This window comes from Podarcis pityusensis (genome assembly GCF_964106645.2).
Source record: "Podarcis pityusensis genome assembly, chromosome: 18".
Classification (NCBI taxonomy): Eukaryota; Metazoa; Chordata; class Lepidosauria; order Squamata; family Lacertidae; genus Podarcis; species Podarcis pityusensis.
The window spans coordinates 6,234,243-6,361,002 of NC_138043.1; the positions used below are offsets into that span (position 1 = coordinate 6,234,243).

General features: G+C 45.3%; 4 protein-coding genes and 1 long non-coding RNA gene across 9 annotated transcripts; 3 read left to right on the forward strand and 2 right to left on the reverse strand.

The window, feature by feature from the left end:
- Window positions 1-3,613: 3,613 nt before the first annotated feature.
- On the forward strand, window positions 3,614-32,763 carry ATCAY (ATCAY kinesin light chain interacting caytaxin). The gene is made up of 12 exons (XM_080989123.1): window positions 3,614-3,744; window positions 8,497-8,555; window positions 10,494-10,718; window positions 12,373-12,558; window positions 14,508-14,610; window positions 17,533-17,664; window positions 19,558-19,644; window positions 22,376-22,474; window positions 24,045-24,080; window positions 24,209-24,244; window positions 26,671-26,703; window positions 27,615-32,763. Exons 1-12 carry the CDS (start codon window positions 3,668-3,670, stop codon window positions 27,622-27,624), a joined length of 1,083 nt encoding a protein of 360 aa, XP_080845249.1. The 5' UTR covers window positions 3,614-3,667; the 3' UTR covers window positions 27,625-32,763.
- Window positions 32,764-33,439: 676 nt separating this feature from the next.
- LOC308467548 lies at window positions 33,440-42,747 on the reverse strand. 4 transcript variants are annotated; one of them, XR_013981202.1, is made up of 3 exons: window positions 42,207-42,747; window positions 36,936-37,006; window positions 33,440-35,545 (listed from the first exon to the last, which is right to left on the reverse strand). It is a non-coding gene; the product is annotated as an uncharacterized lncRNA (long non-coding RNA). The 4 variants fall into 4 exon arrangements; XR_013981203.1 differs by having other exon boundaries at window positions 33,440-35,666; XR_013981204.1 differs by lacking the exon at window positions 42,207-42,747 and having other exon boundaries at window positions 36,936-37,521.
- LOC308467491 (nicotinamide riboside kinase 2-like) lies at window positions 40,276-54,651 on the forward strand. Its single transcript, XM_080989276.1, has 8 exons — window positions 40,276-40,463; window positions 45,040-45,130; window positions 49,735-49,783; window positions 49,999-50,170; window positions 51,624-51,695; window positions 52,924-53,030; window positions 54,094-54,179; window positions 54,285-54,651. Exons 1-7 carry the CDS (start codon window positions 40,438-40,440, stop codon window positions 54,177-54,179), a joined length of 603 nt encoding a protein of 200 aa, XP_080845402.1. The 5' UTR covers window positions 40,276-40,437; the 3' UTR covers window positions 54,285-54,651.
- An 11,425-nt stretch (window positions 54,652-66,076) lies between these two features.
- Window positions 66,077-91,166, forward strand: FSD1 (fibronectin type III and SPRY domain containing 1). The gene is made up of 13 exons (XM_080989012.1): window positions 66,077-66,213; window positions 68,783-68,878; window positions 70,655-70,786; window positions 71,560-71,661; window positions 73,395-73,417; window positions 74,773-74,894; window positions 77,323-77,532; window positions 79,397-79,495; window positions 80,463-80,622; window positions 81,692-81,771; window positions 84,456-84,707; window positions 87,785-87,873; window positions 89,362-91,166. Exons 1-13 carry the CDS (start codon window positions 66,199-66,201, stop codon window positions 89,470-89,472), a joined length of 1,491 nt encoding a protein of 496 aa, XP_080845138.1. The 5' UTR covers window positions 66,077-66,198; the 3' UTR covers window positions 89,473-91,166.
- A 4,080-nt stretch (window positions 91,167-95,246) lies between these two features.
- Window positions 95,247-121,000, reverse strand: STAP2 (signal transducing adaptor family member 2). Of its 2 annotated transcripts, none has more exons than XM_080989080.1 (13): window positions 120,812-121,000; window positions 118,377-118,448; window positions 117,431-117,562; window positions 113,954-114,010; window positions 112,370-112,491; window positions 111,535-111,666; window positions 108,503-108,572; window positions 105,660-105,762; window positions 104,525-104,608; window positions 103,298-103,447; window positions 101,592-101,627; window positions 99,389-99,511; window positions 95,247-97,270 (listed from the first exon to the last, which is right to left on the reverse strand). In XM_080989080.1, the coding sequence occupies exons 1-13, from the start codon at window positions 120,905-120,907 to the stop codon at window positions 97,209-97,211; spliced, it is 1,239 nt and encodes a 412-aa protein (XP_080845206.1). In that variant the 5' UTR covers window positions 120,908-121,000; the 3' UTR covers window positions 95,247-97,208. The 2 variants fall into 2 exon arrangements, with proteins under 2 accessions (XP_080845206.1, XP_080845205.1); XM_080989079.1 differs by having other exon boundaries at window positions 103,298-103,450; window positions 120,812-120,999.
- Window positions 121,001-126,760: the final 5,760 nt, after the last annotated feature.

The following is a 126,760-nucleotide window of genomic DNA, read 5'->3' on the forward strand; positions in this document are numbered from 1 at the left end:
CATGCATTTCATTGGGGGAATTCCAAATTCAGGTTCTTAAGGGATAAGGTGAAAAACCTCTCTCCCCCCCCCCCCCATGCTATTCACGATCCTAAGTTGGGCTCTGTGTTTTCAATTTTACCAAAAACAACAACACTATAATCGTCACAGGTTGCCTCAACTTTTCATCCTTTTTGCTCCGTGAAGACTTGACTGTATGCAAAACGAGATGCCTTCCTCTCTTGAAAACCAGAGTCCTCGGCTCACAAAACGTCCAAGCTTTTTATCTTATTTGGCAGCGGTTTTTCTCGAAGCTTCTTGTGTTCCCTCCTTGACTCCAACCGCTTCCATTTCCCTGCGAGATATCTGCTAGGAGGAAGAAACAGCTGGTGAAGCAAGCTTTGTTTTTAGCAAATGATGCCATTTGGTTAAAAAACAACACACACACACACGAAACGAGGGGGGGAAACCAACGCACCCTCCTTCCTCCAGGCTTTTCCTGGACCGGATGCTCAATATCTAATTAAAACGGATGGAGCCGAACACCTCCTCCCCACCCACGTATCTCGTTGCTCCCCCATCCCCGGCGGCGCACAAAAGCAAAGCAATTAAAGCCGGCTTTCAGTAGGTTTAAGCTTTCTGCAGATCGCCACCGGGGCGCGGCGTTGGAAATTAAAGCGCAAAATACCTTGGAGAGCGACGCCGCGCGGAAGCGAAGTCATCGCGCGCGGCTAGTTGGGGGCGCATAGCCAGAGACATCGATTTATCCGGGGAGAGGGAGGGTGGAGGGGATGGGGGGAGAGAAGGCTGATGAAGGCCGGCTTGGATTCCTCGGGTACCGCACATGCAGCCAGTACGTCCTCCGAAACGTTGCTTCTCGGAGCTAAGGCGTTTGGCACCCGAAAGAGAGGCTTTGTGCGTAAAGCGAGGATGCGCCGCTGGGATTTGGAGAGAACGTTTTGAGCAGTAAGTAGAGAAATTTGCTTCTCTGGGAATAACGGCATGGCGGTGGCTGTGCAAATGCCCCCCCCCCTTTACCCAGCGCAATGATGATGGCAGGGAAGCTGTGAGATGATTCTGTGGGGTACGGGGAGCTCTGCGGCTTTACAGCCGAGCATCTTCGTGGAACTGTCGGAACGGAGACCCTGAGATGTCGCTGGGAGGGAGGAAAAGGATTGGCGGTAGATGCCTTCTAAGAGCTAACATGGCACTTGCTTTTACAGCCTTAAGGGAGCTCTCCGCTCCGGGAAAGGATGGTTATAAATCGGCTCGGCTTTCTGTCCAGGGAGACAGACAGCCCGGAAGAAAAGGGAACGATGGAGGAGTCAAGGCCGTATTGCGCGACGCGCAGCGCAGCCACGCTGAGCATTTAAGATGGCTCATGTTGGGGCATTCGAAGGCAGCCTTGCTGCTTCAGTCTCTGCCATCTCTGAGTAATGCCAGTGATCTCCTGCTAAAGCATAGCCGCTTTCTCTAGGGGCAGAGCCCTTCCAGGCCGGTGTGGTCTGCAACATGTCTTTGGCACGAGAATCATAACGTATTAGCGGCGGGCTCGTTCTGTTCTGGGGTGCTTCCCCAATGCTACCCAAAACCACTGCTTTTTGGAGGGGCTGTAGCGCACCCAAGGGGCCCAGAAATAAACCCAAGCATATGTGCTGTGAAAAAGGTGTGCGGTTTTCAGCAGAAAGTTGCAGGGCAGGAAACAAAGGCTTGTGGCTGCCCCAAAACCTTTGCAAGAGCAAACGGTATTGAAAATGGAATTAGGCACAGATGCCCCAATAGCATCAGGAGTGCTAAGCATCACCAGTGCGCAAAATAATGTCTGGAGGACCCCCGAAGATTCTAGTCCTCATCATCTTTAACGAAGACCCTTTGTTAAATATGAACGCAGGAAGCTGCCAGACCATTTAGCTAAGTATTGCTACACTTAAGAAAGGACCCCGGATGGTTCAGTCCAGTCAAAGGCAACTAAGGGGTTGTGGCGCTCATCCTGCTTTTGGGCCGAGGGAGCCGGCGTTTGTCCACAGACAGCTTTCCGGGTCATGTGGCCAGCAGGACTAAACTGCTTCTGGCACAACGGGACACCGTGACGGAAGCCAGAGTGCATGGAAACGCCGTTTACCTTCCTGCCACAGCGGTACCTATTTATCTACTTGTGCTGGTGTGCTTTTGAACTGCTAGGTTGGCAGGAACTGGGACAGAGCAACAGGAGCTCACCCTGTCGCGGGGATTCGAACCGCCAACCTTCTGATTAGCAAACGCAAGAGGCTAAGGGGTTTAGACCACAGCGCGACCTGTGTCTACACTAGCTGGTAGCAAACTGATGAGTCTTTCCCAGCTGTGAACAGTGGTTCATGCAACATTGCTTTCAATTCCCAGCAAAGCCCAACAATGTAACTGCATTGCTCACATTCAAGTCATGTTCATCTTGCCTTTTTCACTCCTTCCAGCCCTTCTCCAAATCAGTTTTATGTTGTAAGCTCCTTGGGGACAGGGAACTGCCCTGAACTACATTGGTAAAGGAACTCCTGACCATTAGGTCCAGTCGTGGCTGACTCTGGGGTTGCGGCGCTCATCTCGCTTTACTGGCCGAGGGAGCCGGCGTACTGCTTCTGGGTCATGTGGCCAGCAGGACCAAGCTGCTTCTAGCGAAGCAGAGCAGCGCACAGAAATGCTGTTTACCTTCCCTCCAGAGTGGTACCTATTTATCTACTTGCACTTTGAGGTGCGTTCGAACTGCTAGGTTGGCAGGAGCAGGGACTGAGCAATGGGAGCTCACCCCATCGTGGGGATTTGAACCATCGATCTCTGATCAGCAAGTCCTAGGCTCTGTGGTTTACCCACAGTGCCACCCACATCCCTCAAGCTACTTTGGTACATCGTTGCTAACTGCTTGCAGTGGTTCTCAGCCTTGGGTCCCCAGATGTTTTGGGACTACAACTCCCATCACCCCTAGCTAACAGGACCAGTGGTCAGGGATGATGGGAATTGTAGGCCAAAACATCTGGGGACCCAAGGCTGAGAAAGGCTAGCTTAGAGGGTTTCCTTACAATCAAATGGTATGTAATTTCTGTGAAATAAAATGAACCTAAGAAAATCCTGGTGGATCAGACCAATGGCTTGTCTAGTCCAGCACCCTGTTATCACAGCGGCCAGGGGAACACGGGTGGCACTGTGGTCTAAACCAAGCCTCTTGGGCTTGCCGATCGGAAGGTTGGCGGTTCGAATCCCTGTGACGGGGGTGAGATCCCGTTGCTCTGTCCCAGTTCCAAAGGTATGGTGGACTTTATTGATGTTCAATTATCTCAAGTGGGTCCCAGGGTAAAAAAACAACAACAGCTCTGCCCTAAAAGTTGTGGGACCAGCACAGGAGGTCGGCAAAATGTGGAATGAAAACTGTAGCTGATTCGACATCAAACAAAAATATGTATTGACTTGCATTCTTTATTGTGTGTCACTTTGTGCATATATGAAAGGAAAAGCGGTATACAAATCTAATAAATAATAAACTTATAACTGTATTCCAAACGTTGCCTGTGAATGATTTACTTTACCCCAGGGTAAAGTAAATGGTTCCCCTCTCTATTATTTCCCCCCCCCCAAAAAAAATATTTGCATCTTCTTTTGCAGACTGAGCTCAACAGCAGGTTAACTTTGCTGTGCTGCCGAATCCTTTATCCGAAGCAACATGGGGACTACCGAGGCCACCCTGCGTATGGAAAACGTGGATGTGAAAGAGGAATGGCAGGATGAAGACTTCCCCAGGTTGGTTCCTGCAGCTGTTTGTTATTTTTTAATTTATTTAAGATGCTTTAAGCAGCTCAAGCCCTCCCCATGCAAAAAATATGCAAGCAGCCATTGCTATACTCAAAATTTGGGATTGGCTTTTGCAGCCCAAGGGACGCGGTTGGTGCTGTGGGTTAAACCACAGAGCCTAGGACTTGCCAATCGGAAGGTCGGCGGTTCGAATCCCCACGATGGGGGGAGCTTAGCCTGATCTTTTATTCCCCTTCCTTCCCTTCCCTTCCCTCCCCCTCCCCTTTTTATGAAGATTACCCGCTCTGGGATCCCACAGCTAATTCTCCCCTGGTCTCCTCGCTGGCCCAAATAGGACTAACTTAGCCAGCTAGCCCTGGGGATCATCAAATGTTTATCGGGTGGATTTCCCCCCTAAATTGATTTTTGAATTCTGAATTTATTGTTATTCACGTTTTATGCTGTATTTTATGCTGGGTTTTTTTTTGTTTTTGTTTTTAATAATTTTTATTAAGTACAAATTAGAAAACATACATATTTACAACAAAAGAAAATACAAAGGAAAAAGAGAATACATATAACCAAGGGGGGGGGAAATAGTGAATACTTTGCCTCTTTTCATATTTACAGTTATTTATACGTCTATAAAATGCTATTCACAATAAAGGAGTGACATGAAAGATAAGATACCAGAAAAAAGAAAAAAAGAACAAAGAAAAAATAAAGAAGTAAAAGAAAAGGATCATAGGTGAAAATTTTTAAAAGTAGATAAGTATTCACTATACATAGCCATTTAATAATAATAATAATAATAAATTATGCTGTTTTTTGTTGCATCAATTAAGTGTTTTAAATTTGTTGTTAGCCGCCCTGAGCCCGGTTTTCTGAACCAGGAAGGGCAGGGTATAAATTATTATTATTATTATTATTATTATTATTATTATTATTATTATTAAAATGAAATGGGTTTGATGAGGGCGCATGGGCATCGACAGCTGTAATCTAACATGGCCCAGGGGAGTAAAGACATCACTTCTGCATGGAGCACGCTTCTCACTGAGATCCTATTGATGGCCACAGCGATTCTGTCTTCCTAAGACAGTAGTCTCCCTGTCTAGTGCCAGCTGCCAAGGCAAAATTCGCTGGAGCAGATGGAACCAACAAGTCATGCCATCTCCTGTCTTCCTTTCCACTGCATCATTAGCCGAGTGCTCTGTCTATGAAAGGCACAGCTGCAGAAGGGACTAAGAAATGCCTTTTTCAGTCACTGGTAAGGCAGGGAAGTGAGAGCTGGACCATAAAGAAGGCTGGTCGCCGAAGAATGGATGCTTTTGAATTCTGGTGCTGGAGGAGACTCTTGAGAGTCCCACGGATTGCAAGAAGATCCAACCTCTCCATTCTGAAGGAAATCAGCCCTGAGTGCTCACTGGAAGGACAGATCCTGAAGCGGAGGCTCCAAGACTTTGGCCACCTCATGAGAAGAGAAGACTCCCTGGAAAAGACCCTGATGTTGGGAAAGATGGAGGGCGCAAGGAGAAGGGGACGACAGAGGACGAGATGGTGGGACAGTGTTCTCGAAGCTTCCAGCATGAGTTTGACCAAACTGCGGGAGGCAGTGGAAGACAGGAGGGCCTGGCGTGCTCTGGTCCAGGGGGTCACGAAGAGGCAGACATGACTAAGCGACTAAACAACAACTACAAGGCACGGAAGGGCCTATTATTCAGTGGGAAGGCACGGGCTTTGCAATACAGAATATTTTGAGTTCAATCCTGGGCACTTCCAGCTATTTATTAATTCATATCCTGCCTTTCTTCCCCTTAGGGCAAAACATGCCCATGATTGAGCAAAGGTTTTGTTTTGTTTTGTTTTTTAAAGGTAAAGGACCCTTGGACAGTTAAATCCAGTCAAAGGCAACTATGGGGTTGCAGCGCTCATCTCGCTTTCAGGCCGAGGGAGCCGGCCTTTGTCCGGGTCACGTGGCCCGTGCTTTTTTTCTGGGGGTACGCATGCCCCTAATCATTTTGTGAATCTAAGTTTGGCCTCATTGAGGGGCTGTATTTCAATGTGAGTAGGAAAATGAAACTACAGTGGTACCTTGGGTTACAGACGCTTCAGATTACAGACGCTTCAGGTTACAGACTCCGCTAACCCAGAAATAGTACCTCGGGTTAAGAACTTCGCTTCAGGATGAGAACAGAAATTGTGCTCCGGCAGCGCGGCGACAGCGGGAGACCCCATTAGCTAAAGTGGTGCTTCAGGTTAAGAACAGTTTCAGGTTAAGAACGGACCTCCGGAAAGAATTAAGTTCTTAACCGGAGGTACCACTGTAATGATATTATTAATAGTAATAATATATAATAATTTAATATTTATTATTTGTTATATATATTATATATATTATATATATTATATATATTATATATATTATATACAGTCATACCTCATGTTACATTTGCTTCATGATACGTTTTTTTAGGTTGTGTCCCACGGTGACCTGGAAGTACTGGAAAGGGTTACTTCTGGGTTTTGCCACTCATTCATGCGCAGAAGCACTAAATCGCACTTTGTGCATGCGCACAAGTGCCAAATACCTGTGCAGATACGGCGCTTCAGGTTGCGGGCTTTTCAGGTTGCGAACGGGGAACGAATCCCCTTCACAAGCAGAAGTACCACTGTATATATATATATTCAAAAAAAATTTTATAAGCCATGTGGTCATACATTTTTAACAGCCGGATCGGCAGGAAGCCTTTGAGATGGGAAAACGATGTCTGGGAAAGGGAGGCTTTGCCTTTTTCAAAAACCAAAATAAAGCAAAGCGGAATGGAGTTTGTGTAATTACGTCAGCACCTCCCGAACGTATGCGCTCATGCGCTTAGCAGATATTAATCCATCTGGCCGCACAGGTCCCGAGTGGCCGGTACGGCAAGAGGGAATCCGGGCAAGGCAAACCAAGCCGTTTGCCAAAAGCAGGGCTAAATTAATACGTCTTCTAACAAACAGGGTGTGTTGGGGGAGAGGACGTTTCCGGCCCCCGGCCCCCACCAGATGCAAAGGAGATGTGCAGAATGACATGTTCCGGGGAGGCATACAGATGTGGAAAGATCCCACCCCAAAAGAGGGTTTTAAGTGTCTGTCTTGGCTGCCTGAGAGATGCCGGTCCTATTACCAAGCCCGAGTGATGCTCACGGATGCTGGGATGCAGGGAGCATGCTCAGTAGGCTGCTGCCGGCAAGATTAGAGGAGGCAGGCACCATAACAGCAGCAGAGAGGGAAGCATCATATGATCAGCGCAGCCCGAAATGGTGACACATGATCAGCTGGGTCGATTCAAGAAAGTCCAGAGAAGAAGAGAGGGGCGGAGAGGGGAAACTGGCATAAGCGCAGGCCGAGAGAAGCGGCGAAGCTTTTGAGGCTGGAAACTGGGAGTTATCGCAGTCAAGAGCTGCCCCTAAGGTAAAGGAAGAAGCCTTTCTTTCCATCCTCTGCATCCATTTATAGCCTTAATCTCCCCTTCCCTATACTGTGCAGAGCCAAGACAGATGCGTCTATTGACTCTGCTGCTGCTTGGATGCTAAAAGCGTAGAGGACAAATTTGCCCCTCTAAATAACCTGCTTGTGTGCTTACAATTTCCCATCTGTGCTTCCCCTTCTGTTATTGCAGAGATGGGTGTAAAAGGAAAATTGCTGTTTTGTTTTAAACTGAACGTACCTTTGAAACAAGCATATTTCGTAACACACAACCACTGGTTTAGGAAGGGGTGGGTAGGATTATGCAGTAATCCACGTAATTGCATCAGTTATTTTGCTTCTGCCAGCCTTATGCTGAGGCCTGGATAAAGAAGGGCAGGATAGGTGCTGCCCTTTGTGGCTTTAACTCTATCACGGCTGGGTGGGGGGTGATTTCTCCACCCTCCTGACTGGTAGAGATTTGGAATCGTTTGGGCTTCATCTTTTAAATATCTCCAGTGCTCAGAACTAGTTTGGTTAACAAAGTTCGCTGAATTAGTTTTTCCCCCAGAATTGCCCAAAAATGTGAATTAAGTTTGCTTTGGGCATAAAACCTTGAACAATTTCGAGTTTGTGTTCATTTTCTTCCATGTCTGTATATGGGTTTTTTTTAACCCTTTAGGCTCCAAATGTTGTTGAATTCTCAACTCTCATCAGCCCCTGAAGCCAGCATGCCCAATGGTTAGGAATGATAGGAGCTCATCAGTTTTGTGTTTACTGTATCTGTAAGATACGTCTGGGATTTCCGATACATAGCCAGCATTCTGCCCTTGTTGTAAACGGCATCTGGGCGAAAATCGCTGAAATGTCCGGGAAAATCTGGACGTAGGGCAGCCCATGTCAGAAGTGTCAGTTTTGGCAAAATTCATTAAAAATAGCTCACAAACTTCTTCCTTTTTTTTAAGATTTTGCAAAAAAAAGTTCAACAACTTTGTGTCCAGATTTTTACTTTTTGAAATATGGCTGTAAGGTACACCAATGATGGGGGCATTGTTACTATTAATAATTATATACTGTTTATTGTCTTTGATTCTCTCCACACACACACCCTTCTTTTTCTTTGTAAAATTTGCAGATAAAAATAATAATTTCAGAAAAGGGCGTTGGACACGACCTGAAAGGAAATATCTGTGTGTTATCTGGTGTTCACAACCAATTGTTAATTGAAAAAGAAAAGAAAGCATAAGACTGACCTGGAAATACTTTTAAAATTTCTCTCTCTCTCTCCTTCCCTCATCATCCAACCTATAGACCTCTCCCCGAAGAGGCAGGGATGGAGTCACTGGGAAGCCCGGCTGAAGATGCCCTCTGTAAGTACGGGTTCAGGTGGGGACCTACTGCTCTCTCTCCCAACACAACACGTTGGAACAAATGAGATATACCGTATTTTTCGCTCTATAAGACGCACCAGACCACAAGATGCACCTAGTTTTTGGAGGAGGAAAACAAGAAAAAAAATATTCTGAATCTCAAAAGCCATAACAGCAAGAGGGATCGCTGCGCAGCGAAAGCAGCAATCCCTCTTGCTGTTCTGGCTTCTGGGATAGCTGCGCAGCCTGCATTCGCTCCATAAGACGCACACACATTTCCCCTTACTTTTTAGGAGGGGAAAAGTGAGTCTTATAGAGCAAAAAATACATTAGATGATAAAATGGACGGAAACTTAAATGGGGGTGGCAGAGAACTGCAGAGTTGAAGGGATCCTAAGGGTCATCCAGCCCAACCCTGTGCAGTGCTGGAATTTTGAGCACAAGAGCACAGGATAGCGATTCAGAGGCTGGAGGGCCACAAGTCAACACACAAACACCAAAGGCGCTTGGGGAGACAGATGGTGTGCTAGATTATGTCTGGAGGAGGTTGGAGGATGGATGGTGGCTAACAGATTGAGGTTGAATCCTGACAAGTACTGTTTTGGGGGACAGGAGGCAGGCAGGTGTGGGGGACGCCCTGGTCCTGAATGGGGCAACTGTGCCCCTGAAGGACCAGGTGCGCAGCCTGGGGGTCATTTTGGACTCACAACTGTCCATGGAGGCGCAGGTCAATTCTGTGTCCAGGGCAGCTGTCTACCAGCTCCATCTGGAACGCAGGCTGAGACCCTACCTGCCCGCAGACTGTCTCACTAGAGTGGTGCATGCTCTGGTTATCTCTTGCTTGGACTACTGCCATGCGCTCTACATGGGGCTACCTTGGAAGGTGACTCAGAAACTGCAACTAATCCAGAATGTGGCAGCTAGACTGGTGATTGGGAGCAGCCACCAAGACCACATAACACCGGTCTTGAAAGACCTACATTGGCTCCCAGGATGTTTCCAAGCACAATTCAAAGTGTTGGTGTTGACCTTTAAAGCCCTAAACGGCCTCAGTCCAGTAGACCTGAAGGAGCATCTCCACCCCCATTGTTCTGCCTGGACACTGAGGTCCAGCGCCGAGGGCTTTCTGGTGGTTCCCTCCCTATGTGAAGTGAGGTTACAGGGAACAAGGCAGAGGGCCTTCTTGGTAGTGGCGCCCGCCCTCCCATCCAGATGTCAAGGGAATAAACAAATATCTGACTTTTAGAAGACATCTAAAGGCAGCCCTGTTTAGGGAAGTTTTTAATGTTTAATGCTGTATTATGTTTTTAATATTCTGTTGGGAACTGCCCAGAGTGTCTGGGGAAACCCGGCCAGATGGGCTGGGTATAAATAATAAATTATTATTATTATTACAGTGGTACCTCTGGTTACGAACTTAATTCGTTCCAGAGGTCCGTTCTTAACCTGAAACCATTCTTAACCTGAGGTACCACTTTAGCTAATAGAGCCTCCCGTGAACTGATGCACGTTGGGGCAAGAAATATGAATTTCTTTTCTTTCTGTCTTGTTATTTATACTTAAACATCATGCAAAGAAGCACTGAATAAAACGAACAAATAATACAAAAACAGAAGAAAATACGAAAGCAAAATTACAAGGATATAAACATAATAGCCTAGTTAGTTAGAAGTCACTTTATTCCTTTTTCTTCTTTTTTCGGTATTATTTTTCCTTCTTCTTTTTCCTTTTTTAAGGAGAATATAATGTTTTATATTTTTGATTGTAGTTTAGGGGCAAGAAATATGAATTTCATGCTCCCGGGGTCTGAATTGGAGGTGTCGGACCAAGAACAAGACCTTCGTGTTGTAATGGATAGCTCAGTTAAGACGTTAATTCACTGTACAAGTTACTTCTGAACTGGCTCTTTCCCCCCTCTTTCCAAATGTAAATCCGCAGCTCCTCCGAACACGTTAAATTTTAGTAACGGGGCTCATCACAAGCGGAAGACGCTCGTCGCCCCAGAAATCAACATTTCCTTGGACCAGAGCGAAGGCTCTCTCCTGTCAGACGATTTCCTGGACACCCCGGACGACCTGGACATTAATGTCGATGACATCGAGACCCCTGATGAGACCGATTCTCTTGAGTTCCTTGGGAACGGGAACGAACTGGAATGGGAGGGTAAGTAAAGGGGAATTTTAAAAACCCCTCCACAATTGTTGTTGTTGTTGTTTAGTTGTTTAGTCGTGTCCGACTCTTTGTGACCCCCTGGACCAGAGCACGCCAGGCACTCCTGTCTTCCACTGCCTCCTGCAGTTTGGTCAAACTCATGCTGGTCGCTTCGAGAACACTGTCCAACCACCTTGTCCTCTGTCATCCCCTTCTCCTTGTGCCCTCCATCTTTCCCAGCATCAGGGTCTTTTCCAGGGAGTCTTCTCTTCTCATGAGGGGGCCAAAGTATTGGAGCCTCAGCTTCAGGATCTGTCCTTCCAGTGAGCCCTCAGGGCTGATTTCCTTCAGAATGGAGAGGTTGGATCTTCTTGCAGTCCATGGGACTCTCCAGAGTCTCCTCCAGCACCAGAATTCAAAAGCATCAATTCTATTTTATGCATTTTCATATGGCTTCAAGATGATAGCTGAGGGCAAGAAGGAGCTGAAAAAGTTGGGGGCCCCCATGCAAATAGTTGGAATATCACCTACAGACCCCCCATTAGTACCCCCTATAGTCCTAAATACCTGTAGTGATGGGGAAGAAATTTGGTTGGGCCAAGGAGGCGACTAATATCTCATTTTGAGAAGAGGCGGCCACTGCCGGCCTAAAGGAGGCTCTGGTAAGTCCCCTCTTAAAGAAACCCTCTGTGGACCTGAGAAATCTAAAAGGTCGTCGCCCAGTTGTCAACAGATTGCAGGCAAAAAAAATGTGTGTCTCCGGATGCATTTGCAGGTGAATTTCTGTGAGAAATTGTTCGAGAAATTTCAAATGCAAAGAACTGAAAAATGGGAAAAGTGGGGAACAGGGAAAACTAAACAGACAGATCGCTGTCTGTCCCTTAATATATATATATAGTGGTACCTCGGGTTAAGTACTTAATTCGTTCCAGAGGTCTGTTCTTAACCTGAAACTGTTCTTAACCTGAAGCACCACTTTAGCTAATGGGGCCTCCTGCTGCTCTTGGGCTGCCGTCACCCAATTTCTGTTCTTATCCTAAAGCAAAGTTCTTAACCTGAGGTAATATTTCTGGGTTAGCGGAGTCTGCAACCTGAAGCGTATGTAACCTGAACATACGTAACCTGAAGCGTATGTAACCCGAGGTACCACTGTACCACTTTAGCTAATGGGGCCTCCTGCTGCCACTGCGCGATTTCTGTTCTCGTCCTGAAGCAAAGTTCTTAACCCGAGGTACTATTTCTGGGTTAGCAGAGTCTGTAACCTGAAGCGTCTGTAACCTGAAGCATCTGTAACCTGAGGTACCACTGTATATATTTCAGCTCATACCAAGAACAAACTTAATTGATCTCTAAGCTGCTACTGGACAATTTATTTACAGGGTACAGACGCTTCAGGTTGCGTTTTTTTGGGTTATCGACCGCCAAAACCCGGAAGTACCAGAACGGTTTGCTTCCGGGTTTCGGCGGTCGCGCATGCGCAGAAGAACCGAATCGCAACCTGCGCATGCGCAGACATGCAACTGCGGGTTGCGAACGCTGCGGGATCACGTTCGCAACCCGAGCGTCCACTGTATTTTTTATATATGTCCCTTAATACTCGGTCTCCCGAACACTTTCTGTACAATCGAGCCTTGCTAGGGATGGTCTTTGTGAATTCCCCCCTCAGACGACACTCCTGTGGCCACAGCCAAAAACATGCCGGGAGACAGCGCGGACTTATTTGGAGATGGCGCTGTGGAAGGGGGCAGTGCCACAAACGGCCGCCTGTGGAGAACGGTCATCATCGGGGAGCAGGAACACCGAATTGACCTGCAGATGATCAAGCCGTACATGAAAGTGGTGACACACGGAGGTGAGGAGCCTAAGGGGGGCTATCATCATCATCATCATCATCATCATCATCATCATCAATATTATTATTGCATTGGGGGGGAGGATTTGTGTTGCTGGCTGTGCAGATGGGTCAGTTAAGATGCCCATTTGGCAATACAGTGGTACCTCAGGTTAAGTACTTAATTTTTTACAGAGATCTGTACTTAACCTGAAACTGTTCTTAACCTGAAGCACCACTTTAGCTAATGGGGCCTCCTGCTGCTACCGCACCGCCGGAGCACTGTCTGTCCCTTAATATATATATATAGTGGTACCTCGGGTTAAGTACTTAATTCGTTCCAGAGGTCTGTTCTTAACCTGAAACTGTTCTTAACCTGAAGCACCACTTTAGCTAATGGGGCCTCCTGCTGCTCTTGCGCTGCCGTCACCCAATTTCTGTTCTCATCCTGAAGCAAAGTTCTTAACCCGAGGTATTATTTCTGGGTTAGCGGAGTCTGTAACCTGAAGCGTATGTAACCTGAAGCGTATGTAACCTGAGGTACCACTGATTTGATGGATGTATGGCGGTTAACAGATTGAGCTTGATCCCTGACAAGACGGAAGTACAGTGGTACCTCGGGTTAAGAACTTAATTCATCTCTTCTTAACCTGAGACTGTTCTTAACCTGAGGTACCACTTTAGCTAATGGCGCCTCCCGCTGCCGCCACGCGATTTATGTTCTCATCCTGAAGCAAAGTTCTTAACCTGAGGTACTAATCCTGGGTTAGCGGAGTCTGTAACCTGAAGCGTCTTTAGCCTGAAGTGTCTGTAACTCAAGGTACCACTGCACTGTTTTCGGAGAACAAGGGGTGAGCAGGTGTGGAGGACTCCCTGGTCCTGAATGGGGCAACTGTGCCCCTGAAGGACCAGGTGTGCAGCCTGGGGGTCATTTTGGACTCACAACTGTCCATGGAGGCGCAGGTCCATTCTGTGTTGAGGGCAGCTGTCTACGAGCTCCACCTGGTACGCAGGCTAAGACCCTCCCTGCCCACAGACTGTTACCGTGTTTTGTAACACATGTTTTGCATACCCCCAAAGCAGTATATAAATGCTCAGGACAAACAAAAACAAAACAAACTCCTTTTGCCAACCCATTCCACATCCAGCTCAGCTCCCCAACCCACTTTAATTAATTGATGTCTGCTTTTATGCATATTGTGTTGTTTTTATGATGTTAGTTGCTCTGAGCCCGGCCTCGGCTGGGGAGAGCAGGATAGAAATAAATTATTATTATTATTATTATTATTATTATTATTATTATTATTACAGTGGTACCTCAGGTTACATATGCTTCAGGTTACATTCACTTCATGTTACAGACTCCGCTAAGCCAGAAATATTACCTCGGGTTGAGAACTTTGCTTCAGGGTGAGAAGAGAAATCGCGCAGCGGCAGCAGTGGGAGGCCCCATTAGCTAAAGTGGTGCTTCAGGTTAAGAACAGTTTCAGGTTAAGAACGGACCTCCGGAACGATTTAAGTACTTAACCTGAGGTAGTAAAGGGTAAAGGGACCCCTGACCATTAGGTCCAGTCGTGGCCGACTCTGGGGTTGCAGCGCTCATCTCGCTTTATTGGCCGAGGGAGCCGGCGTACAGCTTCCGGGTCATGTGGCCAGCATGACTAAGCCGCTTCTGGAGAACCAAAGCAGCGCACAGAAACACCGTTTACCTTCCCGCCAGAGCGGTACCTATTTATCTACTTGCACTTTGACATGCTTTCAAACTGCTAGGTTGGCAGGAGCAGGGACCGAGCAACAGGAGCTCACCCCGTCGCGGGGATTCGAACTGCCGACCTTCTGATCGGCAAGTCCTAGGCTCTGTGGTTTAACCCACAGCGCCACCCGCGTCCCTAACCCGAGGTACCACTGTATTATTATTATTATTATTATTATTATTATTATTATTCGTTTCCTGTCTGTTTCTCTCTCAGGTTATTACGGAGAAGGACTGAACGCCATCATCGTCTTTGCTGCCTGCTACCTGCCGGACAGCAGCCTACCGGATTATCATTACATCATGGAGAACCTTTTCCTGTGAGTGACTTTTTCTTGCCTTCTGCTTGGAACGGAGGAGGGAAAACTCGCTTTTAAGGTCCATTTGGATTACTGTATTTTTCGCTCTATAAGACGCACCAGACCATAAGACGCACCTAGCTTTTGGAGGAGGAAAGCAAGAAAAAAAATATTCTGAATCTCAGAAGCCAGAACAGCAAGAGGGATCGTTGTGCAGCGAAAGCAGCAACCTCTCTTGCTGTTCTGGCTTCTGGGATAGCTGCGCAGCCTGCATTCGCTCCATAAGACGCACACACATTCCCCCTTACTTTTTAGGAGGGGAAAAGTGAGTCTTATAGAGCAAAAAATATGGTAATTTCCCTCGCACCTCCTCGCCACATCAGGGTGATGATGAATTTGTTAAAATCAGGAAGGGTGGTAGTCCTGGGGGGCATTTTGGAAACTGCCCTCATTTCATTCGAAACACTTTTGCCCCCCTTCTCCCCCCCCCAGGCCAAACTCTGCAAAAGTCATCAACTGGCAACAGCCGGCGATTTCACCAATCCTCATCCCAACATTATTATTTCTATTTTTATTAAAAATTATTCATCCTTTTCAAATTTATACATTTCACTAATTTTAAAATCATTTTAACATTTCAAAACTCGGCTTCCTTCCTCCTCTTTCTACGGTTCCTTAAATCAATTTTTAATATCTTCTGCATCTCCAAATTAACTCAATTTACTCATTTATTCATCTACTTTAAATATACATGCTTATAAAACTGCAGGTTATTATTACAATAATCCTGCCAGTGTTTTCATCTGTTTACAATTTATCTGTAAATAGTCAATAAGCCATTTCCATTCTTTTATAAAAAGTTTGCTATCTCGATCTCTTATTTTTCCCAGTGAGTTTTGCCATTTCTGCTTATTCCGTAAGTTTTTGTATCCATTCCTCCTTTGCTGGGACTTCTGCTTCTTTCCATTTTGGGGCGAGTAACATTCTTGCTGCTTAGTAGCGTACATAGATAGGTTTCTATGCAGTTTCGGTAGCTCTTTCCCTATAATTCCCAAATGGAAAGCTTCTGGGTTTTGTTTGTTTTTACAAATGTTATTTTAAACATCCTTTTCAACATCCTTTATTTATTTTTCTGTCTCTGCTGTCCCCTCTCCCCTAACCACTAAGTTAGATAATGATAAAATAAAAAAAATCCTTCCAGTAGCACCTTTAAGACCAACTAAGTTGATTCTTGATGTCAGATTTATGTCCATTTATTATTATCACAAAACAGAGAAACCAGTAGGAGAACACTTCAATCTCCCAGGACATTCTATACAAGATCTCAAAGTAGCTGTTTTACTACAAAGGAATTTCAGAAATAGACTGGAAAGAGAAGCTGCTGAATTGCAACTCATTACCAAACTTAAAACCATGGAGAGACCTGGTTTGAACAAAGACATTGGATCTTATCCCATTATACATGACTAAGCCATTTCTCACCTTCTCACCCCTTGCCTTTTCCTGTAAGACCTATTACAGTCGTTAAGAGTCGTCAGCAGGCTCATCTCAGCTATCTGCCAATCTCCCATTCCCACCACCCTTCTGAGTAATACCCCTCCCCACCTTCTCACTATATAGAAGGATCTGGCAACTTCTGTTTCAGTGTATCTGAAGAAGTGTGCTTGCACACGAAAGCTCATACCAAGAACTAACTTAGTTGGTCTTAAAGGTGCTACTGGAAGGATTTTTTTTATTTTGACTATGGCAGACCAACACGGCTACCTATCTGTAATTAGATAATGATAATAATCTTCATAATTCAGAGAGAAATCATTTAGAGCGACTGTGTTTTCATCCTTTGTGCTGAACATCGTGGTCCATAGATCAGCCTATGTACCCCTTACCAAATGCATTATCTGTGTCTTCGTGTATGTACACACAGAAATGGAGGACGCCCTGGTCCTGAATGGGGCAACTGTACCCCTGAAGGGCCAGGCACGCAGCCTGGGGGTCATTTTGGATTCACAGCTGTCCATGGAGGCGCAGGTCAATTCTGTGTCCAGGGCGGCTGTCTACCAGCTCCATCTGGTATGCAGGATGAGACCCTCCCTGTCCGCAGACTGTCGGGCCAGAGTGGTGCATGCTCTGTTTATCTCCCGCTTGGACTACTGCCATGCACTCTACGTGGGGCTACCTTTGAGGGTGACCCAGAAACTGCAACTAATCCAGAATGCGGCAGCTAGACTGGGGACTGGGAGCAGCCACCGAGACCACATAACACCAGTCCTGAAAGACCTACACTGGCTCCCAGGACGTTTCCAAGCACAATTAAAAGTGTTGGTGCTGCACACACACACAGCATTTATATATCAAAAGCATTTACAAACCACTTAATATTTCAAAAATCTATAAGTGGTGTACAGCCTGCCATTAAAACAAAAAGACAACCTAAAAACAGTAATATTGCAGAATAAAACACATAACCTGGAAGATAACTGGCCTGGCCTGCTCCTGTGCTTTTAACATCGAGCACAATTCAAAGTGTTGGTGCTGACCTTTAAAGCCCTAAACGGCCTCGGTCCAGTATACCTGAAGGAGCGTCTCCACCCCCATCGTTCTGCCCGGACACTGAGATCCAGCGCCAAGGGCCTTCTGGCGGTTCCCTCACTGCAAGAAGCAAAGCTACAGGGAACCAGGCAGAGGGCCTTCTCGGTAGTGACACCCGCCCTGTGGAACGCCCTCCCATCAGATGCCAAAGAAATAAATAACTATCTGACTTTTAGAAGACATCTGAAGGCTGCCCTCTTTAGGGAAGCTTTTAATATTTGGTGAATCATTGTATTTTAATATTTTGCTGGAAGCTGCCCAGAGTGGCTGGGGAAACCCAGCCAGGTGGGCGGGGTATAAATTCTTCTTCTTCTTATTATTATTATTAATTATCAGCTTCTGGTTTTCTAACAGGTATGTGATAAGCAGCTTGGAGTTGCTAGTGGCAGAGGATTATATGATTGTGTACATGAACGGTGCCACGCCACGTCGGAGAATGCCAGGGATTGGCTGGTTGAAAAAATGCTACCAAATGATAGACAGAAGGTGAGGTTTGTGGACTGAGTCCATGACAATGGGCCATGTTTTGCAAGGGATGAGGATGACCGGTTACATATGTGTGTTTGTGTGTGCAGTAATTTATTTATTTCATAAGATTTATATACCACTAGTCTGTAAAAAAAACCACAAACACAAACAAACCTTCAAAGCGGTTTACAAAAAAACACATATATTGTAAGAAGTGAAGTCTAATAATACAGTGGTACCTCAGGTTACATACGCGTCAGGTTACATACGCTTCAGGTTACAGACTCCGCTAACCCAGAAACAGTGCTTCAGGTTAAGAACTTTGCTTCAGGATGAGAACAGAAATTGTGCTCCGGCGGCGTGGCAGCAGCGGGAGGCCCCATTAGCTAAAGTAGTGCTTCAGGTTAAGAACAGTTTCAGGTTAAGTACGGACCTCCAGAACAAATTAAGTACTTAACCTGAGGTACAACTGTATTATTATTATTATTATTATTATTATTATTATTATTATTGGTGTCCTAGGGTACATAGACAGTTTTACTTCTTGCCTTAGACCTTTGAAAGCATTCCTACTGAAGACAGTAGGATTTCTCGCATGTAATCATTTATGCACTTGGATTTAAACAAACTGTCGTTCCACCTTTTGCTCTGTCCGCTGGTTTATGTTTTGGCTTAAGTTTCATTAATATTGGTTTATTTTAATTTTAATTTTATCTTCAAGTTTTTAATGTGTTTTTTCTAGGTTTTGCAATGTATGCCCTCCCTGCTGAAGTCTAATAAATAAGTCTTGACGGTTAAAAAAAAAACAAAAACAGAAAAACTGAGGGAAGGGGAAATCTCAACTATTCTTTAAAAAGGTTTTTCCAAACTTAGGTTTCCAGCTGTTTTGGGACTACTTTATCTCTAACTAGCTGGACTAGTAGTCAGGAGTGATGGCAGTAGAGATATGAGATGATCTGAATCCTCTGAACTTGAAGCATGAGAAGTCCTATTAAAAAAATTATAATTTGGCAGAATATTTGGATTATTTAATATGCATATGTCTAATTTGGAATATTTAATGTGATTTGATTGGATTGTTAAAGTGGAAAAATTAATAAAAATGATTTTTTTATTTTAAAAAAGTAGTCAGGGGTGATGGGATTTGTAGTCCAAAAACAGCTGGAGACCAAGTTTGGGAAACCCTGATTTAAAACTTATTGAAAGGGTTCAAAAATTACTTGCAAAGATATGCAAGAGAAATTGTGTGTGTGTGCGCGTGTGTATGGGACGCAGGTGGCGCTGTGGGTTAAACCACAGAGCCTAGGACTTGCGGATCAGAAGGTCGGCGGTTCGAATCCCCGCAATGACGGGGTGAGCTCCCGTTGCTCGGTCCCTGCTCCTGCCAACCTAGCAGTTCGAAAGCACGTCAAAGTGCAAGTAGATAAATAGGTACCACTCCGGCGGGAAGGTAAACGGCGTTTCCATGCGCTGCTCTGGTTTGCCAGAAGCGGCTTAGTCATGCTGGCCACATAACCCGGAAGCTGTACGCCGGCTCCCTCGGCCAGTAAAGCGAGATGAGCGCCGCAACCTCAGAGTCGGGCACGACTGGACCTAATGGTCAGGGGTCCCTTTACCTTTACACACACACTCCAAGTCCCATCATTCCTGACCATTGATCATACTGGCAGGGGCTGATGGGAGATGGAGTCCAACAACAGATTGACTAGCTTTAAAAAAAAAACAACAACTCTTGTTTTTACACAGTAAAATAGAAAGCTTCCAGAATCTGAGGGAGAGGAGATGAGAAATTAAATTGGTATTGTGTTTTTTATGTATGAAGGTTTGTATCTGGCGCAGAACTAATGCACAACCAAAGGCAACTGCTCGGATCTGTTCTTACACCGCCCTGCCTTCTGATTTTTATCACAGGTTGCGGAAAAACCTGAAAGCGCTGATAATCGTTCACCCGTCATGGTTCATTCGAACGGTCCTGGCTATATCGAGGCCCTTCATCAGGTATGAGCAGCCGAGAGGATAGTTGCCTTGAAGCCGGTAAAACATGTCTGACGCCTCTCTGGGTGGTTTAGACTACAACTCCCATCAAGCTCCAGCCAGCATGATGGGAGCTGTAGTCCAAAAACATCTTTCTCTAAATTTAGCCCACCCCTCGTGCTCCAAAGACCGCTAAGAGAAGTTCCAGCATGATGGACGTAGGTCCTGCTATCCAAACATAAGGCAAATGGTTCATCAGGTGAGTGTTCACATAACAAGTCTTTAATCTTTAATTAACTTTATTACGGTCACAGACCAGGATTTTAAAAAAGCATATAGATAAAATAGCAGTTAGGATTTTTTTAACCGATAATAGTTAGGGCAAATGGGGACAAGGAAACAGGCATAAAACTTCCGAATAAAATACAAGATTAAACACAGATAATGGATGGATAAAAAACTAATAATTAAAACAGATAAGAGCTAAAAACCAACAAAGACACGCAGTTAAAACAACTGTAAGAGGCTGCAGAGTAGAACCCTCTGAAATAAAGGACACTCACAACATTAAAAACTGCTGTGCAAATATGGTTAAAACAGACAATTAAAACAATGTACAACACTAAATTTAGAAACAATGTACAACAATAAACTGTCCCAGGGAGTTGACTCAGAATCACCCATGAAACCGTTTTTGGGGCTTTTCATGCCAGACTATTTTGAGTTGGGCGATGGTCTGCACCTACAGATCTGTACACAGAATCTGGCGACCATCCAGGTCATCTTCTGATCTTTGCCCAACAGCAAAAGGTCAAATTTTTGCTTTTGCGGGAGGTCGGCAAGCCTCACAAGTAGGGGAACACATAACAAGTCAATGATTTCCATTGATTCTTATGGGGAAATTTCTAATGCGTTCCCGACTGTGGAATTTTGACCCCAGAATGATGGAAAACCTGGGGTAACTCTGGGAAACCCTCCCGGAACCTTGTAAAGGGCAAATAAGGAAGGGAGAGCCAGTGTGGTGTAGTGGTTAAGAGCGGTAGTCTCGTAATCTGGGGAACCGGGTTCGCGTCTCCGCTCCTCCACCTGCAGCTGCTGGGTGACCTTGGGCTAGTCACACTTCTCTGAAGTCTCTCAGCCTCACTCACCTCACAGAGTGTTTGTTGTGGGGGAGGAAGGGAAAGGAGAATGTTAGCCGCTTTGAGACTCCTTAAAGGGAGTGAAAGGCGGGATATCAAATCCAAACTCTTCTTCTTCTTCTCTTATTCTCCCGCGCTCTCCCTGTTCCTCCCACGAGTTTCTGGCAAAACGGTTTCAGCAGACCAGCAAAACCCAAAAGACTTGTTTTAAGTCTGCTTATTTATTTACAGCATCACATACAGGTCTGGCCGTTTGGATATCTGAATCTGCAGTGTGTATAGTAAGGTTTGGGTACTAATTCCTCATGTTTGGATAAGTGAATTTTCGTATGATGACCTCTTTTGCAGAATTGCAGAGTTGGAAGGGATCGCGAGGGTCATCTAGTCCAATGCAGGAATCTTTTGCCCAACGTGGGGCTCAAACCCACGACCCACATGTACAACCTTTCAAACCAAGGTAGCATGGTAGCTTAGTGAATCAGAGACGGACCCAGACAACCCCAGGCTCAAACTCTGTGTTGTCACAATTTCTCAGACTAACCTGTTTTGTGAAGATAAATGGGGGAAGCCATCAGGATAGAATACTAAGAGGAATAACATAATAATGGGTTGCAGTCAACTATTTTTACTCAAGAGTAGACCCCTTGAAATTAATGGGCCATAGTTGGCCATGTCCATCAATGGCTCTACTCTGAGTAGGATTAACATTGGATTCAGCCCAATGATAATAATAATAGGTTGGATTCAATGTTAGTCCTAGTATGAGACCCACGAAAATTGATGGACAAGACGTTAATTTCAGTGGGTCTACTCTGAGTAGGGCTTCGTTGGCTACAACCAGGTGGGGATGGTTCTGTATCATTGGATGCTAAATATAACATTTGTATTCCAGAAATTCTAGAACAAGGGTTACCAGACCTTTTTCTTCTCCCTGCAAATGACCCCCGTTCTGAACTTCTCTCTCTATATGAAAGCAGTTTCACGCCACCAGCCCAGGTGGTTGACTTTCAAGGGGGTCCAGGGTTAATTGCAACACCCTGCAAAGGCCACACTGTGGCCCCCAAGGCAGTAAACGAAAGATCAAATGAAAAGAACGTCTTACCAGTTAGAATCTTTAATAATCACAGTGCAAGAACAAAGAACACATCTTCTAGAAATGGCGGTGCTCCCAGTTAAGGATTCCACCCCTTGCCATCCCTATTAATCTATGTCACTCCTACGTCTTGTAATCTGAGTTTGTACCCACTGCGCTTTCTGTTCTAACACTTTCTGAGCTCTCTGTGTTTTTGGAGAAGGAGGGTGGATGCTGTCCAGACAGAGACTGTGAATCTGTTAACTCTTTTCTAGTGTTTCTTCTGCTAGCCGTTCCCCATCCTGTATTCCCCGGCTTCTGCTTTCTGAACTATGCCCCTCTGCAAGCCACTGCTCCAGATCTATATTGTCCTCCTGCTCCTGGGAAGAATCAGGATCGGGGGAGAGGGTGGATCCCACCATTCCTCCTCAGTCCAGCTCTCCTCAGCACGATCCCTGACACACACTAAGCTAGATTTTAGAAAAAGAAAATTGTGTGGCTGTGGGAGAAGCTGTGCCTAACATGTGGAAATACTCTTTCCTAGTGTGAAATTCATCAATAAAATCCAGTACGTTCACACCTTGGAGGAACTATCGCAGAGCATCCCCATGGAACATGTCCAGATTCCGGACTGTATTCTACAGTAAGTATTGGGCGATACCTTGAAACAGCGTTGTTTTCCTGCACTGCCTTTCCTTTTATTCTGTGATTCATATACTTCTTCTTCTTTGGCGATTACTCGTCGCCGAGTAAGATTGTCTTCCATAATATTGGTTTCCAGGCGGGAGTTTGGGATCACGGTGTGGATTTGCCAAGTGTGCCTTCCTCTTAGCACGTTTCTCCCTTGCATTCTGAGTACAAAAAGCTTGGCCTGTCGCTCAACATCCAAAAAACCGAAGTGCTGCACCAACAAGTACAAAATAAGCCCTCTGCAGCGCCACAAATCCAACTCAATGGTGTAACGTTGGAAAATGTCGATCACTTCTCCTACCTAGGCAGTTATCTTTCCACAAGGGTCAACATTGATGCCGAAATCCAGCATCTTCTGAGCTCTGCGAGTACGGCTTTCTCCCGATTGAAGTGCAGAGTGTTCAAGGACCGGGACATTTGCAGGGAAACCAAAATGCTTGTTTACAAAGCTATTGTACTACCAACCTTACTGTATGCTTGTGAAACATGGACCACTTACAAATGCCATCTCCAACTTCTCGAAAGTTTCCATCAACGGTGTCTCTGAAAAATCTTGCAGATCACTTGGGAAGACAGGCGAACTAATATCAGTGATTCATATACAATGAAGGGTGGTTGGAGGGGCCAAGAGGGGCCTGGACATGTATGTGACATGTATGTGACATGTAATTCTACTCTTATTGATCCAAAGCAGAACTCCAACGTAGAGTTAGCAGAGTAAAAACTTAAACACGTTGCAGGATTCACAAAAAATAGACCAGAGGCAATTGTATTCCATCCAGTGTGCAAGGTCAGAGAATTCCAACAAAAAATATAAAAGGTAGCAGAAGCAGTTCCCATGCTCATCCGTGGTTAGGAACAGAAACCAGTCAACGCATCTTGTTTCGTCCTTTGCTTTACATTGGAATGAATTTAAGTTACGTAAGTAAGTGGGTGGCACTGTGGGTTAAACCACAGAGCCTAGGACTTGCCAATCAGAAGGTCGGCGGTTCAAATCCCTGTGACAGGGTGAGCTCCCGTTGCTCGGTCCCTGCTCCTGCCAGCCTAGCAGTTTGAAAGCACGTCAAAGTGCAAGTAGATAAATAGGTACCGCTCTGGCGGGAAGGTAAACGGCGTCTCCATGCGCTGCTCTGGTTCACCAGAAGCAGCTTAGTCATGCTGGCCACATGACCCAGAAGCTGTACGCCGGCTCCCTTGGCCAGTAAAGCGAGATGAGCGCTGCAACCCCAGAGTCGGCCACAACTGGACCTAATGGTCAGGGGTCCCTTTACCTTTACGTCACATTAAACAGTGGACAGCCAGGCAGATAACGTAGTACATCAAACAAACCAAAATGAAGCAGGACAGGAAAAGCGTTGATTGCGACAAACTCAGATCGCAGGCTTCTTATGTCTCCAACAGCTTTGTTTCGTTGGCAGTATGTTCATTTGCAATTTGTCGCTTATTGGGAATTTGTTCCTATGGTTGGTTTTAAGCCGGTTGTGAACCATGGTTTTTTCACAGTTCTAAACACTTTGTTTCAGGTTTGAAGAAGAGCGGAACAGAGCGAGAAAAGAAAGGTAGGTTTTTCCCTTTTTGTGTATGCTAGGAAAGAGGCCATTATCACAGTTGCCCAGGGTATATTGTCATTTTACATTGTTCCTTCAGGCAAAACCGGCTATTTCAAAATGCAATTTATCCCTAACAGGACAGAAGAGAAACAGGACACAACTGTGAGAGAGAGGTAAGTCTCTTTCCATGTTATTGCGGATGCATTATATCAGGGGGAAATGGTTTGCAAAACTCTGTATATTAGGCAAAATTGCATACAGACATGTCTATTAGGATCCCCACCCCCTAAAATACTGATGAATTTTCAGGAGAATTCATTTTTTAAACACACATACACACAAAGTAATGTGGAAATGAAGTGAAATGAACTTTAGATTGGAAACATGAAAAACGGAGAGAAACCAAAATTGATAGATTCACCCACCGTATTTTTCGCTCTATAAGATGCACCAGACCACAAGACGCACCTAGTTTTTGGAGGAGGAAAACAAGAAAAAAATATTCTGAATCTCAGAAGCCAGAACAGCAAGAGGGATCGCTGCGCAGTGAAAGCAGCAATCCCTCTTGCTGTTCTAGCTTCTGGGATAGCTGTGCAGCCTGCATTCGCTCCATAAGACACACACACATTTCCCCTTACTTTTTAGGAGGGGAAAAGTGAGTCTTATAGAGCAAAAAATATGGTAACTTTAAATTGAATGCTTACATTGTTTCGTGTACTGACTTCCCTGCACAGTGCTCAAACCCTTTCCAGCCACATAATATATCAGACTCTTATCTATGACAGAAATCTGTCTAATGCAATTACTTTATCGTTTTTCTTCTGCTGTTCCTATCTTGAATCCAGCCCACGACTGACTGTAGTTTTTCTTCAAAGAGTCCTAAGGGGAAATTTCTAATGCATTCCTGACCACAGAGTTTTACCCCCCAATTTTACCCTCCAAGTGACGGGGGGAAATGGGGGGAAACCCAGAAAAACACTCTGAAACCTTGCAAAAGGCAAACAAGGAAGGGGAAAAAATGCTCTCTTATTTGTCCAATCCCCCCACTCCATGATTTCTGGCGAATTGGCTGCCACAGACTAGCAAAACACAAAAATATTAAGACTTGTTTAAGGCTGCTTATTTGTTTGCAGTGCTATCTGCAGATCTGTTTGGAAATCTGGATATCTGAAACTGTGGTGTGTATAGCTAGGTTTGGTTACCAATTTTCTGATGTTTGGATAAGTGAATTTTCATATACTGAGTGTTTGGATAGCAGTACCTTTATATATCTACTTGAAGAAGCCACGGTCCGATCTGAAAAATACAAATATTTCGGTTACAAAACTATAAAAATTAAGAAAAATTAAGTTTGCAAAACATGTGGTTAGGGTAGATCAACTTGTCAGTGTCCACTTATCTCCAGAGTAAATATAACATATCGGCAAAAGTCGGAAATTGAAAGATAACTATAGCATATACACGAAAATCGATTTCAGATTTGAAATCGGCATTGAAAGAACATATAAGAACAGTTGAAAAATCTCATGCAACAGAAAATGAAAAAAAAAAAAAATGTTCCCCAGCTGTTGTTCTCAGTTGTCTTTTATGGCAGCAAACTTTCCTAAAATCAAATTTTTTCACGGGATCTCAGAATAGGGCTTTCTGTGGGGAACAAACCAGTCCTCCCAAAAAGAATTCCACCCCACCCCGGAATATCGCCAAAACAAAATTTCCAAGTGAATGAAATGGCTGAGATATGGCCTTTGCCAATTTGGTTCAGCTCTAGGGATCTTCAAAGATTTCCGCTTGGGGAATGTGGGACTGCCAGGAGGGATGTTGGGAAAATTCTGATGGAAACAGAAACAGGAGGAAATGGCTTAAGTCTGCTTATATGTCTGATTTCCGGAACAGAACTCAATACAGCAGATATGATCGTTGTTCATTGTTGCAGTTTTCAGTCTGCAAACTGTACATAACAATGCATAATTGCATTGCATAATTTGCATGGCATTTCCTTTGTGTTGAAATGAAAGGTGTGGAATAATGTACTGATTACACAAGTAATTATGTAAAATTCAGCCAGAGTAGACAGCATGACAACAATTAATAGAGGGCATAATCTAACTAAATTCTACTTAGACCAGACCAGGGCCGGATTTAGGTTTGATGCGGCCCTAAGCTACTGAAGGTAATGGGGCCCTTTATATGTCCAGCTGTCAACAACAAATTGCTGCTGTTTTTTTGTGTTGAATATATGCTAGGTGGTCATTTATGGACCTAATAGGTATCTCAAGCCATTTGGCCATGTTGTCATGCAATCAGTCCATGCAGAATGTAGGCACCCTATATATAGAAATGAGCAAACCAGTGATATTTTAGGGAGCAGGCTAGCAGGCGGAGCCCATGACTTACATCCTAGGAGCCTACACAACACAAAACACTGTTGCTGTATGTAGGTTTTATTTTATTTGTTTTTTATCTTATATTTTGGAAGTGTACATCCAGGTTTACTAATCCGCTTGTAATATTCTGCCTCTTCAGATGCAGAACTACGAGGTTTAACAAGCATACACCATTTTCTAAATTTATTTACTATTTTGTCTGTCTTCCCAAACAGGCCTACATTGCCAGCAGAGGATCAGGAAACAAGGTGTGGGTTTCTTTTATTTATTTATTTTTAATCACATTCAGAATTTAGTTACCTACCGTTTACCTAAACCGCTAAGCCTCTTGGGCTTGCCGATCATAAGGTCGGCAGTTCGAATCCCCGTGACGGAGTGAGCTCCCGTCGTTCTGTCCCAGCTCCTGCCAACCTAGCAGTTCGAAAGCACGCCAGCACAAGTAGATAAATAGGTACCCCTGTGGCGGGAAGGTAAACAGCGTTTCTGTGCACTCTGGTTTCCGTCACGGTGTCCCGTTGCGCCAGAAGCTGTTTAGTCATGCTAGCCACATGACCCGGAAAGCTGTCTGCGGACAAACGCCGGCTCCCTCGGCCTGAAAGTGAGAAGAGCACCGCAACCCCACAGTTGCCTTTGACTGGACTTAACTGTCCAGGGGTCCTTTACATTTTACCTATAGGTAAAGGTAAAGGGACCCCTGACCATTAGGTCCAGTTGTGACAGACTCTGGGGTTGCGGCGTTCATCTCGCTTTATTGGCCGAGGGAGCTGGCGTACAGCTTCCAGGTCATGTGGCCAGCATGACGAAGCTGCTTCTGGCAAACCAGAGCAGAGCACGGAAACGCTGTTTACCTTCCCGCCAGAGTGGTACCTATTTATCTACTTGCACTTTGATGTGCTTTCGAACTGCTAGGTTGGCAGGAGCAGGGACTGAGCAACGAGAGCTCACCCCGTCACGGGGATTCGAACTACCGACCTTCTGATCGGCAAGTCCTAGGCTCTGTGGCTTAACCCACAGCGCCACCCGTGTCCCCCTTTTACCTATACACCCACAATAAAACACCAATGTGGAGGGGCCCTTGATAATTGACAATCAGCAGTCTCTTAAGTATTCACCGGGCCTGTTTTTCTCTCTCTCCTTCCTCCCTCCTCGCACCATTTAGCATGTCCTGAATCATAGACCTAAAGAACGACCCAGAACGATGCATTACCCATTGTAAAATGACCTTCCTGGTGTTAAGACCACACGACCATCCTCAGTTCCATCCAACCAAGGAATCAGCCTTTCTGTCTCTGCCTAAAAGGTATTCCATTGCACACAAGAATGAACTTTCCAGCAAAGGCTCTGAGTGGCAAACCCCTTGCTGAGAGATGCAAGCACCTTCCATCTTTAAAAAGCAACAACGTCGGGATATAACAAAATCCAGCCTAAAATGGAGAACTCCGGTTTATACATCGAAAGCCTCCTCCGTTTGGTTGCTGCAGGTCAGCATAGCGACATCGGGATGGAAAAGCACACATCCATTCTTAATTCCTTGCCGGATGCATCTGAAAGGAAACTGTTGCTCTGTGCATTCATTGGGTCAGGAAGAACTGCGGTAGCAAACTTTTGTCCCCTTCTGAATGAAGTTTGTGCATGCCTGTTCCAGTATAGATACAGAGCACCTATCTGGGGTTTTTTTGCCTCATCCATTTCCCAAATGCACCCCTGGCGCTATTTTTTTTTACCACTTGAGCTCATGGTGAAGCCTCACGCGGGAAATGATGTACAGATCGTTTTTATTTGTTGCATCCTCTCTCCTGAATGGGTCTGTCTCTGAATCTTGGGTACCAGATATCGCAAGTCTTGTAAGAATGCCCATTCATACACTTGTCAGTGTAAAGATGCAAATATACTCACAGGGCGGTGGGATTTGCACAGTTTTAGTCAGTTTCAGAACACTGGACAATTGCCTCCTCCCGAATTCTGCCTCCAAACATCTGAGGCAAGATGTAAGCACATGAAAACACAGTCCACATCTCCCCAAGCAAGGAGAAGGGAGCACTTGAGTCAGATTAGAAAGTGCACACATTTAGAACAGGAAAATAAATGCGCAACATGACTTAAAAACACTTTTTCTAAAGTCACATATGTATACCCATCTTCCACCCTAATGAACATGGGAGTGGCTCCCATTTTATCCTAGAAAAACGACAGCAAAACCCTGCAAGACGTTTAGGTTAGGTTGAAAGATCACAGCTGAGTAGAAATTTGAACCCAGGTCTCTGTGCTTAGAATCACACGATCCTGACGTTGCAGGACAAGAAGGCAATTCACTCACACAAAATCCTGGGATCAGGAGAAAAGGCAATGCAAGCGCGCCCATGCGCACACTTAGATTTAATCTATGCACTTAAATGTGACCCAGTCGTTTCGATCCAAGAACAGAAAACCCTGAAGTCCACATTCAGATAGTTGCTGTTTTGGTTGTCCATACAGTTTCACACCAGAGGGCAGCAGTGGCAAAATTACATGTGCAAGTTTGATTTTCCGGGGAGTCTTCCAAATGCCAGCGTAACAGAAGGCTTCCTTTGCTTTCGTGTGTCTGCAGAGGACCATGGAACAGTTGGCTTGTCCGTTTTTCTTCTCATTTGATACGTAACACCTAACCCTGAACAAATAGGCAGGAGAGCTTGCGACGTAATGGGGATCGATCTTCAACAATGGCTTTAAAGGACCGGTCTGTTTCGTTTGCGAAAGAAAGGAATCTAGCCCTATCTGCAGAAGCTTTGGGAATGTCTTCTTTGCATAGCAGAATGCGTGAGTTCCTGAACACTTCAGTCATACCTCTCTACTGACAATGGAAGTAGAATCCATACCCCATAGAGCCCTACGAGCAGATGTGTTCACAACTGCAAATGATCAAACATCTGGGAAATGTATGGTTCGCAATCATTTCTAAAAACTTCTCTCTCTCTCTCGTGGATGGAACATTTATAAAAGCAAAAAGAGCTGCAAAGACATCTATCAGTTTGGATATGAAATAGTCTCAACTGGATTTTTTGAAAGTGCATTTTAAGCTGGGAGGGAGGGGTAGAAAACATGACAGCTGACACGTGTATATCAGGATACGCTGAGAATTGCATTGAGGAGTGTTTACCTGCTCTTCCACCATTCTACAAAGAGAAACGTGGAACATACTGGCAGTCTCCAAAGAGACTCATTCAGGACCACAGATTTGCACAGCCTTCTCTGGAAACAAATGGGGTGACAATTCTTTGTGATATCTTTGCCAGTTTCTCTATGCTTGGTTTTAAAAGGGTGTGTTTGCCTTGTAATCGTGGGCACCAGAGGGAAGAATATGGGGCTGCTTGGTTTTAAAGCAGGGATGGGTAATCTGTGGCACTGCGGATGTTGGGACTACATACCCCATCATCCTTGACCATTGCCCAAGTTGGCTAAAGCTGTTGGGACTTGCAGTCTGACATCATCTGGAGGGTCAACCCCTATTCCCTGGGTTACTGCTAAAGAGGAGGAAATATGTCCCCACCCACAAAGTGAAATGAGCGTGGTTTGGGGAAATGGCCTTAATCACATCTACTATCATAGTCTGTAATGGCTAAACTTATTGAACCAAACCTATATCTGAAATCTCTAAGGATGATCTATCAGTGGCTTTTACAGGTTTTATTTCTCCATCGGCTTTACTATGGCTTGCCGTGAACGAACAAGCTTGCTTGTGCCCAAAGAGAAAATTGTGCCTGCGTTTCTCCTCCTGCAACCTGCTGTTGATGTTCCATGGTTTCTCTCGCTCCCCCAAAAGACCAAAGTTCTAACCAAAGTTTGGTCTTGGTTTAGCACTCATGATTTATTTGGGGGACTCAGATTTAACATGACATCAGAACTTGGGGAGGAGCACAGCGGGTGTGATTTCTGTCTGGGCACCAGGGCCAAAGTTTGGCTTGCTGTTGCGTGTGAAACGGGCCACAGGCCGCATTTGCACATGACTAAAGCCATGCTAAACCATGGTTTGTCCAACTAAACCATGGTTTCGTCAACAAACGACAAGCCGTCTCACAGGGAAGCAGAGAAACATGGCTTGTATCTCCAAAGCTGCTCCTGGTCTTGGGCCTCTGCAAGTAGGGTGTCCATACAAAGCATGGTTAAATAGGGTTGTTGGGTTTCTATGTAATGCCAACCTCTAGTTTAAAACAAGCCATGGTTCATAAGCCAACAGCAAAACGGCTCCACATCGTGGTTTATTAACAGAACGCAAAACAAGGTTAGTCTGCTGGGCTGGGTTCATATGTTTAAACCATGACCCAGTGTTATGTGTGAACTGAGGCGATATTGGCTGAATGCTGCAAAGCAGAATATCAGGTCTTTTGGTCAACACTTGGGGGGGGGATGAGTTTTTAAAAAACAAAAAGGCACTACAGAATGAACACAGGGGGAAACCCGCTAAACGTCCAAGGCAAGCCACACCAAAATTCAGAAACTGAATTCAACGTGGCTTCTACAGAAAATTTCCCCAGGTGCTGTACTTACCTGAAGTTGATGTACCGTATTTTTTGCTCTATAAGACTTTTTCCCTCCTAAAAAGTAAGGGGAAATGTGTGTGCGTCTTATGGAGCGAATGCAGGCTGCGCAGCTATCCCAGAAGCCAGAACAGCAAGAGGGATCGCTGCTTTCGCTGCGTAGCGATCCCTCTTGCTGTTCTGGCTTCTGAGATTCAGAATATTTTTTTTCCTTGTTTTCCTCCTCCAAAAACTAGGTGTGTCTTGTGGTCTGGCGCGTCTTATAGAGCGAAAAATACGGTATTTGTATACACAGGTCTAATTATTTGCATTGAAAACAGTTGCCTAGTTTGGGTTTGTTAGTTTGTTCTAGAAAGCATTTTAAAGGCCATATTGCTGGCCTTAAAACTGGGTATAAAAACTGTTGTATTTCTATCCAATCTCCTCCAATGAGCTCAATGCACTTTATGTTGTTCTCCCGAATTTTAGCCTCCTGTTAGGTAGGTCAGGCTGAGAGATAGCAGCCGCAAAAGGTTACCTAGTGAGCTTCATAGCTGAGTCTCCCCGGGTCTCCCCGATCTAAGTCTGACATTTGAACATCTGCACTGCAGAACCCAGATGTTTCATAGAAGAACAGAACGAGATTTGGTAGGGCTCCTTTATTTCAGAGAAGACTGAATTACCCGTATTTTCCCCTCTATAAGACGTTCCAGACCATAAGACGCACCTAGTTTTTGGAGGAGGAAAACAAGAAAAAAATATTCTGAATCCCACAAGCCAGAACAGCAAGAGGGATCCCTGGGCAGTGAAAGCAGCGATCCCTCTTGCTGTTCTGGCTTCTGGGATAGCTGCGCAGCCTGCATTCGCTCCATAAGATGCACACACATTTCCCCTTACTTTTTAGGAGGGAAAAAGTGAGTCTTATAGAGCAAAAAATACGGTATACATAGAGGGTAAATAATGAAACTGCTCATTGCCCTTTATTGGGTAGGTGTCTTGAATGTGTGAATGTTTGAAAACTCCTTATGTGCAAGTACAGACTTTCCCTTATTCCTTATTCAAACCTATTCCCCCAAATGAAGGGAGGCAAGATAAATCCATCACACCCCTCCAATATTCGGTGGTAGTCAAGACTGAGTGTGAAAGTGCAGGAAAATGTGGCGAGTTTGGGCTTTGATTGAACTTCCTGCGAATCTCGGCTTTAATTTTTTTAAAAAAACCAAAAACGCACATCAATTTTTTTGTGCGTATGGCTGTGAAGATATACTGTATCGTGCATAGCCAATACCTGCTGAGATTTTGGGGGAGCGTGGAAAGGGATCTGAGCAAGATTTTGAGAAACAGGTAGGGGCAAGACTACTGAACAAAGCAGCTTTCATCTCACGGAGTTATGTAAAATAAAATAAAAATCAGTAGAAAGGGATAGAGCAAATATTCTTCATTGGTATGGTTTATACTAGTTGCAAGAATCTGCTTTTTTGATGCAGATGTTTGGATTACCTTACTATGGATTATTATTTTTTAAAGTGCAGCAGATCTTAAGTCTGGTCCAGAAGGGCTCTTATTAAAACTAGTCAAATTCATGGAGGAAAGGTCTTAATTTTTTTTAAAAAAGTATTTAGCTGTAGTGAAGCTAAATGGAGCTTCCGCGTTCAAGTGCAATCTACCTTCAAATACCAGTTGAGGGGGGAGTAGCAGTCCTACTTGAGGGCTTCCCAGAAGCAGCTGGCTGGCCACTGTAACAGAATCGTAGAATTGCAGAGTACAACCCCCTACAATGCAGGAATCTCAGTATCAGAAAAAGGAAATAAAAATTATGGATTAGATAAACACTTATTCTAAACAGTTATGCATCCTCTCCTATTGATTCACTCTGGCCGTATCATAATCAAAACTCACTTTGCGGAGCATTTAAACATTTTGGGGGTTTTTGTCCTCCATGTACCGAAAACTGCTACATTTTTGGCACCTAAAGTATTTTCTTCCCCTGGAAGAGCAAGGCACAGGTTTGTAAAAACCTAGCTTTTCCTTAACCAAATGCTGAATTTGTGCAATTGCGCTTTTTATCCACATTCTCTGATCGGTTTTGAGACATTTTTTGCAGCTGGGGTGGGGTGGAATAGGTGGGACTCCAATAAGGGAATGTAAATTGGATTTTGCTTTGAGCTAAAATTAGTCGATTGAATGATGAAGGGGAAGTGGGGGGAAGAACACACCTTTGCATGAAATTTGCATATGCTGATTTAAATGTATAGCTGTAAATTTAGAAATGTAGAAAGCACGTCAAAGTGCAAGTAGATAAATAGGTACAGCTCCAGCGGGAAGGTAAATGGCGTTTCCGTGCGCTGCTCTGGTTCAACAGAAGCGGCTTAGTCCTGCTGGCCACATACCCGGAAGCTGTACGCCGGCTCCCTCGGCCAGTAAAGCGAGATGAGCGCCGCAACCCCAGAGTCGGCCACGACTGGACCTAATGGTCAGGGGTCCCTTAACCTTTACCTAAATTTAGAATAGCTGAAAGAAGTGCAGTCTATCTCACCATGGTGGGGAAGGCTATGACCAAGTTACCTGCATGCGCCACAACTTCAACGCCCCTCATTTCTCCCTTCGTAGGACTCTTTATCTTTCAAATAGACTTAGGACTTTCCCCTTCACATACTCTATTTAATAAACAGAGAACTGTTCTTTGACAGGTGTTTAAATGGACTGCAAAAAATAGGACCTGTTGCCTTTCTATGAATAAAGTATAATGGTACAAATCCATCACTGAAAAATGTAAAAAGGACTATAGATCTAATAATGGAGAATTATAATGGGCAGACTTGATTAAAGAAGCACTTTCACACAGTAAAATGTTTTGCATCAAACTGGAATGGCGATACTGTAAGATATTTTATTTAAGCGCTCAACAGTCTGAGCAACGTTTTGCCATGTGTTTAAGGAACAGGAAACAGTTGTTTCATGCTTTCTGTTCCTCCGTATTGACCTAATATCAGAAACATATCCGTTTGTGATGGAGAGATAAAATCTTCTTTTTTTTAGCAATACCACGATGCTGATAAATTAAGGTAGTTATAAAACGGGCGGCTTTTGAACCACAAGATGTGTTTCTGTGTCACACAGTGGTGAGATTGCGACAGGGTTAACCAATTTGCAAAGGTCGAAATCCAAAACTGATAATATAAACGCTAGGATTTCATAATGTTGTTTGATGCCCCCCTCCCTGGCAGAAAGCTGTGCAATCTATTTCTTTCCATTCATCCCTTACATTTGCAAACCACCTTTCTTCCAAAGGGCAAAAATCAGCATGTGTAATTCTCCTCTTCTTCTCTCACTTTCTCCCTCACGACAACCCTGAGAGGTAGGTTTCTGCTGCTGTACCATAAAATGGAAAATGGTGTACTATTTTAGAGCATACCTCAGTACAATTCCTAACCTCTCATTCCTTCCTCTTGCCTCAAAGACTTTTGCTTACAGGTGTGATGTATATGTCACACCTGTAAGCAAGAAAAGAGAGAGAAAAAAAATCAATGTTCGACATATTTACAAATGTAAATACATGTGGGGTTTTTCTTTTTGTATATTCCTTGTAATAGAGCATGCCATTATCAAAGTGAAGTTTCCCGTCATCAAGACCGGGCACAAAACAGCACACACCTACAATTTCCTTGTGTTTAAAAGTGGAGCTCCCCCGTCCAAAAACATTCTTGTAAAACTGCGAGGACGAATTAAGTCCTCCACCCCTGTCCTAATGTGTTTCGTATTTAGGTGATTTAACTCTAGGAAATACAGTTTGCTGTTAACGGCGTGTGGCGGCGGTCATTTTTCTTGCTTTGAAGCCAAGAAAACCTGTGGATATTTCATTAAAAACGCCGAGTCTTCAACAAGAAATATGTCTGTTGTATTTAAAGTCATAAAAATTGTTTTTTTAAAAAAAGATCTGCTGTACTTCCCGAGGTAGCAGGAGTTTTCGGAACAGCCTTTACCAAAACCAGGCAGGCAAGATGCGATGAAAAATAGCAACTGGGAGCAGGAGGCATGCAAACCATTTTTCTCAGGCTGGCAGCAGACGGGAGATTCTTGCTCACCTCTAACTACAGATGTCAGAGGTGGAACATGTGCTCTTCTGCTGAACTTCAGTCCTCAGAGACAGGCGTCTTTCCCAGACCCACCCAGAGATGATGGAGGCTTTTTACAACGCCTTGTTGATGTTTTTTAAAAAAAGTTATTTGAAGTGTTTTAGCTGACCTCCTATCACATTTACTTTCTGCCCTAGATGGTGAGTGGGTGAGCACTAGCAGAAGGGAACGTCATTTGTTCTTGGCAGTGACTTCCTCACTCATACGAACCGCCTGACTCCGAGGAACGTGACGGGCGAGTGTGCCGGATAAACTTTGCCGCATACCACTGTAACTAAACTATGACTTATAAGTGTACGGTGCACAACTGAAAGAGGATTAGCGGCTGCTTTTATGAGAAATGCCAAATGTGCAGGTGGAAAGAGACAAGACGTCCTTGGTGAGATGCGCCAAGCTCCTGGCGCCCATTGCTGTCTTTGCCACAAACACGGATTAAAAATGGGCCAGTATTCCTTTCCAAGCTGGGGTGGGAAGAAGAAGAGTCGTGGCCGCTCCATACAGCTGTTTTATCGTAGCTGGCTGCTGCAATATATTCTTGACACTGTAATAGCGCAGGGTGGCTCAGTTGGTTAGAGCATGGTGCTGATGATGCCAAGGTTGCAGGTTCAGTCCCGGTAATATACAGTGGTACCTTGGTTCTCAAACACCTTGGTTCTCAAACAACTTGGAACCTAAACACTGCAAACCCGGAAGTGTTCCAGTTTGCAAACTTCTTTTGGAAGCCAAACATGCTCCGTTTTGAGTGCCACACTTCCGTTTTGAGTGTTACGCTGAGGTCTGTTTTTGCTATTTATTTTGTGACTCTCTTGTTTTTGTGACTTTGTGGAACCCAGTTCAGCTACTGTTTGACTGTGTGACCACAATACAGTGGACCCTCGGGTAATATAACTTTCGGGTTGCGAATGGGGCAAACCCGGAAGTGTATTCTTCTGGGTTTCGCCGTGCGCGCATGTGCAGAAGCGCGCTGCGCATGTAGAAGCAGCACCTCTGCTTACGAAATTTCCAGGGTGTGCACGGACCCCTGGAATGAATCAAATTCGTATCCAGAGGGTCCACTGTACATTGTTTATTGCTTTCATTTTATGGATCATGGTCTCGTAAAATTCATGTTAAATTGCTGTTTTAGAGGGGGGGTTTTTTTAAAGTCTGGAACGGATTAATCCATTTTATATTACTTTCTATGGGAAAGCACGCCTTGGCTTTGGAACACTTTGGTTTTGGAATGAACCTCTGGGGTGAATTAAGTTTGAGAACCAAGTTACCACTGTACTTTATATATACACTTTTGACCCCGGCCCCCGAGGCCTCCCCCAGTTATAAACTCATGGTGGTATGGATCACATGGAGTCAGGGCCAAGGCACCATCTAACTCAGAAAAGGGGCTCACCGGAGTCTGAAGAAAAGCCAAATGCCTTGCTATTTAATAGTGACATTAACAACAACAGTGACAACAAAAACAACAACATGAACGGGTGAGATTCGCACCAGCCATACTGGTTCTCTAGTGTAGAGCTGGAGAACATGGGTGGAGCTCTCTAGCTCTTCTTAGACTACAAATCCCATCATTCCTGATCATTGGCCATGCTGGCTGAAGCTAATGGGAGCTGGGAGTCCAATATCACCTGGTGCCCCATCACTATCATGTAACTTCCTAAATTATAATCTTACTGGAACCTGGGATAGCTCTGTAGGTAGAGAGAGCATGAGACTTCATTTCAGGGTTGTGGGTTTGAGCCCCACACGGGGCAAAAGATTACTGCATTGCAAAGGGTTGGACTAGATTACTCTCGGGGTCCCTTTCCAATTCTACAATTCTATTATTCTAATAAAAATGATGTGGCGTTTACATACCGTGAGGAATAAAGAGAGAGGCAACTTGATTGAAGTATGCTAGCGGCTGTGCGATGGATCTTGGAATGTATCTGTTTAAATAGAAATAATTTTATGGCAATTATTCAAGGCAATTACGGAGCAATCCGAACCCCTGATCCGTGCTGCTGGAGAATGTTTGGCACTGCCATGTCTCACAAGGAGCTCTGCTTTCCTGCTAAACCTGCCAAAAGCAGAGCACATACTACCATGCATTAGTGCCGGGCGCATTCACAAGCTTTCAGAATGGGCCGTCACGGAGGCAGAATGGGAAAAGGCGATAAATTGGCTTCATCCAAAGCCACCCATTTCCTCATGGGGGGCCCGAACCGGATTCCCTCTGCTGCACCCAGGGGCAGATTTAGGTTTGATGAGGCCCTAAGCTACTGAAGGTAATGGGGCCCTTTATATGTCCAGCTGTCCTTTGTCAACAACAAATTGTCACTGTTTTGTTGTGTTGAATATACGCTATATGGACATTTATGAACCTAATGGGTATCTAAAGCCATTTTCACATAACAAAATAAGTTTTTTATCAAAGGAATTGTTGAACTGAAATACAATTAAGGAGCAGTATATTAATAGTGAAACAAATGATTAAGCTCTTAATAATAAACTTAATAATGCAAACACATTGGTATTTGGCAATAACAAAAGTTCCTTTAGAAACACAATTTACAAACACTAATAACCTAGTCTCTAGAAACTTACAATAACATGAAATAATAATAGGTGTCAATATATGATGCAAACTACTAATAATTATAAATAGCAGAATGTAGGCACCCTATATATAGAAATGAGCAAACCAGGGAGCAGGCTAGCAGGCGGGGCCCATTACTTACATCACGGGAGCCTACACAACACAAAACACTGTTGCTGTATGTAGGCTTTATTTTATTCGTTTTTTTATCTTATATTTTGGAAATGTACATCCGGGTGTTCTTTTCCTTTAAATTTTTTGGGGGGTCCCCAAGAGAGCGGGGCCCTAAGCTACCTGCACCAATTTGTCGCTTCTACGGCCGGGAATTGGCGGTTTTCTGCTTCCGCCCCAAGTGGCACCAGCTAGCAGGGTTGTGGGTACACCACTGAATCTGCCGCGCTGCGCCAACCAAATCTCAGCTTGGTTTGCTTTGCCCTGGGCCAGTAAATCGCTTAGCAGCCTCGCACACAGACCTTTAGAGAAAATGTGCAAATACTGTAGATGTTTGAGCCTTCAGCTGTTTCAGATTCTCATTTGTGGAACGCCCTCCCCTGTAAGATGCATGCGGCTCCTTCATTACTGGCTCCCATGAGAAATTTAAAAACATTCCTTTTTTTACCCAGGCATTTGATAGCTGTTCCTGACACACTTGGGGCAACTGTTTTAAGAATGTCTGTATCTGTTCTGAGAATATATATATATATATATATATATATATATAATATATATATATTAATCTCCCAGGACATTCTATACAAGATCTCAAAGTAGCTGTTTTACTACAAAGGAATTTCAGAAATAGACTGGAAAGAGAAGCTGCTGAATTGCAACTCATTACCAAACTTAAAACCATGGAGAGACCTGGTTTGAACAAAGACATTGGATTCTTATCCCATTATACATGACTAAGCCATTTCTCACCTTCTCACCCCTTGCCTTTTCCTGTAAGACCCATTACAGTCGTTAAGAGTCGTCAGCAGGCTCATCCCAGCTATCTGCCAATCTCCCATTCCCACCACCCTTCTGAGTAATACCCCTCCCCACCTTCTCACTATATAGAAGGATCTGGCAACTTCTGTTTCAGTGTATCTGAAGAAGTGTGCTTGCACACGAAAGCTCATACCAAGAACTAACTTAGTTGGTCTTAAAGGTGCTACTGGAAGGATTTTTTTTATTTTGACTATGGCAGACCAACACGGCTACCTATCTGTATATATATATAATTATTGATGTTTGCTGCTCCAGGAGGAAGGGCAGGATATAGATTGAAGACACAGTGGTACCTTGGTTTAAGAACAGCTTAGTTTATGAACAACTTGGATTAAGAATGCTGCAAACCCGGAAGTAGGTGTTTTGGTTTGTGAACTTTGCCTTGGAAGCAGAACATGTTCCGCTTCCTGTTGAGTGTCAATTGAGTCCCCCACCGCTATGGGAAAGCACGCCTTGGTTTAAGAATGCTTTGGTTTAAAAACGGACTTCCAGAACGGATTAAGTTCGTAAACCAAGGTACCGCTGTATAAATAAACCAAGTTAAGGGACTATGCTGAAATGGCGAAATTAACTGGAAAGCTTAGAAATCAAGATGACAAGAAATTTTTTAAAGAATGGGAAATCTTGATTATGTATTTGCAAAAGTATTGTAAACAGGTTAATACACTGGCAGGATTTAAAAAATCACTTGCAATTTTAGAAATACTGTAGTAAAGGAAATCTGAGACAAAAAATAATAATAATTGGAGTAGAAATGATATGCAGTTAAAAAGAAAATTTAAGGAACCGGGGTGGGGTGGGGAGGGAAGCCACGGGGTTTGGAGAATCCCATTCTATGGATTTGACATTGATTTTGTGTACAACCTTCTTTGTTTGTGGTTGGTATTGTATTTGTTGTTGAAAACCTAATAAAAATATTATTAAAAAGAAGATTTAAATAAATAAGCCCTATGATTAAAGGCCTACGTGGATTAGATAATTAATTAATAAGCAAGCCTGTTCCAAGTATTTAGGAGGAGTAATAATAATAATTTTTAATTTATATCCCGCCCATCTGGCTGGGTTTCCCTAGCCACTCTGGGCGGCTTACAACATATAAAACGCAACAAAGCGTCAAACATTAAAGAAACAAGATATCCTATACAAGCAACATATAAATCAATAAATCAGCGAAAAGCAGTAACAACAGCAACAATAAACAGTTTATAGTTATACCCAAATCAAAGTAGCCACCAATCCCAAATGAACATTAACCGACAAAAATGAAACAAGAGGAACCAAAATTAGGGAGGGAAAACACTGCTGTACTTCTAGGGAATTCTGCCATAGAATCCTAAAAGGATAAAATTAAAGCGGGGAAGTAGGTGACATTTCTCTGTTCCCGTTACTAATTTTAGGCAAAGGAAATGCAGCCACCAGAAGCTATTTATAACAAAGCAACAGGGGCAAGTGAGAAGTGAGCGAGGAGATGTGAAAAGTGCCTAACAGGTGCAAGGCGAGTGCGCATGACTTCTGCGCATTGGCTGAACTGTGCGCCCCTTGTGCTCTGGAGAGATATCTGTGCTTTTCCACCAGCCGCATGGGCTGGGGAGGGGAAGGGGGGAGGAAAGGGGGAGAGGCCACTGCTGCAGTGTTGTATAAATTACAGGCACACACGCCTTTTTTCCCTGAATGAAATAGCTAAGCAGAGCAGAGCACAGGATTTAAGGCAGGAGGCCTCCAGTGCTTTTCCTCCGTTCGTTTTCTACATTCCCGCCTCAAGAAGAAGGAAAAAAAACAAACAGGAAGAAGATGAAGTATATCATAGGAATTGGAGGGTAAGTTGTTGTTGCATCCCTCGTTACGTTTTGTACTTTTGCATGCTCCGGGATTTGAAATGCGCCAATGTGCTTTACGCCTTGGACAAAAGCCAAGTTTGTAAACAGAAGTTAGGCTCAAAAAGCCCATGAAAACCTCCAGGCTCTGTAATAATAATAATAATAATTTTTAAAAATGTAGTTTGGACAGATGTAGCGATGTTTTCAAAAGTATTGCCCGTTCTTTCTCAGCGTTTATGTATGAAATAATGAGATGAGGAGTCAACTAACCATGGCCTAAAAATGGGATTTGGAAGGCTAAAAGAGGGAATCTTGAATATCCAATTAAAAGGCATCACTTTAACTTTTATTCTGCTCTTTCATAAAACCCCAAAGCATTGCTTTTAATAATGGGAGATGTAATAATGTAATAGAGGGAGAGAGAAGGCGCCTGGTGTAACCTGCAGGAAAAGGAAGAAAACTATTGAAAGAATTCCTGTTGCAATGCGTGGAATGAAATTGCAGGGAGACATCTGTCCATGTCCTTCCCTAAATATGCTTTCGCGTGAGTATTTTGGATAGATCTGGAGCCTGGCTGAGACACTGAGATATTAATTCCCACCACCATCACCTCCATTAATAGGCAACAATCCAGGCAGTGCCTGCAACCCTAATACTTTCGTTAACAGCATTTAGAAAACCTTGCAGAGCAAGAATAGTAATGATATATGCTGCCCTATTTTGTATGCCAATAACCTTATCACGGCGCATGATTGAGAAGTACCGCTTTGTATTAATTGGGGTGCTTTCGGCCAACACGAGCTTTGAGGTAGCTGAAGCCTATGGGATGTCGGAGGAGCCGCTTTCAAATCCCCTCCACTCTGGCAAACCTTAAGAATCCCAGAATTGCAGATTTGGAAGGGACCCCGGGGGTCATCCAGTCCAACCCGCTACAATGCCATAGCTGCCGACGTTTCCCTTTTTTAAAGGGAAATTCCCTTATTCCGAATAGGATTCCTCACAAGAAAAGGCAAAAGTTGACAGCTATGGACAATGCAGGAATCGCAAGGATAAAAACAGTGGGGTGGGAGACGAGATATAAAATAGCATGATGATTATTATTATTTTAATGGCTTTGCACAAGGCTTAAAGGTGCTTCCAGGAAGGTTTTTCATCTGAAGGTGTGTTGCGACAGGTTCTTGCTTTCCTAATTTACCAGATTCCCCCCAGAAAGGATAAAATTGGGACTGAATTAGGGATGCAGCTGGGCATTTTGAGATACTAATGATAGTAATGGGGAGGACGAACTTGCAGGCAGGAAGGTGCACCAGTTCCACATTAAATGTCAAAATGTGGATTATTGCGGGGGGTGTGTGTGCTTTTTTTAAAAAATACACAGCCATTTCCTTCTGTTTCAAAGCCAAGCCAAGCCAAAAATGCTCAACCATAGGTTGAGCTTTCTTAAACCCATTATTACTGTGCAATGCCTATTAGATTATTATTATTATTATTATTATTATTATTATTATTATTTACCGCCCTATACCCGGCGGTCTCAGGGCAGTTCACGGAAAAGATCAACATAAAAACTACAATACATAATAATAATAATAATAATAATAATAATAATAATAATATACTGCCCTATACCCAGAGGTCTCAGGGTGGTTCACAGAAAAGACCAACATAAAAACTACAATATATATAATCAAAATAAAAACAACAACCCAATAACATGCTAGATATTTTATAGCATGGTATTACTTCAATTTGAGTTCACCGGGAGCTTCCTTTTAATTCACAGCATTAAATTTAGGAGGGCGGGTGGGAAAATAATAAAATAAAGAGCAGCCATGAGTCGCTTGCCTCCAGGATCTTACAAAAGGGTTGGGTTTTTTTTGTGAGGGTAGCAAACCCACCGCCAGATCTGAAGTTATTATAATTTATTATAATAATAAATTCTTGTTATTATGGGAGCCGGCTAGGATGGGAACCATCTTGAGAGGAGCGGAGCCAAAAAAAGCAGAATATCTGGTCACTAGTGGCTTACTATGGAGTAAAAGAAGCTGTAGCCTCTTGCAGTTATAAAGGCAAAAAGCAGAGAGGTCTCTGCCCCAAGCAGTTTACAATCAGGAATACTGAGAGTTCATAACGCCAGGAAAAATTGGCACAAACCCAAAATGGCTTTTCCCCCCTCCAGCCCTGTAGAATATTTTCTTTCTAATCTCTCACATTAGGTTTCTCATTAAGTTTCCTCATTAGCCTCAGGTTGTTTGTTTGAAAAAATCCAATTTCAATTCGATTTCTATCAAGAAATAGCATTATTCGTATGTTCCATAAATGTCCAGTGGACATCCTTGATGGGAGAAAAATCTTTTTCTACCTCATTTTTTTTTTAAAATGTAATTTTCTCCCACTAAGTAGACCCACTAAGCCTGTTTATATCCTTTAATTTCAACGTGAATACAGGACTCCCAGTATAAATATCACTGGGTATAAGAGAATATACAGAGGCATAGCTGTCAACTTTTCCCTTTTCTTGAGAGGAATCCTATTCGAAATAAGGGAATTTCCCTTAAAAAAGGGAAAACGTTGACAGCTATGCACTGAGGCAGCTGATAGGTGGTTGTGTTTTTTTTAATAAAATGCGTATTTTCTTCTATTTTATTTACTAATCTGTATTAATCTATCCAGTATTTAGTAAACAATGAAAAAGAAAATAAATGAAGGGGGGAGCTAGAAATCATTCCGCTCTTTTTGAAGCAAATATATAGATATCTCTGCTTCTTCCCGCCTTCTCCCGCCCAGCCACCCGCCATATTAATTAACTGACGAGGCGGGGAAGCTTTTATAACCTCCGCCCCGCGCGCGCCCTGAACCGAAGTCCGTTAATTCTGGCGGGAGCCGCGCCAGCCAATAGGGGGACGAGCTTCGAACGCGCCATTTCTTGAGGCTCCGCCCCTCTTTTACCATGTTTGGAAAAGCCTGCAAGAAAGAGGCGGGAAAAAGAATAATAATACTGTATTGTTTTACATGGGAGTAAACCCCGCTCAGGGCAGTGGGGCTTACTCCTGAGTAAATGCCTTAAAAATAATAAAAAAAAGAATTTCTCTGATCCTTTCCCCCCCTTTTTTTTGCACTTTATTTATTACTAATGTTGCAATACATATATGAAATCTTTACATATTGATACATATGCATTATATTCCTAAATTCACATTTTCACATTTCATTATGTACCAACATTTATCTATTTCATATTTCTTGCCTCCACCCGTGCATGACTTCCATGTTATTACTTTGTAACTTTATGATTGAGATTGTAATTTTGTATCTTAATAATTAAACATCTTATATATCTGCTTAGCTCAGCTTAATTTTGTGAAATCAGTCTATACATATCAATAAATTCTTGTTGGAGCATCTTTTGGTCATGTATTCTTCTAGACATTTCCATTCCTGTTTGAGATTTTGATTAGATTGTATTCTAATTGTTGCCGTCATTTTTGCTAATTCAATCATTTCAAAAAAATTATATAGCCAATCTTTCAATGTTGGTACTTCTTCTGTATGTATTGTTTTACATGGGAGTAAACCCTGCTCAGTGCAGTGGGGCTTACTCCTGAGTAAATGTCTTTTTTTAAAAAAAGAAGAATTTCTCTCTTCCATTGAGAGGTTAATTTGTGTAAAAATACCGGTAGTCCCTTTTTTTAAAAAAAAAAATTACAAAGTAAATACATCAGTACCAAACCATACATAAAGAATGATATAAAGGGGGGGGGGGGATAAAGAAGAAAAAGAAGGAAAATTGCAAAGAAAAGTAGGCAGTAAAAGAATAAAGAAAAGTATAATATTTCAATACAATAAACACTAATTTACAAAATAATAGCAATATTAGACTTCCATCCCTCTCACAACACTCCCTTTCACATTTCACATTTTATCTGTATTTCAGTATTATTTTCATCTTAATATATAGATATGTATATATATATCTATGTTTCCCCTTTTCCATTCACGAGGTCATTCTAGACGCAGCCAAATTTTTACATTAGAACCTTGTCTTTTTAAATGGAATGGAAGCGCTTAGGTTTAATGTTGTTTTTTCAAACAAACAAACACGTATTTGATGTGATTGAATGCATAGTGCAACAACTAAAACCGGAAAGCATTGCTCTGTCGGAACCTTGCAATTAATTATTTCTTAATTTTGGGCTCAAAAAATAGGGGTCGTCTTATGCATGGGGGCGTCTTATACACGGAAAAATAGGATATATGCACATGTTTCAATATTTTAATGTTGTATTTTAATTTTGTTTTTAAGTTGTTTTCATTCAACTTGTTTTTATTATTGCTTGTTATCCTCCCTGAGCCCAGCCTTGGCTGGGGAGGGCGGGGTATAAATAAAAATTATTATTATTATTATTATTATTATTATTATTATCCACACCATGCATTTAAAGTGCAGGCTCCCCCACAAAGAAAACTGGGAACTATGCTCAAAGGCTTCCTATGCTCGTTGAATTTGTATCCTTGCTCTGTTAACCATTCTCACATTATCCCCACCCCAATTCTTCTTCATGTTTTCTTAATCTAGGGTGACCAATGGTGGCAAAACCACTTTGACCAAAAGACTTACCCAAGCGCTCCCAAACTGTTGCGTTGTCCATCAAGATGACTTCTTCAAGGTAAGCATCACACCCCCCTTTGGTTTAATGTTGATTTTGTCAAACAAACAAAGACATATTTGATGTGATTGAATGCATAGTGCAACAAGTAAAACTGGTAAGCATTGCTCTGTCGTTACAAAAAAAAAAGAACAATTTGTCCGGGGAGGGCATTAAAACCTTAAAAGCATAGATGCTCATTATTTTTGGTCCGGGCCACAACTTTAGGGCTTGTATATACTGTATTTTCCCGTTTATTATTCCCCCCCCCCAAGTTTAAACTTGGGGGTCGTCTTATACACGGAATGTTGCAATTAATTATTTCTTAATTTGGGGCTCAAAAAATACACACGGGAAAATACGATATATGCACACCCACACCGTGCATTTAAAGTGCATAGCTCCCCCCCCCCAAAAAAGAAAACTGGGAACTAGCTTGTGGCCGGCAAGGATAACAGGGAGAAGGAAACTACAGTTCCCATGATTCTTTGCAGGAGAACCGTCCCCTTAACTGCATGGTATGGAGGTGACTGCCTGCAGCGCAGTTCGTAACTGTGTCTACTCAGAAGCAAATGCTTCTGAATCCAAGGGGGCTTCCTCCTCAAATAGGTTAGGATCATAGCCATTTGTACTGTTTTTACTCCAGGTTAGATAACCTGGGATAGCAACCGCACCCTTGTTTTTGATTTAAATGATATTTATTAAAGTTTCAATAAAAAATTAAACATAAAACATAAAAAAGAAATACACAATTCAAAAATACACAATACATAATCCAAAAGAAAAAAAAGGAACAAAAAAACACAAGACAAAAAAGAAAATAGAACAATTAAAAACAATATCACCTTTTCATCTCCATTTTTAAATTTACTTATTTTCTGGACCTCCTCGTACCTCCCTCTTTTGTATTCCAGTTCAAATTGTTTGTCCAGCAATTTCTTTCCCTCTTTTTTAATCCCAATCTTTACTCTTAATATAATATAACATTAAAATTTTACCTTTTAAAAACCAAATTTCCATTTCCTTAAACTTTTTTAATCCTAATCCTTAATCTTAATCTATCCATAACTTGTTTTTGGGATAACCGCTGACGCAGGTAAAAATCCCCCACTTCTCCCATACCCATTGAAACTACAGTCGTACCTTGGAAGTTGAGCAGAATCCGTTCCGGAAGTCCGTTCGACTTCCGAAATATTCGGAAACCGAACCGCGGCTTCTGATTGGCTGCAGGAAGCTCCTGCAGATTCAGGTTCCGAAAGAACGTTCGCAAACCGGAACAATCACTTGTTTGTTTGCGGCGTTTGGGAACCAAAACGTCTGAGTCCCAGGGCGTTCGGGATCCAAGCTACGACTGTATTCCATTCATTTTAATCTTTCTATTGTGAATATATTGTAGTGGTTCAAATGCGTTACCTGGCGATGGGCTGGCCCATGGGATATGCTACCAACAGTGGTTTTCCATTTTTTAAACTGTCTAGGACGGTTCCCATACATTGAAAGTACATAAGGTGTGTCCCCCACCCCAAATAATCCTAGTCACTGAAGATTGTTGAGAGTGCTGGAACCTGAAGGGTAGAAATGTAGATCTGCATGGAGTAAACTGCAATACCCGCGATTCTTGTATAGCGTGAAGGTGTCTTTCTAGAAACTCCTCATGTCGCAAAGTTGTGTTCTTGGAAGCATGGATTCGCACTCGGGTCACGTGGGGCCAAACGGGCGGATTGGGCCTCACTGCCACCCTGTGTGAATTGGGGTGGGGTGTGAACCGTAGAATGCACCCAGATATTCCATATGATTGATAGCGATGAGCCAGGGCTGGATAGGGATGGGTTCAGGGAAAATACCAGCCACAGAATCGCAGAATTTTAGGGTCACCTACAAGGGTCACCATCTTGTCCAATTATATATATATATATATATATATATATATATATATAATTTTCAATGCAAAATTGTAACAAAAATTACAAACATTGAATCCAAAATAATACTATACACACAAGAAAGAAAAACAGAACACAAAAAAAGAAAAGAAAAAGCACACATCTACAAATAAAACCATATCTTTATATCTAATCTAGTCATTACGTACCATATTTTTTGCTCTATAAGACTCACTTTTTCCCTCCTAAAAAGTAAAGGGAAATGTGTGTGCGTCTTATGGAGCGAATGCAGGCTGCGCAGCTATCCCAGAAGCCAGAACAGCAAGAGGGATTGCTGCTTTCACTCCCTCATGCTGTTCTGGCTTCTGAGATTCAGAATATTTTTTTTCTTGTTTTCCTCCTCCGAAAACTAGGTGCGTCTTGTGCTCTGGTGCGTCTTATAGAGCGAAAAATACGGTACATATATTACATACATATTGACTTCCTTCCTTTGTTCTAAGACCTCAAAATTTTTACTCTTACTAAATTGTTGTGTCTAATGTAGATTACGTCTATCTTTATACTTTTTTGCACCATTTTTCTTTTTCTTTAACCATGCAAAACATCGTTCATTACATACCGATATGCTGACTCCAGAACAGTGTTTCTTCATATACTCTTTACCACATCCACATTCTTTTAATAATTTGTGGTCCGATTGTCCCCTTATGAATGCTGTGATTCTTGCCAGATTTATATATTCACAAAATTTAATTTGCCATTCTTTCATTGGTGGAATTTTTCTCCCTTTCCAATTTTTTTGCTATAAGCATCCTGGCAGCTGCCGTTGCATAAAGGAATGCTTTCCTCTGATTGTCAGGAATATCGTTTGTGATTATACCTAAAAGGACTGCCTCCGGTTTTTTACCTGCCAGCTATATAAACTGAGTACCCTCCGGATATCAACACATGTATACGGACAAACAGGCATATGCTTTGATTTAAAAAACAGCAGAACTGATTTTCTGTTGCAGCTGTTCTCTTGTATATTGTGCAAGATTTCATCTTGCGTCACAAAATATTTGATTTTGAAGAGCAGGCCAGCATTGGAACTTTAAGTGACCCCAGAGGACAGTCCTCACCTCCGCAGAAAATTAGTTTAACAACCCACCCCAAATTAGCCATTGTAGCTAATTAGAAGAAATATACTTTTTTTGGGGGGGTCCCCTTTCCACCACCAGAGAAATGTACTTTATGCCCTCTGTAGCCTTGTTTTTTTCCCTTTTGGGAAAGCCATAACTCATTGGTACAGCAAAAGGTCCCAGATTTGATTTGTGGCATATCCCTGCCTGAAATCCTGGAGACTGCACTGAGCTAGGAACACAGATATATGTTCTTGTGTATGCCTACTCTAAGCAAGTTACATTAAGCCCAAATCATTTGTGTTGTTTAGTTGTGGGTGAACATATCAGACGACACAGCGATTCTTCAAACAGCTCTTGTTTATTCACAGGCCAGAACAGAACTGAACTGAAGGGTTCAGTCAGCCTGCTTATATAGAGCTCCAGTACAACGTAACTGTAACAATTTTCTAAAACTATCCAATCGCTGAACGTCACTTTCGATCCCTTATTTGCATAACTATCTACAGTATCCCCCTGCTGGCCCAGGGTGAGAACTTCAGTACATAACGTGTGTGGTCATTTCCTTTAACCAAAATTATTACTGCTCCTTAGCAATGCCCTTCCAGCATTCCTTTAATTTTGTAGAACTTGAATTACAGTTACACACACACACACACGCACACTACTGAGCTGTTAAAAAATACAATTTTCACCTGTGTACTTCTTCGGGGGTATTGTTTTATTTCAAAAATGTAGCTTAACCTGGCAAAATTAATTTGCTACAGAGTTTAGAAAGTTTCCCCCCATCTTTCCCGCTCCATTTCCTCTCTACACCACACGCACCACGTGATTATTTATTCCCAAGTTTCCCCCCAGAATCCCAGTTCAGATATGCGAGAACAAGCACTTTCATATCTGTGCCGGGTCTGGAGATCACATGTGTGTACCTTAACTGGTGCATATAGGACACTGAAACATGCTTGTGTCCACATGTCTGTGTGGCCGGTGCAATACGGCAGGAGTGGGGAACATTTGACCTCCTTAGATGTTCTTAGGCAGGCATCCCCAACCTGCGGCCCTCCAGATGTTTAAGCCTACAACTCCCATGATCCCTAGCTAACAGGACCAGTGGTCAGGGATGATGGGAATTGTAGTCCTAAACATCTGGAGGGCCGAAGGTTTGGGGTGCCTGTTCTTAGGCTACAACCCCCACCAGCCTTGACTCTTGGCCATGCTGTCTGTGGTTGTTTGGGGATGCTAAACATCTGGAGGGTCCGAGGTTCTCCACCCCTGAATCAGGGCAAATGGGGCACTGCCCCTCCAACATAATCAGCCCTTATCTATCGGCTTTCTTACTTACCTGCTATTCAGCGGGTGACCCAGGTGTCCTCATGTAGGCGAGGCAAATGGAGAAAAAATAGCAAAAAATGGAGAGCAGCTAGCTTGGGACTTGGGGTGGGGGTTGTGTTGATATTGTCGTTTGTTCTGCAGCACAGCTGTTTTTGCTAAGTCAGCCCTTTGCCTCCGTTGTGTGTGTGTATGTGTGTATTTTGCAGTAGTGTCCAGGTTGTGATCGGATCGTAGATAAAACTGATCACCCTGCGTTTGCAGCAATGTTTTATTGGTCACTATATTTCAGCCACAAGATCAAATACAAGTCGGGGAAGACGGATTTAAACAATGGGATGGTAAGAGCGGTGTTCGCTATAGGATGCAGTAATGTATATTTTCCTAAGTATATATATTTTATTTTTATCACTATAATATTATTAAATAAAGACTTAACAGTAAAATCTGCACCATTCTATAAATACACGTTTAATTTATACACTTTCACACTCTTGAGTTTTTCTTACTGACTTTTCTGCGTGTCTGTGTGCATATATATATATTTCCCACCTAGTTTTGGCTTCCTTGGATATGGATGCGATGGTGAGCACTGTTCAGGCATGGATTGAGAATCCCGTGAAGTTTGCGCGATCCCATGGAGTGAGTGTTTCCTGTGAATCAAAGCAGCCCAGTTCTGATGATACCCATATACTGATTGTTGAAGGTTTCCTGCTTTACAACTACAGGTAATATAATAATAATAATAATAATAATAATAATAATAATAATAATAATAATAATTAATAATAATAATTTATTTATACCCCGCCCATCTGGCTGAGTCTCCCCAGCCACTCTGGGCGGCTCCCAATCAAATGTTAAAAACAGTACAGCATTAAATACTAAAAACTTCCCTAAACAGGGCTACCTTCAAATGTCTTTTAAAGATAGGATAACTGCTTATTTCCTTCACATCTGAAGGGAGGGTGTTCCACAGGGTGGGCACCACTACCGAGAAGGCCCTCTGTCTGGTTCCCTGTAACCTCACTTCTCACAATGAGGGAACCGCCAGAAGGCCCTCGGAGCTGGACCTCCGTGTCCGGGCTGAACGATGGGGGTGGAGACGCTCCTTCAGGTCTACTGGACCGAGGCCATTTAGGGCTTTAAAGGTCAGCACCAACACTTTGAATTGTGCTCGGAAACGTACTGGGAGCCAATGCAGATCTCTCAGGACCGGTGTTATGTGGTCTCTGCGGCCACTCCCAGTCACCAGTCTAGCTGCCGCATTCTCGATTAATTGCAGTTTCTGGGTTACCTTCAAAGGTAGCCCCACCTTTCCTTTTTTTGCTTTTTTTGTAGTAAAAAAAAGGTAAAGGTAAAGGACCCCTGACAGTTAAGTCCAGTCGCGGACGACTCTGAGGTTGCGGCGCTCATCTCGCTTTACAGGCCGAGGGAGCCGGCTTTTGTCCTCAGACAGATTTTCTGGGTCATGTGGCCAGCATGACTAAGCCGCTTCTGGCGAAACCAAAGCAGCGCACGGAAATGCCGTTTACCTTCCCGCTGGAGTGGTACCTATTTATCTACTTGCACTTTGACGTGCTTTTGAACTGCTAGGTTGGCAGGAGCTGGGACCGAGCAACGGGAGCTCACCCCGTCGCGGGGATTCGAACCACCGACCTTCTGATCAGCAAACCCTAGACTCTGTGGTTTAGACCACAGCGCCACCCGCGTCCACTTTAAAGTATGCATTTGGTTGTGCCTGTCCTATTGACCCCTGGTGCTGGGCTTTGAATAAGAGCTTCATCTGCAAACATATCACCTGCTCTCTGTATAACACTTGATTGTCTCTGCCAGTCAATAATAATAATAATAATAATTTATTATTTATACCCTGCCCATCTGGCTGGGTTTTCCCAGCCACTCTGGGTCCCTGTTGCGAGAGACCCTAGAAATCGTTGGTGGTGATTATAATGATTTTATTATTTATTAAATTTCAACACCACCATCCGAAGATCGCAGGGTGGTTTACAATATGAAAACGCAAAAATACACAACATAATAACAAACAAAAACAACAACCCCTGCCCTACCCACAGTATTATTATTCATCACAAACAACAGTATGACTTTGTGCAACCATGTGGTTTAGGAAAGATCATATCTCAAGTAATTTCGAACCTTAATTTTTCTCACCTGCAGGCCACTGATTGACTTGTTCGACAAACGCTATTATCTAGCAGTCCCATACAGTGAATGCAAGTGGAGGAGGAGGTAAGAATGGCTCCTCGACTTTAATATTGCGACGTTGAAATTTCATGTGGTATTCACCTGATTCCTATGACACAATTGCAAGTTGCAGAATTGGAAAACTTCTGAGCTCCACGTCAGTCTAAAAGATTCCTGCATTGCAGAGGATTGGACAAGATAACCCTCTTGTGGTCCTTTCCATCTCTGATTCTATGATTCAGTCACACTTCTCTGAATTTTGCAGTTCAGTGCTCCAGATTTTTGTACTGTATACAAAAATACATGTGCTAGGGCAAATAATACACACAAAAAACCCACATTACATTAAGGGAAATCGTCTTGCAAAATTGTATAGGTTAGACGTAAAGGTAAAGGTAAAGGGACCCCTGACTGTTAGGTCCAGCCGTGGCCGACTCTGGGGTTGTGGCGCTCATCTCGCTTTATTGGCCGAGGGAGCTGGCATACAGCTTCCGGGTCATGTGGCCAGCAGGACTAAGCTGCTTCTGGCGAACCAGAGCAGCGCATGGAAACGCCGTTTACCTTCCCGCCAGAGTGGTACCTATTTATCTACTTGCACTCTGACGTGCTTTCAAACTGCTAGGTTGGCAGGAGCAGGGACTGAGCAATGGGAGCTCACCCCGTTGTGGGGATTCGAACCGGCAGCCTTCTGATAGGCAAGCCCCAGGGTCTGTGGTTTAACCCACAGCGCCACCCGCATCCCTCAGGTTAGACATAACTGCATACAAAAATACGTAGATTAGAAGAAATCAACACTAAAATGCTGGTGAATTTTCATGAGGGCTTAAAAAAAAATCCAAACTGATGCAATGAGAAGAACTGAAGACTGGGGGGAAATGAGAAATTGAGAGAAACCATCCAACCCTAGTAGTTGTTGATGGCACAAAAGTGCTTACCGACACTGCTGTACAAACCTGATGTGGGAATTCAGTTGTTGTTTAGTCCATTAGTCGTGTCTGACTCTTCGAGGCTCCATCTGTGAGCCGGCCCATCGTCCCTCAGACCATGTGGGGGGGCTGGACTATATTTGGGGGGGGATGAACAAATTTCTATGCCCCACAAATAACCCAGAGATACATTTTAAATAAAAGGACACATTCTTCTCATGTAAAAACACACTGATTCCCGGACCGTCCGCGGGCCGGATTGAGAAGGCGATTGGGCTGCATCCGGCCCCTGGGCCTTAGGTTGCCTACCCCTGGTATAGATTAACAAATTCCTTTTCTGTTTGCAGTACACGTAAATACACAGTACCAGACCCCCCTGGTCTCTTCGATGGCCACGTATGGCCCATGTATCTTAAGCACAGGAAGGAAATGGAGGCGAACGAAGTGGATGTTGGTAAGAGACAACTTGGAGTGTTGTGCAAGTGTTCGCGTGTTATAATTTTTTAAAAAATGTGATGTGCTTAGAGGAGGGCTTTCCAATCCTCTCACATTGGTGGCACCATTTTTAAGACATGCATTGTTTCACGACAAAGTACCGTATTTTTGCTCTGTAAGACTCACTTTTTCCCTCCTAAAAAGTAAGGGGAAATGTGCGTGCGTCTTATGGAATGAATGCAGGCTGCGCTGCTATCCCAGAAGCCAGAACAGCAAGAGGGATTGCTGCTTTCACTGCGCAGCGATCCCTCTTGCTGATCTGGCTTCTGAGATTCAGAATATTTGTTCCCTTGTTTTCCTCCTCCAAAAACTAGGTGCGTCTTGTGGTCTGGTGTGTCTTATAGAGCGAAAAACACGGTGATTCAGTTTTACTAGCAAACCAGAGGTCAAACTAACCCCTTTCCAGCCCTGGGAGGAGCACAGGGGGCGTTCACGCAACGTACCTACACGCTGCGGCCGACGCACTAAATATGCTGCAGTTTGGAAAGCCCTGGGTGGGGAATGTTTGGCCCTCCCATTGTTCCTAAACATCCCACCAACCCCAGAAATAGCCAACGGTCAAGGGAAGGTGGGAAGTCCAGAGATTCGGTAAAGGTAAAGGTAAAGGGACCCCTGACCATTAGGTCCAGTCGTGACCGACTCTGGGGTTGCGGCGCTCATCTCGCTTTATTGGCTGAGGGAGCCGGCGGACAGCTTCCGGGTCATGTGGCCAGCATGACTAGGCCGCTTCTGGCAAACCAGAGCAGTGCATGGAAATGCCGTTTACCTTCCCGCCAGAGTGGTACCTATTTATCTACTTGCACTTTGACGTGCTTTTGAACTGCTAGGTTGGCAGGAGCAGGGACTGAGCAACGGGAGCTCACCCCGTCACGGGGATTCGAACCGCCAACCTTCTGATCGGCAAGTCCTCGGCTCTGTGGTTTAACCCACAGCGCCACCCGCATCCATGCAAAACTGTCATGTTGATTTATTTACTGGCATCCCTGCATGTGAAATTCACAACTGCCTGTTCTTCTTTTCAGTTTATCTGGATGGGCTGAAGTCCAGAGACGATCTTTACATGGAAGTCTTTAAAGAAATACAGAACAAGCTTTTGAATCACTCATAGGTGAATATACTCCTGGATGAAAGGGGAGGAGGTTATTTTCTACCTTGCTCTTTGCATCTTCCTCATAATACTTTGGGTATTAATTGCCTTATGTTTGCTTTTCAGGATCTGTGGGAAGTTGAAAGATCTATGTACAAATCTGATGTAAATACTATTTTGGATATTTACTGAAACATGTTAAGTGAACATGCCTTCCTTGGCACTGCCCTTTGGAAAACAACTTTATGTATATAATTGTAAAAATAAGGTAGTTCATTTACAACTCAACCACGGGCAGTTGTTGTTTTTTATTTACTTATTATTTTATATTCCATCGGCTTAAACGTGTATGTTTTAAAAACGCATTTTTATAATGGAAGTCTGTAAAATACCACTGGTTTTACGTCTGTAGCTTTGTGTCAGTAATAAGCTTCTGTTTAACTGCTTGTGCAAGAACACACGGCATACTCAATAAAGAAACATTTGAACGTTTGGTCTCTCGTTTTGCTTTACTGAACATCATCAGGGCAGGACAAAAATTCACAGAAGGCTACCAGATTCAACCTTCGTCATCTCTAGAAGGACTAGGGACAATTGCCTAAAATCTTAGAGAGCCACAGTATAGACAAACCTGAGCAAAGCAACCAACCTTTGTTCCTTTTTTTGAAAAATAATTTTTATTTGGTTTTACCTATTTATCTACTTGCACTTTGACGTGCTTTTGAACTGCTAGGTTGGCAGGAGCAGGGACTGAGGAACAGGAGCTCACCCCGTCGCGGGGATTCGAACCACCGACCTTCTGATCGGCAAGCCCTAGGCTCTGTGGTTTAACCCACAGCGCCACCCGCATCCCTAAACAGCCTACTACTTCAAGCCAAATGTTATTAACACTGGGCTTCAGTAAAGCAAATAATTTAATAATTAGACAGCGCCTATATCAGGCATCCCCAACCTGCAGCCCTCCAGATGTGTTGGCCTACAACTCCCATGATCCCTAGCTAACAGGACCAGTGGTCAGGGATGATGGGAATTGTAGTTCAAAACATCCGGAGGGACGAAGGTTGGGGATGCCTGGCCTATATGATATCGAGCGGCAGAATAACCTGGCTTTTTGGCCACGGTGTGATTGTTTTCCACCTAGTCATTTTGACATTTTGGGCACCCTGTTTGCGTAATTTAACAATTCCAAAATATAGAGGTGGTTTCACTTTCGCAAGATTGAATATAGTGCCTTCGGGTCGATTTCAAAAAAATCCAATAGAAAAACGGTTATGTCCCTGCGGAGACGGCAGTATTGAGTCAGTGGCTCGTATGTTTCTGACTTGCACTCTTTATAAAGATTTGAGGAGTGAGGTTCTTTTCTTTTCTTTTTGAATTGGTTTATTGAACTTAGAAAAACATAACACAAAATCAAGGTTATCCATAAAAAACAACAACAAATATCAAAATCTGTGACATTTTTTCACAGTCTTCTTTTGATTCCAATGTTGTTGTTGTTGTTGTTGAGTCGTTTAGTCGTGTCCGACTCTTCGTGACCCCCTGGACCAGAGCACGCCAGGCACTCCTGTCTTCCACTGCCTCCCGCAGTTTGGTCAAACTCATTTTAGTAGCTTTGAGAACACTGTCCAGCCATCTTGTCCTCTGTTGTCCCCTTCTCCTTGTGCCCTCCATCTTTCCCAACATCAGGGTCTTTTCCAGGGAGTCTTCTCTTCTCATGAGGTGGCCAAAGTATTGGAGCCTCAGCTTCAGGATCTGTCCTTCCAGTGAGCACTCAGGGCTGATTTCCTTCAGAATGGAGAGGTTTGATCTTCTTGCAGTCCATGGGACTCTCAAGAGTCTCCTCCAGAACCAGAATTCAAAAGCATCAATTCTTCGGTGATCAGCCTTCTTTATGGTCCAGCTCTCACTTCCATACATATAGAATTATAACAATACAATACAAAATACATATCCATATTTAGAGATTTTCCCAAATCTCTGGATTTCTCACCTTCCCTTCCATGTGTTCTATTGCCATCCTTTTCAACTGCATATTATTTCATAATCCATGTTTTATATCTCTCCATTTTGTCCATAATATTTGCTACATTACAAGTGCTATTGTGATCCTGCTAGTGTTTTCATCTACTTACAGTGGTTGCAGCTCCCCCCCCCCCCCCCGTGAGATGTGTTTAAATTGCCTTCCCATTTTCTGTGTCTCCACGCACACCTCTTGTGTTCCCTTCCGGACCTTCCGAGTGTCCCTATTTTCCAGGGACAGCCCTGGATTTACAGAAGCCGTCCCAGTTTCTAATTTGATCCCACTTTCCCTTAGGACGTCTCTATTGTCATCGGAGAAACATTGAAGGGTATGGTAGGATGTCCCTGTTTTCGTTAGAGAAGCGTTGGAGGGTATGACGTTAATGCAACCTCCCTGAGCCAAGAAGATAAGTAACTATACAACCTTTAGAAGAGATTTGAAGGCAGCTTTGTATAGTTTTATTATATTTTTATATATATTGGAAGCCGCCTGGAGTGGCTGGGGCAATCCAATCAGATGGGGAGGGTATAAATAATAAAAAATATTATTATAGAGTAAGTAAAGGGACCCCTAACCATTAGGTCCAGTCATGGCCGTCTCTGGGGTTGCGGCGCTCATCTCGCTTTACTGGCCGAGGGAGCCGGCGTCCAGCTTCCGGGTCATGTGGCCAGCATGACTAAGTTGCTTCTGGCGAACCAGAGCAGCGCATGGAAATGCCGTTTACCTTCCCGCCAGAGTGGTACCTATTTATCTACTTGCACTTTGACGTGCTTTCGAACTGCTAGGTTGGCAGGAGCTGGAACAGAGCAACGGGAGCTCACCCCATCACGGGGATTCGAACCGCCGACCTTCTGATCGGCAAGTCCGAGGCTCTGTGGTTTAACCCACAGCGGCACCCGCATCCCTTAGATGTAGGACGTCCCTATTTTCAGAAATATTGGAGTGTTTGCTCTCCTGATTGATGGTACACACTGGTGCTGGGGGTTCCCCCCCCTTGGTGGGATGAGTAGCAAATAGCAAGACAATCGCGTGTTCTTAAGGCGGTAGCACGGGGGGCTGAGTCACGGCACTCAGCAGGGAATGAGCGCCAGGGAATCTGATACACACACCCCCACCCATGGTACTGACTGACCTTTTATATGCTCACACATTTGGAAGAGGGCTTGGAAATGTCGCGGAAAATCTCAGCCATGTGCTAAAGGGAAGTTGTCAGCTGCCAGGGCGGTCAGAAGGACTTGGGAGCAGGTGTCCGGGGGGGCGACTCAGCAGGAGGAGCAGGTGAGGTGTCCCGTCTGTCCCCCCACTCAAGGAAGAAAACCCCAAACGCAGTAGGACCAGCTTGCCCACATTCTGAAATAAAGCAAGCGATACGAATTGCCATCTATAGGGCACCCCCTTGGGGCCATTATGCACGATTCTAAAATTACCCAACTGAACCACTGCTCTGGTTCATCGTCGGGTATCAAGGGAACACAATATGAGCCTTTCCTTCCATGGGCATAGCCAGGATTTATGTTTATGGGGTGGGGGGGCGAGACACCCACCTGTCTTCATCCTCTGTATGGGCTCCACCTAGCAGATCCGGAATGAAATGTCTCCACGCCACTTGTTTCGAGTTATAGTGGTACCTTCGTTCCTGGACAGCTGCGTTGAGGAACAGATCGGTTCCCGAATGCCACAAACCCAGAAATAAGCGTTCCAGTTTGCAAACGTTTTTCGGAAGCCGAACATCCATTTTGACTGTTGGCTATTGTTTACAACTGAATTGTTGTACTGTTTTTAACACTTGATTGGGAGCTGCCCAGAGTGGCTGGGGAAACTCAGCCAGATTTCTTCTTCTTCTTCTTCTTCTTCTTCTTCTTCTTCTTCTTCTTCTTCTTCTTCTTCTTCTTCTTTTTCTTCTTCTTCGTTTTCTTTTTCTTCTTCTTCCTCTTCTTCTTCCAGGACCAACCAGCCAATTGGAAGCCGCGTCTTGGTTTGCGAACGTCTTGGAAGTCAAACGGACTTCCAGGAAACAGACTGAGTTCTAGAACCAAGTTGCTGAACCCAAGTGGCTGAAAACTATGGCGAGAAAAGCCACCTTGATTGGACTGACATCATCCCTCTTATATCATCTGGGTTACGACACTGGCCTTGAATCCCGGAGGCAAAGGTTTTGGGACATCTCACATAGCGACCTGCGATCCAGATCTTATGTAATTTGTAGCCCGGTCGCAGCTGGAACCCAATATGGGTATGACTTTCAGATATCCTCATACCTTAGGAATTTGTCTGTACCTATCGGTGTTTATTTACTAAAGCCAGACTAAGTATAATTCCCTCAGAAGTTCTAAATGGCAGACTGAGGGGTGTCCCGTATCAGAATAGGTTTTGTTTATGTTCCCAGGACGTTGATTGTATGAAGCATATCCTAAGCATTGTGAAGATCAAACCCTGAAGCCTTCCTTTTAGGAATTCTAGGTGCCAAAATCCCAAGGGAGCAGAAAAGACTATTTATGTATGTGACCACGGCTGCACGGATGTGATTGGTCCAGCAATGGAAAGAAGCTAAAGTTTCCACCAGAGAAGAATGGCAGATGAAGTTGATGGACTACACCGAAATGGCTAAAATGACTGGAAGAGTCAGAAATCAGGAAGACCAAAATTATAGTAAGGAATGGGGAAAATTTATAAGACAGTTCAAAATCATTAGCAGGATTGGAATAGCACTTGTAGTTTAAGGTTGATTCTGGACATAAAGGAAGGGGTAAAGGGTTTGGATGATCCTAAAAGATACGAGAGGAAAGGATTAATAATAGGACCCACAAAGGAGAGGAGGAAAGTCCAGGAGATTCCTTGGAATCTTGTTTTTTATGCTTTATGTTTGATATATCTCTGTTAATTTTTTCAGTTGAAAAATCAAATACAGTGGTACCTCTGGTTGCGAACGGGATCCGTTCCGGAGGCCCGTTCGCAACATGAGCAGAACACAACCCGCGTCTGCGCATGCGCGGGTTGCGATTCACCACTTCTGCGCATGCGCATGACATCATTTTGCGCACCTGTGCATGTGCGAGCAGCGAAATCCAGAAGTAACCCTTTCTGGTACTTCCGGGTCGCCGCGGGACGCAACCTGAAAACGCTCAACCTGAAGCAAATGTAACAAGATGTATGACTGTAAATAAATTTAAAAACAGAAAGAGCGATGGGAACTTCTGCCCATTTGGCCCCACCACGAAACCCACCCTGGTACAGAACTCATGGTTACACCCCAGAACGGATCAATGGTCCACGGGAACATTTCCCAGGGGGCTCAAAACATGATCTTGAGACGACGTGAAACCGTGTTGTGTAAAGGAGATGTGAGCAGGTGGAAAGACCGCTCGGCGGCCTCCTCGCTTCAAGGGATTAGTCTTCTCTCGCCGGAGAGGGGGGTGAGAAGAGGTTATGCGAGGTCTCCAGGCCTCTGGAACAGCCCCACTGCAAATTCTGCAAAGGGCGGAAGGGGGGGGAAGTGAACCAACCCTTCGCCTTCAGGAGTTTGGCTCGGAGAAATCCCTGAGCCGCTGCCAACTCCCCGGGCCTTTAACCAAAGTTGGGAAGGAGGTCGGCAGGACAAGCTTCCTGCTATTAATAGAGGCCGGATTTCTCTCTCCCTATAATGTGCAGCCTTGCAGAAGTGGAACGAAAGATGCTCAACAGAGGGCAAGTGGCAGGGGGGTGCGTACGCAGAGATATTAGGTATATTAAAAAGCCAAGAGAACCAGTTTCTCCCTACTTCTCCCCCCTCTCCAAAACACACCAAATATTTGTGTGTTTTTTTAATTCTTTGAATAACAACCAAACAGCGTACAATCAACCTACTTGAAATAAAAGTTTAAAAAAAATTAAAAATTGTCCAGTAGCACCTTATAGACCAACTCAGTTTCTTCTGGTACAAGCTTTCGTGTGCATGCACACTTTTTCAGATGCTTGTTGTTGTTGTTGTTTAGTCGTGTCCGACTCTTCGTGACCCCCTGGACCAGAGCACGCCAGGCACTCCTGTCTTCCACTGCCTCCCCTAGTTTGGTCAAACTCATGCTGGTAGCTTCGAGAACACTGTCCCACCATCTCGTCCTCTGTCGTCCCCTTCTCCTTGTGCCCTCCATCTTTCCCAACATCAGGGTCTTTTCCAGGGAGTCTTCTCTTCTCATGAGGTGGCCAAAGTATTGGAGCCTCAGCTTCAGGATCTGTCCTTCCAGTGAGCACTCAGGGCTGATTTCCTTCAGAATGGAGAGGTTTGATCTTCTTGCAGTCCATGGGACTCTCAAGAGTCTCCTCCAGCACCATAATTCAAAAGCATCCATTCTTCGGCGATCAGCCTTCTTTATGGTCCAGCTCTCACTTCCATACATCACTACTGGTAAAATACAGTGGTACCTCGGGTTAAGTACTTAATTTGTTCCGGAGGTCTGTTCTTAACCTGAAACTGATCTTAACCTGAAGCACCACTTTAGCTAATGGGACCTCCTGCTGCTGCCTCACCGCCAGAGCACGATTTCTGTTCTCATCCTGAAGCAAAGTTCTTAACCTGAAGCACTATTTCTGGGTTAGCAGAGTCTGTAACCTGAAGCGTCTGTAACCCGAGGTACCACTGTATATAAATAAATAATTTTTTGTTGTTGTCAAATAATTTTTATTAGTTTTCAATTATATGCCACATTGTATCAATACCATATTACCCCGCACATTTCTCATTAACATTAAAAAATAACCGAAAAGAAAACATTTTTAACCTCCCCTCCCAATTCGCAGACTTCCCTCCACCAAAGTGGCTCCAAGACTTTGGCCACCTCATGAGAAGAGAAGACTCCCTGGAAAAGACCCTGATGTTGGGAAAGATGGAGGGCACAAGGAGAAGGGGACGACGGAGGACGAGATGGTGGGACAGTGTTCTCGAAGCGACTAACATGAGTCTAACCAAACTGCGGGAGGCAGTGGAAGACAGGAGGGCCTGGCGTGCTCTGGTCCAGGGCGTCATGAAGAGGCTGACACGACTAAACGACTAAACAACAACCACTGTATTTGACTGGAGGGGGGGTTGGAATGGATATATACCCAATGCCTGAGCTCAAAATCCCCCTATGTCTATAATCGATAAAATGGTGGCCATTTCTAATCCAGACCATTGTCTGCTTGAGTTTATTAATAACATCTTACTGCCCAGGATTTGTGTGTGTGTGTGGCACTGCAATAAAACAATAAAACAATTGCAATAAAACAATTGCAATAAAACAAACAACCAAACTTTGTTGTAAGTTCCCCCACCTTTTTTTTTTCCAAAAGAAAAGCACCGGAGGTGCAAATAATTGCAATATTCTTGCAAGTCATTGCAAAACCGCACACACAGAGAGAGCAAATTCAGTGCTGTTTTTTTAAGAAACAAATTACACAGGCGCAGGTTGCATATAGCCAAGTTTTCTTTTCCTTCCCTTTTTCTCCCAATCCTAATTCCAGTTCTCCAACATTTCCCACATCAGATCGCAGTTTTTTTAAAAAAAGTCATGAAAATTCATTAGTGGTTTAGTTGGAATATCTCCTGATATATAGCGTATTTTTCCATGTATAACACGCCCTTGTGTATAACACGACCCCTATTTGGGGGGACTCTGATTTAAGAAAATGGGGGGGAGGATTGCCCAGAGTTGTTGAGCCAGCCCCCACTCTGAACTACCACGTATAAGACGAGCCCAAATTTTAAACATCCTTTCTAAAGGGGAAAAAAAAGCTTGTCTTATACACCGAAAACTACGGTACGCTTCAGTGTATTTTTGTCTAACATATCTATTTCTGCAAAGCGGTTTCCCCTAATGTTTGTACAGTGGTACCGCGGGTTACATACGCTTCAGGTTACAGACGCTTCAGGTTACAGACTCCGCTAACCCAGAAATAGTGCTTCAGGTTAAGAACTTTGCTTCAGGATGAGAACAGAAATCGGGCTCTGGCGGCGCAGCTGCAGCAGGAGGCCCCATTAGCTAAAGTGGTGCTTCAGGTTAAGAACAGTTTCAGGTTAAGAACAGACTTCCGGAATGAATTAAGTACTTAACCCGAGGTACCACTGTACGCTATTGGCACACTTTACCCTAGTATCACGATAGCAAATTTTTTTCCTGGGGAACACCATTGCAAAATTCAGTTACGTGTGAATTTCTGAGGCTGGCTGCGCTTCGGTTCTCATCTTGTTTCGGAAAATGTGGATTAGGGAGGTTTGCCTTCAAGTGCAAAGTTAGACTTAGTTTCTCCTCCCCATCTGCAGCTGTCAGTCAATGTGGAGAGTCACATGCAATATGATATCACTCCAGGGTGTTACTGAACATCAAAGGGCATCAGTCGAGACCTTACGAGGACTGAGTGGATGTTAAAATGCTTTAATTAAAATGACAAATCTCTCCACAAAGTGCATGCAGTTAAAGAATGAGTCATTGACTTCTGAAACTTCTTACCTTGACATCTCAAGTTTACACATGAGAAAGAAAGAAAGAAAGAAAGAAAGAAAGAAAGAAAGAAAGAAAGAGAGAGAGAAATCTCTAGAGTTTGCAAGTGTTGTGTTATTGTGGAGAAGAAGGAGAGTCTGCCTCATAGTTTTCCCCAACCCAATACCTTGGGTTAAGAACTTAATTCATTCTGGAGGTCCGTTCTTAACCTGAAACTGTTCTTAACCTGAGGCACCACTTTAGCTAATGGGGCCACCCGCTGCCGCCGCTGCGTGATTTTTGTTTTCATCCTGAAGCAAAGTTCTTAACCCGAGGTACTATTTCTGGGTTAGCGGAGTCTGTAACCTGAAGCGTCTGTAACCTGAAGCATCTGTAACCCAAGGTACCACTGTAGGTAGATTACACTTGTTCTTAGGGCACCAGCAAAGCTTGTTTAAAGGATTTGAAATTTTCTATTTTTTATAAAGCCCCTCAAAACAGTCATCATGGGAAAAATCAGAACTTCCACCATCACTACAGATTCTTTCTCCACTTTTCTGTTCTTATTTTTTTACTTAAAGGTAAAGGGACCCCTGACCATTAGGTCCAGTCGTGGCCGACTCTGGGGTTGCAGCGCTCATCTCGCTTTACTGGCCGAGGGAGCCGGCGTACAGCTTCCGGGTCATGTGGCCAGCATGACTAAGCCGCTTCTGGCAAACCAGAGCAGCGCACGGAAACGCCGTTTACCTTCCCGCCAGGGCGGTATCTATTTATCTACTTGTAGTTTGATGTGCTTTCGAACTGCTAGGTTGGCAGGAGCAGGGACTGAGCAACGGGAGCTCACCCCATCGTGGGGATTTGAACCGCCGACCTTCTGATCAGCAAGTCCTAGGCTCTGTGGTTTAACCCACAGCGCCACCCGCGTCCCATTTTATTACTTATTCCCACCCTAAACCAGGGAGCATCCTAGTAATCTGATCAGGAGAGCTCGAAATTAAACCCTGACAGGGAGGGAGGCAGTATTACAGATGACATCAGAACACCTGTTACTGGGGACGATAACTTCACTGATCCACAGGAAACTAGGGTGGCGCTAGAGGACCCAGCTAATGGTCAGGAAACGACAAGAAGGAAATCCAGCTCTCACTTCCATACATCACTGCTGGGAAGACCATAGCTTTAACTATACGGACCTTTGTTGGCAAGGTGATGTCTCTGCTTTTTAAGATGCTGTCTAGGTTTTCTCCCAAAAAGCAGGTGTCTTTTAATTTCGTGACTGCTGTCACCACCTGCAGTGATCATGGAGCCCAAGAAAGTAAAATCTCTCGCTGCCTCCATTTCTTCCCCTTCTATTTTCCAGGAGGTGATGGGACCAGGGGCCATGATATTAGGAATTGTAGGTACCGATATTCCAATGGAGCAGAACGGGCTTTTTATGTATGCAACAACAGCCGCACAGATGTTATTAGCCCAAAGATGAAAAGAAGACGAAGTTGCTACCAGAGAAAAATGGCAAACCAAGCTGTTGGAATATGCCGAAATGGCGAAACTGACCGGAAAGCTCAGGAACCAAGAAGACCAAAACTTCAATAAAGAATGGGGGGAAATTATAACATATCTAGGAGGCCACTGTACGCAGATGAGAACATTAGCAGGATTGCAATAACAACTGTAATGTAGCAAATATTATGGACAGAAAGGAGAGATATAAAATATGGGTTATGAAATAATATTCAGTTGAAAAGGTTGACTATAGGACCCATGGATGGGAAGGTGGGAAGTCCAGAGATTCAGTAAAGGTAAAGGTAAAGGGACCCCTGACCATTAGGTCCAGTCGTGACCGACTCTGGGGTTCCGGCGCTCATCTCGCTTTATTGGCTGAGGGAGCCGGCGTACAGCTTCCGGGTCATGTGGCCAGCATGACTAGGCCGCTTCTGGCGAACCAGAGCAGCGCATGGAAATGCCGTTTACCTTCCCGCCAGAGTGGTACCTATTTATCTACTTGCACTTTGACGTGCTTTCAAACTGCTAGGTTGGCAGGAGCTGGAACAGAGCAATGGGAGCTCACCCCGTGACGGGGATTCGAACCACCGACCTTCTGATCGGCAAGTCCTAGGCTCTGTGGTTTAACCCACAGCACCACCCGCATCCCTTTCAGAGATTCAGAGAAATCTCTAAATATGGATATGTATTTTCTATTGTATTGTTATAATTCTATATTTGTAAAACCAAATAAAAATTATTATTTTTAAAAGGAACAAAGGTGGATTGCTTTGCTCAGGTTTGTCCACACTGTGGCTCTCTAAGATTTTAGGCAATTGTTGTCCCTAGTCCTTCTAGAGATGACGAAGGTTGAATCTGGTAGCCTTCTATGGATTTTTGTCCTGCCCTGATGATGTTCAGTAAAGCAAAACGAGAGACCAAATGTTCAAATGTTTCTTTATTGAGTATCCTGTGTGTTCTGGCACAAGCAAATAAAAACTGTTTCAAAAAAACTAAATAAAGCAGTTGCACATATAAAAACAATTAGGGTGGGAATTAAAAATGTACAAACCATTCAAAACAACAGCACAGGGGGTTGGAATAGATGATGCTCAGGGTCCTTTTACAGCTCTACGATTCTTGCCTTCTCAGCTCTTTTTTTCAATTTTTTTCCAATTTTTTTAATTGATTTTCACAAACAAACAAACATAAATCATAACCTTATTAAAATTGTACTTATTAACATTGTTAAGTGACTCCCTCGCTTCCCCTTGGTTGAGCTTCAATGCATATCCTTTTAACGGTTTTCCAAATCAGAGTTCTTATAAACTTAACTTAATCATTTAACATCCTTATAACGCTTCAATTCGAAATTAAACATACAGCGGTACCTCGGGTTAAGTACTTAATTCGTTCCAGAGGTCCGTTCTTAACCTGAAACTGTTCTTAACCTGAAGCACCACTTTAGCTAATGGGGCCTCCCGCTGCCGCCGCACGATTTCTGTTCTCATCCTGAAGCAAAGTTCTTAACCTGAAGCACTATTTCTGGGTCAGCAGAGTCCGTAACCTGAAGCGTCTGTAACCTGAAGCATATGTAACCCGAGGTACCACTGTATTAATTCATCACTTAACTTATATAAAATCCTAAGCCAATCTAATACCTGCAAGCTATTTCCAATTAGATTAACTTAATAGCTTTAACCAAATAATCATTAAATTTTGTCCATTCTTCCTCCCGCATTTCCTCCCCTTTGCTGAAAACCTTTTCTTCAGCTTTGGAGGAATTGCAGAGTGATACATACACCAGGAACCTAGTCATGCAGGCGAATCCTTTGTCTACAAGCCTGCTTTCATCGCTACCCAGTTCCACCCCTCCTCTATTCTCTCTCTCTCTCTCACTGGACTACATTTCCCAGCATGCTCTTCCATCTGCGCAGAGAGGAAGGGCAGTAAGTTCAGAAGCATTTCTCTGCCCCCACCCTCCCCTCCACCCAGCCACAACCCCCCAATCAGCTTTGTTAATTCCACAAGAGGGAGGGGGAAAGGACCAATTCCTCCCCTGCCTCACAGCATCCTTCCTGGTCCATGACAGAGGAAGCAGCTGAAGATGGGGGACCAAAAGGTAAAAAGATGCTGATGCGAGGGATGCAGAGGAAAAAAAGAGGGAGGATACAGGATGCACCAACCAGGAAGCTGAGGACGATGGAGAGATGGAGAGATGCTCGCTTTGGGCCAAAGGAGTTTCTGTCTCCTCCCTTCATCTCTGCTTTGTCATCCTCGTTCCCCGTCGACTTTGCATCTTAGGGGAGGTTGCAAAGGTGCGGAGTTTGGGAGTTGCCTTTGCAGACTGAGATGGAAAAGGCAGAGAGGGGGTTAAGGAGCGCTTTCTGCGTTTGGAGAAAAGGTGCGACGGGGAGGCGACCTCAGGGCGGTCGGTGTCTGTCTGCGTTGCCTCTCAGGCTGCGACCACAGGAGCTAGTACGGTGGGGTGTGCCTCCAAAGTCAAGCAAAATAAAATCCCTACAGGTAGAAAGCTAGGCCTTCTCCTGCTATCCTGCTTTTCTGTGTGCAAGGATTTTTTTAAAAATGTAGAAGAGAGCACTGCCAAAGCGGTGTGGATATTGTGCTAAAGGAACCAGGGGTCTGGCTCATAAAAGACAGCTTCTTTGTGTTCAGGCTTCTCATGAGAACTAGAATCTTCCTTAATTTTGTAGCTGTGCCATAGCTGAGTGGCAGAACATTTGCTTGGCAAGCGGAGATCCAGATTCAAATCTTGGGCATCTCCAAGGAAGGATGGGAGATGTTCCATGGCTGAAACTTTGGAGAGCTACTGTGAGTTAAGATGGACCAGTGGTTTGGCTAGGGGGAAACTTAGAATCATAGAATTGTAGGGTTGGATGGGACCCCAAGGGTCATCTAGTCCAACCCCAGGCAATGCAGGAATGTATTTTTTAAAGGATGGTTGTCTTAAAGATAATCAATAAATGGAATCGCAAAGAGAAATGTTTTGCCTGTCCGGTGTTTTAAAAATGCTTTATCAGGAGACTTACAATTTTGACCTATGTTCCGTTTTGCAAAATTCGAAACTTATGTGCCCATTCAACTGCTTTGATCAGCAGGTGCCACGCAATAGCCGCTCCACATTTAATAATAATTTACTGCCTCTTGAGCTCAAGCAAGGCATCTTCATGTTACCTTTCCCAGCGCCTGCCTAAAGCATCCTTCTTTGGGCAAGCCTAACCAGATTTTTAGAAAGCTGAGCTAACTGTGATCTTTTCCAGTATTTTAGCTTTTGTATGTTTTAAAATTGGGCTGTAGGTTTTCTTGGTTTTATTGACTTACCTGTTTTGTAAACCGCTTTGAAGTTATTGTTGTTGTTTTACAATCAAGTGGTGTGTAAATTTTATGACATAGAGATAGAGATGAGAGATGAGAGATAGATAGATAGATAGATAGATAGATAGATAGATAGATAGATGATAGATAGATAGATAGATAGATAGATAGATAGATAGTAGATGATGATGATAGATAGATAGATAGATGATAGATAGATAGATAGATGATAGATAGATAGATAGATAGATAGATGATAGACAGATGATAGGTAGATAGAGAGACAGACAGATATATAGATAGAGAATAGACAGACAGATGATAGATAGACAGACAGATATAGATAGATAGATAGATACAGATAGATAATAGACAGATAGACAGACAGATAGATAGATAGATAGATAGATGGTAGATAGATAGATGATAGATAGATAGATAGATGATAGATAGATAGATAGATAGAGAGAGAGAGAGAGAGAGAGAGAGAGAGATAGATATAGATAGATGGATGGATAGATAGATGATAGATAGATGATAGATAGATGATAGATAGATAGATATAGATAGATGATAGACAGACAGCTATAGACAGACAGACAGACAGACAGACAGACAGACAGACAGCTATAGACAGATGATAGATATAGATAGATAGATAGATAGATAGATAGATAGATAGATAGATAGATGATAGATAGATAATAGATAGATAATAGACAGATAATAGACAGATGATAGATAGATAGACAAACAGATAGATAGACAGACAGATAGATAGATACAGATAGATAATAGACAGGCAGATGATAGACAGACAGACATAGATAGAAAGATGATGATAGATGATGATAGATAGATAGATAGATAGATAGATAGATAGATAGAGATAGATGATAGATAAATAAATAGATGATAGATAGATAGATAGATAGATAGACAGATAGGTGTTTAGGATTTGTGTGCCCTGCCTTTCACTGGCTATATTATTGATTATTTTGTTGTTTACTTGTCACTGCAGTTTCATGGCAATTTGAAAAGCAAATTTTAAAAAGTTTCATTGAGAAAGTGGGCGCATATCTGACCTCCCCATTAGCTCAGTGAGCAGAGCATGAGACTCTTAATCTCAGGGCCAAGGGTTCGAGCCCCACGCCAGGCGGAAGAGTCCTGCATCACAAGGGGGTTGGACTAGATGACCCTCGGGTGTCTCTTCTGACTCCACAATTCTATTATTATCGTGTATACTCAATAGCAAGGACATCTGGGTGGTTAAAGTGTCATTAAAGGGCATGGAAGGAATGCATGAGCACACGCAAATAAAAGAAACCGTTGACTCAAGGTGTTTTTTCTCTAAGGACGCCCTTAGGAAGATCATCACCACCCTGGCTGTGAAAAATGAGGAAATCCAAAATTTCATCTACGTCCTCAAACAGATGCTGCAGAACGTGGAGGTAACTTGGCTGAGGGTTCAGGGGTCAGCAGAGTTTGATTTCTGCAGTGAGAGGTCCTGGCGCAGACCCTCGTCAAAGGAAGTTGCATGACTGTATAAACAGCCTACTAGATAAAGGGTAAAGGGACCCCTGACCATTAGGTCCAGTCGTGGCCGACTCTGGGGTTCATCTCGCTTTATTGGCCGAGGGAGCCGGCGTACAGCTTCCGGGTCATGTGGCCAGCAGGACTAAGCCGCTTCTGGCGAACCAGAGCAGCGCACGGAGACGCCAGAGTGGTATCTATTGATCTACTTGCACTTGATGTGCTTTCGAACTGCTAGGTTGGCAGGAGCAGGGACCAAGCAACGGGAGCTCACCCGTCGCGGGGATTCAAACCGCCGACCTTCCAATCGGCAAGCCCTAGGCTCTGTGGTTTCACCCACAGCGCCACCCGCGTCCCTAAACAGCCTACTACTTCAAGCCCAATGTTATTAACATTGGGCTTCAGTAAAGCAAATAATTTAATAATTAGACAGCGCCTATATCAGGCATCCCCAACCTGCGGCCCTCCAGATGTTTTGGCCTACAACTCCCATGATCCCTAGCTAACAGGACCAGTGGTCAGGGATGATGGGAACTGTAGTCCAAAACATCTGGAGGGCCGAAGGTTGGGGATGCCTGGCCTATATGATATTGAGCAGCAGAATAATCTGACTTTTTGTCCACGGTGTGATTATTTTCCACCTAGTCATTTTGACACTTTGGGCACCCTGTTTGCATAATTTAACAATTCCAAAATATAGGTTTCACTTTCGCAAGATTGAATATAGTGCCTTCGGGTCGATTTCAAAAAAACACACAAAAACACTGGAAAAACGGTTATGTCCCTGCGGAGACGGCAGTATTGAGTCAGCGGCTCATATGTTTCTGACTTGGACTCTTTATAAAGATTTGAGGAGTGAGGTTATTACCAGCTTACCAGCTAACACAGTGCTATCAAGTTCTTTTCTTTTCTTTTTGAATTGATTTATTGGACTTAGAAAAAATAACACAAAATCAAGGTTATCCATAAAAAACAACAAAAAATATCAAAATCTGTGACATTTTTTCACAGTCTTCTTTTGGTTCCAATGTTGTTGTTGTTGAGTCGTTTAGTCGTGTCCGACTCTTCGTGACCCCCTGGACCAGAGCACGCCAGGCACTCCTGTCTTCCACTGCCTCCAGCACTTTGGTCAAACTCATGCTGGTAGCTTCGAGAACACTGTCCCACCATCTCGTCCTCTGTCGTCCCCTTCTCCTTGTGCCCTCCATCTTTCCCAGCATCAGGGTCTTTTCCAGGGAGTCTTCTCTTCTCCTGAGGTGGCCAAAGCCTTGGAGCCTCAGCTTCAGGATCTGTCCTTCCAGTGAGCACTCAGGGCTGATTTCCTTCAGAATGGATTGGTTTGATCTTCTTGCAGTCCATGGAACTCTCAAGAGTCTCCTCCAGCACCATAATTCAAAAGCATCCATTCTTCGGCGATCAGCCTTCTTTACGGTCCAGCTCTCACTTCCATACATCACTACTGGGAAAAACCATAGCTTGAACTATGCGGACCTTTGTTGGCAAGGTGATGTCTCTGCTTTTTAAGATGCTGATTTTAAGACGCTGGTTCCATATCTATTTCATCCCAAAATTCCTTAATCTTTTTGCATGTCCACCACATATGCAGTATAAATCCCACTGTTTTTCCACATCTACAACATTTATATGATACATTTTTGTATCAAGTTCATACATGCCTGATTTCATCTTGCCAGGCCAATTCAGACCGAGTCCAGCAAGACCTTGAGGCAGAGTTCCAGTCACTGTTCACCCTGTTGGATGAGCTGAAAGATGGGATGCTGATGAAGATCAAACAGGATCGAGCCAGCAGGACTTACGAGTTGCAGGTAAGGGGCTCCTGAGTTGTCTGGCCAGAGTGGTCCATGCTCTGGTTATCTCCCGCTTGGACTACTGCAATACTCTCTACCTGGGGCTACCTTTGAAGGTGACCCGGAAACTACAACTAATCCAGAATGCAGCAGCTAGACTGGTGACTGGGAGCAGCCGCTGAGACCATATAACACCGGTCCTGAAAGACCTGCATTGGCTCCCAGGACATTTCCAAGCACAATTCAAAGTGTTGGTGCTGACCTTAGAAGCCCTAAATGGCTTTGGTCCACTATACCTGAAGAAGCGTCTCCACCCCCATCATCCAACCCGGACACACTGAGGTCCAGCTCCGAGGGCCTTCTGGTGGTTCCCTCATTGTGAGAAGTGAGGATACAGGGAACCAGGCAGAGGGCCTTCTCGGTGGTGGCACCTGCCCTGTGGAACGCTCTCCTGTTCAAGGTCAAGGAAATAAACAACTAGCTGACTTTTAGAAGACATCTGAAGGCAACCCTGTTTAGGGAGGTTTTTAATGTTTGATGTTTTATTGTGTTTTTAATATTCTATTGGGAGCTGTCCAGAGTGGGTAGGGAAACCCAGCCAGATGGGCGGGGTATAAATAATAAATTATTATTATTATTATAACCTGCATGGACTGTCTCACCAGAGTGCGTATACTCAGTCTGCTTAATTCCTTCGATGACCAGGCAGAACCCTGCCTCAGACATGCTTGCTATAACATCTCTCTCTCTGTGTCTCCTTCTTCTGTTCCACAAACCACTCCTTGCTCCAGAACCAGCTGGCTGCATGCACAAAAGCCTTGGAGAGCTCCGAGGAACTACTGGAAACAGCCAATCAAACCCTCCAGGGGGCTGAGAACCATGACTTCAACCAGGTACAAAGAGCTGCTCGCTCGACTTGCCTCCCTGGGCAATGGGCTCAGTGGTTCAGGAGTGGGTCAGGTGTAGAGAGCTTGGCGGGTAGTCTCCCAGCCCACACATTTTGGAGAAACAGGATTATCCTATTTCTCGCTCTATAAGACGCACCAGACCACAAGACGCACCTAGTTTTTGGAGGAGAAAAACAAGAAAAATAATATTCTGAATCTCAGAAGCCAGAACAGCAAGAGGGATCGCTGCGCAGTGAAAGCAGCAATCCCTCTTGCTGTTCTGGCTTCTGGGATAGCTGCGCAGCCTGCATTCGCTCCACAAGACACACGCACATTTCCCCTTACTTTTTAGGAGGGAAAAAATGAGTCTTATAGAGCAAAAAATACGGTAAATGGTGACGGAACAGATGCAAGGCTCTGCAAAGCCTGTGTGACTTTGGAAATATTTCGGGATTCCTGTTGACGCAGAGCCCAAAGCGGCCTGCGCTTCTGTGGGAATTTAGGTGGGGGGTCCTGTAAGCCACCAACAAAGAGCGAGCGCAAGAGCAATAAGGCCATCATTATCAGATTATGATTATTGATTAAATGTGTATCCCTCCTGAAATATACTCGGAGTCGAGAGTGGATTTCATGCTCTGTATTCAGCTCATCGTGGTGAGGAGGAATGGAAGTTCCCCCACAAAATCTGCTTTATATACATTATTTACACAATGGGCTGCATGTGATTGGCTAATTCCGGGATTCTCCTGTAGGCCAGTCAGGTTGCGGATTCACTTCCACCTGGAGCTGGATTGGGTGGCTCCTGCGGACCAATCATACTGCTGCATTGTTCTATGACCAATCAGACTGCTGCATTCTGGATCCTATTGTTCTAGGACCAATCAGACTGCGGCATTTTGGATACTATTCAACTCAGTACATAACACCACCCAATAACTGCAGGTCTCTGACCATGCATTTTAGGAACAGACGGTTGATAGGCTTTTACGTTCAATCGCGGGATCATGAGTTCTGAGGCTGAATGGGGGAGTTCGGAGGGGACAGAAGGACGGCAGTTTCAGGGACTCTTTGCCGGGAGCAATGTGCTTTTAAACTTGGTTTGCATGGGTATTCCTTAGTCTAGTACAGAGATGGGGAACCTTGCGGAGGGCCCTCAACTAAAGGTAAAGGGGCCCCTGACCACAAGGTCCAGTCGTGACCGACTCTGGGCTTGCGGCGCTCATCTCGCTTTATTGGCTGAGGGAGCTGGCGTACAGCTTCCAGGTCATGTGGCCAGCAGGACTAAGCCGCTTCTGGCGAACCAGATCAGCGCACGGAAACGCCGTTTACCTTCCCGCCGGAGCGGTACCTATTTATCTACTTGCACTTTGACGTTCTTTCGAACTGCTAGGTTGGCAGGAACAGGGACCGAGCAAAGGGAGCTCACCCCGTTGTGGGGATTCGAACTGCCAACCTTCTGATCAGCAAGTCCTAGGCTCTGTGGTTTAACCCACAGCGCCACCCGCGTCCCATATGCCCAGAACTTACTTGACTGCAAAACCCATCATCCCTGACCATCGGCTGCTGGGGCAACACCCGGGAAGTTGCATGTTCTCCATCTCTGTACAAGCAATGTGTTGGTGCTGTTTTCCTCATCTTGAATTATAACTGGTGACCCCCTCCCTCCCTCCCTCCCTCCCTCCCTCCCTTTCTCTCTCTCTTTTTTACTCTTTCGCCCTCTTTCTCGCGCTTCTTTGAAGGCTGCTAAACAGATCAAAGACAGGTACGTTGCATTCCGGAAAAAAACCTCTTGCTCCACAAGTTTTCTCCTCTGCCAAAAACCACGTTTAGACCAAAGGGCATAAAATATACTGCCATGGTCCCTGTGCCCAGGCCCTCATCCCACACCCCTCCTGCCTTATCCAAGGCCCAACTTGCTGCAGACCAATTTATTTTCGATGCACCCCCGACCTCTTCCTGAATTTCAGTTATGGCGGGCGAGAGACTTTAGCAGTTCATACGCAGCCTGGAGAGGGATGCTTGAGTGCCTAATCCTCATATTATTCTTGGCCTTCCCTCCCCCTGCAAGGAAAGTCCACTTTGTACGTGCTCAGAAGCAACCTGCCCCATCCTGTACAAAAAGACTGAAACTCACCTTTGCTTTAGTCAGGGAAAGACGCTTTGCGCATGTTCTGTGGCATTCTCTTCCCACCCACCCCCTAAATTGATTTATTGTTATTCACGTTTTATACTGTATTTTATGCTGTTTTTTGTTGCATCAAATAATAATAATAATAATTTTAATAATAATTTTAATAATAATAATAATAATAATAATAATAATAATAATAATAATAATAATTTATTATTTATACCCCGCCCATCTGGCTGGATTTCTCCAGCCACTCTAGGCGGCTTCCAACGGAATATTAAAATACAATAACCTATTAAACATTAAAAGCTTCCCTAAACAGGGCTGTCTTCAGATGTCTTCTAAAAATCTGGTAGTTGTTTTTCTCTTTGACATCTGGTGTTTTAAATAAGTGCTTTAAATTTGTTGTTAGCTGCCCTGAGCCCAGTTTTTGAACCAGGAAGGGTGGGGTATAAATAAGAAATTATTATTATTATTATTATGAAAAACCTTGGTATTCTCAGTGGTTTCCAGGCTGACCCCTCTCAAAGTCTAGACACTGGGTTCTTGTATGTTTCACAATCTTTGCTCCAAGGCCTCTTTGCTTCGGCCCCCCCTCCATTTGTGTGGATGTAGTTGGGATGAGGGTTGTCGTTTGGGGGGGGGGGCTCTCTAACAAATTTCTCTCAACCCCCCTCCCTTCGGACCCGCTCCTTAATTAAGAACTTAATTCGTTCCGGAGGTCCGTATTTAACCTGAAATTGTTCTTAACCTTAAAGCACCACTTTAGCTAATGGGGCCTCCCGCTGCCACCACGATTTCTGTTCTCATCCTGAAGCAAAGTTCTTAACCTGAAGCACTATTTCTGGGTTAGCGGAGTCTGTAACCTGAAGCGTATGTAACCCGAGGTACCACTATAGTTGGGATGAGGGTTGTCGTTTATTTCGGGGGACACTCTCTAACAAATTCCTCTCCTTCCCCCTCCCTTCGGACCCAATCCTCCGCAGCGTGACCATGGCGCCTGCGTTTCGGCTCTCCCTCAAGGCCAAAGTCAGCGACAACATGAGCCACCTGATGGTTGATTTTGGCCAGGAGCGTCGGATATTGCAGTCTCTGAAATTTCTGCCAGGTATTCGGGGTTGAACTTTATTACGGTCACAGACCAGGATAAAACAAACAAACAAACAAACAAAGATATAAATAAAATAGCAGGTTTTGTTTTGTTTTTAACCGATACTTGTTAGAGCAAATAAGGACAAAGAAACAAGCATAGGATAAAACATCTGAATAAAATACAAGATTAAACACGGATAATGGATGGGGGATGTCAGGGAACTGCCATCAGTGCCAGAGGGAGAGAGCAAAATCCAGAGGGATTCCGGAGAGCGTCCCGGGATTGGGAGAGGCAGCCCATCTTCTGGGGAAGAGAATCAGCGTAGCACCAGTGGAGAAGGGGGGCAGATGGGGGAAGTGGCGAGGCGGTCCCATGACTCCTTGCCGGGGACCAGCGGGGAGAGTAGGGGTCCTCCGATGCCCACGCCCTCCTTGCGCAGAAGGCTTTCGCGCAGAGAGAGTAGGAGGAGACTAGGCGTCAAAGAGCTTCTTTGCTGGAAGAAGTTTAAGAAACGCCCACTGACGGATTCTGCCAGCGACTGAGACAGCCACGGGTGAGTGGCTGTCCGGACAGAAAAGGTTCACTCAGGCAACCCAGCCAGGTGTTTGCACCGGCTTACGCACGAGCAACCCCTAGAACCATTACAGGTAAAAACTGATAATTAAAACAGATAAGAAATAAAAACAAGCAGTTAAAACAACTGTAGGAGCAGAAGAACTAAAAGACTCGCAGTTAAAACAACTGTAAGAGGCTGCAGAGTAGAAGCCTCTGAAATAGAGGACACTCACAACATTAGAAACTGTTGTGCAAATATGGTTAAAACAGACAATTAAAACAATGTACAGTGGTGCCTCGCAAGACGAAATTAATCCGTTCCGCGAGTGTCTTCGTCTAGCGGTTTTTTCGTCTTGCGAAGCAACCCTATTAGCGGCTTAACGGATTAGCGCTATTAGCGGTTTAGCGGCTATTAAAGGCTTATCGGCTTAGCGGATTAGCTGCTAAAAGGCTATTAAAGGCTTAGCGGCTTAGATAAAGGGGGGGGAGCGAAAAAAAAATCTCAAGACTCGCAAGACATTTTCGTCTTGCGAAGCAAGCCCATAGGGAAATTCGTCCTGCGAAGCAACTCAAAAACGGAAAACCCTTTCGTCTAGCGGGTTTTCCGTCTTGCGAGGCATTCGTCTTGCGGGGCACCACAGTACAACAATAAATTTAGAAACAATGTACAACAATAAACTATCCCAGGGAGTTGACTCAGAGTCACCCATGGAACCGAGTTTGGGGATTTTCATGCCGGACTATTTTGAGTTGGGCAATGGTCTGCGCCTACAGATTTGTACACAGAATCTGGCAACCGTCCAGGTCTTCTTCTGATCTTTGCCTAACAGCAAAAGGTCAAATTTTTGCTTTTGCGGGAGGTCGGCAAGCCTCACCAGTAGGGGATCAATGATCTTACTACGTGCCTCTTCATAAAAGGGGTTCCTGGATGGTTAGCATGTCAGGCAAGTACTGCGAGGGAGCTGGGTTCGAATTCCCACTTGCTGGCTGACCGTTTATCAGCCTTACCTACCTCGCAGCGTTGTCGCGTTGTCATTTCACCCAAACTTTTTCCTGGTGCTGTGCAAAGTTCTAAGACAACAACACAATCCCTGCCATAGATACAAAGGGGGAAAGAACTGGAGGGAGGGCGGGCGAAAGAAGCAGATTCGTGCACAAGTTCTCCTCCCGAAGATTTTTGTAATTATTATTTTAAGGCGGTGGAGCCTAGCCTGCTGCCCTCCTCCCTTGGTTGTTGAGTTCTGCTTGCCTGGAGCTCGTCCTACACTCAGCAGTTTGCGAAATAAAATAAATGAATTAAATGAGCCACATGCATTAATTTCGGTGAGTCTGAGTGAGGTTCCTGATCAGGGCCAGATTTAGGTTTGATGAGGCCCTAAGCTACTGAAGGTAATGGGGCCCTTTCTATGTCCAGCTGTCCTTTGTCAACAACAAATTGTCGCTTTTTTTTGTGTACCACTGTACATAGAAATGAGCAAACCAGTGATATCTGAGGGAGCAGGCTAGCTGTCAACTTACAGATTTGAAAATAAGAGACCAGCAACCTCGAAAATAAGGGATCAACAATTACTTTTATAAAATACATATTTTGTTGCGTGCAAATGGCTTTAGATACCTATTAGGTCCATAAATTACCATATAGCATATATTCAACACACACAAAAACAGCAACAATTTGTTGTTGACAAAGCACAGCTGGACATAGAAAGGGCCCCATTACCTTCAGTAGCTTATTTAAGGGACATCATCAATAAGGGACAGCAGCGGGACATGGCGCTGGAATAAGGGACTGTCCCGCCAAATAAGGGATGCTTGACAGCTATGCCAATATATCCTGATCTATAATTCTGTGCACCTATCCTCTCTGCTTGTCCACTTGCAAACCTAGTCCCCAGTGCCCCGGAGATAGACACGGCCGAATCTTTGGTGGCTGATAACTGTGTGACTCTGGTTTGGAGAATGCCCGAAGAGGACAGCAAGATTGACCACTACGTGCTAGAGTATCGCCGGACCAACTTTGAAGGTCCCCCCCGGGTCAAAGAAGACCAGCCATGGATGGTCATCGAAGGAATTAAGCAGACTGAGTATACGCTCTCTGGTGAGACAGCCCATGCAGGTTATAATAATAATAATAATTTATTATTTATACCCCGCCCATCTGGCTGGGTTTCCCCACCCACTCTGGACGGCTCCCAATAGAATATTAAAAACACGATAAAACATCAAACATTAAAAACTTCCCTAAACAGGGTTGCCTTCAGATGTCTTCTAAAAGTCAGGTAGTTGTTTATTTCCTTGACCTTGGATGGGAGGGCGTTCCACAGGGCGGGCGCCAACACCAAGAAGGCCCTCTGCCTGGTTCCTTGTAATCTCGCAATGAGGGAACTGCCAGAAGGCCCTCAGAGCTGGACCTCAGTGTCCGGGCTGGACGATGGGGATGGAGACGCTCCTTCAGGTATAGTGGACCAAGGGCCATTTAGGGCTTTAAAGATCAGCACCAACACTTTGAATTGTGCTCGGAAACATTGTGGGAGCCAATGTAGGTCTTTCAGGACCGGTGTTCTATGGTCTCGGCGGCCACTCCCAGTCACCAGTGTAGCTGCTGCATTCTGGATTAGTTGCAGTTTTCGGGTCACCTTCAAAGGTAGCCCCACGTAGAGCGCATGGCAGTAGTACAAGCGGGAGATAACCAGAACATGGACCACTCTGGCGAGACAATGTGCAGGCAGGGAGGGTCTCAGGTGTTATAAGAAAAAACTTCTCCCTCTCTCTTATGGGGTATTCCAGAGCCCATATAGAGTCCTTAAGTGGGTTCACTATAGGTAGGAGAAAGTAACAGAGGCCAACCAGAGTATATTGAGAAGCAAAGCGGCTAGTAAGCCTGATCTTTATCAAAGGCAATAAACTGTTGCAACAGGGTCCCCACCCACCGCATGCAGGAGGGAGGAGGAACCCAGAACAATGGTGCACAAGCCCATATAAAGACTTTTGAAATTGCCCACCCAGTAGCCCAAGACCACCCCCCACAACATCACACATACGTCACAGAAGGAGGTGGTCTCTGGCAGAAATTTGAGAGTGTTGCTTCTCTCCTGTCTGCCAGTTACCTGGTAATAATACCTTACTGGATTGCATTTTCTGGGTAGCCTGGCTATTCCTTTGAGATGGTAAATACTTAGTTCCTGAATCTCTTAGGCATATTAATTATGTGTGTTCAGCTTAACAGATACTTGCCAGGCTGTATTTGCAAAGGGAGGTGTAAGCCCCTACAGTCCAAAGACAATTGGAAAGCTTTTCCCATTTCCTGCCTCCTTGCAGAGAAACATTTGAGGTCAATCTGGGAGAGTCAAAATGGCTTCAGGATTGCTCTCCTGTACTATTTCAGACACGTGGTTTATATACTTATGTATGTGTTTGCCTTGCACATTTATGCACATTTATTTTATATTTGGGGACGCGGGTGGCGCTGTGGGTTAAACCACAGAGCCTAGGACTTGCCAATCAGGAGGTTGGCAGTTCGAATCCCCACGACGGGGTGAACTCCCATTGCTCAGTCCCTGCTCCTGCCCACCTAGCAGTTTGAAAGCACATCAACGTGCAAGTAGATAAATAGGTACCACTCCAGTGGGAAGGTAAACGGCGTTTCTGTGTGCTGCTCTGGTTCGCCAGAAGAGGCTTAGTCCTGCTGGCCACATGACCCAGAAGCTGAACACCGGCTCCCTCGGCCAATAAAGCGAGATGAGCGCAGCAACCCCAGAGTCAGCCATGCCGGCTCCCTCGGCCACTAAAGCAAGATGAGCGCCGCAACCCCAGAGTCGGCCACGACTGGACCTAATGGTCAGGGGTCCCTTTACCTTATTTTATATTTGAGACCTTAGAATTCTTATAACACAGGGTTTGGGAAGCACCTATACACAATTGTAGGCCGAGGAAGTTGACCCTTTGTCCGTTTCCCGCTGCAGGGCTGAAATTTGACATGAAGTACATGAATTTCCGCGTCAAAGCCTGCAACAAAGCTGTGGCGGGAGAGTTTTCTGAGCCGGTCACTTTGGAAACGAGAGGTGAGCATTCGCCGGGAAGGCCTGCCCTTGCAAAGACTTCCAGACTTGACCAGCGAGAGGGAACGCTGTTAAAATGGCAGCGTCAAAATGGGCAGGGTTTGTCGGCCAAATTAGAAACCCACCGCAGACCCACCACTTCTGGCCACAAACTTGTGGGACTTGTGGCTGGTCCTGGGCCTGAGAACAACCTTAGCCCTTCCCCAAACAAAGGATAAATATTAGGAGATGTTTCTTAATGGTAAGTCTGTCTTGGGAGCTGGTAGGATCTTCTTCCTTAAGTAGAGCGCCAAGTTATTTCAGTAACAAACCAATACGGCGTTTATAATCTATAAAATAATTGTTATTGTTGTTGTTGTTGTTATTTATTACTTATAACCCACCCATCTGGCTGGGTTTCCCCCGCCACTCTGGGTGACTCCCAACAGAATATTTTAAAAAAGATAAAACATCAAACATTAAAAACTTCCCTAAGCAGGGCTGCCTTCAGATGTCTTTTAAAGATAGGATAACTGCTTATTTCCTTGACATCTGATGGGAGGGCGTTCCACAGGGAGGGTGCCACTACCAAAAAGGCCCTCTGCCTGGTTCCCTGTAACCTCACTTCTCGCAGTGAGGGAACCACCAGAAGGCCCTCGGAGCTGGACCTCCGTGTCCGGGCTGGATGATGGAGGTGGAGACGCTCCTTCAGGTATAGTGGACCAAGGCCATCTAGGGCTTTAAAGGTCAGCACCAACACTTTGAATTGTGCTCAGAAACGTACTTCAACATTAACAGAACAGCAGATCATCATCATCATCATCATCATCATCTAAGCACTGTTGAAACAGAGGCAAAATGAATTATGCTTGGACCATTGTGGATACTCTAGTTGAGATTTCTGCATTTCACGGGTTGGACTGGATGACCCAACTCTATGATTCGATGACTCTCCATTGAGTCGCTAGAACCCGCCTTTCTCTGCCCTCAGCTTTCGTGTACCGCCTTGATGCCATGACCAGCCACCAGAATCTCAAGGTAGAAGATGCCAGTGTGGAATGGGACGCCATGGGTGGGAAGGTGCAAGACATCAAAGCTCGCGAAAAGGACGGGAAGGGTCGTACCGCGTCGCCAGTTAACTCCCCAGCCAGGTAAGACCTCTTGCCTCTATCCTAGGCGTAGCGAACATGGTGCACTCCCGATATTGTTAGATACCAGCTCCCATGACAGCCTATGGACATACAGAGAGCCAGTGGCCCATCAAGTCCAGCATCCTGTTTTCACAGGGGCCAGCCAGGGGCCCATGGGAAGCAGGGACGTGGGTGGCGCTGTGGTCTAAACCACTGAGCCTCTTGGGCTTGCCGTTTGGAAGATTGGCGGTTCGAATCCGCACAGCTGGGTGAGCCCCCGTTGCTCTGTCCCAGCTCCTGCCAACCTAGTAGTTCAAAAGCATTCCAGTGCAAGTAGATAAACAGGTACCACTCTGGTGGGAAGGTAAACGACGTTTCCGTTTTCTGGTTTCTGTCACGGTGTCCCATTGCACCAGAAGCAGTTTAAGAATCCTATTCGGAATAAGGGAATTTCTCTTAAAAAAAGGGAAAAGTTGACAGCTATGCACCCAACCTTCCTATGGTCTTTCTAGGACGTGGATGGCGCTGTGGTCTAAACCACTGAGCCTCTTGGGCCTGGCGATCAGAAGGTCGGCAGTTCGAATCCCCGCACAGCTGGGTGAGCCCCCGTTGCTCTGTCCCAGCTCCTGCCAACCTAGCAGTTCAAAAGCGTGCCAGTGCAAGTAGATAAATAGGTACCACTCTGGTGGGAAGGTAAACAGCGTTTCTGTGCGCTCTGGTTTCCGTCACGGTGTCCCGTTGCGCCAGAAGCGGTTTAGTCCTGCTGGCCACATGACCCGGAAATCTGTCTGCGGACAAATGCTGGCTCCCTCGGCCTGAAAACAAGATGAGCACCACAACCCCATAGTCGCCTTTGACTGGACTTAACCATCCAGGGGTCCTTTACCTTTTTACCTTTACCTAGACGGACCTATAGACTGGTTTAGTGTTAAGGCAGCTTTCTGTGCTCCTAAGAAGCCTTAATAGGGCAGAGATTGAAATCTTTGCTGCCCCTCTCCCCTGCAACAAATCTAGGTCCAAAATATTGGCTGCCTGTCTCAGAGTTCTCTGCTACCTCTTTCCCCCCTCACTCTCTCCTTCCTCTCTTCAGGTGTGTTCAGTCTCCCAAAAGGATGCCCACGGGCCGCAGTGGAAGAGACCGCTTCACGGCCGAATCCTATACCGTGTTGGGTAAGAAGCTTCCCTGCCCAGAACTCCAGCTGCTTTTGGTGTTTTCATCGCTTTATTTTTTTGCTGTTTGTTCATCACCGGGGAGGTCTCAGGGCAGTTCACAGAAAAGATATATAAAGTCAAAATAGAAACAATAACCCAATAACACCCCCCTCCCAAAAAAGAACCACATTTTTAAAGGGTAAAGGATGTCAATCAGGTCAACCAAAGGCCTGGTGCCTAAAGGTGTGTAATGAAGGCGCCAGGCGAACTTCTCTGGGGGGAGAGCATTCCACAGATGGGGAGCCATTGCAGAAAAGGCCCTGTTCTCATGTTGCCACTCTCTGCACCTCTCGAGGAGGAGGCACAGGAAGGAGGGCCTCAGAAGATGATCTCAGGGTCTGGGTAGGTTCATATGGAAAGAGGCGGTCCTTGAGGTATTGCAGTCCTGAGACATTTAAGACTTTATAGGTCAAAACCAGAACTTTGAATTGGGCCCGGAAACTCATTGGTAGCCAGTGCAGTTGGACCAGGATCAGTGTAATATGCTTAAATCGTCTTGCCTGGATTCTGACCGCTGAATTCTGCACCAGCTGAAGTTTCCGAACCGTCTTCAGAGGCCGCCCTGCGTGTAACGCATTGCAGTAATCTAACCTTGAGGTTACCAGAGCATAGACAACAGTAGTTAGGCCATCTCTGTCCAGATAGGGGCGTAGCTGGGCCACCAGCCGAAGCTGATGAAAGGCACGCCAGGCCACTGAGGCCACCTGAGCCTTGAGCGACAGCAAAGGATCTAGGAGGACCCCCAAGCTATAAACCTTTTGTTCAAGTTGGCACCTCTGTCCACAGAATACATTTAAAGTACTCGTGCTCCTTTGGGAAAGGGTAAACAGCACTTCCAAGGATTGCCACATGCTTTCAACGTGCTTTAGATATGAGGTGCGGTTGGGACTATACCGTACTTTCTTTTTTAAAAAAAATAATATTTATTAAAATTTCAAAAGAAAAAGATCACATTAATAAGAAAATTAACAATAAAAAGGAAAAATACAATATACAAAATACAAAAAAGAAAAAAGAAAAAACAGTTAAAAACAATTCCATCTTTTCATCACTTCTTTTACATTTACTTATTTCCCGGACCTCCTCATACCTCCCTCTTTTGTATTCCAATTCAATATGTTAGTCCAGCAATTCCTTTCCCTCCTTTTTAATCCTGATCTTTAATCTTGATATATTATAACATTAAATTTTTACATATTAAAAACCAATTTTCCCATATTTTTTTATACCATTACCGCTAGAAACCGCTTAACTTCAATCCGTCATCATTCTAACATTCATTAATTTTACAATATTTCTGTAAGTAGTCTTTAAATTTCTTCCAATCTTCTTCCACTGACTCTTCTCCCTGGTCTCGGATTCTGCCAGTCATTTCCGCCAATTCCATATAGTCCATCATTTTCATCTGCCAGACTATACCGTACTTTCCAGTGTATAAGACGAGGGTTTTTTTTTACTCTAAAATAAAGTTTAAAATTGGGGGACGGGCGTCATATATATATATATATATATATATATATATATATATATATATATATATAATTTTTATAGATTTTAACATATAAATTATAAAATGTACCACAAAACTTATCACTTATACAATCTTTTTAGACTTCCATTAGCAACTCTGATGATCCACCATTTTGACCGCTTCTTATGCATTTCTTAACTTTATATTGCCTTTACATCTCTTAACAAATCATCCTCCCCCTTCTCCATTTTTGCAATACTTCCAATAATACTCCTCACAAAACTTCTTGCAAACCTACAAACGTCGTTTGATCTTCACAAATACTTTTCAAATAGTCCGTAAATTTACTCCAGTCTTCCGTGAATTTCTGGTCTCGCCGTTTTCGAATCCTTCCTGTTAGTTTATCTAGTTCTGCATAGTCCATTAACTTCATCCTCCATTCTTCAATCGTCGGTAACTCTTCTTGCTTCCATTTTTGGGCCAGTAATATTGTTGCTGCTGTAATTGCATATAAAAAGAGCTTACATTCCTTTCTATTTATATCACTCCCAACAATGCCCAATAAAAATGCTTCTGGTTTCTTTATAAATGTATATTTAAACATTTTTTTCAACTCGTCATATATCATCTCCCAGAAGCATTTCACCTTTTTACATTCCCACCACATGTGATAAAATGTTCCCTCTTTTTCTTTACATTTCCAACATTTATTACTGACTTTATACATTTTTTTCATCTCATTATATAACATCTCCCAGAGGGAGTCTTATACACAGATAGTGCTTACACAGGATGGGCAATAGGTTGCAGCTGTGAGTAGGAGCTTTTCAGTGGCGATTGGGTAGGTGATTTGTGGCTGCAGCAAGGGCTGCTGTGGACCGGCTGCCGCTGCAGCAATTGTATGCGCGGTTTGCAGCTGCCAGCGCTTGTTTTCTTCTGCGACTCGTTTGTGAGCTGGGTGTTTGATTTTCGGCATTCCCCTCCAAAATAAAAAAAGTTCAACAACTCTGGGCCATCTCCCCCAACCCCCATTTTATAAAATGGGAGCCCCCCAAAGTAAGGGGCGTCTTATACACGGGAAAATACAGTATTTGGGGAAGGCAGCTGAGGAGATCCCAAGTCTCGAACCCCAGCCTCGATCTGACGAACACCCCCTTCCTCTGCGTTGCAGGTGACACGCTAATTGATGGGGGAGACCACTACTGGGAGGTGCGATACGACCGGGACAGCAAAGCCTTTGCAGTTGGGGTGGCTTACCGGACTCTAGGCAAGTTTGACCAGCTGGGCAAGACGCCTTCATCTTGGTGCCTCCACCTCAACAACTGGCTTCAAGTCAGCTTCACTGCCAAACACAACAACAAATCGAAAATCTTAGACGTACCAGTCCCGGACATCATTGGCATATACTGCAATTTTCACGAAGGTGAGATCTCATGAGCTGCTTCCGGGAAATAATAATTCCTCTCAGGCTCCCATTCCATATTTGTCCCCCTCTGAGCTAAGCAACGCAGCAAAGCAATTTGGGATGTGATACATACCGTATTTTTCGCTCCAAAAATTAAGGGGAAATGTGTGTGCATCCTATGGAGTGAATGCAGGCTCCTTGGCTTCAGCGATAGCAACTCAAAGCCTCCGAAGCGCAGAGGGAGAGCTCTCCCCGCGCTCCAGAGGCTTCACGTTGCTTTTGCCGAAGCCCCCAGAGCACAGCGGGAACTTCTTCTGCGCTCCGGGGGCTTCAGGCAACTATCCGCAGGTCTTCGGAGTGCAGCAGGAGTTCCTGCCGCGCTCTGAAGGCTTGTGGATAGCCGCCTGAAGCCTGGAGAGCGAGAGGGGTCGGTGCACACCGATTCCTCTTGCTCTCCATGCTTAGTTCGCTGGAGAAGTGCTGCACAGTTTTCCCTCTCTGCGCAGCGCCCAAAGCAGGAAGAGAAATGGAAGGGGCTCCGTTTCTCCTGCCACTTCACTGAAGGGGTGCTGAGCAGAGAGGGGGAGAATATTTTCCCCTGTTTTCCCCCTCCTATGCTCCGGTGCGTCCTATAGAGCGAAAAATACGGTAAGTAGCAGTCAAGTACAACATTTTTTGTTTTCCTAGAGTGGACATGCAAGGGGATATTTGGTCCAGCCAGTCGGAACTTCCTGTTTCCTCCTGGGCTGGGACATACTTCCTTTGCATGTGACTAGAGGTGGGCGTGACCTTACCTGTTCAGGTAACAAAAGCACAAGGCACGCAACACTCTCTCTCATTGACTTCCTCCGTCATTGGAGCAGCGTTTTAGCTAGAAATGCTCTGGTTTTTTTAATATATATATAATTTTTTATTAGTTTTTTTTATCATAGCTAGAAATGCTCTGTTGGCTGGAAGCCTAGGGCACAAATCTCTACAAACAGAATAACTATCCATGCCTGGTAGGAGCAGATTGACCCATAGCAGGTAGGAGCCCTCCAGATAAACTTAACAACTCCCATCGGTTTACTTTGGCTGCAAAGTTTCTGCTCCTTCCTGAATTAGCCGTGGCAGTGATCCCAACCAATCAGGGATCCTATAGCGAATTGATACAACTGCTGGCACATTTGCAAAGCTAAGCAGGGTCCGGTGTGGTTTCAGATTGGATGGGGAACCGCTTTTTGAGATTCCTGCATTGCAGGGAGTTGGACTAGATGGGTCCCTTCCCGCTCGGTGATTCTCAGACAATGACATCGCCATGCATAAAACCAGTTCCAGTTTTATGGTGATATGCTGCCACCGATTTAAATACGAATGCAATTGACAGCAAGTGTGGACAGGACATTTGCAAGCCAATAATCATCAGCATACTTTCCAAGTGAAATTGGGACACACGTCTTTGAGAGCCACAGTCTTGTGGGAATCAGGTGACTTACATGAGAGCGCGTGTGGGAGCGTTCAGGGAGGCAGGAGAGGATATGTTGTTTATTGATATCCTTTCTAACTTGTGCTAGCAAGTTCTTTTACTTAGCAGAGTTTTACGTTCCCCTTTTAAACGCACAGCAGATAGCTGGTTGCAGGCTTGTGTAAGCCTCTCAATATCATACAATTCAGTATTGAATTGTATGTTCCTGGTAAGTTCCCTTTCTATCTCTCTTAAAAGAATAAAGACATGACAATCTTATTTAAAGTCAACAGAAGAAGTTTACTTACAACATCAGTTCACAGCTGGATCCCTGAAGGCAGATTATGTGGGGATGTGGACATGCAGGGGGATGTATCCCATGTGGGGATAATCCCAGTGCATTTCTAGCTAAAATGCTGCTCCAATGACGGAGGAAGTCAAAGAGAGAGAGTGTTGCGTGCCTTGTGCTTTTGTTACCTGAACAGGTAAGGTCACGCCCACCTCTAGTCACATGCAAAGGAAGCAAGTCCCAGCCCAGGAGATAACAGGAAGTTCTGACTGGCTGGACCAAACATCCCCCTGCATGTCCACTTTAGGAAAACAAAGAATGTTGTACTTGACTGCTACTTACGTATCACATCCCACACCACAGCCCCTGAGAAACGGGCATCTTTCGAGGCTGTGTTCTCGCGGGAGCTGTTATGTACTGAGTTGAATAGGATCCAAACTGCAGCAGTCTGATGGGTCCTAGAACAATAGGATTCAGAATGCAGCAATCTGATTGGTCCTAGAACAACGCAGCAGTATGATTGGTTGGCAGGAAACACCCAATCATGCTCCAGATATAAGTGAATCCACAACCTGATTGGCTTACAGTAGAATTCCAGAATTAGCCAATCATGTGCAGCCCATTGTGTAAATAATGTATATAAAGCAGATACTTTGAGGGGACTTTCATTCATTCCTCCTCACCAATATGAGCTGAATAAAGAGCTTGAAATCACTTTGCGACTCTGAGTATATTTCAGGAGCCAAAACGGGACATCCTGGGAGATCTGGGGTGTCCTGTGACAGTTGATGGGTACGCATCAGGCCATGGCAAAAACCTTATCACCTTCCATCTGCTAACCCTAAATACAGTGGAGACGCCTGCTTCTTGACTTCCTCCAGCAAGCATTGTTGGCGGAGGGACTCGGGGGGGGGGGGCTGGGCGGCGGTTTTGCCAGCAATGTGCCACTGAGTGGTGCTGACATTGCATTCTGCTCCTCATGCCAGTCCTGGGCAATGGGCACAGGTGGCGCTGTGGTCCAAACCACTGAGCCTTTTGGGCTTGTCGATCAGAAGGTCAGCAGTTCACATCCCCATGACGGGGTGAGCTGCCGTTGCTCGGTCCCTGCTCCTGCCAACCTAGCAGTTCGAAAGCACACATGGGGGGAGGGCTCAATAACTTTGGGCCATCTCCCCTCATTTTCTTAAAATTCAGTCCCCTAAAATAGGGGTGAGTCTTGTATATGAGGGCGTCTAATAGACGGAAAAATACGGTAACTCTTCGATCTGGTTCAGCTGGGTGCTTGTCATCTGTGCCCTTTGACCGGTTATTGCCTTTTCCTCTTGCCTCAAATGGATCCTTCCTGTGTTGTCCAATTTGCAGGTTTCCTCTCGTTCTACAATGCCAAAACCAAACAGCTCCTGCACACTTTCCGGGCCAAATTTTCCCAGCCCATCCTTCCGGCGTTCATGGTAAGAGTTTTGGAGTTTGTGCCTTTATCCGCTGGAGAAAAACAACAGTTGTTGACGGAGTAGCTAAACTGCAGCTAGGAAGCCAAATCATGTGCAATGTTGACTCTTTCCTCGAAATTAGAACAATGTTCTGAACACTTGTTAAAATATTCAAAAGCTTTTGTACACACAACATATAGGGAAAGAAATATATATGCAAATTATTGGCGTTCACATCAGGGCCGGATTCAGGTTTGATGAGGCCCTAAGCTACTGAAGGTAACGGGGTCCTTTATATGTCCAGCTGTCCTTTGTCAACAACAAATTGTCGCTGTTTTTTGTGTTGAATATATACTACATGGTCATTTATGGACCTCATCGGGATCTAAAGCCATTTGCACATCACAAAATATGTATTTTATCAAATGAATTGTTGAACTGAAATACAATTAAGAAGAAGTATATTACAGTGGTACCTCGGGTTACATATGCTTCAGGTTACAGATGCTTCAGGTTACAGACTCCGCTAACCCAGAAATAGTGCTTCAGGTTAAGAACTTTGCTTCAGGATGAGAACAGAAATCGTGCTCCGGCGGCGCGGCAGCAGCAGGAGGCCCCATTAGCTAAAGTGGTGCTTCAGGTTAAGAACAGTTTCAGGTTAGGAACGGACCTCCGTAACGAATTAAATACTTAACCTGAGGTACCACTGTATTTGAGACCTTAGAATTCTTATAACACAATCCAAATCATGCAAACACACAGAAACAAAACGGACAATGTCATGAGATACCTCCCATGAGAGTCCAGGGGTCAGCAAACTTTTTCAGCCGTGGGCCGGTTCACTGTCCCTCAGACCTTGGGGGGGGGGCAGACTGAAATAGTACAGGAGGGCAATCCTGAAGCCATTTTGACTCTCCCAAATTGACCTCAAATGTTTCTCTGCAAGGAGGCAGGAATTCCTATGCCCCACAAATAACCCAGGGGTGCATTGTAAATAAAAGGACACATTTTACTCATGTAAAAACACGCTGCTTCCCAGACCATCCGCAGGCCAGATTTAGAAGGCGATTGGGCCAGATCCGGCCCCTGGGCCTTAGTTTCCCTACCTATGCACGAGACCAAAATTAACTGTTCGCATGAGAGTTACTGGGAAACATTCTGGAATTAATGCATTTAAGCATTCCTAACGTTCACTATCTCCTGCCAACCTAGCAGTTCGAAAGCACGTCAAAAGTGCAAGTAGATAAATAGATACCGCTCCGGCGGGAAGGGAAACGGCGTTTCCATGCGCTGCTCTGGTTCGCCAGAAGCGGCTTAGTCCTGCTGGCCACATGACCCGGAAGCTGTACGCCGGCTCCCTCGGCCAGTAAAGCGAGATGAGCACCGCAACCCCAGAGTCGGCCACGACTGGACCTAACGGTCAGGGGTCCCTTTACCTTTAACGTTCACTATACTTAACGCAGATTCCCTTTTCCTAATGCCCTGGCTATTTTCCCTCTTTTATGTTAGGTCTGGTGTGGCAGCTTCCATGTCTACTCGGGTTTGCAAGTCCCCAGCACCATCAAATGCCTTCAGAAGAGAAACAGCGCGACGAGTAGCTCCAACGCCAGCCTGTCTTAGAAACGTGCTCCTTCCCTCATTTTGCAGGATTGGGACCCTCTGGCCGCAAGAGAGGCCTTGGGCAACTCCCAGCTGAAGAAGGAAGCAGACTCTTAACTACAAATGTTGTGGGTTTTTTGTTTTTTTGTGTTTTCAATAACGGTTTGCACCACCCTCCCAGGCGCTCTTGACCCGTGTCAAAGCACTGGGGTTGGGGGGTGGACTTTTGCTTAAAACACGCTCACGCCATGAATGTATTATATCGTTTTATCCGCCTACGATTGTAAACACGTTGTCAATTAAGGGGAGTGGGGCTCCCCACCACCACCACCACACCAAATCTCCACTTTTGCCTTCGACGAGACGTGGGGCAGAGGGTTTTGCATGGTCAGAAACGTATGGAAAAGGCTGGGGGGGGGGGAGAGAGAGAAAGAAAAGACCAGCCCACAAGGCTACCACGTGTACAGCCCATGCCGTGTTTTGTTCCGGTTTAGTTTTTTGAAAGACATTCTGCGGCGACTCGGTCCAAATTCTGATGTTATGCAAATGAAACGAAGTAACACAGAGTCCTGACGTTGCATAATTTGTTTGCAGAGGGGGGGGGCAAGGGATAGCGCAGGCTGTGAATGGGGTCCGTGGGCCCGCACCGCTGCCTATTTGCTTTTTAAAGTCCTTGGCAAGGGCTGGCGCACCCAGGGCAGGGCAGCTGTCTACCAGCTCCATCTGGTACGCAGGCTGAGACCCTACCTGCCCGTGGACTGTCTCGCCAGAGTGGTGCATGCTCTAGTTATTTCTCGCTTGGACTATTGCAATGCGCTCTACGTGGGGCTACTTTTGAAGGTGACCCGGAAACTACAACTAATGCTGCGGGTTAAACCACAGAACCTAGGACTTGCCAATCAGGCAGTTCAAATCCCTGTGACGGGGTGAGCTCCCGTTGCTCGGTCCTTGCTCCTGCCAACCTAGCAGTTCGAAAGCACGTCAAAGTGCAAGTAGATAAATAGGTACCGCTCCGGCGGGAACGTAAACGGCATTTCCGTGTGCTGCTCTGGTTCGTCAGAAGCGGCTTAGTCATGCTGGACACATGACCTGGAAGCTGTACGCCGGCTCCCTCGGCCAATAAAGTGCGATGAGCGCAGCAACCCCAGAGTCGGCCACGACTGGACCTAATGGTCAGGGGTCCCTTTACCTTTACCTTTAATATTGGGCCACATCCCGTATCACATAGTAAGGTCTGCTCTGATTGGCAGAAGTCTTTTTTTAAAGGGGAGCTGTCGGGAACTGAACCTGGAACCTTGTGCAATACAAAGCCGGTGTTCAGCCTCCTCCAGCACGAACCAATTTGTACCAAGTTGTATTATTTGTCCCTCTGGCTCAGTACTGTCAAGACTGAGCAGCCAAGTCCTCTGCAAGGAGTATTTCCCAGTCCAACCTTGCAACGAGGCTGGATTTGAATCTGGGGCCTTGCAGCTGCCCTCCCTCTCTTTTAAGGAACAACAGCTCATTTTAGAGCAGACTGAACAAGCAACACGTCAGCTAATAATATACTGACAAAGTTTTTATAACAGTATACCGTTTCAAAATTCATAAGCAGAAGACATATAATATGTGCATAGAGTCACAAACTAAAAAGAATCAAATAAATGTTTCGTGAACAGGAATGGTAGGGGTGGTAAGTCACTGTCAAAGATCACTGAAATGGAGGCAGAATAATAATAATAATAATAATAATAATAATAATAATAATAATAATAATTTATTATTTATACCCCGCCCATCTGGCTGGGCTTCCCCAGCCACTCTGGGCAGCTTCCAAAAAAATATTAAAATACTGTAATACATCAAACATTAAAAGCTTCCCCAAACAGGGCTGCCTTCAGATGTCTTCTAAAAGTCTGGTAGTTGTTGTTCTCTTTGACATCTGGTGGGAGGGCGTTCCACAGGGCGGGTGCCACCACCGAGAAGGCCCTCTGCCTGGTTCCCTGTAACTTGGCTTCTCGCAGCGAGGGAACCGCCAGAAGGCCCTCGGTGCTGGACCTCAGTGTCCAGGCTGGACGATGGGGGTGGAGATGCTCCTTCAGGTCTACTGGACCGAGGCCGTTTAGGGCTTTAAAGGTCAGCACCAACACTTTGAATTGTGCTCGCAAACGTACTGGGAGCCAATGTAGGTCTTTCAATGTAGGTCTTGGTGGCCGCTCCCAGTCACCAGGCTGGCTGCCCTGTATAGAATGCCTTTAGTCTAGAATGCCTTTCCACAGTCTATATCCTACAAATATGAGATGATGGGTGCTCCAAACGTCGCAATAGGGTGCTCCAAGCACAGCAGCAGACAGTACGGTTCTTCCAGGATAATGAACTGTTTCAATGATAAATCTTCACCAGTGAATTAATAACCCCCCAAAGGTACATCAGGGACGCGGGTGGCGCTGTGGGTAAAACCTCAGTGCCTAGGACTTGCCGATCGTATGGTCGGCGGTTCGAATCCCCGTGACAGGGTGAGCTCCCGTTGCTCGGTCCCTGCTCCTGCCAACCTAGCAGTTCGAAAGCACATCAAGTGCAAGTAGATAAATAGGTACCGTTCTGGCGGGAAGGTAAACGGCGTTTCCGTGTGCTGCGCTGGTGCTGGCTCGCCAGAGCAGCTTCGTCACGCTGGCCACGTGACCCGGAAGTGTCTCCGAACAGCGCTGGCCCCCGGCCTCTTAAGTGAGATGGACGCACCACTCTAGAGTTGGACACGACTGGCCCGTATGGGCAGGGGTACCTTTACCTTTAAAGGTACATCAAATGGCCTTGGATCAGCTATCACTAAAAAATGTAGCAAGCCAATCAGAAACATTGCTGTTTGGAACGTGGTCAGTGGCCCTGAGACCCTTTAAAATGACAACATCCCTGACTGACTGCTCAAAAGCTCCCTCTGGTTTTTGATCATGCATTTATTACGGTTTGTGCTCGATATGCCATTGGGGAGGTCAGATGTGCTCCCGATTTCAGCACTGTTTCTTCCTGCCAAAGTTTGGTCAGCAATTGGTCAGTTGCATATCCTGCAACTCCCTGCTGCAATCCCATGACCTCTTTTACACCACAAACGTTTTGGTTTATTTTTGTCCCTCCCCCCCTTTTGTTGCCCTACCTGGACAGCAGTCATATGGTGGCAAAATGGGGGGGACCATTGCAGAACAGAGTACCTCCTTAATCTACAAGCTTGTAGAGTTGTTGGTTTGTTTTTTTAGGAAACGACTCTTTCATACCACGCAACCAGCTTCCAGCCTTAACAATAAATTTCAGATTTCTGCACAACCCAGCGGCGTCTGAGGATTTGTGGGGTTCTTAGAGTGAATTCAAGTGACTTCTCTACAACATTGTCTTTTTGTTTTGAATCGCCGCTTCCAAAAAAAGATTAAAATATATCAAACATTAAAAGCTTCCCTAAACAGGGCTGCCTTCAGATGTCTTCTAAAAGTTTGGAGAAGTCCAACTATTGGGACGACAACTGGGCCAGGTAAAGCAAAGCCTCTTCAGGTCGTCTAAAGGTCCCCCCAAAATATAGTCCAGCCCCCCTCCAGAAGCTGGGCTCTGCCCTCACCGGTCCTGGAAGGACCCTTTTAAAAAGTCCCATATGCTCAGAGACTTTGCGTGGCGATTCCCGCCCCCTCCCACAGATGGAATAAATAAAGACACCGGACACCGGAATTTAGGTTAATGGGGGGAAATGGCCACAACTTTATTGATTACAGGTAAGAGCGGTATTGGCTTTAGGCATTGGCCCTAGCAGACTATCCAGTCTAACCGGTGTTACGGTAAAATCTGGGTGCGGGGTTACTCTGCCACCCAGCTCGTCGGACTAAGTCCGCGGGTCCCTGCGGAAGAAAATGAGCTCAGCCGGAGACAGGAGCAAGCTACAGAAGATCCGAGTTTATTGCGCAACAGGTTCAAGGCGAGATTGAACAGCGAGAAAGGGGTGACATGAACTTTTGAAATTTCCCTCCATGTCCCAGAATACAGTGCAAAATACATCCCAGTTACATCATGAATACATTAAGAAGAGGTTGGGTTACACAGATTACATCACGAATACATTAGGAAGAGGTTGGGTTACACCGGATTAACATATGGAGGAGGGAGGGGGGAATATGCAGAGCTGGAGATATGCGCAGATAAGCACATCCTGAGAAGACAATGGTCCATGTATGCATAGTCTGTCACCTGGCATCGCCCGGAGGAAGGGCTTGGCAGAGCAATTTGACAGGATTAGGGTCTTGACACCTTGCTTGAGGGATTATGGAGGACAGGGGAGGTGTCATGGAGTCCTAGAGAAATTGAGCAAATTGGCACGTTGATTTTCTATGAATTTTATAGATTTTAGTCCCTTTTGACATTGACAATTGGAAATAAATGGATATATTGTAGCGAAGAAGAAGGTGAAGAAGACATGCCCCCCCTTCCGTATCACCGGGAAGGGTTAAGCACCAACAGGGGGAGCCCCCGAGATGCACATCCCTAGGCGCTCCCCAAGGGGTTACCCCTCGGGAGCGCGCTTTAGGCCCTAGCCTCCGTAGGTTTCGGACGAGGCGACGCCCCCCGGAGTCCTTTAGCAGACTACCCTTCAAGATTTGGGGGAGGTGACGGCGTTCCTCCCCCCCAACTTCATTTGCATGACCTGCCAATGCCTAACCGCCAAAACTGAGGAGTTGTGACGTTTTGCTACGAGGTAGGCGAAAAAACCAAGTGGCTTTTAAAATACAGCCAATTAGCCAAATGGAAAAACTCCTACCAGGCCCCTTGCGGCGACCAGCCGAAGCCCATAGCAAAGTCCGAAAGCAAACCTAGAGGGTGGGTGAGTGGGAAACCGCAGCTGCTGTAGGAAAGAAAAGGGGTGAGCCAGGGCTGCCCCGACCTTAAGAGCTCCTGGTAAGCCTGCCCCTAGCGCCCGCCGATTGGCTGGCGCTGAGGGCAATGAATATTAATGAGACGGGGGAATCCCCGAGTCCAGCAGGGCTGGCGCCAGCCCCGCGAGATTGTAGATGGGGGCGTGAGCCCGCAACCCCCCCCTTTAGGTCGGGAGTGGCTTTGCGCCTCTTCATTGGGGGAGATAGGAAGCCCAGGGCACTTGTTCTTTAGATGTCCCTTTTATGAAGAGGCACGGAATGAGACCATTGATCCCCTGCTGGTGAGGCTCGCTGACCTCCCAGAAAAGCAAAAATGTGACCTTTTCCTGTTAGGCAAAGATCATAAGACGACCCGGATGGTCGCCAGATTCTGTGTAGACGCAGACCATCCCCCGACCCAAACTAGTTTGTTAAGAAAATCCCCAAACTCGGTTCCATGGGTGACTCTGGGTCATCTCTCTGCGGTAGTTTATCTTAAAGTTTGAAGTGTCTATACGCTTATTGCATTTATAAATTTTAAATTTATTGTTGCACATTGTTTTAAATGTTTGTTTTCCTTCTGGGATTGTACCCCCAAGTGTGTTTTATAAGCTGGTCTCTAACCGTAATAAATTATCTATCTAGTCCGGCCCCCCACAACGTCTGAGGGACAGTGAACCAGCCCCCTGCTGAAAGTTTGCTGACCCCTGGACTAGGATCTGGGAGGTCTGGGTTCGAGTTCCTGCTCAGCCATGAAGCTTGATGGGCAGCCTTGCAGCCAGCCACTGCCTCTTGGTCTTGCCTGCCTCGCTGGAATTGCTGCGAGGATAATTACGTATGAGCTCCCTGCGGGGAAAGGGAAACATTGGACGCAACAAGCAACCAAACTGAACACGTGTGTATAGAAACATATCAAAGAGACAAAAAATATTTTTCTTTTTTTTAAAAAAAGGGATATCAGATATCTTTATTTGGTGTCGGCTTTGTGATACCAGTCCAGTTTCCTAAAATGAAATTATTTAAGCCATTTGATGGCAACATTCTTTTTTGTTTTTTTATATAATTTTTATTAACAAACCAATCAAATCACATTAATTCCAAATTACATAGCCAAATTTTTAAATTTTTGTTGGGGGTACCCATGCTTCAAGCTCAGAAAGGGATCCAAACATCTCTCTTGATTAATGTTCACAGTTCTGTTCAATCTTCTCTTTATTATTTTCCTCATCTTCTTGTTGTTGTCATACATCCCTTTCTTTGTGACCTCTGGTAGTCTTCACAAGCGGGTTGAAAACAAACGTTGTTTTGATGGCAACATTTGGACCTTTCGCACGGAAGACGAGAACTCCAGCTCCTCCCTGCTAAAGCGGTGGCGACATCAAGCGACAACTTCCCAGCGTGAACCACCACATAGCCCCCCCAGGCCAGAGTCTTTTCATTTTCCATTGGGAAGAAATGGAGGCTGCCGTCCCGAGCACATCCGCACAGAAGTCAGCCCCACTTCCTTTTGCACGGTGAGGGTTTACCTCTGAGTAGGCACCTTGCCCACAAAGGTCCGTATAATTAAAGCTATGGTTTTCCCAGGAACGTGGTACCTCGGGTTAAGAACTTAATTCGTTCTGGAGGTCCGTTCTTAACCTGAAACTGTTCTTAACCTGAAGCACCACTTTAGCTAATGGGGCCTCCTGCTGCCGCCACGCCGCCAGAGCACAATTTCTGTTCTCATCCTGAAGCAAAGTTCTTAACCCAAGGTACTATTTCTGGGTTAGCGGAGTCTGCAACCTGAAGTGTCTGCAACCTGAAGTGTCTGTAACCTGAGGTACCACTGTAGTGATGTATGGAAGTGAGAGCTGGACCATAAAGAAGGCTGATCGCTGAAGAATGGATGCTTTTGAATTCTGGTGCTGGAGGAGACTCTTGAGAGTCCCATGGACTGCAAGAAGATCAAACCTCTCCATTCGGAAGGAAATCAGCCCTGAGTGCTCACTGGGAGGAAAGATCCTGAAGCTGAGGCTCCAAGACTTTGGCCACCTCAGGAGAAGAGAAAACTCCCTGGAAAAGACCCTGATGCTGGGAAGATGGAGGGCACAAGGAGAAGGGGACGACGGAGGACGAGATGGTGGGACAGTGTTCTCGAAGCTATGAGTTTGACCAAACTGCGGGAGGCAGTGGAAGACAGGAGTGCCTGGTGTGCTCTGGTCCAGGGGGTCACGAAGAGTCAGACACGACTAAACGACTAAACAACAACACGGCACCTTACGCTGCAAGAGATCAGCCATTTATATTATTTAGAGGACCTCCAGTGAGTTGATTGTGCGTGGGGGGGGAGACAACCGCAAAAAGGTAAAATTTCCATCCGTTCATTGCTGCGTTCTTGTTTACCTCTGCCTACCTGCGGCAGGTGACTCCCTGCACGGTTGCGCAAAATGGAATGTGGCAAAGAAATGCCTCCTTGCTCCTGCTATAACATGCTCCCCTTCGCAGCCGCCAACAAACTGGCCTATTCTATCCTTTGCAACCTCCCTTTCAGAAAGCCGGCCCTCTCTTTGCGATTCAGACAGGAGCATCGCAACAGCTCAGGCAGAGCTGGAAAACGGGCATTGTGCAAGTTTTTAGCCTCTTAAGAGTACCCTTCGCCCTTTTTCAAACAGCGCTGGGTGGCAGGGAGGTGGATATTTTCAACTTGGTTTCCGGTGATGGGTAAAACAGCCGCCTCTATTGAAGCAGGAGGACAGTTCTGGGAAGGACGGACGGCTGCGAGATCACGCTGGGACAGAGAGCAGAGGAAGACTTGTGCAGAAAAACCATGAAATCTCTGGCCGGCAGCTTTCCAGAGTGGATCACCGTCCGCCCCGTCCTTTGCTTGGCCCGTTGGCGAGAGGTGCAGACAGCTCAGTCTTCCTGAAGCGTCGCCCTCCGTTCCTGAAGTTTGCGTTCCAGTTCCTCGGTCATCCCTAACCAGGAAAACATAAGCGTTGTGTGTGTGTGATAGGAATTTTATGGTCTTAAATATATGGTAATGTTCATAAGTGTACCAACCAAGCACATACATAGATCAGCACAGGAAGGCCAACCTGGAACCATTTTGATTCCTAAACTGAGCCAATGTTTTCTCTGCAAGGTCAAACTGGAAAAGCCTCCCCATTGTCTTTTCCTTCACAAATCCTGTCTTAAGGGTATGTCTGTGTTTGAATAGGGTGTGAGCCTGTGACCTGGCCCAGGAAATAAGTATTTATCACTACAAAAGAATGGCCAGGCTCCCCAGGCAATCCAATCAAGTAACCTGCCAGACAGGAGATAAACAATGACAGGAGAAAAACAACATTCAAATTTCTGTTTTAGACCGCCTTTTCTGTGATGTAGGTGTGATGTATCTGGGGGGTGGTCTTAGGTTACACCCCTTCTGTGATGTATGTATGATGTTTCTGGGGGTGGTCTTGATCTACAGGGTGGCAATTTCAAAAGTCTTTATAAGGCCTTGCACACCATTTTTCTGCGTCTCTCCTCTCTCCTGTGGATGAGGGGAGCACCCTGTTGCAACAGATCAATAAAGGCCAAGCCTACAGGCTGCTGTTTTGCTCCAAGTTATCCTGGTTGGTGTCTTTGTTTTTTTCTCCAAGGGAGCCCTCGGATTTTTCTGTTAACAGTGTTTGTGTCTCTCTCTCTGTGTGTATGCGCAGCAGAGCCCTGGGCTTAGGGGAAACGTGGCAGGGAGCCCACGCAAAATTTCACGTGAGTTTGGTGGAATTTCAGAATTCAACGGTGATTTTTAGAAACAGGGGCGCTGTCGTTCAACAAAGTAGCACCCCTCAATTTTAACCCAAAGAGCAGACCCATTGCAATTACTGTGCCTAAGTCAGTCATGCTCATTAATTTCCATGGGTCTACTCTGAGTAGGATGAGCGTTTACTATAGCCCGGGCTTTCCTTGCTTACTGATTTCACAACAGCTCACTATGTCAGATTCCTATTGGAAGACCGGACAAACGCTAGAACATTAGCAGTGGTGAAGTTTTTATCGGTGGTTGCAAGAACCAATGATCCCTAGCTTTAAGTCTGAACAAAATGCTTGTTTAACCTGGAGGTAAAGGTAAAGGAACCCCTGACCGTTAGGTCCAGTCGTGGCTGACTCTGGGGTTGCGGCGCTCATCTCACTTTATTGGCCGAGGGAGACAGTGTACAGCTTCCGGGTCATGTGGCCAGCAGGACTAAGCTGCTTCTGGCGAATCAGAGCAGCACACAGAAACGCCGTTTATCTTCCCGCCGGAGCGGTACCTATTTATCTATTCGCACTTTGACATGCTTTCGAACTGCTAGGTTGGCAGGAGCAGGAACCAAACAATGGGAGCTCACCCCGTCGCGGGGATTAGAACCGCCGACCTTCTGATCGGCAAGTCCTAGGCTCTGTGGTTTAACGCACAGCGCCACCCGCGTTCCCCAACCTGGAGGTATGCTGTCTGAATTGTGCATTGCTTTGTAACGATTTGTTGGGTCTCTGGACCATAATAAAGATTGATTGATTGATTGATTGATTGATTGATTGATTTCACATCAGGAACAGAGGCACAGTGGCTCTGAATTAACCACAGCAAGGCGATGGCCGCAAAGTTTGCCCATATGGCACTAGAGTCGAACAGAAGACTCTTTACTTGCATCAGCCACTAGCCATAACAATAAAATGAAATACAGTCATACCTTGGATCTCAAACGCTTTGGCTCTCGTACAAATTGGCTCCCAAACGATCGAAACCCGGAACTGAGTGTTCCAGTTTGCGAACAACTTGCAGAAGCCGAATGTCCGACACGGCTTCCGATTGGCTGCAGGAGCTTCCTGCAGCCAATCAGAAGCCGTGCCTTGGTTTCTGAACATTTTGGAAGTCGAACAGACTTCCAGAACAGATTCCGTTCAGCTTCCGAAGTACGACAATAATATGTACTGAAGACAGAGGTAAAAACTTAAGTAAAGAAAATACATTTGGGGGGGTTATAGCAATAATCAAATAATGGATCGTATTCTAATTGCCCCCGCTAAAAACCTTGCACTAAGCAGACGGATAAATGCACAAGACTCACCGGTGGAAAAACTTCTAGGTAATGACATTGCTAGGCGAGAAGGGAGCCCCTGTCCAGTTTTCCTTGGGCTGGGTCCACAGGGAGATTTGCCGGGAGTCGGGACTACAGGGACAGCTTTAAACTCTGTGAGGTGGGAAATAACAAAGGGGACGGGGGGGGGGGGAGAACAGCCTTAGCACTAGAGGTTGACAGGTTCCTTCTGTCTACAACCCAAGCGGAGGGCACAATTTATTTATACATACATACATACCAAAATACTATCACAATTGTTATATGGATCCCACATCTGCAGCTTTAAAAACCTTACTCTCTTAGAGGCATTCCAAACTAAGGTTTTTCCGCTGCCTGCTGGGGATCCCCTCTTGCGTATCCAACATAGCGGTCCGTTTGGAGGTTGGGCAAATTCCTATCAGTACTCGGATATGGATACTGAAGATCCATTATTGGCTAAAGCTTATTTTCTTCCCGGTTGGGCTGGCACCTTTAACCTTATTAGATACCTACCAATCCAGATGGAAAGCTACACTGCTGGAAAAGCTTAAAGGCTTGGGGATCCCACAGCAGACCCTGATAGCGACAGGCTTCGAGAAAGCTAGGACTACAATTCGCCAGCGTATCTGGGACGTAGAATTACAATGCCACATGAGCGAAATGATCAAACATCCAGCAATAAGGGACCATGGGAGAGGTTTCTCTCCAGCTAACTATCTGTCAGGTCTTCAGGTACCCAAATACAGACGGTCTTTTACCCTCGCCAGATTCATCGTTCTCCTTCTGCCTTACTTCAGGGCAGATTTGAGGGTAAACCTTACACAGCACGGGTTTGCCCCTGTGGCTCGTTGGAAGTTGAAACTGCTTCACATGTACTATTACGTTGTCGTTTTTATGAGGATATACATTTGACTTTTATTACACCTGTTTTGCAAAAGTCCAGGAAAGAATCGGAACACCATAGTCTAAAACTACTGCTAGAGGACAAGAATCCCAAGACTACTTTAAATGTAGCCAAATTCTGTGCGTCTGCAATTAATCGCAGGAAGCAAGTGGTATCCCATAATGACCAAACCCCCAAATGTTAATTACAGGGGGCACGCTAATAATTAATTTTAATTTTTTATATTTAAATGCTTGTTATACTCATATTGTCCTCTGTATTTTAGATATTTTTTTTTTTTATGATCTGTGATATTGTGTGTGTTGACGCTGGTCTGTGACCGTATTAATAAATTCATTCATTCATTCATTCATACATACCATATTTTTCGCTCTATAAGATGCACCCGACCATAAGACACACCTAGTTTTAGAGGAGGAGAACAAGAAGAAATGTTCTCTCCCTCTCTGCTCAGCACCTCACCAGCAAAGCAGGAGGAGAAACGGAAGCGGCTCCGTTTCGCCTCCCGCTTCGCTGACGGGGCACTGTGCAGAGCGAGAAAGCTGTGCAGATGCTCTCCCGGCTTCAGCGCAAGCTGCATTTGTTCCATAAGACGCACAACATTTCCCCTTACTTTTTAGGAGGGGAAAAGTGCGTCTTATAGAGTGAAAAATACGGTACATACCCCAGCCATTCTGGGCAGCTCCCAACAGAATATTAAAAACACGACAAAACACCAAACATTATAAACTTCCCTAAACAGGGCTGCCTTCAGATGTCTTCTAAAAGTCAGTTGTTTATTTCCTTGACATCTGATGGGAGGGCGTTCCATAGGGTGGGCACCACCACTGAGAAGGCCCTCTACCTGGTTACCTGCAACCTCACTTCTCGCAGGGAGGGAACTGCCAGAAGGCCCTCGGAGCTGGACCTCAGTGTCTGGGCAGAACGATGGGGGTGGAGACGCTCCTTCAGGAGTACTGGGCCATTTAGGGCTTTCAAGGTCAGCACCAACACTTTGAATTGTGCTCGGAAACGTACTGGGAGCCAGTGTAGGTCTTTCAAGACCGGTGTTATGTGGTCCCAACGGCAGCTCCCAGTCACGAGTCTAGCTGCTGCATTCTGGATTAGTTGTAGTTTGAGTCACCTTCAAAGGCAGCCCCACGTAGAGCGCATTGCAGAAGTCCAAGCGGGAGATAACCAGGACATGCACCACTCTGGCGAGACAGTACGCGGGCAGGGAGGGTCTCATCCTGTGTACCAGATGGAGCTGGTAGACAGCTGCCCTGGACACCTTTAATCCTAAAAGTACCACAAATTATGTTCGCTTACCTTTGAATGGCTTGGTCTGTCTCATCTCAGCAACATCTGGGAAAAAGGGAAAGAGAGATAAAATCCAAAAGAAGTGGCTTAAGAAGGTAAGAATAGCCTGCCGTGGATTACGTCAAAGGGAGCCCATTTAGTTCTGCTTCCTGCCTCTCACAGTAGCCAATAGGAAGCCTGCAAGCGGGAGGCAGGAATATTCCATTTTCTTGATTTGCCTTCTTATTATGTTTTTAATCCATCCTTTCTTTCAAAGAGCTGGAGGTGGTGACTCCCTTCCTTCGTTTATCCTCACGACGACCTTGTGAGGTAGGTTAAGCTGAGAGACTGGCTCAGTGAACTGCCAAGGATGCTTTAGTTTAGATTTCTGCATTGCAGGGCTTATACTAGATGACTCAGCTCTAGAAACCCACAATTCTATGGCTAAGCAGAGGGATTCGAACTCATGTCTCCCAAGTCCTAGTCCAACACTCTAACCACTACACCACAATAAACCACCTGACCACCGGCTGGGGCTGATGGAAGTTAAGAGTCCAGGCTGCCAGGTTCTGTATCGCTGGTTTAGGGTCCTGCATATTGCAAGGAACCAACTACAAGGCAGCGCAACGTAGTGGTTAGAGCACAGGACTTTGACATTCAATCCTTTATGCAGTCACAAACCTTGCTGGTTGAGTCTGGGTCAGTGACTCTCGCATTTCGGGGGGTGCAATTAATTTTTATTGCATTTCGGAAATTTTAGCCAATTAACATCAAATTAATACAAATTTAAGGGTTGACTTACCGCCCTGCTTCCATGATGCCTCTCTTCCCTCCCTTCCTCTCTGCTCATTTCCAAATTCCATTTCAATACTTAAACATTTTAGCATTATTATTTCCCCCCCTTCTTCATTTCCCATATATTTCAGTTCCCGACTCTCCCTTTCATCCTGGCCTCTCTTGCAGGGTTGTTAGAGCAACACGGAGGTCCATGAAATAACTGTAGCCTTATTGGACTTTACCGATTGGTGGGCTCTGCGTTGCTCCCGGACGGGAGGAAGGAAGTCAAATGACACCGAGGGTTGGTTCAGAGAAAGAGTTCTTTATTTCTGCTCTCCGGAGCAGCAGAAAGGCATTTGCGTGGTCAGTCCACAGCAAGTCCAAAGAAATGAGAAATTTCATGCAGTATATATATCCTCCAGGCACACTCTCCCCCCTTCCCCAGGAATCCAGCCCACGTAAGCTCATACACGCAAGTTGACATCACAGATGTTCCTGCTCCGGTACTTTTAACCATAAAAGGGTGTCCCTTCCTGTACTCTTGATCATATAAGGGTATTCCTGTTCCAGCACTCTTATCTTGGAGCAAGAGGTCAACCAACTCCAAGAACACACTCTGGCGCTGTTCCCGGACTAGGTCTGTGCGTCAGAGTGTGATCTTTGTGGTCAGGATGTAAGATAAGGCCCAGGCGTGCCATCCCTGTTCCACTTTGGAACGGACAAGGCCATCCATCATTACCAGCTTTCATGGACTGATAAGGGAGAGAGCTTTGAGCACTTGATTATACAGCTGGGTTTTGGCTCAAGAGATCAAGTTCAAGCATTTTAGAAATGCTCCCTTGGAAAAGGAAAAAGGTGGAATTTGGGTTCCGTTTCAAACTGACTGCACAAAAACCCATTCCTTCATTACCACAAAGCCTATTCAGATCCTATCTAAAGACCCGTCGACAAAGAATTACCTTCGTCGTTCACGTACGTCTGGTCTGGGACATCTTCGGCCTCATAGACATGCTCAGGCTTGGAAGTCCGTGCGGGAATTGGGGGTTGGAATGGCGGAGGGGGAAGCAAGCTTTTCGGAGACTGGGAATTCTTTCCTTCTCTGGGTGCACCTGCTGTGTGGACAGACGGACGCAATTTGGACATGCTAGGATGGAGAAGGGACGCAGGTGATGCTGTGGGTTAAACCACAGAGCCTAGGACTTGCCGATCAGAAGGTCGGCGGTTCGAATCCCCGTGACGGGGTGAGCTCCCGTTGCTCGGTCCCTGCTCCTGCCAACCTAGCAGTTCAAAAGCACGTCAAAGTGCAAGTAGATAAATAGGTGCCGCTCCGGCGGGAAGGTAAACGGCGTTTCCGTGCGCTGCTCTGGTTCGTCAGAAGCGGCTTAGTCATGCTGTCCACATGACCCGGAAGCTGTACCCCGGCTCCCTCAGCCAATAAAGCGAGATGAGCGCCACAACCCCAGAGTTGGTCATGACTGGACCTAATGGTCAGGGGTCCCTTTACCTTTACCTTACTGACCAGCACACTCCCATGATAAGAACCTCCACTGGGGGGGGCAGTGATGGACTCCTCCTTTTAAAAAAAGAATTTTACAAATTTGTGGAGGAGAGGGCTACCCAGAGACACAGCTTTCTTCCACTTTCCTTGGCCTCCAAACATAGGACCAGATGCTAAAGACCATAGGTAAAGGTAAAGGTAAAGGACCCCTGGACGGTTAAGTCCAGTCAAAGGCAACTATGGGGTTGCAGTGCTCATCTCACTTTAAGGCCGAGGGAGCCGGCGTTTGCCCGCAGTCAGCTTTCCAGGTCATGTGGCCAGCCGAACTAAACTGCTTCTGGCGCAACGGGACATCGTGACGGAAACTAGAGTGCACGGAAACGCCGTTTACCTTCCCGCCAGAGTGGTACCTATTTATCTACTTGCACTTTGACGTGCTTTTGAACTGCTAGGTTGGCAGGAGCAGGGACTGAGCAATGGGAGCTCACTCTGTCGCAGGGATTTGAACCCCTGACCTTCTGATCAGCAAGCCCAAGACGCTGTGGTTTAGACCACAGCGCCACCGGCATCCCTATAAAGACCATAGGAAGGTTGGGTGTGGCATCCCAAATTCCTGGCCCCCAGGGAAGAGGAACAGGGAGGTTAGCATGAGTTTAGCCACAGGATTAGTGCAAGCGAATTGTCACACCTCTTGGGGGTCGTGGCAGGATACCGGGCAAGCGCGGGGCCACCAGCGCAGTCTCTCCACTTTCTTTATCCGTCTCCATGATCTCTGCAAAACGAGAAGAAACTGCAGTTACAGATCTTGGCAAACACAGAAACAAAAGTAGAAGCACTCACTAAGTCTGTATATTTGTCCCATGTCTGCAACGGTAACAAACCCAGCCAAAGACCAGTTGTTCTCCTCTGCTGCTGTTGTTGCCATAGAAATTTTTTACACATCCCTTGGGAAGACAGGCAAACTAATGTCAGTGTACTGGAAGAAGCAAAGATCACCCGTGTTGAAGCGATGATTCTTCAACATCAACTTTGTTGGACTGGTCATGTTGTGCGGATGACTGATTATCGTCTTTCAAAGCAACTACTTTATTCCGAACTTAAAAATGGAAAGCGTAATGCTGGTGGTCAACAAAAGAGGTTTAAAGACTGTCTCAAGGAAAATCTTTAAAAATGTAGTATAAACACCGACAACTGGGAAACACTGGCCTGCGAGCGCTCCAGTTGGAGAACAGCCTTTACCAAAGGCGTCATGGGCTTTGAAGACACTCGAACTCAGGACGAAAGGGAGAAACATGCTAAGAGGAAGGCACGCTAGGCAAATCCACACTGTGATCAACTCCTGCCCGGAAACCTATGTCCCCACTGCGGAAGGAGCTGGCGTACAGCTTCCGGGTCATGTGGCCAGCATGACTAAGCCGCTTCTGGTGAACCAGAGCAGCACATGGAAATTCAGTTTACCTTCCCGCCGGAGCGGTACCTATTTATCTACTTGCACTTTGACTTGCTTTCGAACTGCTAGATTAGCAGGAGCAAGGACCGAGCAACGGGAGCTCACCCCATTGTGGGGATTCGAACCGCCGACCTTCTGATTGGCAAGTCCTAGGCTCTGTGGTTTAACCCTCAGTGCCACCAATGGCAACATAGATTACATTAAATACTGGGCAGCGAAGCAAAGTACGTGCAGGTCCTGCTATGTGAGCACGATGCCTTCTCAGGTATCTCTCCTTAGGCGAGGGTTCACATAACAAGTCAACGATTTCCTTTGATTCCTATGGGGAAATTTCTAACGCGTTCCGACAACGTAAAGGAGGGCTTGAACCTACCTAGAGTCATGGCGTAGCTCTCATCGAGAGACAGGGGCACCAGGATGCGCTTGCTGCTGTTTACAAAAAAATCCACCACCTTGGCAAGCGATGAGCAGCGATACTGAGGAAAGAGAAAGAAGGGAATACCATTCACTAACAAGCATTTACCAGGTCTTGGCGAAGAGTTGGAAATTCTCCACTTTCAGCATTGCAGGAACCTCAAGAACAGCCCTGCAGGGGAAGTGGTGTGTGAGAATCTGTCCGTTTTTGTTTTTCTCTCGGTTTCTCGTTTTTCCCGTCTTAAGTTTCCACGTCAGTCTGTCAATTGTTTTCTTTTTAAGTCTTCAAGATAAATTCACCAGCAAATTTATCTAATATGCAACATTTTTGCATGCAGTTTCCCCTAAGCAAACCTTTTCATAAATATATATATTTCCCCTAAGGTCATGCAAGTTATTTCCACAGATATATGGATCTGTTTGAATATCTACAGTGGTACCTCGGGTTAAGTACTTAATTCGTTCCGGAGGTCCTGAAACTGTTCTTAACCTGAAGCACCACTTTAGCTAATGGGGCCTCCTGCTGCCGTGCTGCCGAAGCACGATTTCTGTTCTCATCCTGAAGCAAAGTTCTTAACCTGAAGCACTATTTCTGAGTTAGCGGAGTCTGTAACCTGAAGCGTATGTAACCTGAGGTACCACTGTATATGTGTACATTAGTCCAAATGGCGTACAAAAATGTGTTCAGGGTTTCCAACTAAATGTCTGAAGAATTTTTGTGAAGTATGTATTGTTTTTTATTTGTTTGGAGGATTCACTATCATTTATTCTTTTCCTATGATTTGTATTAAATTTTCTGTTTTACAATTTAGAATGTTCATTTAAAATATCAGTGACTTCCCTTCTTCTTCTCTGGTTCATTTTGCATATCATAAATCCCTGCATATTTTACAGAAACCATTCAGTATTCCACCATTACATCCATCAAAACTTATTTACACCGTTGAATTTATCTTAATGCTGCCAACGTTTTCAGGTGTGCACGATTTCCCCCGTATATTCAACAAACCCCGTATATTCAACAAACACTTTCCAATCTTCTCTAAACGTATGTTCTTCTTGTTCTCTTATTCTGTATGTTAGGTCCATCAGTTTAAGCCGCCATTCTTCTTTAGTTGGGACCTCGCTCATTTTCCAGATTATTCTTTTTTATAAGCAAATATGCAAATTGCTCCAGAAATATGGGGAACTGAACTTTAAGATGGGGAAAATGAGAAACGGAGAGAAACAAAACTGACAAATTGTTCCATTGCATGAGCTCACCTGTTCTTGCTTGTTCGCCTTGATACCTGGTGCCCCCTTGTCCACACAGACATTTGGGCTTGATCCTGTGTCTCTAATCTTGCTGTCTGCTGGCTCTCAGCCAGCAGCACATGAACTCAATCTCCATGTGAGATGAACTCACAGATTGTTATGCAACTACTACTGTAAGTAAAGCCTGCCTTTCAGGGATCAAATCGTGAACTGAAATGTGAGTAAACTTCTTGTTACTTTTAAGGAAAGACTCTTGTGTCTGTATTCTTTTAAGAGGGACCAAAAGGGACACCAGGAATAATCCATCTGGGCAAGCCAGATTGGATTACTTAACTACTGCTTGGACTACTGCAAAACGATCTACGTGGGGCTACCTTTGAAGGTGACCCGGAAACTGCAATTAATCCAGAATGCGGCAGCTAGACTGGGGATTGGGAGTGGCCGCCGAGACCACATAACACCAGTTCTGAGAGATCTACATTGGCTCCCAGTACGTTTCCGAGCACGATTCAAAGTATTGGTGCTGACCTTTAAAGCCCTAAACAGCCTCGGTCCAGTATACTTGAAGGAGCGTTTCCACCCCCATCGTTCTACCCAGACACTGAGGTCCAGCACAGAGGGCCTTCTGGCGGTTCCCTCACTGCGAGAAGCCAAGTTACAGGGAACCAGGCAGAGGGCCTTCTTGGTAGTGGCGCCCTCCCACCAGATGTCAAAGAGAACAACAACTACCAGACGTTTAGAAGACATCTGAAGGCAGCCCTGTTTAGGGAAGCTTTTAATGTTTGATGTATTACAGTATTTTAATATTTTTTTGGAAGCCGCCCAGAGTGGCTGGGGAAGCCCAGCCAGATGGGCGGGGTATAAATAATAAATTATTATTATTACAAATTGTTCCATTGCATGAGCCTGCCTGTTCTTGCTTGCTCACCTTGATACCTGGTGTCCCCTTGTCCACACAGACATTTGGGCCTGATCCTGTGTCTCTAATCTTGCTGTCTGCTGACTCTCACAGATTGTTATGCAACTACTAAGTCAAGCCTGCCTTTCAGGGATCAAATCGTGAACTGAAATGTGAGTAAACTTCTTGTTACTTTTAAGGAAAGACTCTTGTGTCTGTATTCTTTAAAGAGAATTTGCTCTCTGGGGTCTCAGGCAAAGAAAGGTCTTGGCCCGCCATCTGCTAACCGGTCCTTTCAACTCACGATATGTAGGATTTACCATATTTTGCACTCTATAAGACACACCAGACCACAAGACGCGCCTAGTTTTTGGAGGAGGAAAACAAGAAAAAAAATATTCTGAATCTCAGAAGCCAGAACAGCAAGAGGAATCGCTGCGCAGTGAAAGCAGCAATCCCTCTTGCTGTTCTGGCTTCTGGGATAGCTGCGCAGCCTGCATTCGCTCCATAAGATGCACACACATTTCCCCTTACTTTTTAGGAGGGAAAAAGTGAGTCTTATAGAGCAAAAAATACGGTAATCTGGAACCTTGTCCTTACAAAACATTTGCCCTGCCACCTAGTTGAATGACGGCCCCAGCACAACTCACCGGCTCTTCGACATCAATGATGTATTCTCCATCGGTCAGGTTGATTTTATAGTGCTTTATAGACACGATCCTGCACCGGATACAGGGGAAAGAGGGAAATTGAGCAATGTCTTTTTGTAAGAATTGAGGTGTTTGTTTTTTTAAAAAAAGTTTTTTTATTTGCAAATTTAACAAGGAAGAAAACAAAAGCAAAAGAATGGGGGGGATAAAGTAATAATAATAATATAATAATAATTTATTATTTGTACCCCGCCCATCTGGCTGGGTTTCCCCAGCCACTCTGGGCGGCTTCCATAGAAACCAAAATACAGTAAAATATCACAGATTAAAAACTTCCCTGAACAGGGCTGCCTTAAGATGTCTTCTAAATGTCAGGTAGTTATTTATCGCTTTGACATCTGATGGGAGGGCGTTCCACAGGACGGGCGCCACTACCGAGAAGGCCCTCTGCCTGGTTTCCTGTAGCTTTGCTTCTCGCAATGAGGGAACCGCCAGAAGGCCCTTGGAGCTGGACCTCAGCATCCGGGCAGAACGATGGGGGTGGAGACGCTCCTTCAGGTATACAGGACCAAGGCCGTTTAGGGCTTTAAAGGTCAGCACCAGCACTTTGAATTGTGCTCGGAAACGTACTGGGAGCCAATGTAGGTCTTTCAAGACTGGTGTTATGTGGTCTCGGCGGCCGCCCCCAGTCCCCAGTCTAGCTGCCGCATTCTGGATTAGTTGTAGTTTCCAAGTCACCTTCAAAGGTAGCCCCACGTAGAGCACATTGCAGTAGTCCAAGCGGGAGATAACTAGAGCATGCACCACTCTGGCGAGACAGTCCGTGGACAGGTAGGGTCTCAGCCTGCGTACCAGGTGGAGTTGGTAGACAGCTGCCCTGGATACAGAACTGACCTGCACCTCCATGGACAGCTGTGAGTCCAAAATGACTCCCAGGCTGCGCACCTGGTCCTTCAGGGACACAGTTACCCTGTTCAGGACCAGGGAGTCCTCCACAGCAGCCCGCCCCCTGTCCCCCAAAAACAATACTTCTGTCTTGTCAGGATTCAACTTCAATCCATTAGCCGCCATCCATCCTCCAACCGCCTCCAGACACTCACACAGGACCTTCACCGCCTTCACTGGTTCTGATTTGAAAGAGAGGTAGAGCTGGGTATCATCTGCATATTGATGGACACCCAGTCCAAACCCCCTGATGATCTCTCCCAGCGGCTTCATATAGATGTTAAAAAGCATGGGGGAGAGGAGGGAACCATGAGGCACCTCACAAGTGAGAGCCCAGGGGTCTGAACACTCATCCCCCACCACCACTTTCTGAACACAGCCCAGGAGGAAGGAGCGAAACCACTGTATAACAGTGCCCCTGGCTCCCAGCCCCTCTAGACGGTCCATAGGAAATAAAAAGAGATTATGTAAAATTTGTAGGCTAAACCCGCCTTATATAGCAGCATGCTTCGGTCTAATAAATGCATGAAGGGTTAACGCCATAGAGTAAGCTGTCCTGACAGGCTTTTCCTATGTCATTTCCCCTTACCTTGGGAGGAAAGAGGTAACCAATCTTTCATTCTCTGAAGTGCTCCCTCTAACCGCATGGCTTTAACAAGCCTCTTCTGTTTCAGACAAGAATGTAGCCTGAAACTAGTTTTTCCCTATACACTAGTTTAGCTTTCACCATTTTGTAACCAATAACTTTTTTTCTGCCTGTGCATCTTTTTCTAACTGCTGCATGGAAAAGCACATGACTCTGACCTTTGGACCATTAGTAAGTAAACCTTTTTAGAACTTACAAACTTGTGGCCTGCTTCTATTCTAGAGGAAGCAGAAAACTTTAGAAGAAGCTCTTAAAGAGAATATTTATGGAGTTCGCTGGAAAGGGCACATTTTAAAGTTTTGCAGCCTATATTTCAACGCTTTTCTTTGTTGCATGTTTTGCTGTGTTCAATTTTAAGCTTGCGTCTTGGCTTCCAAGGATGTTTTCCCCAACAAAATCACTATCAGTTCATATGAAGGACATTAAGGAAGGGTAAAACATATATTGATATATCATCCAAAACTGGTTTGAAGTCCATATGATTTCTGTTTCATGATTTTTGACCTGTCGATGTAACACAAATCATGATGTGTGTGTGTGTGTGTGTGCGCGCGCTATACAAAAATCACAGTGTGAGAAAAACCGTGAAGCCAGCTAATGCTTCTCTCAGTTCTTGCAGCCCCTCTTAATTCTGCAAGCTCAATTCTCCCGTGCCTCATGCGGGGGGGGGGGGGGGCAGCGAAAAAGCAGACAATAAGGAACTGGGGGTGGGGATTGAGTATATCACAATTATTCCTAGTGGTCCCCCATGACTCAGACACACAGCCCACTCAGATGGAAGGCATATAAATACAGAGGTATCTCAGTTTTCGAGCATCTCAGAAGCTGAATGTTTCGGTTTTCGAACACCAAAAACCTGGAAGTAACTGTGTTCTGTTTTCGAATGCTTTTCGGAAGCCAAACGACTTCCACTCAGTTTTTATTATTATTATTTTCGCCATTGAAACTGGAGACCACCCTTTGACCTCGGTTTTCGAACATTTCGGAAGTCGAACGGTCTTCTGGAACAGATTACGTTCGAAAACAGAGGTACTACTGCAATAAAATCACCGTCGTCATCGTCATTATAATATTGTGGGCCCAATATTGTGGTCTTCCCTTCCAGATGAACTTCCAGTGCTTACTGAAGACTTTGTATTGTCGTCAGGCTGTCTAATTGAGTTCTGATTTTATAGTTTTAATGCATTTTTTTAGTCTTGTTTGCCTTGGATCTCCTCTTGGAGAAGACTGCAATGATGCGATATGCAAGTTGTTGAAACAAATAAAGAATAATGTAATATAATTTTTTTAAGTGAACAACAATGAAAATAAAACCTTTTAACGCATTAGAAGCAGGAGGCCAGCAAGGGAGATGGCTGGACCTTCGGATGACAAGGGAGGCGATGGTGGACTAAAGGAGGAAAAGGAATTTTCTGCAATGGATTTGCCTTGTCAAACTCACCCATTCGCCTTCAGCCGGGTGGTCACAGAGACGCTCTTGCCATCCCCTCCTGGCCGCAGCAACATATTCCCACAGTTTTCGTTCTTCTCCAGAAGGACTTCGGCCTCCGTCCTGGAGACCTTAAAGAAACAGCTGGGGCAGAAATAAATAAAGCAGAGATCTTTTGCAAAAACTACAGCCTTGGCCCAGACGGCTTTCCCGTCTTAAACAGCCCTGTATTGTGTGTGAATAATCTTCTACTCCATTGCAAGGAGTGTTGGCGGGACTTAAAAAACGTTTGCCCTGCTTGGTGGGATCCAGATGAGAGCAAGTGCAGCCTCAGCAAGCATCATGCCATTGTTCCTGGTTGCTAAGCAACAGCTCCACCGGTCCCCCTCTTGGCCAACAAACTGTAGCACTTGCAGAATTAACCCCTAAGTTGCAAACTGAGTGATCCCTGCTGTTGCACTTCCAACACGTGTCAAGGTACACTATCCTCAATAAGTGCTGTACACTAAGTGGTACCTCCGGTTACGAAGAGGATCCGTTCCAGAGGCCCAGTCGTATCCCGAAATCTTGGTAACCGGAGGCACCCTTCTACGCACGCTTGCAGTGCGATTGAGCACTTCTGCCCATGTGCGCAGCGCGCATACACGTCCGGTTTTGCCGCGTTCGCAACCCGAAAGTTACATTACCCGAAGGTAACGTAACCCAAGACTCCACTGTAAAAGGAAAACTGCAGGGTGGAAAATTGTAGCCCTACCAAGTTTAAAAGTCATGGTGACACTGAGTGCATATTATTTCCCCTGGCAAATATAAACACATCTTTGCCTCCAGGGGTTTACAGTCCACTCACTCTGGAAGTGGCTTCTCGACTCTCATGTCAGCCTTGGATCGACGTTCCTTTTCCTTCTCGAGTGCTTCAGACAACATGCAGAAGTGACCAGGGAGCAAACTCAGGGTGGTCGGGACTTTCATCTACGGGAGAACAGAGTTTGGGGTTAGAGGTGTTGCTTAAGTCACTTCAACAATGCGGATGGAGCCTGGAGAGAAAAGAAATCCCGACAGCACTTCAGTGGTTCCTCGGGTTACATACACTTCAAGTTACATGCGCTTCAGGTTACAGACTCCGCTAACCCAGAAATAGTGCTTCTGGTTAAGAACTTTGCTTCAGGATAAGAACAGAAATTGTGCTTTGGCGGCGCGGCGGCAGCAGGAGGCCCCATTAGCTAAAGTGGTGCTTCAGGTTAAGAACAGTTTCAGGTTAAGAACGGACCTCCGGAACGAATTAAGTACTTAACCCGAGGTACCACTGTACTGAACAAAAACAGTGTGTATAATTTGAGAAGTAAACCAGCCTTGTAGCAGAGAGATTTACAGTAGGGAGACATTCAACCAAACGTTCAGAGGAAAAATTCTCTCTGAACTACTCAGCCAATCAGAGTGCATGCTACCTCAGCAAACGTGATGTCACTCTGCTTGGTTGCTCGGCAACACCCCCAACCCGCCCCTCTCTTGGCTGTTTGACTGAAACACAAGCAGAATGAACCATTTAGTTAATGATCTTTGCTGTTGAACTTCCGACGTAATAAATAGTCATTTCATCTAGGACTGCAGCTAGGGAGAAGGGTTAAATCACCCCACAGCTAATGAGTTAATCTTCTGATGTTATTTACATGTTCAAAACCCTACATGTTAAATCCAAAAATTTCACACTGGCCTTATTTACAATTGAAAACCTCCCCTTTTGCAGGGCTAAGCCTCTATTTGATTACCGTATTTTTCGCTCTATAAGACGCACCAGACCACAAGACGCACCTAGTTTTTGGATGAGGAAAACAAGAAAAAAAATATTCTGAATCTCAGAAGCCAGAACAGCAAGAGGGATCGCTGCGCAGCGAAAGCAGCAATCCCTCTTGCTGTTCTGGCTTCTGGGATAGCTGCGCAGCCTGCATTCGCTCCATAAGACGCACACACATTTCCCCTTACTTTTTAGGAGGGAAAAAGTGAGTCTTATAGAGCAAAAAATATGGTACTTCCCGTTGTCCCAAGCTAGAGACTTTGGGTTGTATTCAACTATGTTGTACTCAGAGTAGGCTCACTGAAATGTATAGCCCTAAGTCAGTCAGGCGCATTCATGTCATTATTCTGAGTAAGACTAACACGGGATATAAACTTTGCGAGCCAAAACTTCCTGATTTATCCCTTAAATAGCCTCTCTGAATTGCCAAGACATCAGTTTCTCTTCCCACATGGTGGTGGTCGAGTGCTTAAACTATCAATTGCTCCTCATAGATCTTTGCTTCCTTTAAAAAAACATGACTAAAAATTGCTAAAACACAAGAAGAAGAAGAAGACGGAGAAGAAGAAGAAGAAGAAGAAGAAGAAGAAGAAGAAGAAGAAGAAGAGGAGGAGGAGGAGGAGAAAGGAATAAACTCACCTCCACAACCGTGAGAATAAAACCTTTCCATAGCTCTCGCGACTCAAGGCTTTCCATCTGAAAAGAACAATCCCAGTTTTTAAAACTTAACTTCACCATGTTAACCAATTTAATATTGTATACCAGGCTTAGACAACATGGTGCCCATCATCTTTGACGATTAAGAGATGGAAGGATCTATCCATTTCGGAGTTCTTGGTTTCTCGTTTCCCCATTCTTAAATTCAATTGCCAACGTCTCCACGGCGATTGGCAAGGTTTTTATTTAAGTAAATACTCTGGAAAGTCCTTCAGCATCTTAGAAAGAATTTCTCCTGATAGGCACATGATTTGTACACAGTTTGGAGTAATACGCACATTTCTGTGAGCATTTTCTCCTCGTATATAGTGTTTTTGTGTGTGCTGCTTTCACTATTTTTATGTACGCCTTCAGCTAATACGTGCATCCTTTTGTAAACGTTGTCTGGCCGGACAACTGCATCACAAAATCCGGATTAAGTGCAGATTTTGAAGGAATGGGCTGTGTTTCATTTCTGGTTCCTGTCTGGGAAAGTGAGACTCTGATAGCCATTGCGGTGCTGAATCACTCTTCCAAACTTCTCCCTCCAACATATTCAACTTAAAAGGTAAAGGGACCCCTGACCATTAGGTCCAGTCGTGACCGACTCTGGGGTTGTGGCGCTCATCTCGCTTTACTGGCCGAGGGAGCCGGCGTACAGCTTCCGGGTCAGGTGGCCAGCATGACGAAGCCGCTTCTGGCGAACCAGAGCAGCGCACGGAAATGCCGTTTACCTTCCCCCCAGAGCGGTACCTATTTATCTACTTGCACTTTGATGTGCTTTCGAACTGCTAGGTTGGCAGGAGCAGGGACCGAGCAACGGGAGCTCACCCCGTCATGGGGATTCGAACCGCCAACCTTCTGATGGGCAAGTCCTAGCTCTGTGGTTTAACCCACAGCGCCACCCGCGTCAAATATCTGTGCTGGTACTGTTTGTACAAGAAAGGATGGCTGTGATGTAGATCTTTGCAACCTAAAGATATACAAACCCCTGCATTGTTCCCTGTTACATATTAGCTGGACAGAGTTAGGTCTTTGTAACCTAAAGATCTACAGATAACGGCATTGTACCCCAAGCGTACTGGAAACAAAAGCAGAACAGATATCTATGATCCAAGAACAAACGGTTTTAGCTAAACTGACCCTGTTGTAAAAATCTTTTAAAAATATATATATAAAAAATTCTACAGGACGCTCAGTGAACATGGGCACCGGTTTTTGTTTCTCATACAATGAAAGTATTGATGAAGGGAATTCTGTTCAACACAGACAAGGAACGTTGTGGGAAGACTTTAATCCAGAAGCTTCTTGACTTCCTTTTTTAAAAAAAGAATTATTTATTTATACTTTTCAAGTTGATAAATTTCACTGGTTCTATGCATTTCACTAATTTTACATTCATTTTGACATTTCAGAACTTGACTTCCACCCCACTCTTCTTTTTAACTGTATTTCACTATTAATATAAAGGTAAAGGGACCCCTGACCATTAGGTCCAGTCGTGGCCGACTCTGGGATTGCGGCGCTCATCTCGCTTTATTGACCAAGGGAGCTGGTGTACAGCTTCCGGGTCATGTGGCCAGCAGGACTAAGCTGCTTCTGGCGAACCAGAGCAGCGCACGGAAACGCCGTTTACCTTCCCGCCGGAGTGGTACCTATTTATCTACTTGCACTTCGTGCTTTCAAACTGGTAAGTTGGCAGGAGCAGGGACCGAGCAACGGGAGCTCACCCCGTCGCGGGGATTCAAACCACTGACCTTCTGATCGGCAAGCCCTAGGCTCAATGTTTTAACCCACAGCGCCACTCCTTCTTAATTGTATTTCAGTTCAACAATTCCTTCGATAAAATACATATTTTGTGATGTGCAGATGGCTTGAGATACCTATTAGGTCCATAAATTACCATATAGCATATATTCAGCACAAAAAAACAGTGACAATTTGTTGTTGACAAAGGACAGCTGGACATATAAAGGGCCCCATTAGCTTCAGTAGCTTAGGGCCTCATCAAATCTAAATCCGGCCCTGAGCAGGGCGATAAAAAAGTTGCAAGTCTCATCACCTAGGCACTTCTGCGGAATAAGACAAATTCCAGCACATCTACGAGGGTGTGTGAGGCCAATTGAGGCGCTGTGCTTGCCAGGTTTGTTTGCAAACGTGATATAAGTCCTGGAACACACCCAACTCTCTCCCTCGTATGGAGATTGGCATTCAAGGTAATGCACACTTTTATAGTGAAATAAAAAAAGATAAGGTATATATATATATATATATATATATATATATATATATATATAAAATAAATGTTCATAAATGTACCAAGCAAACACGTACATAAATATATAAACCACATGTCTGACGCAGCACAGGAAAACAGCCCGGAAACCATTTTGGCTCCCCAGCTGACCAAATGTTTTCTCTACAAAGTCAAAGGGAAATGGAAAAGCCTCCCCATTGTCTTTTCCTTCACAAATCCTGTCTTAAGGGTATGTCTGTTTGAATAGGGTGAGCCTGTGACCTGGCTCAGGAACTAAGTATTTGTCATTACAAAAGACTGGCCAAGCTCCCCAGGGTATCCAATCAAGTAAGCATTAACTGCTAACCTGTCAGACAGGAGGTAAACAACGCACTCAGATTTCTGTTGTAGACCACCCCTTTCTGTAATGTAGGTACGATTTGTCTGGGGGTGGGCTGGGACTCCAGGGCGAGCAATTTAAAATGTCTATATAAGGGCGGGCACAGCTTTGTTTTGGGTCCTCCTCCTTTCTCCTGCGTGTGAGGGGAACATCCTGTTGCAACAGTTCAACAAAGATCAGGCTTACTAGCTGCTTTGCTTCTTGATATTCTCTGGTTGGCCTCTGTTCTTTTCTCCGACTGATGGAGAACCTGCAAAGGACTCTAGAAGGGCTCTTGTGTCCCCCATAACGGCAGATTTTTGTTTATTACGATAGTTTATGCATAAACTGGGGATGTGGGTGGCACTGTGGGTTAAACTACAGAGTCTAGGACTTGCCGATCAGAAGGTCGGTGGTTCGAATCCCCGCGATGGGGTGAGCTCCCGTTGCTCGGTCCCAGCTCCTGCCAACCTAGCAGTTCGAAAGCACATCAAAGTGCAAGTAGATAAATAGGTACCACTCCAGCGGGAAGGTAAACGGCATTTCCGTGCGCTGCTCTGGTTCGCCAGAAGCGGCTTAGTCCTGCTGGCCACATGACCCGGAAGCTGTACGGCGGCTCCCTTGGCCAATAAAGCGAGATGAGCGCCGCAACCCCAGAGTCGGCCACGATTGGACCTAATGGTCAGGGTTCCCTTTACCTTATGCATAAACCGCTTGGAGTTTTTGACAATCAATGGAGCAAGCCTCATCTCTCGTCTCTGCAAGCAAGGAGACATCTTTGGACTTTGCAGAAAGGATCTCTTACCTTCAGTTTCACTTCCTGGCTTCGAGTTTTTAGGTTCAGTCCCACCCCGTCCGTGGGCCAGGCAGCCGCAGTTCGTGGGGGGTTGTCGTCGGCAAGGGACAAGAAATCAGCCAGGTCAATTTTCTCAACGTGCTGCGGGGAGGAAGTGCAAGTAGAGTCAACGCCCAAGTTTTTAGTCCTCATGGTTTTTTTAAAAATGTGCTCCGTCTCTCCGCAGAGAGCTAACTTCTGTTGTGCCTCCTTCCTGCTCACTTTGCAGCTGTCCACCTTCTTTTTAAAATATATATATAAAGGTAAAGTGACCCCTGACCATTAGGTCCAGTCGTGGCCGACTCTGGGGTTGCGGCGCTCATCTCGCTTTACTGGCAGAGGGAGCCGGCGTCCACCTTCCGGGTCATGTGGCCAGCATGACTAAGCCACTTCTAGCGAACCAGAGCAGCGCATGGAAATGCCGTTTACCTTCCCGCCGGAGCGGTACCTATTTATCTACTTGCACTTTGACGCACTTTCGAACTGCTAGGTTGGCAGGAGCAGGGACTGAGCAACGGGAGCTCACTCCGTCACGGGGATTCGAACCGCCGACCCTCTGATCAGCAAGTCCTAGGCTCTGTGGTTTAACCCACAGCGCCACCCAACGTCCCTACTCAAGAGTAGACCCCTTGAAATTTAGAGACACAAGCTAGTCATCTCCCTGAACGCCGATGGAGTAAATTTTCAAAACGTTGTTTTGTTGTTGAATTGCCTCTGAAATTTGGCCATTTGCCCTGGTCCTAGCTTGGCCGGGTCGTTTTGCCTAGAAATTCCTCTGCAGTTGAGATATTCCCTCCATATCCCAAATAATCAAAATCCTACCATTTATGAATTTCTAGAGTTTAGGGCAGTCTCCCCCATATCCCCATCCCAAAAAAGCCAAGATATATGTGTGAATATAATTTCTCGCCATTACCTGGGCATCTCTGCTGGTATTGTAGAAATAGAGACTCAATTCTCGAAGACCTGCCCAATATTTTTTGTACTCCTGGGGGAGGGGGAAGAGAAAAATCAGAGCAGTTGTAAAGAAACTTTCTTGTTGCAACAGTTTTAGTAAAATCAGGCTTACTAGCTGCTTTGCTTCTCTATATTCTCTGGTTGGCCTCTGTTATTTTCTCCTACCGACAGAGAACATACAAAGGGACTCTATATGGGTCTTTGATACCCCTAAGGGCAAAGGAGCAGGGTTTTTTTTACATATATCACAAACAAACAAGCAAGCAATTTCTTCCTCTGCTGTGGTTTTGAAGAAAATTGGCATTTCTTTCTGCAGGGAGATCCCCCGACACAGCCTTTCTCAACCTGTGGGTCCCCAGATGTTGTTGAACTACAACTCCCATCATCCCTAGCTAGCAAGGCCCGAGCTCTGGGATGATGGGAGTTGTAGTCCGACAACATCTGTGGACCCACAGGTTGAGAACCGCTGCGACTCCTTTGATACTAAGATTTCTCATCAGGACAGCAGCAGGGGAAGAAAGAGTTAATTACACACACACACAAACACACACACACACAGGGCATGAGGGATAGCTCAGTTGGCCATGGGTTCGAGTCCCACATTGGGCGAAAGATTCCTGAGCTGCAAGGGGTTGGACTAGATGACCCTCGGGTCCCTTCCAGCTCTATGCGGGACTTGACATCTTTCCGCAGGGCCTGCAAGACAGAGCTGTTCCGCCTGGCCTTTGATTTGGACTCAGTCTGACCCTTATGTTTCCCTCTCCTTATGGTCTTGATTTATCGGCTACTTTTAAAATGAGGCTGCATTTTAAATTGCATTTTAACCTGTACTGTATTTTAAATTGGGTTTTCCTTCCCTCCCCCCTATCATGGTTTTGTTTTTGTTTTTTGGGGGGGACGCGGGTGGCGCTGTGGGTTAAACCACAGAGCCTAGGACTTGCTGATCAGAAGGTTGGTGGTTCGAATCCCCGTGACGGGGTGAGCTCCCGTTCCTCGGTCCCTGCTCCTGCCAACCTAGCAGTTCGAAAGCACATCAAAGGTGCAAGTAGATAAATAGGTACCACTCCGGCGGGAAGGTAAACGGCATTTCCGTGCGCTGCTCTGGTTCGCCAGAAGTGGCTTAGTCATGCTGGGCACATGACCCGGAAGCTGTACGCCGGCTCCCTCGGCCAATAAAGCGAGATGAGCACCGCAACCCCAGAGTCGACCACGACTGGACCTAATGGTCAGGAGTCCCTTTACCTTTATCATGTTTTTACTGTGATTTTATTGGTGTTAGCCACCCTGAACCCAGCTCTGGCTGGGGAGGGCAGGGTATAAATTATTATTATTATTATTATTATTATTATTATTATTAGTCTATGATTCCATTACAGGCCGGCTGCAGCCCCATCAGAATCAAACAACTAATGCAATCTGCATTCACACACACACATACTCACACTTACTTACTCTAAATGCAAATATGTATTTCCTCAGTTAAGTCTGGGTTGGTTCTCAGAAACTGTGCAGATTTCAAAGTATTGCCCCCTAGTACTTTGTCATCCATAAGTATACCAGTCATGAACAGAGGGGCTACTAGACCATCTTGTCCTCCCCAAATTCCTCCCGCCTCTTTTCAGAGCCATCTCCCAAGCCTTCCGTCACACCTTGTGGCAGAGAGTTCCCTAGGCCTGTTTCTGTTGCCTCTACTGCCAACCTGCTCCGTTGGCTGTCTCCTTCCCCAATTCCTGGCCTCAGGAGAAGAGTCCTGAGCAGGGGGGCGGGGGACAAAAGTCCTTCTATTTCTTTCACCCCACACAGAACACAACCTCAATCACTCCCTTCCTTAAACTTTTTTAATAAGAAAGGAAAATAGCAAAAGCTGTCACAGCGAAAGGTTCTCTGGGGCCCGGATCGTTTGAGTTTCCTTTTCCCACAACCTTTCCCCAAATCATTTCGGAGACACAGCAGCAAAAACGGTAAGTTCCCCAAATTGAGGCAAACCAAAAGCACACAATTGTCTGAACTTAATAAGTCTTGGGTTGCTTATCTATCTCACTCAATGTATCTTGAAATGACAGTAACTACAGACCCCCCCAAAACTTGGGATCTGGGCACTGTTGGGTTTTGAGGTGTCAACTGCAAACCCCATGTCTATTGCATCAATCCCTCATTTGTTGGGGCAGTGTTTTCGCTGCAAAACAACTGCAAAACTTTGGAGGGGATCCGAAATTTTGGGGTTTGGGGTTCATCATCCTGCCTGGCCCCCCCAAAAAATCCTGCTGTGTGGGGGTCCTGGGAAGCCGGCCCACCCACCCAAAGCCCTGCCAGCTCCCTTGCTTGCTGACAGCGACAAAACTTGCAGTTCAGCTTTCTGATTCTTCTCCTAAGAGACCCTGAAGTCTCTCCTACCTTTTCCCAGGCGTTCCTCTTCTCCAGGAACCCCGAATAATAATGGGGCGGCACGGTGGCCTTTGGTTTGGTGGCCCAGCTGTGTGGCGCTGCCATTGCGGTCCCTGCGCGCCCGTGAAAAGTCCCTCCACCGTCCAGCCTCGCAGAGTCTTTTGCCCAGAGTTCAGAGTCCGACACCAGGAAGCAAAATGCAATAAATTAAACGAGACTGTTTACTTCTTTCTCTTTTTCCCCCCCTCCCTTTCCCCTGAAATTTCCCCCTAGGCCCTTCCCTCCGCAGGTGCGATTGGACAGCTAGATTGGCAGGTGAATCGATTCTGAAAGGAGAAACTGCAAATTTGGCTCAGCTACACACTGGAGTTTTTCCGCGCTCTCACTCCCCACACAGTCTTCTTCTTCTTTGGAAATAAATTCCTACTTGATTTTATAATAATAATAATAATAATAATAATAATTTCTTATTTGTACCCCACCCATCTGCCTGGGTTTCCCCAGCCACTCTGGGCGGCTTCCACAAAGACCAAAAATACACTAAGATGTCACACATTTAAAAACTTCCCTGAACAGGGCTGCCTTCAGATGTCTTCTGAATGTCAGGTAGTTGTTTATCTCTTTGACATCTGATGGGCGGGCGTTCCACAGGGCGGGCGCCACCACCAAGAAGGCCCTCTGCCTGGTTCCCTGTAGCTTTGCTTCTTGCAATGAGGGAACCGCCAGAAGGCTTTCAGAGCTGGACCTCAGTGTCCGGGCAGAATGATGGAGGTGGACTCCTTCAGGTCTACTGGGCCAAGGCCGTTTAGGGCTTTAAAGGTCAGCACCAACACTTTGAATTGTGCTCGGAAACGTACTGGGAGCCAATGTAGGTCTTTCAAGACCAGTGTTATGTGGTCTCGGCGGCCGCTCCCAGTCACCAGTCTAGCTGCCGCATTCTGTATTAGTTGTAGTTTCCGGGTCACCTTCATTTTCCAAAATATAAGCATACAACAAAACCCAATTCCGAATCCAATTACCGAGATTACTCTGAATTCTACCCATCCCTTCCATGGGTCCTATTTTCAATTGCATATCGATACTTCTCCAATATTTTTAAAATAATAATTATAATAATATTACTTATACCCCGCCCATCTGGCTGGGCTTCCCCAGCCACTCTGGGCGGCTTCCAACAAAATATTAAAATACAGTAATGCATCAAACATTAAAAGCTTCCCTGAACAGGGCTGCCTTCAGATGTCTTCTAAAAGTCTGGTAGTTGTTTATTTCTTTGACATCTGGTGGGAGGGCGTTCCACAGGGAGGGTGCCACTACCAAGAAGGCCCTCTGCCTGGTTCCCTGTAACTTGGCTTCTCGCAGCGAGGGAGTTCCGCAGGGCAGGTGCCGCTGCCAAGAGTAGCATTGAAACCCAAACCAATGGATTCAAAACCAATGGATTTATCTTTCTAGGTTATCTATACATTCTGTTACATTACAAGTTTGTTTAAAATCCTGCCAATGTTTCAACTTGCTTACAAAGATCTTGTGTATATATTATAAACTTTTCCCGTTCTTTTTTAAAGTTCTTGTCTTCTTGGTTCCTCAGCTTCCTGGTTAGTTTTGCCATTTTGGCATAGTCCGCCATTCTTCTTTAATAATAATAAAATTTTATTCGTATCCCGCCCTCCCTGGCCAAGACTGGGCTCAGACATGGGCTAACATCATAAAAACAACACAATAAGCATAAAAACAGACATCAATTAATTAAAATGCATCTTAAAATTAATTAAAATCTGGGCAGGTGGCAATTATCAGGGTGGAATTGAGAGTGGTTAATAATTGCCAGGGCCAACTGTTTCCATACAAGGACCTGTGAGCGGGTTGAGGGCCTAATTCGGGATTATTTTATACAAAGGAGTCAAACTGCATCCTGCCCAAAGGCCTGGCGGAACAGCTCAGTCTTGCAGGCCCTGCGGAAAGATGTCAAATCCCGCAGGGCCCTGGTCTCTTGTGGGAGAGTGTTCCACCAGGCCGGGGCCACGGCCGAAAAGGCCCTGGCTCTAGTCGAGGTCAGTCTGATTTCCCTGGGGCCCAGGATCTTCAAGCAGGGGATAGTCTCTTCCTTCATTTCTGGGCTGGCGGGTGGCGCTGTGGGTTAAACCACAGAGCCTAGGACTTGCTGATCAGAAGGTCGGCGGTTCGAATCCCCGCGACGGGGTGAGCTCCCATTGCTCGGTCCCTGCTCCTGCCCACCTAGCAGTTCGGAAGCATGTCAAAGTGCAAGTAGATAAATAGGTACCGCTCCGGCGGGAAGGTAAACGGTGTTTCCGTGCGCTGCTCTGGTTCGCCAGAAGCGGCTTAGTCATGCTGTACGCCGGCTCCCTTGGCCAATAAAGCGAGATGAGCGCCGCAACCCCAGAGTCGGCCATGACTGGACCTAATGGTCAGGGGTCCCTTTACCTTTACCTTTAATGTCCGTTTGGCTGTTGTTGCGTACATGAACTAGCATACAGTCTTCAAGCATGCAAGCGTATGAAAAGGAGAGGATCACAGAATCATGGTTAGGGAAGGGAAATCAAGGATCATCTAGTCCAACCCCCCGCAATACACAAATCCATGACCGAAAGCCGTCCAGCCTCTGCTTAAAAACCTCCAAGGAAGGAAAGCCCACCGCCTCCTGACCGTTCCACTGCCAAACGGCTCTTACAAAGCTCCTTCCTTATCACTTGAACCCATTGGTTCGAGTTCGAATCCTACCCTCCGGAGGAGGAGAAAACAAGTTCGCTCCCTCTTCTGTAGGAAAACCCTTTTGACTTTTCAAGATGGCTCTCATATCTCCTCTCAGTCTCTTCTTTTCCAGGCTAAACATACCCAGATACTTTAACCGTTCCTGCAGCGAAGGAGGCTCTCAGAGTGCGTGCAGAGTGCTTTCACGGCCCAAGTCCATCTGAGGACGTGAGGACGGTTTGGCCTCCGGGCAGCGCCTCTCATTTTGGAAATGGAAATGGGACTAGAAGGGGCAGGGGGTTGGCCCAGCAACAAGAAGGCATCTGAGCATGTACAGAGTGTATTTCCCGTGCACACATTTTCAGGACGGGCTCAGGAAACGTCAGGGTGGGTCTCAGATCCTGAGTGGGAAAGGACCACTCTGCCTGTTTGAAACCTATTTTCCTCTGCAATATTGGTGGCGGTGCCTCTGTTTTCGCCCCTCGGCAGAATCCGCACTCGTGCTCCACCATCCGAACTTTGAAACCAGCCTCCTTTGTCCTTGAAAGAGGAATTGGACCTGGCAGGTAATCACACTTGACTCTGCGCCAGGAAAAAAAACAAACTCCACTTGCCGATGTTTGCGCGTCAAATCTCTGCCAAAGGCAGAGGCACACACCAAAGCTGGCATTTCCTGAGCAGTTGGCAACCCCACGGCCCTCCAAACAACTTGTCTCGGCATGTTAGACTGTTACAAAAGACCTTTTATATTTTTTGCTTGCAGTTTCTTCCTTCCCGCATGAGGCGACCCAGCCTTTATACCTGAACAAATATTTATTTCAAGATGATGGGAAGAGTCTGGATGAGGCACAGGGTGTTGTGGTCAGAAGAGGAAGGTATTTTCCTCCCTCTCTCTTCATACCTGACTCCGATGTCACCTTTCAGAGTATCAAAAGCCTTTCGCCATGACCTCATCATTTAGACCCGGGGTCAGCAAACTTTTTCAGCAGAGGGCCGATCCACTGTCCCTCAGACCTTGGGGGGGGGGGCGGACTATATTTTGGATAAAAAAATGAACGAATTCCTTGATGCTTTTGGATTATGGTGCTGGAGGAGACTCTTAAGAGTCCCATGGATTGCGAGAATATCAAACCTATCCATTCTGAAGGAAATCAGCCCTGAGTGCTCACTGGAAGGACAGATCCTGAAGCTGAGGCTCCAAGACTTTGGCCACTTCATGAGAGGAGAAGACTCCCTGGAAAAGACCCTGATGTTGGGAAAGATGGAGGGCGCAAGGAGAAGGGGATGACAGAGGACAAGATGGTGGGACAGTGTTCTTGAAGTTGCCAGCATGAGTTGAGAAGACAGGAGTGCCTGACGTGCTCTGGTCCATGGGGTCATGAAGCGTCGGACACGACTAAACAACTAAACAACAACAACAAATAACTCAGAGATGTATTTGAAATAAAAGCACACATTCTACTCATGTAAAAACACACTGATTCCCAGACCATCTGCGGGCTGGATTGAGAAGGCAATTGGGCCGGATCTGGCCCCCAGGCCTTAGTTTGCCTACCCATGATTTAGACAAATTCCGTCACATCTCCTGTCTTCAGCAGAACAACTAGTGGGACGTGCTGCGACAAAATGTTGTGGCGTATCCTTGTCTTCTAACAGGAGTGTTGCTGTTCAGATTGCCTGCCAGTCAAGTCTTCTGCCATTACACAAAGAGAGTGAGTGAGAGAGTTTTCTATTTTTCTTTTCTAACACTCAAGATTCAGCATGCTCAATCCTCCCCAAAAGCTTGGCTTTTTTGTTTTATTTTGTAGGAGTCAGCCTTAGGCATTTTTCACAGAATCAGAGAATTGTAGATGGGACCCCAGGGATCATCTAGCTGAACCCCAACTCTGGCAACGCAGGAATCCTTAACTGTATTTCAGTTCAACAATTCCTTTGATAAAATACTTATTTTGTTATGTGCAAATGGCTTTAGATACCTATTAGGTCCATAAATGACCATCTAGCATATAGGTAAAGGGACCCCTGACCATTAGGTCCAGTCGTGACCAACTCTGGGGTTGCGGCGCTCAACTCGCTTTATTGGCCGAGGGAGACGGCGTTTGTCCACAGACAGCTTCCGGGTCATGTGGCCAGCATGACCAAGCTGCTTCTGGCGAACCAGAGCAGCGCACGGAAACACCGTTTACCTTCCCACCAGAGAAGGTGCTTTCAAACTGCTAGGTTGGCAGGAGCAGGGACCAAGCAACGGGAGCTCACCCCATCACGGGGATTCGAAACGCCGACCTTCTGATCGGCAAGCCCTAGGCTCTGTGGGTTAACCCACAGCGCCTCCCACGTCCCTATCTAGCATATATTCAACACAAAAAACAGTGACAAATTGTTGTGGACAAAGGACAGCTGGACATATAAAGGGCCCCATTACCTTCAGGAGCTTAGGGCCTCATCGAACCTGAATCCTGCGCCCACCCACCAAGAATCCTGTGGGCTGTCATTTATCAAGGATGCTGGGAGCAAACTACAGTTTCCAGTGATTCTTTGGACGAAGCTGTGCACTTTGAATGTATGGCCTGCGACCCAGCAGAATGAGGAACTTGGCACAGTTTACTGACTCCGGTTATAAAGTATAAGGGCATTAAACTCACAAGCTCCTGCACAAATCTGACACAGTTAGTAGATGGAATTTGGCGCCTAGCCAAAGAGGCTTAAGGTGGATTTCCTCTAGAGTCGGAGAGCGGTTAGCTACATTTCCTGGTAGACCTGCTGCATAGGAATGCAGAAGTAAGGCCACCGGACTGTTGAGAGAGCAGGAAGGATTTGTGGCCTCTTGGGGAAAGCCATTTCACAAATCTTCTTGATTTCATTATATATCGTGCCCCCTAAAGCCTTTTGCCTGAATATTCAGGAGAGACTAAAGAAAACACTAGTGATGTATGGAAGTGGGAGCTGGACCATAAAGAAGGCTGATCACCAAAGAATGGATGCTTTTGAATTCTGGTGCTGGAGGAGACTCTTGAGAGTCCCATGGACTGCAAGAAGATCAAACCTCTCCATTCTGAAGGAAATCAGCCCCGAGTGCTCACTGGAAGGACAGATCCTGAAGCTGAGGCTCCAAGACTTTGGCCACCTCATGAGAAGAGAAGACTCCCTGGAAAAGACCCTGATTTTGGGAAAGATGGAGGGCACAAGGAGAAGGGGAGGACAGAGAACGAGATGGTGGGACAGTGTTCTTGAAGAGACCAGCATGAGTTT

Coding starts and splice junctions, on each gene's coding strand:
- LOC308467491 (XM_080989276.1), top strand. CDS start 40,438: ATGAAGTATATCATAGGAATTGGAGG. Junction 49,784..49,998: donor CGGATTTAAACAATGGGATG/GTAAGAGCGGTG, acceptor TTTCCCACCTAG/TTTTGGCTTCCTTGGATATG. Junction 50,171..51,623: donor TTCCTGCTTTACAACTACAG/GTAATATAATAA, acceptor TCTCACCTGCAG/GCCACTGATTGACTTGTTCG.
- ATCAY (XM_080989123.1), top strand. CDS start 3,668: ATGGGGACTACCGAGGCCACCCTGCGTATGGAAAACGTGGATGTGAAA. Junction 10,719..12,372: donor GAACGAACTGGAATGGGAGG/GTAAGTAAAGGG, acceptor TTCCCCCCTCAG/ACGACACTCCTGTGGCCACA. Junction 17,665..19,557: donor TACCAAATGATAGACAGAAG/GTGAGGTTTGTG, acceptor TTTTTATCACAG/GTTGCGGAAAAACCTGAAAG.
- STAP2 (XM_080989079.1), bottom strand. CDS start 120,907: ATGGCAGCGCCACACAGCTGGGCCACCAAACCAAAGGCCACCGTGCCG. Junction 117,563..118,376: donor ATACCAGCAGAGATGCCCAG/GTAATGGCGAGA, acceptor TCCTCCCCGCAG/CACGTTGAGAAAATTGACCT. Junction 111,667..112,369: donor GTCGAGAAGCCACTTCCAGA/GTGAGTGGACTG, acceptor TTTCTGCCCCAG/CTGTTTCTTTAAGGTCTCCA.
- FSD1 (XM_080989012.1), top strand. Junction 70,787..71,559: donor GCAGGACTTACGAGTTGCAG/GTAAGGGGCTCC, acceptor TCCTTGCTCCAG/AACCAGCTGGCTGCATGCAC. Junction 84,708..87,784: donor ATACTGCAATTTTCACGAAG/GTGAGATCTCAT, acceptor TCCAATTTGCAG/GTTTCCTCTCGTTCTACAAT.